General features: G+C 36.3%; 4 protein-coding genes across 4 annotated transcripts; 1 reads left to right on the forward strand and 3 right to left on the reverse strand.

The window, feature by feature from the left end:
- Positions 1–483: 483 nt before the first annotated feature.
- Positions 484–35,826, reverse strand: Tbcd (tubulin folding cofactor D). Its single transcript, XM_089237909.1, has 15 exons — positions 35,442–35,826; positions 29,561–29,739; positions 21,091–21,229; positions 19,998–20,208; positions 18,642–18,876; positions 17,732–17,880; positions 16,216–16,441; positions 14,673–14,816; positions 12,192–12,484; positions 10,561–10,722; positions 10,209–10,409; positions 8,296–8,594; positions 8,031–8,182; positions 2,891–3,086; positions 484–1,362 (listed from the first exon to the last, which is right to left on the reverse strand). The coding sequence occupies exons 1-15, from the start codon at positions 35,811–35,813 to the stop codon at positions 766–768; spliced, it is 3,555 nt and encodes a 1,184-aa protein (XP_089094035.1). The 5' UTR covers positions 35,814–35,826; the 3' UTR covers positions 484–765.
- Positions 35,827–36,080: 254 nt separating this feature from the next.
- On the forward strand, positions 36,081–43,820 carry LOC149081120 (huntingtin-interacting protein K). The gene is made up of 3 exons (XM_089237910.1): positions 36,081–36,351; positions 39,774–39,881; positions 43,706–43,820. The coding sequence occupies exons 1-3, from the start codon at positions 36,202–36,204 to the stop codon at positions 43,799–43,801; spliced, it is 354 nt and encodes a 117-aa protein (XP_089094036.1). The 5' UTR covers positions 36,081–36,201; the 3' UTR covers positions 43,802–43,820.
- Positions 43,821–45,865: 2,045 nt separating this feature from the next.
- LOC149081121 (dnaJ homolog subfamily C member 12-like) lies at positions 45,866–59,118 on the reverse strand. Its single transcript, XM_089237911.1, has 5 exons — positions 58,870–59,118; positions 52,591–52,669; positions 52,234–52,373; positions 50,903–50,984; positions 45,866–47,928 (listed from the first exon to the last, which is right to left on the reverse strand). Exons 1-5 carry the CDS (start codon positions 58,948–58,950, stop codon positions 47,834–47,836), a joined length of 477 nt encoding a protein of 158 aa, XP_089094037.1. The 5' UTR covers positions 58,951–59,118; the 3' UTR covers positions 45,866–47,833.
- A 5,457-nt stretch (positions 59,119–64,575) lies between these two features.
- On the reverse strand, positions 64,576–73,405 carry LOC149081122 (uncharacterized). The gene is made up of 2 exons (XM_089237912.1): positions 73,291–73,405; positions 64,576–70,704 (listed from the first exon to the last, which is right to left on the reverse strand). Exon 2 carries the CDS (start codon positions 70,690–70,692, stop codon positions 70,237–70,239), a length of 456 nt encoding a protein of 151 aa, XP_089094038.1. The 5' UTR covers positions 70,693–70,704; positions 73,291–73,405; the 3' UTR covers positions 64,576–70,236.
- Between the last annotated feature and the right edge of the window lie 33,084 nt (positions 73,406–106,489).

Genomic DNA, 106,489 nt, shown 5'->3' on the forward strand with positions numbered 1-106,489 from the left:
GATAAGTCTTTTCCTGCCAAATCTAAGGGGACCATGATAGATGGCACCTTCATTTCCAACTCAACTCGCTTGATAGTAAATTGCTGCATGGCGACATGGCACACCAGAGTTGGTGTGCGATACAATATTTATATTAAACCTAAAATTATTTATGTAGAGAAAGATGTCCTCTACACTTGTTAACACAAGATATACAGAAAACTGGCTATATGTAGATATGCTGATTTTTTTGGGAATAAAAATTCATCTTTGCCTTCCCTCTGTCTATTGTATGCCAGACAGAATGGAGACTGGGATTCGAGTCCCCATGGAGGCAGAGATGAATTTCTCTTTCAAAAAATCAGCATCTCTACATATAGCAAGTATTCTGTACATCTTGTACTAAAAATATTTATCAGCTTTATAAATTGGGAGAAATATACCAGCGGGTGAAGAACACTGATCTAAACTACACAAGGGGATTAATTGCAAAGATTTAGTAGGTACAAGAAAAAAATTACTTTATTCATGATAAAATTAAGGTCAAACACCATACTTTTTGAAAAATTTCTATGGTGCAAAATCAGCATATCCATTGCATATGAGTAAAGTGAAAAAATACAGCTGATGGTTTCTGTGAACTAACAACATGAAACATTATTAGCAAAAATATTAGAAGCAGTGTTTTATATGAAAACATATGTGCAGAATATACAGCTCGAAATCATTCAGTTAACCAAGAAAAGCTCATAAATTGAAAGAATTTCCTATTTCGGACATCAAAAATCACTTGCTGTTGTCCTGAGCTAGCTTTTGTTTAAGTGTCGGAACAGGAACATTCAGTTTCTGGCAAAATGAATTTCTGATTGGACGTAGAACATCGACGGCTTGATTCCAATCCGTTTCACTGAGCAGAGACAGAATTTCATCCATATTATCGTCAACGAAAATATCTCCCTCGCAAGAAATGAATGTCTCATATATTTTGCTTGCAGTCACGACACGTACTCTGGGAAACCGGTGACACAAAAATATAGAGAGTTTGGAAATTATTTGCTTATAATTTGATTCATCTAATTGAAGGAGGCTGCACAGTACATTTATGGCAGCAAAGAGCTTTTGAGGATCTCCCGATTTAGACGACGACTGCCACACCAAGTCTATCATTTGCTTGTGAAAGGATTCACCTTCGCAGTCTACACAGAAAGTCACGCCAGAAGTGAAAAGATAGTCGATTGTTTTGAAAAAAGAGATCAAAATTCTGTCGTTTTTCAAGTTATTTTTCAAAATATTAAGCAGGCTGGACGCAATGTGAACTTGTAATGGATCGTCTTCAGCAAGAGAGGTAAGATACATGATCAAAGCTGAGCGGGAATATTTCACCTGCAAATCGAGAGAACAGTTATCAGAATAACATATGTAAATATTGATATGTTTTAACATTACATTTTAATCATTTTAAGATATTTAAAAAAATTAACATGAAGGTAATTGAAATTTTACGAATATAGCTGGCATAAACCAGTATTTTATATGAAATGAGAGATCTTTCCAGGCTGTTAGGGGTCATTCGAGTATTACATCCGGGGAGGGGTTTCTGATTTGCTGAGGGGGGTTTAGATGATTACGTCATCAACCACCCTTTATAAAAAATAAATTCTTAATGGCATCTTACTTGGTGCGCCAAAAATTAGAAAACCTTTAGCTGGGAGCACCTGAACCAACATTCTTCCAATTGTAAAATCCCCTACAGAGAGCCACTTTAGCAGTCTAAATGTTTCTCGGATCCAAGTGATCTGGAAATGTGTCCGAGCTGCTTAAGTGCTCTGGAATTGTGCCGCGCGACACTCAAGCGATCCGTAATTATGCCGCAGATCACTCAAGTAATCTGGGAATGTGCCGCAGGTAACTTGAGTGATGTAGAGCCACACTGGGGGTTGCTTAAGTTCTTTAAAACTGTGCCACATGTCACTCAAGGGATCTCCAAATGTGCCATGGATCGTTTAAGTGTTCTGGAACTGTGTCGCGGGTCACCTGAGCGATCTGTAAATCGTAGCTCAAGTAATCTTAGTTTATCACTTAGTTCATTTTTACAAAATTAGGTTTGAGGTAACGTGCCACATTTGGTCTGTGGGCCAAAGATGTATTAGAGTGTGGGTCACAATGAATTTCTTAGAAATTTTGAGTTCTTAGTCTTCAAATAGCATTGAAATTGACAGAAATCGATTATGTTAACATGTAAAGGTATTTTCTTTTGAAATTTTTTTTTTTCAAAAATAATTTAGCAGTAGAAAAATAAATTTTTGATTGTCTGGCTTGGGTGGGGCACACGTCCCCCTATGCCCTCCTCCCGTGTACATCTCTATCCCACCAATGTGTGTTAGGAGGTGAAGAGATGACAAGGGGGCAGAGGTAAAAAATGGCTGAAAATTTGCTGATGTAATATTTGAATGGCCCCCTTATACTTTGGTGTAGTTGAACCATGAATCAGTCATTACCTGTTGTCTGAGAAGATCACATCCAAGGGGAGCTAAGGATGTTTTTTTTATAGAAAGTAAAACAATCTTGTCAAATTTATAGGTTCATTAATTTATATTATGTGAAGGACCTGTGAAAGTCCTGTTTTCTGGATCTGAACCTGAAATTTTGTGAAAGGTCTATTTTCTGAACAGTCCATTGTATAGACCTGAAATTCTATGAAGGGGTCTGTCTTACAGATCCTGAATTCTGTGATATCTATGGAAAACTGACCGAAATTTGGGATTGTCTGGATTGCGAACAGGTAGTGTTAGATTCTTTAAAGTTTGCCTCCCATTATATCCAGAAAGCCTCTTTCCTTGAAAATTATAACTGTTAAAAGAATCAAACATTTTTCTTTAATTATTTAAGTATACAAAATTAAAGCACTTACCAAAGATTCACTCAAACCTCCAATGCTAACAATTAAACCCATCAAGAGGCTGTAAGTATATTCCTTGAGTGACAATAACTTCACGAACAGATGGAATGTATCAGAAGGCGCCGCCCAATTTAATTCCTCACATAAACTTGTAGGGAATACTTGCTGAATTGAGTCCACTGAAGCAATGAATACTTTCACAGCTTCACTGTTAAAAAACAATATATATATAAAAATGTACATTATGTGAAAATTAAATTTTTTGTCGAAACACTCACCAATATCAGCACCATAGGCAGCTGATATTGGTGAGTATATACTGTGTAATGAAAAAGTTTTATATTTTTTTTAACTCTATAATGCCCAGATCGCCCGAAGTCGGCCGAGTAGGTTAATGCCCATAACCGCCTCAAGTCGGCCCAGCTAGGGGGTATGGTTATGTTTTGGTGGGCTTTTGTCACCAACGGGGAAGAAGATGAAAACTCTTGTCTGGTCGACGTCTAACATTTCCTGTTTCTTGGAATCGATTCTACAGCCTTGCAACAACACTTCTGGCGACTCCAACAGCGTCCGCGACACTACGTTGTGTTTGCCCGGATTCCAGTCTGCCTATAACACGCCATGCCATGGATTCCGGTAAATCACGTTGTTGAGACATCCTGAAGTCACCTTGTCTCAAAAAAAATACTGTGCAATCGAATTTCACAGTTACGGCAGTAAAACAGACGTTTCTGCAACATCCCGATTTCTGCCCTTATCTCCTTTTTCTGGTTTTTGACGTCATGAACTTTGATTTGCATATGAAGTTTTCTTCTTCCGTTTCCTGCTAGGCTTTAAATTATGGATGATTCATTTTATGTTACTTATCGGTATACATCTTTGCGTAATTTTGTTAAAATCATGTGCTCCCCTAATTGTTTTGAGCAGTGTAGTTAATCTGGAGGCAGAAGATCATAACCCATTCTTAAAAAAATTTATATGTGAGCTAAAGACATTATTTGGCAACCTTTTCTTGCTGTGCTGGATAGAAATTAAAAAAAAAAAAATCTCCATAGAACGGTGACCCACCCTACTCTACAAGGCTTTTCATCATCATCAACAATTTTCAATCCACTGCTCAATGAATTTCTCCTCTAATTTTTTCCATTTTGCTCTACCTGATGCTTTAGCCATTCAGTTGACTTTTCAGCCACTTTACTGATCTCGTTGATCCATCTCAAGTGGGGATGTCTTCTCAGACATTGGACATCATGGGGTACCAATCTTGAATACTTGTGGTCCATCTGTTGTCCTGTCTTCTTGCAATATGTCCAGCCCATTTCCATTTTAGACATTTAATCTTTCCATGATATCATATACCTTTGATACCTTATACCAGTGATGTGATGCCTAACATACATCTTTCCATGTTCCTTTGCGTTGTCTGTAGCCTTTGTATCGTCTTGCTTGTGAGTGTATATGTGTCAGCTCTATAAGTCAGTGTTGGTAGCACACACTTGTTAAACACTTTTCTTTTCAGGCATAATGGCATGTGACTCTCACAATTACACAGTTTTTGCCAAAAGTGCTCCACCAATCCTGATCCTTCTGTTTATTTCATTAATGATTCCATTGTCCATGGTAATTTCTTGTCCCAGATATACATAGCTTTCTACTACTTCTATCTCTGTGTTGTTGAGCAAGATTGTCCTCTTCAACTAAAAGGGGTTGAACATAACTTTAGTCTTTTGCAGATTAATTTTCAAGCCCACTTGAATACTTGCCTTCGCCAGTTCTTGTATCATTTCTTCTAGTCCGTCTGGATTACTGCTGATAACAACAATGTCGTCGGCAAAACGCAAATGTTGAGAAATTCTCCATTTATTTTAATTCCTTTTTTATTCTAATCCAGTTTTCCAAATACTTATAAAACAGCGGTAAAGAGTTTTGGTGAGATAGTATCACCCTGTCTGACTCCTTTTCCAAGTTTAATCTTTGCTTTTCCTTTATCCAAACAAATCGTTGCAGTTGCTTTGTCATATATTTTCTTGATGATATTGATGTCTCTTCTCTACCCCAATTACATCTAGAGCTCTAACAACAGCAGATGTGAAGACAGAGTCAAACGCTTTCTCAAAACCAATGAAGGCCATACACAATGGTAATTCGTGTTCCTTGTGTGTGTGTATGAGTTTCCCGATTCTTTGGATGTGATCCATTGTACTAAATACACTTCAAAAGTCTGCTTGTTCTTTTGGTTGGGCTTCGTCCACTATGGGTTCAAGCTTATATGTCAGCACTTTGGTGAAGATTTTATAAATTACTGATAAGAGACTGATTGGTCAATAATTCTTGATATCCTCTTTTTCACCCTTTTTGTAAAAGGGTGAAAAAAAGGGTTTTGTAAAAGAACCACCATCATTGCATTATTCCAATCTTCAGGCACATTCAAATTTGTGAACAAAGCGGCTAGCATACCGGAAAATTCTTCTCCTGCGTCTTTAATGATTTCTATTGAAATCCCATTTTCAACCCTGGGCATTTCCCTTTTTTCATACATCTTATAAGCTTGTAGACTTCTGTGCTGAAGGAAGTTTACAAGGCTATAAGATATATGAAAAAAGGGAAATGTCCAGGTGAAGATGGGATTTCAATAGATATTATTAAAGAAGCAGGAGAAGAATTTTGCAAAGGGAAGTGACTTCACGACAAGTTTGTGACTTTGTCCACAAACTTGAAAGCCTCGTTCTGGTAGTTATTTTATAGCTGCAGACAACAACCAAAAAATGCAAATATGTTCTGGGGAAGAAGAAGAACCCTTATCCAAGTTTTCGTAACCCTGAATGCAATACTGAAAAGTATGTGACATACCTCATCTGTCGAAGAGAGTTTGCCAATCCCTCCTCCATCACCACTGTGATGTGCATTTAGGTTGGTGGTTGCTCTGTTGAGACATTCTTATAATTATTGTTTATTAAATGTCATTTTGTAACTTCTCAGTCTTTCTTGTGTCTCACCTGATTGATTTCACCATTAAAAGTGTGCTATAGCGCATTTATGTTTCATTTCTGATTCTGAACTATGACAATGTTTGGTTTGGTGCCTACTATGTAAAGTCTTGACCATCTTTTCTGAATCACCCTGTAAACAGTTGCAAAACCAGTATTTATATAATTTTACAGGTGTCTCACCTACTTGATTGGAAGCTGTTTTATTATTTCTTAACAAGTAATAAATTAATTTTATTGGCTATTCTTTGCAAAAAGCCATTTTTTATACAGAGATGATGAATATAGTTAGAGTAAAATATTATGACCAAAGCATAAAGTCTAAGCACTTCATAAATTAGCTAGATGTCTAATTTATGTAGCAAGTACATTGAGAACTTTCTATGTGATACCTATTCAATGCATACAGTTAAAAAATATATATACATGACACCGTCAAACTTTGTGAAAACTGCATAGGTGTTTAAGTAAATCAAGTTTTGTTTCATCAAGACTTTTTTTAACAGGTTAAAACACGTTTAACCTTTAGTGTTCCAAATAGAACCTTTAGGCCAATAAAGATGAAGTTAACAGACCCCCTGTGCGAGTAAAATGAAGCCAGAGACTCCTCAACAAAATAATATTCTGAACTCTTGGAAACCATCAACTCATCGTTTTTACAACGATTGCTCACTCAAGCTCATATTCTGCTGAAATCTCTCTAAGGGGTTTGTAGAGCCCCTGCTTTAAAATAAAAAACTATTGAATAAAAAAATTTGGTGTGCACTAGGGTTACCAGATTCGAAAGCTGAGAAAAGAGGACACCTGCATGCCCACCCTCAATAACATCATTTTTTGCAATTTCCATAACAGATCGACCCATTATACTGTTTAAAAAAACACTATCACAATATTTTTCCTCAACTAAAAAAGAACTGTTAAAAAGAACAACAATTCATCCCCCCCCCTTCACTTATAATGTATTGTTTCCAGCATATGGTCAGCTTCATTGCTGTACTCTCAGAAGGGATTTTTTTACTCTTTTGGGAGTTGCGTTTTTTCCAGAGGCGATTTGTAAATTAGCATCCAGCGTTTTTTTGCATCCTATTCTATTTATTTCTGAATGGGAGAAGTAATACCCCCCCCTTTCCGGGGCAGACCTTTTCTTTTGGGCCCCTCAAAAGAGAAAACCTTATGCAAAATAAATTTAAATTATTCGTAAGCCCCCCCCCCCCCAATTGGGTTGCCCAAACCTAATTACAGTCCAGCTTTTAATCACTTTAGCATATGGCATTGGCTGTTGGTGAGCAATGGTATTCTCAAAATGCATGTTGCAGACGTGCCAACTTTTGAAATCCAGAGATTCTCCCGAGGGGGGCAACCCCCCCCCCCCCGACACTCATAGACTCGATCAAAAAAAAAAAGTTCATGAAAAAATTTAAAAGACTTTTTAACTGCTCGATGGAAATGACTACGACTGTCCTCTATGGGTGTTTTCCCTAACGACGATGGTAATTATTGATGCCACGACAATGTGAAAGCTCGCGTAAAATCTAATTTTCTGCCAAAATCCGGAGAAATTTTAACAAATCCGAAGAGCGGGAGGAAGGATGAAAAATCCGGAGTCTCCCGTCTAAATCGGGAGAGTTGGCAGGTTTGATGTTGTGATTTTCTTTCAAACCTGTTTTGCAAACTGTCTTTTTCATGTTTATCCTGGAACAAGCTGAACTAATATACCGCCTAGATCTAACAGAGATATTGCCTGGACCATGGTTACAATAGCATCTGCCCCGCTTGGGGGAAACTTTTCTTGTTCAGTTCTTGTATTCTGGGAATGTAGGCAGTGATTGATCAAAGCATGTAAAGTTGTAGGGAGAAAACACACAAACACTCATGCCAAAGAAGAGATTTCAGAGTGAAAATAAAAATAATTTTGGAAACCTGCAAAGGAGGCCATGTCCTTCATAAGGAAGACATCTGGTAACTCTAGTTAGAGCAAAATAATTTCTTTCGTTTTGTGTTAATGAGATTCGACTGTTACAGGAATTTTTTTCTATGATGAAAAAAATTCTTTTGTTTTTCACAGATAAAGATAAGGTCAAATGATCTTCAGGCTCTGAAATATATGTTATGTTCAAAGAATGAAATATTCTAATATGTTTCTTAAATATCAAACCATTTCTTACTTATTGATTAAAGCAGCAAAAGTAGAACCTGCCACAGAACGTGTCCTGTCAATTTTTTCAACACACTGCTGCAGAATGCATGGAATAATCTGGGAAAAAAGTTCTTTCGGAAGCATATCAGGATTTTGACAACAAATTTTGAGTGTAACATCCTGAAATACACATAAGATTATTCCTTCACATTGATCAATTCCATTTAACAAAATATGCTGAAACTGAATGAAACACATTTAAATATCAGCTATGGTAAATAAAAAAAACATACTTGTATAGCCTGCATGGCAGATTCCCGAACGATTGCTCCAATCTCTCCCCGACTATCAACAGTGTAGTCATCCATCGCAATCAAAAAAGAGCTGTAGATTGATGCCATATCAAAAGTATCAAATAAATTATCTTCATTCATACATGATAATACAGTAGTGGTAACTTGAGAAATCGCTTTGATCGAATCTCGTCTAGCTTCTGCCCAACTTGCATGCTTTTTGTCAAGTGCTGCACACTCTGCTAAGGCACTTAAAATATTGCATAGATTATGTCTCAACATATAATATGGCAAAGACCCTGAAAAAAGAAAAAAAAAGATCTTTAGTTTTTTTCATCATTCTTTTTCTCTCTGCAGCATCATGCATCTTAGATTTAAAAGCCAAAAAAAAATATAAAAATTAACAAGTTGAAAGAAAAAGAAAATTTGAAAAAGAAATCAATAAAAAAAAAAATTTTAATGATTTCAAGTGTAGTTAATCTTATAATGACATTGACGATTTCATGAAATTTTGTCATTCAAGGTGTTACAACAGAAGTTGGCATTTTTCACACAATGAAATGGTAGATGAATTTGCCTAACAATACTCAAAAAATCATCAACGAATAAGGCAAATACCAGGAAATACTAAAAATTCCTAATGCATTTCGACATGCTATGGGTGTCGTCTTTAGAGGATAAGAGTATCATGCTGACACAGTTTCCCTCTAGGATTGAGTACCAAATCTTCAATCTTGGTTGGTCAGTGGAATGAAAAAACAATACGTCTGTTCAAGTCAAATGTTTGCTTGAGAATGCAACAAGCACTAACTTCAATGATCTATATCACAACTAATGAGACAAGCAGAAATCTTCTATACCCTAAGTTCTGTGATATACAACTGTGAAATTTATTCCTTCTTTCTACATCCCCTATATTAGTGGTTTTTAAAAGATTTCCTGTGCAAGATATAAGCAGCTGTGGCATAGAATCTGGGTTTTTGGTTCATTTTGTGCTTGACCAAGGGGATACTTGGATAAATGCTAGATAGAAAACACACTGCTCTAAATTCATTGCACTCCTATGTTATCATTCATGTTGTTGGGTTTCATTAAGAAATGTGTTTTATTATAAATTTGTTTACGAGCAACCTGTTTGGCAGAAGTGGTTTTTATTGATATCTATTTCCACCCCTTCTGTCTAATTGTGAAGAAAACAGCTGATTCCAGAAGTTAAAAAAAACTAGTTTTGAATGTTTCACTTTTGTAAAAGTAAGATTCTCCAAACTCGTTCAAAATTTTTTCAATTTTCGCCACTGGCAAAAATATGGCAAAAACTATTTTTGATGAGGTGGTTCTTTCCCCTATGGCAAAAACTTGCCAACCCTGGGTATCAATAGAATATCAGCTAAACATTGCTAATAATGCTAAGAGCTCCAATTTTAGGAATTTATTGAGAAAACACTATAAAAACTACAGCAAAAGTGTTGTTATATCCTCTTACGTTTTTGGGTTTTCATCATAACATAAGCAAGGTTCATTAACATTATTCTCTATGAGAATCAGCTGGGGCTGTCAATTATTGATGTTATAGAAGAGTTGTTGTTATAACAGAATTTGACTGTATTCAATCTCAATGGAAAACATTCCATATTAAATTGAATCAATATAATCAAAAAAGCAATATATTCAATTTATAACATAGTAACTAACACTACTACATTGTAAAAACTTCAAATTGTGTATCACATATAGACCTGATGGAAGGATTGCAAAATCCTTACAAGTCATAAAGTGTATCCTTGTTTTTTGTTCTCTTTATTATTTTTTGTCGGTATTGTATTGCTTTGTATTTTGACGTTACTGTGTTTTTTGTACTTTTATCTGATTGTGTTTGTGTGTGTATTTGAAACAAAAAATATATATATCCCGACCTAAGGCTAAGGCGTATCCACATCTTATCTCAACTCTATCAGCTTTCAGTTGTGAGCAATAATCGTTGACCAGCTTCTGAATATCTGGTGATCCTTCTTTTATGAAACAAGAACAGTAATGGGGAATGGCTTCAGTGGCAGAAGTTCGTACAGATTCTTCAGTATGTTTCAGTGAGATATCCAATACTTCTTGCCAACCAGCTATGGAGACAGAATAAAATTGATGAATGATTAATGAATCACAGGTAAAACATATCATAGCCACATTTCGGCAGAATAATGTAGCTCAGTTGATGTTTCAATGGAATCAAGACAGTGAATCTGCATTGTAGTTTGAAACAAATATTCTTACCAATCAATTCTTGATCATCGTGAAAAAGGACTAAGGTGAGAGATATCTTTTTGATGAGCATGTTCAGTGCACATAGAATGAGAATTCCACCAAGACCCCCAAAATATCTCTTTGACTTCATAAAGAAAACAATATTTCTCACTCGTGTCACAACTGAGTCACCTGTAATATTACATCAAGTAAAAAAAAGCAATGCAAAAGAGCAGTGAACAATTTTTTTTGCAAAAAAGGCTGTATTTTTCATTTGTATCATGAAAATAAATTTTTTAGAACTTGAAACTAAAGGCAATTTGCTATGAAATAATGAAATTTAATTAGTAAGCTCCTTTTCAGGATTAATTAAAGGCATGTCATAGTTAAAATGACAGAATTTTTTGGATTTGAGAATGGAGATGACACAAATGTGAATGAAATGCTCAATATGAACTTGCTAGAGCACTTTACTGCTGAATATCTTTCTGTAACATGCTAACAATATCATCAAAATTTCAATCAAAGAAAATAACCTTAATGAGAGCAGAATTATCATATTTGTCGGGATATAATAAAAATTCTCTGGCTTTGATATCAAAGTATTTTATAAAGAGACAACAAATGCTGCTCACCAGCTGCATCTCAACTGTTTCATTAAAAAAAAATTATCCTACCATATCAGGATCATCAGTCCATGCTCATCAGAATCAGTCATTTAATTGTTGGAGCAAAAAGGTAATCGATTTAATTCCTTATATAAGGACATACACAGGGTGATTCAAAACTCAATGTACAAACTTTTAGAAGAGGTAGAGAAAACAAAAACAAAACAGAATCACATAGAAATGTATGATTGGAAACCCCATCCTCATTAGTTGGAGGATAAACGAAAATGCAGAAATGACAAGCTAATAATGGGTGGAAAAACTCTTTATTTAGTGATATTTTACACGAGGACAGTATGTGTACACATCAAGTTTCACAACAAGTGCTCAAAGCTCTTATCATCCACATAACAAGAATCTCAGTCACAGCTGCAAACGTTCACGAAATGCTGGGTATTTTAGAAAGGGTTCGACAATCAATGTGTCGCCATTGTGAAGTGTGCATCACTGTGGATGGTAAGAACTTTGAGCACTTGTGAAATTTAATGTGTACACGTACTGTCCTTGTGTAAAGTATCACTAAATAGAGTTTTTCCACCCATTATTGGATTGTTATTTCTGCATCTTTGTTTATCCTCCAGCTGATCAGGTTGGGGTTTCCGGTCATACATTCCTATATGATTGTGTTTTTGTGTTTTCGACCTCCCCTAAAAGTTTGTACATTGAGTTTTGCATATATTCAGGACAACACTCACTAGATTTATTTATAAGTTTGAATAATTAATACATTCCCAAAATTCCGTTTGTTGTAAAGAGATAAGCAAATTTATTTTTTAATCTTCTGAAGGAACTCCCCTTATTCCTATCAAATTCAACTCACTCTACTGGATTTCATATTATGCAAGATTATTTTTCAGAACAAATTAATCGTGTAGAGCAAGGGACACCTCTTTATATATATTTTTTTAAGTTTGACTCATCAGGCAGAAAGAATAATGAAGGATTTTGAGCTAATATAGTTTGCTTCAACACAATAATAATAGAAGCACTCACCTAAAACATCTAAGAGATTTTTCTTTTCTTTCTCAGCATTTAAAGAAAGTGCATGAATAATTTCTGCAAGAGCTAAAATAGCTCCGTGACGAGCATTCAAATCTAATCCAACACTCCACTCTAACAACTTCGGGAGAACATCAGACAATATGTACAAATGATTGGTGAAGGTTAAATTATGCAATGCTTTGGCTGATAATTCACGAATTGGAGGATCCCAATGTCCCACTTTATGCTCCAATAAATGGTCAATAAGTGCTTTAGAGTACTCTGGAAACTGTCCAATATGAGCACTGAAATATAAAAGAAAAACTGTCAAGTTTATGCCTGATAGTTTTGACAATTCAATGTATGGTCAATGCTCATTTTAAAAACCTATACTGACTTAGTTTTTTTTTGTACGGATAATTAGTTCATAAATGGGGAAGACGAAAAAAATATGGGAAATTAAAAAATAAGTTGGTCCACTTTTATTGATGATTTTTATAAAAAATCACTTATTTTTGTTTGCTTCATTGCAACATTTTGGCAAATAGAAGATTCCATAGAATTGATATAGGGGTCATTCAAGTATTACGTCAGCATCGGGGGGGGGGGGTTTGGATTTGCTGACGTTTGATGACAAGGGCATAGCTGCCAAGTCTCCCGAATTTTAGCTTCATCCCTCGACCTCCCAAAAAGTTCTTAAATCTCCCTAATTGTCTCTAAAAATTCCCTACTTCATTAAAAAAATCCCCACTTATGAAAACAATCCCCAAGGAATTTCTTGTGGGGCATGAAGCCTCTTTTTTTTCCCTTTCGAAATGACGTCACACTTCGTAAATGGGAAAATTCCCTTTTTAAGGAAGTTTTACAAACCCTCTGATGGTAACAAGAAAGTTGTTTGTCTTATCGTGCAGGGAAATAGCTTAGCAGTCAATAATCCTGGATAATAATTGAAGATTATAGTGACGCGAGCATGTGGTTAAAACTTCCTCTTTTGTTGAAGTTACGTACGTGGGATAACAAAACATGAATACTGATATGCAAAAACATATTTAATCAATTTTAAAGATACTTATTCCGATGAATTTCCTTTCATCAAACGTTCCAGAAGAGGGCCGACTTTTCCTTTTTGTGCAATTTGTGTTACTGACATAAACATCGGTCATGATCACTCGTGAAATGAAAAAAAAAAACATCAAGCAAGTGTCACAAAAAGCCAGTGTTCTTCAAAAATTGACGCTTTTTTCCCCTTCATCTTCCGATGATTTTGGGGTCATTCGCGCAGAATGTTTGTTCACATCGTTTCTGATTGAACACAATATTTATTTTTACATCATTGAAGTTTTGACCTCCAATTTCACTTCTTTTTCCCAAGAGTTTAACTTCCATGTGTGTAAAATCCTTATTTTAATTTGACTTCAGTTTTTTGAGTAGGGATTTTATTCCCTACACTTTAACTTTTATGTTTGGAAAATCCCTATTTATTTGGAAAAGTCCCTATTGTATTTATTAGGGAGTAGTTTTAGCATAAAATACGGGTTTGTGCGAAAATCTCCCAAATTTTCATTTTCAAAAGTTGGCAGCTATGCAAGGGGGAGGGGGGTCAGTGTTTTGCTGACTTTTGCTGACAAGGGGGGGGTGTCAAAAATGGCTAAAAATCTGCTTACGTAATACTTGAATGGCCTCATAGGATAACATTTCATGCAAATCTCTCTTCTCTGGAATATTTTCAGGATGGTGAAAAAAGTGGAACCACTTGTCATAGAAACTACTTTTTCCTGATTTTTGATTAGAGGACTCAATTTGATTTTTGAATCCCTTCCTTTTTGTAAATTTCTGTCTTTGTATGAGTTTGCACATTAACTTCTTTTAAATTTTTTTTTTTCATCCACTATCAAATATAATCCTTTTTTTTTTGCTGACTTTGTGAAGAAAGTAGACAAACAGCAGTTGGCTGAAATATATTAACTCTTGACTTAAAAATGGCCTATCAATAACCCCTAATGTATCATACCATTTATAAAAACATTAGTTTATCCAATCAATGAACAAAGAGTGAATTACATTGTCAATGCATTTTTATAATTCATGTTCACTCCCGCCAACAATTGAACCCTCCTCCTCAACACATGTTCACAAAACACCTATATCTTAGTGATGACAAATTGGTGCTTCCTTTCTTCCTCTTTCTCTGTTTTATTTAGACACATAAAATGTCTGGATTGATGTTTACTTGTGATTAAAACGAACTCAGAGGCAGCTGGAAGAATAAAATAACCAAAAATAATTAAAAATAGCCGAAGAAAAATGAAGTTTGTAAATATAGAGTTGATAGAAATGAAAGTTCATAAAATAGAGTGGATTTTAACATTATCTCTCTACTGCATGCTGTTCGGGACAGAGGACCAGTTTGTAAAAAAAAAGAATGTTCATAAAATAGAGTAGGCCTATTGACTGTAACAAGTTATTTTTCTTCTTAACAAATAGATTATTTACCTGATTTGAAGGAATGCATTATTCCTTGAACCAACACTGTAATAATCAGCGATAGTTAATATTTCAATACCATGTGGAAGAGTTCCCTGACGTCCCACATTTTCTTGAAATGCAGCTGATGCAGCTCTGCGACAGTTTATTTCCCTGAAATAATAACATTTTTATACACCAAGATTAAAAACTAAGGTGATTAAATTTACCATATTAGCTTGCACGATAAGAAATATTCAGGAACACTAGTATACTGGAAAATTCAAGTCACAGATTGAAGATAATTCTTAAATATTTGCACTCTAAGAATCAACTTTAACCCTAAAATACGTAGCTTTGCATATGTGCAAAGGGTCCTTTAAACGTTCATTACTGCAGCAGTTTCCAGACAAAATTCAGAAACCCTTTTGCACGTAAGCTGGGATAATTTTTCTTTCAATTTAACCCTTTATTTGTTGCAGAGCATGTGTAGCTGTAATTTTGCTAATTTGTTAAAATAGTTTTTTTTTTACCTTGAAGTTTGCTACCTGAACTTTTTCTTACTATAGTTTGAATCACAAAGAAGGTAGTTACACAGTCAAACCTCGTTAGTGCGTCACCCAGTTAACACATCACTCCGCTTACCGAGTCACTTTTTGGAAGTCCCAATTGTCCTCAGGCAGGAATTGACACAGCTATGGCTTACTCCGTTTAACGAGTCACTCTGCTTACTCTGTCATATTTTTGCTCTCAAAAGAGTAACTCATTAACGAGGTTTGACTGTATATGTTTGGATGGTAACATTACTTCAATACATGTATTTTATAAGTGATCTTACATCTTTTGCTGTGATAAATTGTGGTTTATTGAAAAGGTTGGGTAATAAGCATATTTATTTGTATAGATCAGACAAATTAAATGGAAACAAATGTGTGTAAGCTGTAAAGTGTTTTTGTAATCCTTGATCATGTGAGTATAAAATTGTAATAGGCAGAGTGAAAAATCAAAGAATTGCACAGCTGAACATGATGTTCTTATACAAAAGCAACAGCATATTTCTTCAATCTCTAAATGTGCAGAATATGGTATCTGCATTTTGTATTGGGTTGACCATAATTAACTTAGAGTAATAAGTAAAAGCTCAATTTTTTATTGCCATTATCAAATTCATAGACAAAATACATTTGCTACAGTGAAAAACTGCTATTTTATTCTAATTCGCTTATTTATTCAATATTTAATATAAATTGATACATCTTTTGAATAATCACATCTGCAGATAAATTTTGATTTTTTTCCCCCTTTAAAGATGTATACAGATGCTGTCATTAAACTACAAAAAGCATCATTATGAACATCATCACTATTAAAACAGATAAAGTAATTAGCGATTTCAAATAAATGATTGGATTAATGATTGAATTATCTGAATCTTCAAGCATGTATATTAGTACTTAAGTTTAAATTTCTTTTTAGCACTATAATTCACAGAATTAAATGCTTCTGTAGTTGGCACATTAAATTGTAACATAAATTCAGATCAAATAAATAAATAAAACAAATTATTCCTCACCTATCAAACAATGTATTGACGAGAAGAGCACTTGCTATGCAATTGATGTATGGCTTCAATACTTGAGGGTCATATGCCCTGGCAAAAGACCAACAAACATAACATGCAGCATCTCTGATGTGCGCTCCAACAGAAAAATTTCCACGCAGTTCGTCATAGACCAATGCTTTGCAAACAACACCAATAACCTTTGACAAATGCTGGGGAAGAACCAGCCCTCTTCTACCTGCAACGATAAATAAACAGAAGCACAATTTGTGTGAATGAGAATATTTCCAGATAAAAAAAAAAGGCAGGCTTTTGATACAAAAAAAATTAATTGCTATAAAACCAACTGAAAGCATGCTATCACTGTATTTTTCACATGAATGGGCATGCCTTGTTCAAACATTTGATGTTTAGATAGATAGATGGCTTTTTCTCAGCCCAAGATATCAAGGAAACATTTTATTTTCTGGATATTATGCTGAGGTGAACTCGGAAAGAAAGAAGGCCTGGGTTTGTGTCCCGGCGGAGACAAGATGACTTTTCTTTCCGAGTTCACCTCAGCATATCCAGAAAATAAAATATTTCCTTGATTTGATGTTTAGTTGAAAACTACTTTCTACTATCCCATAGATGCTAATTCCCAGACTTCAGAAATCAATAGTTTGTCACACTGCGAAATATTTTGCTGCCGAAGAAAACATATGCAGATAAAAGGGAAAAATGGTTGTTTTTTTTTGAGAGGGGATTGCATAGGATGACTATATGACTTTTTTTTATAAAGATGACCCATTTTTCCCATATTTTAAATGACGCCTACTCAAGTTTTTACTCTTAGTTGAAATCAAGGATCGAAATGATTTTGCCAACTTGACAATTATAACCATGAATATATTCTAATACATAACATATTCTCATACATTTGCATAAGCAGATACAGACTCTTGATTTGGGGTAGGAATCACTAAGAGAGGTGTGTTTTGTGAGGGAGGGGCAAATGTCTACCTACGTCCTCCCACCCATGCTAATGCAACTTTTTAACTCTGAATGAAGATGGAAGTAATCACCCTCTTCACTCCCTCTCCTCTGTGTCTGTCTATGCATATTTGTCATGTTAATTTTTTTTCCATAGCATTTACTCAAATCCATTTTGATTTGCAGAGTGCTTAATTTCCCGCCATTAACAATTTTAGAAATAATTGGCAACTTTTTTTAATACTTGGCATCACGTTTAGTGGCAATCTACGATTTCTCGTATTTGGAATCCTGATTTCTCGTATTTTTGTTGAGAAAACATGACCAGCTTTGGATTGTTAGGACTAAGCAATTTTTCACTTTCACGAAGCACAATTCAAGGATTTATTTTTTATTTTTCTATAGAAATACAAAAAGTCTGGTTTCCAACCAGATTTCATTACGCCTAAGAAACTGGAAGGCTTCTGAGTAAATAGGAAACGTTGCCACTCATGCTATAGACACAATCAATCTTAGCAAGTTGAACTTATATGAAAAACAGAATGTTAACTATAACCTAGTTCTGCCAGAGCTAGACATCCTCCATGCCAAGCACTATCACTTTCTCTGGGTGTGAAAAGATCCATCACAGAGGCCACTACATCATCTGCAAGTTCTTTTGGCAATCGATCAGTGATTCTTCCAATGCCCTTTGCAGCAGACCACCTACGTATACATTAAAATGCAAAAGTAACTTTTTCTTATCTAAAAGAATAGAATTGGTAATTCTATTGGCTTTTAGAATGGAAAAAGAAAGAATATGGATAAATATAGCTTAAAATGGATAAAGAAGAAATTAAGTAACAATCAATCTACAATTACTAAAATGTATCTTGCAAACACATTTGATGGGGGAATTTCTAACAGATTTGTTGTATTTAGATCCAAAAAACATTAGCTTATCTTACGCAGTCTAACAAATACAAAGGTCACAACAGAAAAATGCCCAATCGGGTGGCTGAGAAAAGAAGCCCATAAAAAATATGGATGTAGAATACATATCTAAACTATATCAAAAAGTACAGAAACCTAATAAGAGCAATAAAAAGCAAATAATTCAGATAAAATATAAATATACTACCCATAAAAAATTATGGTAGTCTTATGTAAGTTTAGTTGATCTATGAAATGATTTCGTTTATATATTTACACTTTATTTACAATGGATAATATTTGCATAACACAAACGGGAATGCTGGTAGAGAAAAATGTGGCCCGTGCAAGGCAAGACACAGACACGCGTGGCGTCCGTGAGTAGGACAACATCAACCATCAACAACCAGAGCCAGACGCCTTTGACTCTCGATTTCTGTTGTAATGCCACCAGCAGAAAATAGAATAATAATTACACAAGCTGGGAAGATACGCCAGCACCATCATGCGGGCAGCACTACATAAATATGGAAGCTCTTAAAACAGTAAGTTACCTTAAAACAGTATCCTTGTCTCGTAAACCTACTAGCAGTTGTTCAATAACATCTTCGATTTCATCTGGAATGTCATAATTCTGCTCAGACTCATCATCTTTATCACAACCTATGTCTGATTTATTGAAAAACGACTGAACTTGGCCTCTGTCTCCACTTCCCAAGTTATCAAGAAGGCAACGAGTTCCTCTGTTATAACGCCAATTTGCCACTTTCATTTTTAAAAAACTTAGTCCTGAAAAAACAAAAGTAAAAAAAAAGTAATAAAGAATCGTAAATAATCATTAAAACAAAATCTTTTATTCAAATTAATCATAATTTCAGCAACATAACCAGACATCTATGTTTATATTGCTTTTTAAAACCTGAAAAAAGCAACAAGATTAGATTAGATTTTTAGCATATTGACGCAAGGACCAATTTGGTCAAACTACACCAAAACAATGACAATATAAAAAAAGGAAAATTGTCCTTGTCATGTCAAGAAAGTAGGTCTACGTAAAACAATGACGTGGATTGTAAACTATATGTAATTGTAAAAACCAATGGCTTTGATGAATTTAAAAATGTGAGATGCATCGCAATGGTCATTTAAAATGTCATGAAGTGAAAGATGACTATGACCAAAAGCGGTCATAAAATAATGACGATGATGTGAACAAGTAAAAGCATGAGCAATGGTCAATGGACTTTGACAATGAGGGCATTCTGGTTGACTCTCTTATAATAATAGATATGATTGTGTAAGGTGACTGTGTGTCCTATGCGTAACCGGGCAAGCAGAACTTCCTCCTTTCAGTTAGTCCTGCAGCTCGAACGCCAATAGCCAAGTGTGGGCTTGATGACATGTAATTTATTATTTACTTGATTATTCCAATGATCCTGCTAGCGCGATGCATCACTTCTTGGAGGATTGGGAAGTGGTCACTGGCAGGGACCAAAAGATTACTGTCAATGTTAGTTGTTGTTCGAGCTGTTGTGTCTGCTTTCTCGTTGCCCGGTATTCCAACATGACCTGGTATCCAGTAAAATTTTACTGTGGTACCATGATGACTGAGGTAATGTAGTTGATGAAAAATGGTATGAATGAATGGTGAGTGTGGAAAGTGAAGGAACACAGTGCTTTCAATGCGCTGAGAGAGTCACTATAAACTATGCATCGTCTGTGGCGTTTGCATCGTTGCAGAATAAATAGAGAAGGTGTCAGGTAGTTTGAAAGATGTCTCCTCACAGCAGATGTAGGCACAACTGACATGCCCAGGGCTCTTGGAGCCATCTATATATATGGGGAAGTACCAGTTGTATCTACTCCTGTGCCTAAAGAAAAAAGCAACAAAATGAATAATGAAAACTAACCGATTCTTTGGGCTAATTTAAGGAACATCTTTCTGACAATTGTGCTACTACTCTCACTGAATCCTTGACTGATAACATTTTGCAGCACGAGTAATCCAAAGTGCTTCATGTCTTCTCTTTTGCCTTGTTTGAATATTAAAGCCAAACTTGAAAGTATTCCTGCTTGCAAACTCAATCCAGACATTGTTTGGCTGTCTGTATTCTTCAGAACCTATGGAAATCGAAAAAGAAAAGTTTGAATGATCAAGTAAAAGTTTTGTAGTTTTTAACTGCTTCGACTCAATAACCTTCTTGTATGATTTTTTCATAAAAGTTTATGATCACAAATTAAGCTCCACAATTGCTGAAAATTTTCTTAGTTCTTTTTTAAAACAAGTCCAGTAGATATTCTGCATCCACCATATAAAAGAACCACTTCAGAGCACTGAGAACCAGAACACATCAATATTACCATCATGCTGTGACAATGCCACTGACAAAGGTTGGTGATGCATACTTTGAGAATCACCTAGTTTTGAATGCATACAGAGGAAATCTTAAGCTGTCATGGTTCTTTATATGCTGCTTCTTTGATGCTCTGCTACCCATCTTGGAACTGCCATGGACAATCATGATTATAGGTTTGCAGGGAACAAGTAACTACCATTGTTGTCTGTTGTTTTTCTTGATAGTGTTGTGGGGGGGGGTCCAATTACCTTGTGGTATTGTGCTGATAGGAAATTACTGATGTACGAGGTGTATGGAGTCAAGTGATTAAGTTTATTTACCATACTATCAGTGTGTCAGAAATACCAGCTTCGGCCATAATTCAAAAAAAAAAATTCCTGGTTATAGCTTTAGTTTACCATATGGCTTGAAATCATCTTTTCATAATTTCTATTTAACAAAAATGACACCAAAATTCAATACTACTGAAATTGAGGAAAGTTTCAAAAAATCTTCCAATACTTTTGAATAAGGAATTCTTTTGTTAGCACAGATGGTGCTGACAAAAAAAATTCAATACTTTGTAAACATTTATAATAGTTTTTTAATAACTAATTTTCATAACATTTCTAAATAAATGCTATATCTTATAAAGAATATATTGTACCTGCATGCACCACTCCAAGTATTCTTTCATATACAAAGGCATAACATCAGGTCGGATAATAAAATGAGATGATAGGAAAGCAGCAGCATCTCTGGCCTTATCACAGACACTAAGATATGACTTCACCACATCCAATATTCTTTACAGGAAGAAAAAGAAATCACATCATTATTTGTGTTGTTTTATGCAGACACATGCAAGGAAAAAACATACATGGAAATAAGTTTAACTGGCCAATTCTGATAATTTGCTAATTGGCAAAACGATTGCTTCAGATCATTGAAATTTATTTGATTAAAATTATTCATTGCCATTCCTCAAAAGTTTAATTTTTTTGAAAATTACACCCACTATATGTCCAAATATTTTAGGCGAAGAACCCACCAAATTTTTTTGTCACTGGTCGAACTACCACGTGATAAGAAATCTTGTCAAGTGACATCTCTGGGTTGGCTGAATTATATTGCGCCAAACTGAAGCTGTGTATGGTTTGAGAGTAATTTTCGCAAATTTCGTGTATTAGATAATACAAAAATTTTCAAGTCATAAAATCATTTCAATTTTTTGTTACATTATTTCCCATTTGAAATTTTATTATTTAGCTCCAAAATTATATAATTCACTACCACTAGAAATACAAAATATACCCACGCAGGCAGCATTTAAAAAGTTATTATTTAAATTATTAATTTCAATAGACAATGTAGACCCTTATTTTGACCTTTAGGAGCAATAAAATTTATTCAATTTACCTTTGCTACTTTAATTATGCATATTTTTTCAATTGAAAAAAAATTGTTCTTGTTTGTGTTTGTCTATATGTATGTGCGAGTTTCATTTTTTTTCATATATGTTTTATCTAATGTTTTGTTTTATTTTACATTTCTTGCCAAGCATTAAGAACTTTGTCTTTTTTGTGTTGTGTATGTTTTTTCATTCTTGATTTTTGATCTTTACGTATTTTTTTATTTGACAGTGATAATTTTGTCTCTTTTATATGTGTCTATGTGTCTTTTTTTTATGTTTCTGTTCATGTCGTATGCTTTATATATTTTATTCATTATCATGTAAATTTTCAATCACAGCCTCTGGATGATAAATATGTTTTTTTTTAAACTAATCTAAATCTATGTATGTTGGAAATGAATAAATTTGATTTGAAAAAAATTAGTTCAGAATTAAGGAAATACATCATAATTAAAAATGAATTCCAATGGAAAGCACTATGCACTCCAAATGAGAAAAGCAATAAATGCCACCAGTGCTAGCTTAACGCATGGATGCATAAATTGCAATATAGCGATATGGCCAGAGTTGGTGTTGGGTGAAGTAGCTTAACGCATGTGGCCCACCTGGGCATGGGAAGGGCCTCAGAAAAATGAGAAACAGTTGAATTTTTCAAGAATTTTCCAGATAAGGCTTCAGGAAAATCCCTTGGCCCGGGGGGTATGATGCTCTTAAGATGGCGCTGCATGCCACTAGAAAAAATTAATTTTTTATAGGTATTTTTTAATAATTATTTTTTAATTACAAGGCCTTCTTATAGAATGGATTTGTTCTTGTAGCATACACACGTGAGCAAATTCCCTTCTTTCAGTAGTTAAGTTCCAGGTCACTATTTTCAAAGTGCAGATGCAAACTGTGAGCCATTTCCCCCCATAAATTGGCCTTTTGATAAAAATGAATTGTGAGTCGCAAGGCATATTTTCTTGTGATTTTTCAATTGTCTCGAAAGTCTGCATCAAAACCAGTAACTGGTTTTTATGAAGAAAGAATACATGATTCAGACCAATAAATTCTCAAAGGCAATGATGAAATAAGTGATTAAGTATTTCAGCAACCAAGATACTGGCCTGAAGTTACAAAGTGACAGAGCCAATGAAGAGAATGATGAAAGCTCTTAATGAAAAAATAATTAACAAGTTGAACAGGTGCTTTTGTACAGGAAAAAGTTTCTATTCATTAAAATATCACTAAATCAACATACTTGGGGTCTTATACACCCTGCATGCATATTTGTTTTTTATTGGACTGAACACAACACATAAAACATACAATCGAAACAACTGAGAAACACAAAAAAATACATTACAATGACGCAGACACTCTGTGACCCCAAGGGACTACAAGTCCTTCCAGTGGGTCAATATAAATTAGATTCAAGAGTTAATTGGATATTGAAACAGCCTTGTTAATGTACTAATTGGTTAAATATTTTATAAAGTCGTATTTATATTTTTAGTTTTTTCCCCTTTTCTTTTAGCTGAAATAAAGAAAACATACATATATATATATATATATACGTATAAATATAAACAAAAAAAAATTCTTCAGTTGGCATACACCGAATTCACTTTACGTATGGTCATATAATCACATGTATTTTTCAGTTGATAGCAGGAATAGTTATATTTTTGAATTTTTTCCCCTTTTTTTTATAAATGATTTATTTTGTGTTATTTTATGACCTATTATTGTTGTAGTATGGATTCAAGACAAGTGTTTATCTATATATATAAAATTGATTTTCTGTCTGTGTGTGTGTGTGTGTGTGTTCTCTATACAAATCTACAATTTTAGATCGATCGTCGCCAAATTTTGCATATATACCAAATGGGACCCGACTTGAACGATAGGCTACTTTAAAATTTCGTCAGACCAGGGCAAATGCCCCAAATGGGCAAAAAACTGTCGGGCAACAATGGTTTTTGGGCCTCAACAATCACTTTCCGAACATTTACTTTGGTTACTGTGGTTCCCTAGCAATGCGTTTCAGACATGTATATGCCTTTACAACGGTTTGTCACTTCTTTAATCCTGTTAGTATATGTATGATAGTTTATACCTTTATAATGGTTTGCCACATTTTCAATATACTCTCAGTAATGAGGCTTTTTGAATAGACGTCATAATAATCATCAGCATCACTCTGAGAGTCAGGAAAAGGGTGATCCTCATAGAAATCAGTGCTAAAATTGTCGATTTTACTGTAGAAATGCGGAAATTAGTGGGATTTTCCGCCCCATCAATAATTTTAAAAATTGTATTGAATTCTCGATTTTTGAAATATTCAGTTCGCTTAGAGATATACGAAGCCCAGGAGATTAAATATGAAGTAATTAGCCAAACCTATACTTTTATAGGGGGGGGGGGGATCAAAATACCTAGCGCCCCTTAAAAAAAGAAAAATATACATTCATTTCTGTGTAAATCTAGATTTGTTTATTTCATGAATCGCGCAGGTCGCCATATTGGTTAACTTGGACACAGTTTGTATGTCCCTCAAGAAAAAGAGAGGGAGATATCACGTGATCCAAAAAAGCCTCATTGAAGAAAACCCGGGCAGCGCCGGGTATTATAGCTAGTTGAGAATATAAATATATTGTGATTGGATCTAGTGTTATTATTTGTATGATTGATTGCATGGTATAGCTCATTATTTTTTGTGCTGTATATCTATAACTCTTGGAATACATTTTATTTGTTTTCGGCATTTGATATATGTAATTCAATCTAGATGTTCTACTTTGTTTTGTTTCTAGCCTTGTTTGACAATGAAAATTTTATTAGTCTATAAATATAGTTCTGTCTTATAGTTAGTTTGTGACATTCTGTTGCATAATTGTTTGCTGTGTTGTTTGTTATTCGGGACCTTATTTTATTATATATATTATCAAGCTTTTGTATATTTGTTTGATAAGCACCTCCCAGAGCAGTGATTGCATATGTTACTATTGAGTATATCCAAGTATAAAATAAATCTTTTAGAAAATTACTGTTGATTGTGTTTTTTAATCTATATAAAATGGAGAGCATACATTCTTAATTTTTTAATTATTTTTTTACATTGTGAGTTTCATTTTAGGTCATCTTGTATTATGATTCCTAGGTAGTTGTATTCCTGAACTCTTTCAATTTCATGGCACTTGGATTGTGGAATATATTGGCATGGACAGTGATCGTGGATTTATATTTTTGTTAAATTATTTATATTTCTTGTTTTCAAGCATATGTATTTTGTATATTTAGTTTATTTTTCTTAAGCCAATTGTTGATTTTGAATAGGTCCTCTTCAACTTTATTATTAAATTTGTAATTTTGGTATCTTCAACGTACAGTATTATGTAGTCAGTGAGAAATCGCCTTTCCATTTATATTCAGTTTGAATATGTCATTTATACAAACAAGAAACAAAATCGGCTCGAGAACCTATCCCTGGGGGTGCTCCTTTTTTTACTTCTAGAAATTTACTGATTTCTTCACCTATTTTAACTGCTTGTTTTCTATTAGAGAATATGTTTTAAATCAGTTTAATGTATTACCTCGTATACAACCTCTGACAATAAAGTTCGGTGAATAGTCCTGTAACATTAACGTAGATGAAATGTTAACAAAGGTTACCTTACTGTCCTTCAAAATAGTCACCTCCCATTACTATGCACCGCTGAGATCTCCTATACATGTCCTGGAAACTTTACAAGAAGTCTTCTTTTGGGATGGAGTTCAAAAGCCTCCTCACATTTCATTGGATGTCAGGAATATAGTCAAATCTCTTTCCTTTCAAAGCGAGTTTGAGTCGTGGGAATAGGAAGAAGTCTGGAGGATTGAGATCTGGCAAGTATGGTGGATGTTGAATTTGCACCAACCCCTTTTTTGCCAGGAACTGTTTGATGATATTGGCTGTGTGAGGGCCAGCATTGTCGTGAACAAGAAACCATGAACCTTGTTGTGCGTACTGAGGTCGTACCCTGCGTAGACGTTTCATGAAACGGGCCAAAATTTCAATGTACCTTGCAGCATTCATCGTCGTTTCCTCAGATAGAAATTCCTTGTTGATTTTCCTGTTCTCAGTTAAGAACCAACGCACTAAACAAGCACTTTGTAAAACAAGTCTTTCACGGAACACAAACAACACTCAATTGAACAACGGTGGCGGCAGATGTCAACACCTGCCACTATGCATGTGCAGTGTTTTGCTTCGCCAGTGTTGCCAGATCGGCCGTTCCGACTTCATTCACCGAACTTTATTGTCAGAGGTTGTATATACCAGCTAATGACAATTTCTTTGTAAGTATCACTAGATCCACAGTCAAAAGCTCTTTTTAAATCCAGAAAAACCATTATTGAATATTTATTATAGTTAAACCTGGTGTTCAAATAATTACTTAGTTCTAAAATGGCCATTTCTGTATTTTTACCTTCTTGAAACCCATATTGGTTAGGTGCTAGATAGTTCTGATAATTTAAGAAACTTATGAGCTGTTTTTTCATACACTTTTCTATTACTTTTGAAAAAATCTGAAGAATTGATATAGGTCTGTAGTTCAATAAGTTATATGTCTCTCCTGTTTTATAAATGGGATGTACAATGGCATATTTTAACTCCCTATAAAAGAATCCATTTAGTATAGATGAGTTAATTAGGGCTTTTATTATGTCTATGTGATAATGGGTGATTATTTTAAATATCTTAGGGGTTATTTGATCGTATCCACTTGCTTTGTTAATCTTTAATTTTGTTATAATCTCCTTGATCTCATTATCATTAATTTTGAAAAAAATACATCAAGTTGTTATAGTTATTGTTTGCTTCTCCTCACAATTATAATCTGTACCTGATTCCATTTCTTCTGTGTTTCTTGTTATAAAGTTCTCATTGAATTTTTTTGCTAGATGTTTATTGCTGTCAGAAATTGGAAGTGTATTGTGTGTTACAATTTTATTTAGAATATTGTGATTTATACATTTCCATTGCTGTTTTTTGTTATTTCCACATAGCCTAAATGTATCTCTAATATGCTCCTGTTTTATTTTTTTAATATACATTTTCAGATCTTTATTATATTTCTTGTATTCTAATTCGTATGAAACAATATTTGGGTGTTTTTTATATTTTTTTGTACAACCTTTCTTTGTAATTTATTCTGTTTACTATTTTGTTATTGATACAATTGTTTTTGCTTTTTTAGGGTTTCTTTTTAACTTTCTTTGTCCAGAGATTAGAATTTAATGTTATAATATCCAAGAATCGTTTGCATTTATTTTCTAGACATCTTTCCTCTAGGACACCAACAAAATTTATATTTGCAAAAAAACTTTGAATTTATTATAATTTATTACATTTAAATGTTTGTCTTGATCATTTTTTTTCTCCTGGTTTCTTTTGTAAAAAAATTAATAAATCCTATTACTGGATAATAGTCTGTTATTTGAGTTTTGTATACCAGAAATTTTTGTGTTTTGTTTATTTGTGTTCTGTAAGAACATAATCTAAACATGTTTTAGATTCATTAATTTCTCTTGTATACTATTATGAAGGGGTACAAATCCGTTTATTGCAATTATATCAAGGTATTTTGAAGTTTCATTATCTAGGAGGCTATGTAAGTTTATATTAATATCTCAATTATTAATGTATTGTTTTTTAATTTATGTTTGCTTCTAGTTCTTTATTAAAAAATTATATATTATAAGAATGTGAGAGGTATAATAATAATATATCAATATCATATAATCTGGGAGTCCAATACATAATTCTTCAGCTGAGACAAATTTTAAATGGTTTTTCTTTACAGATTTGATTTTGTTATTGATATGCATAATTACACCCGCCCCCTACCTGATCTACAGATAAGTTTTACAGTTTACATAACAATGGTAGTCATTTGTATTTTTAAAGCCTGTGATATAGTAGTTGAATATTTCACCATCTTCAATTCATATTTCGCTTAAACATATAATATCTATTGGTTCGCTTAATGTTCTTAAAAAATATTAATATGTTGTCGAAATTTGCCCTTTCTTGTATTGAATATGCAAAGCTTTTGAATATTCAATAGAAGAAATGTTAATGATTTATCTGTTTTTCTATACTGATTGATGAATTTGTTGACTTTGCTGATTTCCTCCAGCGATTGTTTATCTTGATTCTCAAAGAAGTTCTCAGGAATTATTGACATTTGCCTCTAACTTATTTAATTGTTCTTCATTTAGTAGGCTACTCTAATTACTTTTGTACTATCGTCTCTCCAGAGAAAAATGTTTCTTTCCTTCACTCAGGCAAATTGTATTTGATTCTTGTTTTATATGGTTAAGCATTTATTTACATAAATTCTGGTGTCTCGAAAAACCTCATTTATCTTTTCTGCAGTAAGATTGACTCTTGGCTTTTTGTAATCAAATTTTTTTTGAGTTTTTGCTGTTAAATATGATGATGATTGATTTTGGTAAATTTTCATTATGTGTGGGAACTCTGCGTGCATTTTCAATTTCTGTTATTTCATGGATACCCAACGGTGTCTTTACCGCTTGTATTAATTCATTAATTAAATAAAGAATTCAATGTGAGCCGATCATACTGTCATACAGTAATAATTACTGTATGGCAGTAATAAATAGTTATAAATTATTTATAACACAGTCAGGTTAAACTACTTTTATCTTGAATTTATGAGATTAGTAACAGCTGAAGATTGATAATTTAAAATACAGGAAAAACAATTCTCTTGTACATATGGAAAGGTATAGGTATATATTTCCATATATCCTATAGGTATCTATCTGAGACTATTTGCACAGTTCATGGGCAAAACTTAGAATAGGCAAAGCCCAGGAAAACTTGCAGGAAGAAAAGTGTGATGAGAGGACATTACTTACACCTATCAAGTTAACCCCTCATTATACAATGCCTTGTTATAACATGCATTTAGGTATTTCACTTTTTATTAGAACTACAGTTAAAAATTTAACTCACATTACAACCTAGATGAAGTCGTCAGCTACATCAGGGCCTGACAAATTGGATACAAAATTAAGTGCCAGCTGAATTTCTTGGGAGCCAAGCACATTTCTTTTCGAGAAAAACAGTTTAAATTAATCAAATCAAGAAATTTTCTAGCTATTATGACAAGGTCAGCTTGGGAAGAAAAATTAGTTGTTTCTGCCGGGAATCAAACCCTGGACCTCTTGCAACTTGGGCAAGCACACTCTCCATTATACCAAAAGCACTCACCATTGTATAATAGTGAGTGGGCTTTCCAGATTGCAAGTGATCTAGGGTTTGATGCTCGGCTGAGACAACCAACTTTTCTTTTCCAAGTTCTCCTTAGCATGATAGCCAGAAAACCTCTTGATTTAATATGTCGTGGGCAAAGAAAACCATAAATCTCTACAGTTCAAAACAATGTTTTTTTAGGACTTAATAAATTTCTTTCCATGTTGGTTAATATGCTTACAAAAATTTTGTGCTGTCCTCTGACTTGAATTTATCAAAAACATCTGGAAAATTTTAGGTGCAAGATTTTTGGCCATGCAGACCTGTCACCTGGGATTTTTCAAGTCCAGGGTTATATCATACTGCTACTTTGTTTCTCAAAATGTGTGATAAAACAAGCATTTTTACTTTGTATACAATATCTATAGATATAAAATCACAAATATAAAACAGAGCTAATGAAAAAATTCTTTTTACCTTTTCATGACAGATTTCCCTTCGATAGGATCACTAGTGTTGTCAAGGCGGCTCATGTGGAATGGAATCATAACTACTATGGATAGCCATAACAACAGCACGTAACGTGTTTCCCATGTATTACAATCGGCAGGATCTTGTTCTTCAAGAAAACTCAGTGCCTCCTCTAAATCACTGACCTGAAATGTATTAAATCCTTCTGTAAATTAATTGTTAATCCAAAAAAATGTGCTCTCATCTATAAGTTATTATACACATTTTTAATGGTAGACTTAGCAATTTGTCACCTGATACATAATTTGTCACCTGATACATACAAAATTTTGCATCTCTCTGTAATATATGTACGTATGTTTATTCATTATGCATGTATTGGTAGTGCTTGACAAATCAAAAACATTCAGAAGCCAGCCGAATTTTTTAGGAGATAAACCTGGTTATTTTTTCACTCAAGAAAAATTGTCCTTAATAGCAGTTTCAGATTTCTCAGGTATTTAATGGCCCCCACACCCTTCTCTGTATGAAGACAAACTGCCATGAAACTAGAAAATCTTGTACCGTCAAATTTTACAATCCCAATATTTGATAATAATAGCACATCTATAAATTATTAAAATTAAAGTTAAAGCTTCATTAAGAAATCAAGGCCAGGATGAAACATATAGCCAACTGGATTTCAATCCATTCATTTCATGGGCCCATAATATTTTGCCATGATCAACAGCATGCATCGCACCTTAATAATACTGACTCTGAATAAACTCTTCATGAATCAACCTAAAAAAAGGGCAACTGGTTGGAGGAACATCTCTTCCATCATCAACTGGATAGAGATGCCAGTTCATTACAGTAGAGCAGTGATTCCCAACATGGGTGTTAACACCCTCTGGGGGGGGGGGGCGATGGAATGTTCCGGGGGGGGGGAAGGTAGAAGCTACAGGTATAACATGGGATCCGATGGGTTCGATTGCATTGGGGGGGGGGATGGGACAAAAAAGATTGAGAAACTATGCAGTAGAGCCTCAATAATCTGAGGTAGATGGGACAGAGGCCAACTCGAATTATCGAAAAAGTTTAATTATTCAAAAAACAAATTTAAAAATGCTTTAAACATTAGTTTTACTTAAAAAAGACAAGCAATAACGGTACTAACATACTCACTGCATTTTTACACTTTAATAAGATATAGATGTCATACACATACAATGTGTTTCCAAAAATGAAGAATATGAAAAATGATAGAGAAGAGTTGGGGATGAGATCGATGGTGAATGATGCTGAGACTTTTAGGAATATTCAATATTTGTTATAACCAGTAGCATAGCATAGCTGGGGGGGGGGGGGGGGGAGAACAGAAGGAGCAATTGCTCCCCTAATCAAAGTTTTAACTACATTGGCACCCATTCCCCTAAATGACATTTGATCCCCACATAAAAAAAATAAAAAAGTTAAATTACTTTTTCTTCTGCCTCTATTTTATGAAAGGATAAATACCTAAGTGAGAGAGAGAAAAAAAAACAATTTTTACATGCTTCCCCTTGCAGTTTTACTATGACTGGGTTTGCACTATTCATTTGAGAGAAGACAGACAAAAGTTTAAGGATTTCCTTACTACCATTTTTTAAAATTGCTATTAAGCTCCTCATCTGAAAGCATGCATGGTCAGGGCAGCCTGCTCCCTTTCAAAAGACAATACTTTGTCTATATCTTCGTGAAGCTTTTTTTGTCCGCTATTCATCATTCAGGGTAGAGCTCCTAGAAACACCTTTCTTTTGCACTTTAGTTATGACGACCAAACACTCATTCTATTGTGAGGTAGTTTTGTAGAACTTTGTTTAAGGTGCCTACTGAAAAAATTATATACGATATGGAATCCTATTGAGAAAAAACCCAGAGCTTAGAAAGTAATGGCTACATTTTGAGCTCCTAAAAATACCAACTTATCTATAGGCACCTCGGCTAAAATTACTAGCTTGCATTAGGTCAGTGTCTAAGAAAAAAGATGAAAAGCAACTCTGAGATTCTGAGCCCTAAAATAACCAAACACAATTGAGTTATAGAATCTGGGCGAGTTGTTTCTTGAAGATGAGTAAAATGGAAAAAAAAGTGTGAGCTATAATGGGGCCAATAGCTCTTTAGATGCTGAGAATGGGGACAGGAAATAAGAGCAACCTATATTGTGTGATAATTATAACAGTCTATTGATAGATATATTTAATGTTTTTAAAAAAGTGACTCTCAATTGTATTTTTTGCATGCTGTGTTTCATCTCAATCAACAGTAGAGCAGTGAGTCAGAGAAATCATCCCTGAATAAGTCATGAACGATGCCTTTTCATCTTGTGACAGCTACATCGCTCTTCCCATTAATTAATTGGAAATTTTCAAAATAAAATAATATAAATGCACTACTCATTGCTTTCCTGAAGCAGACTCTCTATTCAAAATAAACACCATGCAAAGTTCTGCTGTTTCATGCCAAATGTGAAGACTCCATACAATGGCAACCCCCACATCCTGGAGCAGGCCCCCTAGAAATATTTTGTCCAACAGGAATTTGTACTAAATATTTCTAAGAAACATGAAATTTGATCAAACAAGCTTTGTCTTCATTAGCTCATTGATTCATATCGCTTGCTAAATAGTTCCATTATTTTCTGATTTTTTCTGTAATCACTAAAATAACCAATGGGCAACGCAAATAAAAAGGAAAAAAAAACCCCATGAAATTTCTAATGCGTTTCAACATCCAATGAGTGCAATCTTTAGAGGAACTACTATCATGTTGACTGGTGATCCCATTTGATTGGTTTCAAAATCTCAATTCCTGGTTGCTCAGCAGGAAAAAATACGTCTGTGCGAGTGAATCATCAGGATCAGAATTTCTGACTCGAACAGACATATTTTTTCAGCTGAGCAACAGAAAATTACAGTTCAGTAACCAACCCAAATGGTATCCCCTGTTAGCGTGATTTATACTCTGAAGACAGCAACCATTTTGTATCAAAACACGTTAGGAATTTCATGGTTTTTTCAAGTTAAAGGATTATTAATTCTTTCGTGTTCTGAAATACACCCTGCGCAGGGGCAGCTCTGTAGGGCTGTGCGAGCCATGTGGCGGCAAAAGGCACCCCAATAGGAGGAATGCCAAATCCGAGGTAATGGAAAGAAATAATTGAAGAAAAAAAATGTTTTGTGCTTAAATTCAAATTACAATGGGCAGCAAATTTGCATTAGATAGAATGATTCGTACAGAAAACTAATTTTTTTGCTGTATTCCATCCTGCTGGGAACACATCAGCAAGTTTTCATGGTTGTTTTACTGGTGTGATTTATACACCAGTGGGGTGCTACAAAAGGGGCCTTCAACAGATGAAAATTCTGTCTCAAGCTGCCACTGGTACTGTGGATTTATTTAATTAAAAACATACCACTACTAAACCACATATGCACCTCGTCCATATATCTTTTAAATATACTGCATAGCGCCTTCTCAGGTTTTCCAACTTCGAGCACCCCTTTCCTTGAGAGTCTTTCCACAGAAAGCAGATAGATCCGAAGAGCAATAAAATTATTTCACTCAATATTCAATCAATTCATACATCTGTCCCTTTCACTTCTGATTTGGAAGATGAATAGTTGCACTTCAAACACTTTACACACCTCTGATACTCTAAAATAAATTGAGCATGCACACATTATCCAGCACACATAAATTCATTTGAAATTTCTGAATGGAAGTTCTTTTTCGGTAAATGTGAGCGTCTGCAATCTAGTGGTATGTGATCTGCTTAAGATAACAGTGTAACATGATGAAAGCTATTGGATGGAATTTAGAAGAACCCACAGGCCACTATGTCATATTTAGGACTAGTTTATTATTTTTTAATATTTGACATTTTATCAGTCACTTTGGTGGGCAATTTACCTGTTGTGGCCCTAGAGTTTGTATTTTATAAGCATGCAGTACATTCTAAAACACTTTCAAAATTTTTAAAATTGATTTAAAAAAAATAAAAACAAATTCAATTAATCAAAAGTAATAAATTTAATGTGAAAAACAAATAGGTGGAAAATAGAAAATAAATTTAATTTGATTTTTTTATTGAAATTTAAATTACTTTCAACAAACACGACACAGAATTTCTTAACCTGTGGTCGGTGAAGATGGGACAGGTCGTCTGGAGACAGATTTGGAAATTTAATTCAAAAAATGAAAATTATTCAAGTATGTCATATGAGCATATTCATATAGGTTTGAATACTATTTCAGACCCATAATCAGAGATGCCAATGATTCACGGGTCCTCTGGGATGCATTTTTTTTTCCTAGTTCCAAGAAAAAAAAAGAAGAGAAACACCTTTTTTTCCCCTTTCTTTTTTCTTCTTCTTTTCGCAATTTTGAAAAAGTGGTTTTATACTGTATTGTATTTTTATATACATGGGTTGTTGAAGAATAAGATGATGGATATTTAGTTGCCTCTCTGAATGAGGGGCTGTGCACAAAATTTTCAAATTTCAGAGTTTTTATTCCTCCTGCGGATTTTTCTCCCCTCTGGTTACATACCGAAAATTGTGGTACTGCTGGCATTCAAAGACAGCGTCTATATGGCGCAGATTTGCCTTGTTCTTACAAGATTACAAATGTGAATTTTTTTGAAAAATCTTAAAGGATTTTGAATATCTATTCAAATTGTGAAGCATTTTCCGAGATCGTTCAGAAAAAAAAATTGAATGTAAAAACTCTACCTTGAATATTCAGTTTTGTCATGTAGCTGCCATGTGGTAGCACCGTTAAAAATCGCTGGTGTGTACGTCGAATCGGCTTTTGGAGGGGCACAAAGACCTAATTCTTCACCGAAAGTTTAGGTCACTAACACTCAGAAAGAATTTTAAATTAACATATAGTATAAGAATGTATTTTTTTCCCAATATATTAATTTCCTACAAAAGCATTTTTAATTTTTGATGGGTTTTTTTGGGGGCCTCCATATCCCCTCCCCCCCCCCCCAGATTTTGCCTTTGGTGGAAATCTGGGTTTGGAACTCGCGATTGCGGAGTGGTAATCAGCTATAAATACGATTTTCTAAGGTTTTTTTTACAATTTTTAGTTGGCTATTCCTTTTTTAAAAAAGCTCTAGTGCACTAACAGCACTAAAGCATTAAAAAAATAGCATGGAACAAGCAAAACAAAATGGCAACAGTAAGCTGGAAAAGAAAATTGGGTGATGTGGCACCATCTATGTATTAGGACTGGGAAGAATTATGTTGGCGACATACCGCTTTTTTGGCGCACGTGAAAATTTGACGACAAAACGGTATACTGTATATTGGGAATTGGCCCCAAGTAAATTAGAGTACAGAGTGGCATCTCTGCATAATACTACTACTTCTAAACCACATAGGAACCTTGTCCATATGCCTCTGCAGAACCTCTAACAAATGGTACATGTTGGAATGTATGTGTTGTAGACCTAACATGAAGTTTGATTTTGTGTAATGCTTGTTATAGAGCTGCCATCTATTTTTAAAACTGTCATTTTAGTATCGTTTATTGCGCCTCTATCTTTCTCAATGCAGCCACATCTCTGTTTGAGAAATGCTCTAAAGGACCGACACCTCTATTTTCACTTTATTGGTCATCAAAATTCCTTACATTGAAATCAGGGAGGGGTGTTTTCTGTATGCAACATTTTCTCTTACAGTCAGGTGAATATAGAATATGGTCGTTTCAAATTAAAATCACTGATTAATTAGGATTATTAGATTATTAATGGTGTAATTGCTACTACGCCATCACAAGTAAAACATTTCACTAACAGCAAAAGTGAAAATACGTTAAAATCGATCGCTTCGGCAAGACTACATCAAAAGTGAATTACCTGATGAGGCAGGTGTCTGACAACAATTTTGAAACCTCTGACTTTGGTGATGATGTAGAGGAACTTGAAAGCCAAATGCCTAAGCCTGGCGTCGTTGTTCGGATTTCTGGCGATCGTCAACAGCTCGAATAAGAAATCGTCCAGGTATTTGTCCAGCAAATGCGGCTGCTCTTGATACTGGTTCAACACAGTTATGAAGCGTTGACAAGAGCTCTCGGATTGGGCCTCCTCCTCGTACACGGTGTCGAGACCTTTGATCAGCTTCTTAACATCTTCGTATTCTTGGAAAGCTTCGAGAGCACAACTCAAACCAATTTTATCAGTTTCGTCAGTGCCCGAATCTAGACGTAGGAAGATTGTTGTTTCGCCCATGACTGGTTTCTGCACTTCTAGACGTTCCTGACCTGGATCTATTTTCTTCTGTTTCTGATTTCATTTTCATGAAAACTTTTGTTGAGAATTTACGTTTCTTAAAAATAGGAATCGGTAAAAATTGATTGTTGTTTGAGAAAAATGCTTTCGTATCTTGAATATTTTACATTTCGTAACGTTTCATCATTTTCAGTTTCATAATTTCAATGTTTATCGTTCAAAGCGGAATCCATAAAGAATTTTTGAATCCATAAAGCCTTAATGCACCTTTGGTCACAGCCGTCTCGTTTACGAATTCATCTCGCCTGCACGTCGTCTCTCGTTGCAGCCTGAAAAGGACGTACAACGCAAGTCTCTCTTCACAACTGAATTAGTAAACAGCAGTGAAATGTCAGACGATCTCGAAGAAACTCCCGTCACTGCAGAAGAGCAGAAGCCACAGAAGAAGGTCGCGAAACATGACAGCGGTGCTGCAGATCTGGAAAAAGTTACCGACTATGCGGAAGAGAAAGAAATCAGCTCTCAGGATATTATAGGTGTAAGTTAAAAATGCATACACATATGCAGCTTGATATTTGTAGCCCTACCCCCCCCCCAGCCTGACTTCCCTCAATCTCCTTCCATCACCCCTTTAGGCTTTACTATCCAAATTTCGCCACCTCAAATTCCTTTGTAGCAGAAAAATTCCTCCAAAATCGGTACTATTAATACAAGAAGCATTATCAGTAAAATTCATTCTTTTGAATCCATATTGGTAGCTCATAATCCCAATTTTCTTGCTGTCACTGAAACCTGGTTATATAGAAATATCAACAATTCAGAGTTCTTACAGCCTAACTACCTCATTTCGTAAAGATATAGAGATTCCTGTAAAGGAGGCGTTGCCCTCGTCTTTAACAGCTCCATTCCTTTTTTTGAAATTTCTTTTGACACCAATCTTTAAATTGTTGGTGCTGAGTGGCATTTGCCCAAACTGTATCAAATTGGAATCAATTTTAGATTTTTTAATTCACACCTCCTAATCATAGCTACTACTTCACCAACTCTGGCCGTATCGCTATATTGCAATTTACTGCCATTAATGAGATGGGTTGGAAGTGAAGGTGCTGTCTATTGGTGGTCGCCTCAAGTTCATTAGGGAAAATAACTTATCCATATCCTTCCTCGGGTTAAAACCTGGGACCATGACAGCAACCTTCACAGTGGTAGACGAGCATCTTACCACCATGTCACTCGGGCGCCCTAATCATAGCTGGTGTTTGGAACCTACCCAAAGTTGACTGGCACAAATTGGAGTCCGTCTCGGGTTACCATTTTATTAATAATAGAGTTTTTCCTTTTCCTTAAGTTTAATCTCGTTCATACTATTCTAGAACCGACAAGAATCTTGAACCACTAAAGCTGTCATTAGACCTAATTGCTGTTTCAAACAAAATCCCAGTTTTTGATTTCTCAGTTTTTGATGGTATTTCCGACCACAAAATTCCTTTTGCAAAATTTTCCCTCCATCACACTCTACCTTCCTTTAAGCACACTGCAAAACTCTTTAACAAGGCCAATTTTCCCCTTTTGTAAAATTTTCCCTCCATCACACTCTACCTTCCTTTAAGCACACTGCAAAACTCTTTAACAAGGCCAATTTTCCCCTTTTGTAAAATATTCTTCACACCCTGATTTCATTTTATCTTCCTCAAATTATGTTCATATTCTTTGGAGTAAATTCAAAGCTGTTATCAAAAAATGCAAAGTCTCCCATCAAACATACCTCTTCAAAATGTATCTTTAACCCTGATCAATTGTGATATTATCCATTTAAAAAGGAAAATTCGCCAACTGTCTCTAAACTTAAATTCAATAACTCTTTCTCTCAGAAATAGGATCTCAACCTCTACACATGATCTCAAAGATCTCATCCTTCGCTAAAAAAAAACAAAAAAATCAAATTAACTAACTCCCTTGTCTCAATACCTTAAAACTAAACCCTCAAAATTTTGGAATTTTCTTCGTCTTAAATCAGCTGGCCCGTCTTCCCTTAAAATTGATAACATCGACCTTACTTCTCACCAGATATCACCACAGAATTTAATCTGGCTTTTTCCTCTGACCCCACTCCTTCTCACTACTCCTTTTCTGAATCATTATTCAACACTAGTCCTTGTCTTAAGTGTTCAATACCCTCTTTTGTCCTTACCGGTGCCTTTTCTGACACAAAGTACAATAGCAAAAACAGCACCACGATGATCAAACGGGACATTGCTATTGAAGAAAGTCTGCACACCAAACGTTTGGCATATGAACCTCTTGGTAAAAAACAGAGAAACATAAGGAAGCCATTCGGAATCAACTATAAACTGTATAAGTAGTGGTCTAAGGGACCGTTCAAGTATGACGTAAGCAAATGTTTAGCCATTTCTGACCCCCCCCCCCTGACTGCAAAATTTTGTCACCAGCTCTGCCCCTCTGAATCCTAATGCATATTAGTGGGATCAGAGATGTACACAGGGGGGGCTTTCGTGCCCAATTCCCACAATCAAAAAAATTTTTTTTTATGTAAAAATATATATTTTTTTGCAAATTTGAAATTTTGAAAGACAATACCTTTATGTGTTATAATCAATTTCTGTTATTTTCAATGCTATTTGAAGGCTATGAACTTGAAATTTACCTTTAATAAATTCATTGCAACCTATCCCTCTAAGCCATATAATGATAAATCGCATAAAAGCCCTTGGCCCTGGGGGTTGTCTGATGCGGCCTGCCCTCCTCAAACCTAATTTTGTAAAGATGAACTAAGTGTCACATTTACAGATCACTTAAGTGTCCCGTGGTATAATTCCAGAACATTTAAGTGACCCATGGCACATTTTCATATCACTTAAATGACCCGGGACACAGTTCCAGAATACTTAAGCGATACGTGACACATTTAGAGATCCCTTGAGTGACGTGATGTAGTTTTAGAGCACTCAAGTGGCCCCCAGTGCGGTTCTACATCACTCAAGTTACCCGTGAAACATTCTCAGATTATTTAAGTGATCTGCAGCATATAATTACGGATCACTTGAGTGATGCGTGGCACAGTTCCAGAGCACTAAAGCAGCGGGTACACATTTCCAGAGCACTTGGATCCGCGAAACATTTAGGGATCACTAAAGTGGCTCTATAGGGCACTTATGAATAGGGGGGAATGTTACTTCAAGTGCCCACAAACTATCGAAAGGTTTTCTCATTTTTGGCGCACCAAGTAAGGTGCCACTAAAAATACTTCATAAACAGGGTGGTTGATGACATAAGCATCTTCTAAACCCCCCTCCCCCTTGTCATAAAAAGTAAGCAAATCGGGAACCCCCCCCCCCCCATCAATGATGATGTAATACTTGAATAGCCCTAATTAGTTGTGCGGAAAATGAAGGTGTTGGAGAAAAAATAATTAAATAAGCATGTTTTATGTTATCTGGAAGCTATGCGTGTATAACTAGGATGACCAAATGAAAAAAACAAAAAAACAGACATTCTCATTGATGCATAGCTAATGTTAAAATAACAAATTCACAATTTAAGAATTTCAAATTGAGTTTTTTTTAGCAAGTTTGACGAAATCAACATTTTTATTAAAATGAGGAAACAGCCAAATATTATGAAAAAATAATTGTTCTGTAAAAGTGAGTCATATGGTCACACTGTGTGTAACTCACAAATGTATTTTTTTGCACTTTTATCTACAAGTGAGTATTATTGTTCCTCATAGCAAATGCAGACTTTTGGGACACCCTTGTATAATGATGAAATTTTCAAAATTTGTTAAGTGTTCCGCGTGACCTTTCACATTGGAAACCCCCCTGATCTAATATACAGTATGTGTGTATTGATACCATCGTTCCCTCCCAAACCTTGAAGTCAGTCTCCGCCTGTGTGTTTAAATGCATTCCTTAAATAATTTCTTTTTCTTCTAATTCTCAGGCAATGTCGCTAATTGGGGATAAGCACTCAAAAGAAACCGCTGAAAAAGCTGCAAGGCAAAAAGAACTTGCCAAAGTACTGATCAAAAAGGATGATGTTGAGTTGATAGTGAGCAATTTTTTTTAATCAAATATTTCATTCAATTTAAAAACTTAAATACCAAATTTCCACTCAAAAGACTGGATTTCTAAATGAACTGATAAGGAAACATCATGAGGATATTGTTAATGCAACTTTTCAATATAGTCGTCTCTCCGTATTTGCAGAGGTGACTGCAGATATGGAAAATCCACAGATAAAAACCATAAACTTTTGTTTTTTTTTTGGCATATTGCTATCTTATATCTGCTTTGAGTATCAGAAGTAGAAGAGTACATCCAGCGATTCTCTGTGATATTTTCTAATAATGTAAGCTGTTTCTTCTTTTTTCTGCTAATTTGTTAGAGTATGGTAACAAGGCTTCATCTACCAATTTTTCTACACATGAAAAACATACTAAAATGGATCTATGTCATGGAGAAAAGCCAATGCCGATTTAAACGTATGAAGCCCTTGCTCTATGTTGTTCATAACAAACTTGACTTCCACTTAATCTTGATCATCTTCATATTAAGCATAACTTCGGTTTCAGGAGCAGTCAGCTCGATATAATTACTCTTATATCAGTTTCTGAATTGCTGTTGATTCTGTTTCTACTATGTTCACATCTTTGACACCTCCATCTTACTGCTTTGCTAACAGTGGCAATATCTTTCATAACCTTTTTGGCCGACTCCGTTGAAATGGATGTGTCCTCGGGCACATATTGTGGCCAAAAGTTCTTCCAACACAATGTAACTGTTTCTATCTTTACATCTTCCACAGCTCTAGCAATAGCACTGATGGCATCAGTGAAATTCATCCATGACTTTAAGACGTTTCCTGCATTTGCATCTTCTTTGATTGTCTTCACAATTATCATTGAATAATTTTTATAGCAGGGTTGGTAAAAAAAAATGTTTTAAAAAAAAAAAAAAACCGGGTTTAAGCCAGTTTTTTTGGTTTTAATAGTATTTATATTAAAAACAATAAAATATCTGGAAAATTCAAAACTTTTAATAATTAATTAAATTAAAATATTTACTAATGTAATTAACACAATTCCCATATTAATTAATCTATAAATATTTCCTACATTTTAATAACCAGCTTTTGTAATTTAGTTATTTTATAGCTTAACTCAAGGAAATATTTTGTTTGAGAATTCTTAATGTTATTATTAACTATATAATAAATATGTTTTCCCTAGTTACTTTCAATATGCTTAATTAGGATGTAAATTTTGCAGAAACTATGATAAAAACTAGGCAAATACAATGTTTTTAATGAAGCATTAATTAATGCAGATTAATTAACAATGATGTACAATATACAGGGTGATTATAAGTAAAGTTCTGATTTCAAAACACTGTAAAATAAAACCACTGGTCAGAATGACTTGAAAATTTGCATGAATGTTCCTGAGGCAATAGAATTTTGTATGGCGAAGGGGGAAAATATTTAAAAATGTAAAATAGACTACGGGCTGTACTCATTCAGCACATGAGAAATTTGCTGGCAGATGGATATGATAGCCAGTCAAAGCAAAATTATAATGCAATTAGCGTGGCATGATTTCATAATTCATGGAAACATCACAAAAATGAAGTCATTTAAACAACTACAACTTACCCAAGAAATGTTAAATATGTTATCCACTGTAATCTGGCTGCTAGGTGGAAGCACAAAAATGCTTGTTTAACTACGAATCAGAGTATGTTATGGTAATGATGTGTGGATGTGCTTTCAATTCACCAATGTTTACAATCTGACCACTGCACATGACATTTTGGGGTATCCCCAAAGCCAAAAGTTGCAAGGGTTATAGTAATGTATTCACATTGTATTCAAGTGAACATGGTGGCCAGGTATTGTATCATGTTATTGTCAAAATGGTTCTTCAGTAGCTGCTTCACTGGTGTTGCAATGTGCATCTTGATAAAAGTTATGCTATCCACCACAAATTGAAAAAAAATTTAGGTGCCAGCCAAATTTGTTAAGAGCGAAGCATGTTTTTTCCGAAGAAAAACAATCTTGAGTAATATTGTATTTTTTCCCTGGGACTTTATGACCAATTCCCATGTTGGAAGAGACATTATTACGAAAACAAAAAAAATTGTCTCACACTTCATTTTAACAATGATGCATATAAAATTTTAGGTGCCAAAAACAATTTTCTAGTCACCTGGGGTTTGTCCAGACCTGCTATTCACACACTGATGCTGTTGAAGTGCCAAAATGATATGTATTATACCGCTGGCCAAGTACAGCATCAACTACTTGTATATTTTAAAGTACTTTTTTTCTTTCACCAAAGAAAATTCCATTGCTTCATGCAATGGACCCATGTAAATTTTCAAGCCATTCTTACCAGCAGTTATTCTTGTTTCGGAATCAGAACTTTAATTATAATCACCCTGTATATATACAGGGTGATTATGATTAAAGTTCTGATATAGCTGAAATAGCAGATTATTTCTCATAAATCACTTACTACTGTGCATCCTAACCAAACGGTGACCCAGTCCATATTCCAAGGAATTTCTAACTGAAAATTATTCGGACAGGGATCACCGGCCGCTTCACGAACTGGCCAATTTTGTGCTTTTACTAGTGTACAGTAGAACCTTGATTAACTGGGGGTAATGTAGAAAATATGAAAAAAAATTCAATATCAAGCCTGTTGGCGATATACAGTATGAGATATGCTGTTTCCTATGGAAAGAAAATGCAAATGTCTGAGGTAAATGTAACCACTGGTCCTTGTCCTTTAGGAGCAGCTGGCATCTTTTTGGATTATAAGACCACCTGCCCTTAGCATGACTGAAGCCACTACTGTTGCTGCTTCTTTGTGAAGGAAAAAAAACCTTAAGATAATAACACCACCATCACGTGTAATGAAATTCTAATTCATGAATTTGCTCAAGATAGAACATCAGAATGTAGTGCAAAGTTAGAAAACACAGTAAGAATAAGAAATTTTGATACTGTATATACTAATTTTCAGCAACTAAGATACTTAATATGAAAGAGAATTTATATTCATGTCACTTTCATGACATTTTTTTAAAAACCACATATACCATCAAAATGTACTCCAAAAATAGAAAATGTGGTAAGAATTAAGCATTTTGGCTAGTAATGAAGCAATATCATATTTTTCAGGGGGGACAATTATGCTTAGCCCACTTTTATGTGATTTTTTGGAAAAAACCACTTGGTTAAAACCAAACAACCCTGGTTTATAGTGAGCCATAAATGCTCGCGTAAAATCAGATCACGCAGCTGAATGCTAGATGTTGAGTTGGAAGACATATAGAGGACTTAAACGCCATGGTGTTCTGGGGCATAACCCAGTATTCAAAGTACTTTGAATAACATATCTTTACTGTCAAGGCACCTTCTTACTTCCAGAATTAAACAGTGTTTGAACCAATCCAGGAAAATGGTTTTCAGTCTTTTCTATTGTTCATGATTAGTATTTTGTTCTAATATGATAATTATTACTGTGACAGTGTTTTCCAGAAAATTAAGAGACCATGAATATGAAATCCGCGAGTACCGAGGGCAGCCATTAATAAAATCATATGTTTAGGCTATATTAATTCGGCTTATATCGGGTGTGTGTATATATATATAAGTACTTATCTAATTTTTGACTTTTTCAAAAACCTGAGATTGCAATTGTTTGTTTATAAAATCATAAATGAAGGAACATGCGTGCACCCTGTAATAAACATTTCTATTGTAGATTGCAAATCGTTGTGCAAAATTTATGACAAAATGTTCCAGGTAGGCCTATTCATGTTGAATGATTTTAATTTTCACAGAAACAATACTTTTCATTTGTACAGGTGAAAGAAATGGAAATCCCCAGGAATGTAGCTGAACTAAAACTAAGGGAACATCATGGCGATATTGTTAATGCATTAATTGAATTGACAAATTAAATATATTTTCATTTCTCCAGACCTATGCATATCATTTTTTAAAGTTCCCCATACTTTTTTTTAATATAGTGCTCACCACATCAAGACTCTGGGTAATTGATAACTATACAGTGGAATTTTGGTTAACGAGCAATTTGCATAACGAGCAAATATTTTGAAAAAATTTTGCACTTTGTTTATTTATTGTCACGTTTTCACAACTGGGCTGGTTGTTTTTCGCTTTCGTCCACACACGTACTGTGGAATTGTGGGTGATATTCTCCCCTACAGTCTCCAGTCAGCACGCCTTACTCGAAAAATAAACACTCGTGTCTGGACTTGACTGCTTACGATACCAAACTAGATATCGCGTTGTAACCACGCGCATAGTTTTTTTTTTATAAATTATGCTTAGATAGAAGGGGACTAGACAAACTGATGGACCTTCATTGCCTTCAACAGCCAGCAAGATCTTATGGAGGGTATCTTTTCTGAGGAAGAGAGAAGTGCCTCACTTTAAATAAGGTTAGAGATGTGTAAAGGTGGGAATCTGCAAAATTCTGTAGAAAAGAACCAACCAAAGTCGGACAAAAAGAATAAGTTTACATTTGTGTTGTATTATTGAATGAAGTCTTTTTTATTAGTCACTTTTATGTGAATGAATAATTGTGAAACAAATTATGAATATTTCCTATGGGGAAGTTTGATTTGAATAATGAGCTCTTCGTGTAATGAACACGTTGGCGGAGCGAATTAAGCTTGTTAACTTAAATTCCACTGTATCTGAAAAAAATATTCCTTTTGTAAGTATTATATATATGTGTGTGATCATACATTCTATTTGGTTAACTGGACATATGGAAATGGGACAACTGTTTTAGGTTTTACATAACAGGTTTAAAAATGTTAAATCCTATATTTTTTTACTGCTCTAAAACAAGGTTTTTTAAAATCTTGGATAAATTTTAAAAAAAAGGTGGGGCAGAGCTTATTTCCATTTTTTTTCTAAAACTGAAAGCTTGTAGCTAAAGGCTTGTTAAAAAGTTTCTACAGGAAAAGTTACTATGTGTGTGTGAAACAAAATCATGCAAATAAAAAAAAATGTAAAGCCGCATTTGATTACAAGAACTGTTCAAACATATGATTTTCAACAATGTTTTCTTAATTTATTTAGTATTTGGAGGAATTTAAACTTTGCTTGAAGGAAATTCTTAAGCTAAGTTTACAGATTGTTTGAGAAATATGATTCAATGTGTGCTGGTATGGTGCAATCTTTTTTTTTAAATTGTTTGCAATGTGAACACTATTATTTTTCCTTCCCCCCCCCCCTTCAACAGCCGCAACTGAGTTTTACTGACAATATTTAACTTCTTACATTAGAGCAGTAAAATACAGTGAAACCTTGGTATAACAATACTCTGCAGACCAAGAAAAAACATTGTTGTAGAGGGATTATCATTAGAGTTCAGACGTTTCTAAACAAGACTTTAAAAAAATATTGTAGAGGAATTTATCATTAAATCAGTATTTCTCAAAGTGTGTGTTACCGCTCCTAAGTGGCATCATGGTGTGCATGAGATATTTATGCCTTTTATGCTTTTAAGTGGTTGATAAGTGAAAATATCTATACCAAACTATTCTGGGGAGCTGTTTTTATTGGACAAGAGAGCTGCGGACAACAAAAGTTTAAGAACCACTGCTATAAATGAATACAGTAGGGACTCGTTAGTCCAGCCTGTCCAGTAATCAGTCATTTCTAGGCAGGTTTTCTTCGAGCCCATAAAAGAGGAAAACATATCACTGCATGCCTGTACAGAAGTTCGTTATTTAAATAAGGGTTTTCCACACAATTCTTCCAATAATCCAGCAATTTTAGTAATCTGGCATACCCTGGTCTGATATCTGCCGGATTAGGAAATCTTACTTTATATAAAACAATATTTTTGTGATAGCCAGATTGAAAAGTCTACATAATTTTGGCACTTTAGGTGAAAATTCCATTTACATAATAGGGATTAAAATCAGAATTGAGAAAAGAATGCTACGTGTCTTTTAAAGTACAATGATCTCAAATAGGTTTTTTTTAATTTCCGTTTATTTGAATTCTAAAACTCCAGTTAAGTTCTCATATATAACAAAGTTGTTTCAATAATTATCTTTTATTTGGCACATGTATACATATATCTTTTATATTCTAAATAAATTTTGCAAAACTTTGAATTTAGAGAGACTAGAAAAATGTACATATCTTCAGCCAAAAAATAAAAAATAAATATTCAAAAATTATGAATGAAATCAATCACAATAAGCTCTTAATTTTGAGCACCAGACTCTTATATCACCAGCACAAAATATTGAAATTTCTTTCCATATTTATGCACTAGTTAATATATATAAATGCTCTTAATATACATAAATATGCATATAAAATAAGACAGGCTGGCTGACAATAATAGCATGCATGCCTCATGTCTAAAGCCTAGGTATTTTGGCCAGAATTGATACATTAATCTTAACATGTATTTAACAAGCTTACATGACAAAAACTGTAAAAGAAGTAGGCCCACTACCTTTCTAGATTGACAAACTAAATGCAATAATGAAGGTTAAAAAAAGGTTCCCAAACAGAAAAAGAAACTTAACAAGATCAACAAATAAAAAAAATAAAATATCATTTTAACATATATATAAAAAAAGGGAGGAGTAATATATAATAGCCATTAGCAGCACCAATAATTGGTACTGCTCATACACGGGTTTTTTCAAGAAGCTAAATTAAGAAATTGTATTGTCATTCCTTGTATGATAACATGTTCATGTCATAGAATTTTTACAGCAACTCACCTATCATTTTTGTGTGTGTAAGTTTTAGCTTATACCAGATTTACATTAGTTAATCTATGTATTTATATGTTGTATAATAGTGTAAATATTTGCACAGTATAAATCAATTTTTTTTACTTTCTCTCCAGAAACTGAGGAAAAAAAAAATTGTAAACAACAGTGAAATTAGCTTAAATTACTAAAATATAAAACAATAACTCAGACAAATGTAAATTACAAGAATATGAAATCATTGCTGTATATACAGTGCATCCCGCTTAGTTATTTTTATGGTTCCAACACTTACTAGTATTCATCCAGATTTCCTGTTTAAATCATTTTCACAAGCTTTTCGATAAACATAAGAGAGATTCACTGCAATTGTTTTTTTGCTGCCTGCTATGTCTGTATCTTAACAAATAGGCAATCCTTGCCCACCTCGAAGAAAAAAAAATTACATTTACCGAATTGTAAAAATGGTATCAGATCTGAATGCCAGGTTATTGATAGAAAAATAGTATTTGCCTTTTGCTGTCTTTCAATTTTTTCTCTGCTATTAACGAAGGAACTTTATATAGTTCCAAAACGTGCGTCTAGCTGTACTTCTATTATTTTGAGTCTACCAAAGTTTGTTTCCCTAGTTTATTAGGCTATTTTTTTAAGAAAAAGGTCTCATCACACCGGCTAAGTATGAAAACTCGTGAACAATGTGTTAAAAAAATTTAAAAACAGATTTCTTGAATTTTACAATTTGAGATTTGATTATCTTTGTTTTGTCTACCTCTATTCTTTAATAGCACATTTTTCATGAATTTAAAATGAGAGAGAGAAAAAGTCAGCATGCACAATGTGCTAAATACATAAAATGTTTCATTTCAATAAATAAATATTACATAAAATTAAAAACATTTGAATACGTTTAAAATACAGGACAATAAATAAATGGGGGATTCTTACCATTACGTAAATGTTTGTTATTGAAAACTAATAAGCAGGAATACTGATGACTCCCTAAACGTTTGTATTATGGGTATGTTAAAACCTTTCATGCATATTCCACTAGAAATTCTTTAACTGTTAAAAAAATAAAAATATAACTTGCAGTTAAAAAAAAAATTCATACAATTTGATTTAATGTCTAATTTAAATTATGAAACAACTTATATTTCACAAAAAGTGCATGCAATAATACTTCAGAATGTAGATAAATTGCTGCAAAAAACCTTTCTTTTACAGTTGATAGTTTCGAAACTTCTGCAACAATACGTTTCCTTTCTCTTTCTCCCAGCATGTAGTCTTTTTTACTGTCAGAACATCAGATGTATCTGTGGATAAGAAATTTGTGTGAGGCAGTAAAAATTTATGAATAGAAAGATGGGTCTATATTATGTTTGTGCTGGCTTATACAGTAGAACTTGGTTAATTCAAACTTTTATGAACTCCCCTTCAGTTTAATGTTAAAATTTATTGTTTAATTTCAAAATTTTTAAATTTTTTGGATAACTCAAAGTTGGAGGGGGAAAAAATCATGATTTTTGCATGAGCATATTTAGTTTGGTAAAATTCTACAAGAAGTCACAGATTTTGCTTTTCTCGACCAAGTTGTTAAAAATAAATCTTTAAAGGCAAAAGTTCAGTTGGATTGCATCCGGAATGTGTACCACATAATACCTATTATGTTGTTCAACCTAAGTGTACCATTCGAAATCTTAATATTTTATCATCATTAAGAGTATGGAAAGTATCTGTAAGTAAAAATTATATATATATAATTTGTGTTAATGAAAGTATATTTCCTTGATAGCATTAGAATGATAAGCAAAACTTGGAGAACAGTTTTATGACAGATCATTCGTGAACCATTTCCATAAATCAGGCTTTGAGCATGGTCAAGATATTCTGAGTGATGCTGATTTCCTAACAGTGGAATGATGTGGCAACTAAGATTGATTAATTATAAATTATTAATTTGGAAAATAGTTTCATAAGATGATAAAATTGTAATAATTGATGAATATTATCCCATGTGAATGTTGATGATTAAGTTGCAATTTATAGTCATTTTACAGATCCAGGATTGATTAATTTGATAGTTTGAATTTTTTCCAGTGACTTTGGATTTCGAATCAACCATGTTCGACTGTACTCAAGTTATTCTAATGCATAATGTGAACAGGATCACATGGAGCAAGTTAAAGGCTCAATAGGATTCCCCCTTTTATTTGATACATCAAAGAGATTTGCTTCACTCATCCTATCATACACTTCAACCCTGATACGGAAACTCATCACCTGAAATTTTCAGGAAACATCTTCCATATGTAGATGAAAAAAATGGGGCTCAACCATGATTTGATTTCCTATTTATTCCTCCAGTAGTCAAGGGCATTCACAGGATCAACCTTGCGGGAGGCACAAGGAATCTCTTCCAAAGAAATTTTGAGCTACCTTCAGAAAGCATTTGAATTTACAGATATTTTTTTTATTATTAAAATGCAGGGGTGGGAACTCTGCGCCAATTGCGCCGCACTGCGCCAAAACTAATATCTTGCGCCATCCTGCTCCAATAGCGTATTTTCGCATTTTTCTGCGCCAAATAGCGAATTTCGCTTCAGTATGCCCGGATTTTCGGAAAGGACGCCAAAAGTTTTTTGTTCCTGCTAGCCACGAAACATTTCTTTACGAAAAGAGCGTGTTTTATTCCGCTATACTTAAACTATCGGCCCCTGATCGGGCTTTCCATTGCGAAATCCCGATATTGTCCGTGATCGTGGAACTGAAGATGGTTTGCAGTGCCTTTCAGCTTTAAAGTGCAAATTCGAGTGTTTCCGTTTAAAAAAAAAAGTCGTCACTGGAAGCAGCAGAAATTACTGTAGTCGATTGTCATTGTGTTAAATCCCGATGTTTCGTGAAAAAAATTGTCATTCCGGGAGTAAAAAGCGCATGTCCGCCGAATTACGAATGTTAGTTTAGAAACTTTGCCGAATAACGAGTGTTAAATCGCCAATGTTGCCGAATAACGAGCGCTAAATCGACAATGTTGCCAAATAACGAGGGTTAAATCGCCAATGGTGCCGAATAACGAGCGTTAAATCGCTAATCTCGCCAAATAACGAGTGTCAGATCGCCAATCTCGCCAGATAATGAGTGCTGAATCGCCAAACATCGAGTTGATACTTCCGAAATTTTCTCCCATTTTGCAACAATTTCTTTCCAAGTATAAAAAAATTAAAAACTTACAAAAAATTTTTTAGCTCATTTGAAGTGCTGCTGTTCAAGGCAGCAAATAGTGCCCTCAGTAAGCAAAAATCATCCTAAATAGACGGGTGCAAAAAATTTTATGACAGCCGCTCTTTCAAACAAGGTGTCAAAAGCCTAAAACACCAAAAACAAGCCGATGAAGAGATGTTTCATAGCAAAAGACAGTGCAGTTTTATTTTGAAAAGGGTTGAGGGTTAACAAAAATATTCTTGTTAATTTCACTGCTCCAATTTATAAATATCTGCTCCGAATCCCATATTTTGCTGCTCCAAATCCCGAATTTGCTGCTCCAAATCCTGAATTTGCTGCTCCAAAACTGCTCCAAATCCTGAATTTTGCTGCTCCAAAGCTGCTCCGAAATGGACTTGGTCACTTCCCACCCCTGTATAAGGGTAACTTCCAAAGAATGTGATCATATTGAGGCCCCTAAGGTTTTATGTGAATCTGCTCAAACTTGATCAGATGCAGTGATGGTACTCTCATCAATAATTTCCCTCAAAAAAGTATCCCCCTTTTCGAGTTTCTCCCCCTACAAATTCAAAATTATTGTGCTGCCATCTACAGGTGAAAATATCTAGTCAAGTATTTAGCTTTAGAAAAGCATTGCACAATTTAAAAACCAAAAAAAAACCTCTTTATTTGATAAAACAAAATGTTTTGCAAATGCTAAAAAATTGCACTCTAAGCATTCACAGAGCTTGTGCATGGCTTTCAAAAAAGATTGCTAAAATTATCTGTTGCCACCCATATGTTTGGTGGGAGTTTGACCATTTAATAAATGGTCGTATATGGCCCAAGTTGGTGGGGGAATACATTTTCGAGGCTTTTGTGAATGACGGGAAGAAGGAAAAGCTCTTGTCAGAGGCAGTAACTGAAAAAACCAGTCTGAAGCAGAATTGAAATAGTGGGGGGAAAATTTTACTTTTAATCAAAAATTATGAAATAAGCAAAATATGCCTTAAAATTTTAAAAATATGCACTATCACGTAAAAATAGTGAAATATGCAAAGACATAGAAATCTGAGCCCCAATAATTACCTTCTTGATAGCATGCACCTTGACTGGAACAATTCCCTTCAATCATCAATTCTTTATTCTTTTTCCCACCCCAGTGAATTGACTGAAGAAAAATAAATGAAATAAGTGCACTGAATTTAAGTGTAATTTCACTGCAAGATAATACAAACAACTTTTTGATTGATCTAATACAGTCGAACCCTGATTTAATGAATCAGAAAAAACAATTTTTTCCGTTAAACCAAGGAAATTGTTAAATCAGAGTCAAATTTATTAAGAGCATAAACACATTCGAAACGTCAAATTTCAAAAGTTACTTGCTTTGGGGCTGCTGTTGCAACAGCCCAATGTTTTATGGTATTGGTGTATACCATCGCCTCCTTCTTCAGAAATTTTTTCTCCCAGGGCCCCCAATGCAATCTAACCCATAGAATCCTATGCTATACCTGTAGCTTCTACCACCCCCCTGGAACATTCCATCGCCCACTGGGAATCACTGGTGTATACCAATTTCACACTCTGAATGGCCTTTACTTAAAAAGGAACAGATTTTTACTTTGCCTTTTGTTTTTGTCTGTGATGGATAGCTGAGAGAGTCAGTACAATCTTCAGATTGTGGTTTTGCATGACGAGAAATAGAAAAAAAAAAACAATAAGGATATATAGTTTGAAAAAAAAAAAAAAAGTTATATATCAGGGGTTTTTATTCGTTAAATACAGGTTTGACCTTTATTTTTGTGAGAATGTTTTGGAAAAAATTTGTTAAATCAAGGAATTTTGGTTGAATCAGAGTTCATTCTATCAGGGTAATTTTTACCTGATTTATCTGAAAACATAAAATTGATTTTCTGTATGTCTGGGTGTCAGGGTTATAGTCGGTGATGAAAATAGACTTATACATGTTATTCCATGTACATCAGCCATTTTCTGATATTTTGGATTTCTCACTATGGCCTTGGTATGTTCTGTATACAAATCTTTACTTTTGGGCTGATCTTTGCCAAATTCAGTGTATATATACTGAACAGGGCACGGCTAGAATGATAGGCTATTTTAAAAATTAGAGCTGGGCAAATAGCCATCAAAATGGCAAAAAAATCAACTATGGTTTGTCCACCTCCACAATGACTTTTGGTATGTTTACTTTGGTTATGTGATTCCCAATTAATGTTTCTGTGGTGTTTATCCCTTCTTTAATGCTCCCAGTATATAGAGAAAATCCTGGCAGCGCCATTATCATAGCTAGTCATATTATGAATTGCTGACATAGTTTTATTTTTTTTTTTTTGTGATCAGACAGCTTTGAGGAATATTGAGCAAAGGCAAAAAAAAAGGATTTTTGCATATTTTACCGTGTGTGCAGCTTTCCTCAAGTTTTGAAACTGGGAGAAAGGCATGCATATTCCACTCTTTCGCCACTTATCATACATACATCTCAATTCCTTGTTGGTGAGAACCTCTTTGGCTTCTAGCAGCTTTTGAAATCTGCACACTAATGATGGATATGATGACAATATTACAAAACACTCAGAGCAATGAAAAAAAAAGATGTGCCTTTCAGATCTTGTACCTTAAACAGTTCACATGATGAACCAGTTAATGAATTTAAAAGTACAAGCATTGGAAAGTAAATAATCATTTTAAAATTACAGCATATCACAGATTAGATTGGTGTGACTGTTTTTATATTCTCTTGTGTGGTCACTCACCAGCCGAAGGGTCTCCAATATTTTTGTCTGGGTGACAATCACGCGAACGAGCTTTGAATTCGCATAATATCTGCTCTGTCTGAAAATTATAGGAAATAATTAAGTTATTATAATATAATAATATTATAATAATATTAAGTCATTTCATGCACAATATTGAACTAAATAAAAACAAAACATTTTATTCACACTTTCATCATTTGAACTCTGTTAATATAAATACCTTACTTGAAGATGCACAGAAAGTGAAATAAGCTTATTATTGCACACTAAAATGATAGCATTTTGGAGGTGAAGAGGGGTTTAAGGTGTATTCCATTTGATGTGTTGAAACTTATGCAGGGTGGTCCAGAAGCTCTGATCCGTTTTGGAAAAATATTAAACATCTATTAAAGATAAGAGACAAATAGCTTGAAACTTGGAAAAAGAGGTGTTTCAAAGGTTTTTTTTTCACTTACTACAAAATTTCTTATCCACACCTTCAGTGATGCAGAGGATAAAGCCTACATTACATTTCTTGCTGTGTTATTTGTAGCATGGGTGTTGCAAAGAATGGAAGTAAAAAATTGGTGTAAGATGTGTCATAGACACGGATGTAAGTTTTGACATAAATATGTTTTTTGTGCCTTTAATCATGTGGTAGGTACTGAAATAATGAAATTGTCATTATCTCTCATCGGCTTTTGTCCTTGAAATAACTACTATATTCACCAACCACTCATGAACCTTGTCCTGATGATATTGCTTTTGGCTTGTGTTACATACTTATGAGATTTAGCAGAAAACAATTTGTTACAAATTAGCAGCAAGCCTGGTGCCCAGATGGGAAGAGGTATTGAAACCGGCATTGTCCTGGTGCCCAGAATGTGCGTCTGACGATACCATTGTTTTTTACGTGCATTGGGTATTTCCTAAGATATAGCATAAAACAATTTGTTACAAATCATGACAGCGGGCCTTCTGCCCAGGGAAGAAGAGATATTGAAACCAAAGTGATATCATTCAATGTACCTTTTGCAATGTGCATCTAAAGATACCATTTTTTTTACTTGCATTAGGTTACCTGAGATATGAGCATTTAAAGAATTTTGTCATGCAACTTTTTACGAATGCTCCCAGTATCATCAGATGATTTAAAAGACGTAGTCATATCTAAAAACTAAACCTCTTTCAAATTCTTTAAGCTGTTTGTCTTCATCTTTAATAGCTTTTCTTTAAATATTTTTAAAACTGGTCAAGATTTTTGGACCACATAGAATTTAATGCAAATATAGATATGGGGGAAAAAATCCACAAATGCAATTAAAAAGTTTAGTGGCAACAGCCCAACACAATAATCAATAAATTACACTTTCAAAAAAAACGAAGCGCCCCTAAGAAATAATCCAATCTTTGAAAATTTAGAAAGTTTTTCATAATTGTATCTTATAATTGCTTTCATCATGTTACACTGTTATCGTAGGCAGATATCGCATACTACTAGATTGTGATTTGATTGATCATTTACTCCAGTAAAAGATGCTGATTACAGAAAAAGTTTTGGAACTACAGTTCAGGAATTTCAAACCAATTTGTTTGTGACAGGCAATGTTGTGTGTTGTGTGTGCTCAATGTATTTTGGAGTGTCGGAGGTGTGTAAAGTGTTTGAGAAAAAAGCGCAACTATCCATCTTCCAAACCAGAAGTGAAAATGGTGGGTGTATGAATCGACTGAATAGCTAGCGAAATAGTTTTAGTGCTTATCGGATCTACCTGCTTTCTTTGGAGAGACTCTTTCAAGGAAAGGCCTGTTCGAAGGTGCTGTGCATGTGTGATTTAGTAGTGGTATGTTTGTTTTTAATTAAATAAATCCATAGGATCAGTGAACACCTCAAGACCAAATTTTCACCTGCTCGAGGCCTTGTTATAGCACCCCATGGGTGTTAAAACCGGCAAAACAACCATGAAAACTTGCTGATGTGTTCCCAGCTAGATGGAATATAGCAAAAAAAAAAAATAGTTTTCTCTACGAATCATTCCATCTAATGCAAATTTGCTGCACATAGTAATTTGAATTTTACACAAGAGACATTTGTTTCCCAATTTTTTTCCCCCTTTGCCTCTGATTTGGCATTCCTCCTATCGTGCTGCCTTTTGCAGCCGCATGGGTCACACAGCCTTATAGAGCTGCACCTGTGCTCTGGGTGTATTTCAGAACATGAAAGAATTAATAATCCTTTGCCCCTGATATTGGCCTCATTCGTTGGTTCTATTTATGAACCAATAAATGAGACCAACAAAAGGGAAAAAACCATGAAATTCCTTACACGTTTTGATACACACTGGAGCCTTCTTTAGAGGAAAAACTACACTATATATATAACTGGATATCCTACTTGGGTTGGTTACCAAATCAGGCTGCAAAAGGCACCACAGAAAGAGGAATGCCAAATCAGAGGTAAAAGGGAAAAAAATTAGAAAGCATATGTTTTTTGTGTGCAAAATTCAAATTATGATGTGCAGCAAATTTGCATTAGATGGACTGATTCGTAGAGAAAACTAATGTGTTTGTGTTTGATGCATTCCATCTAGCTAGGAACACAGCTGCAAGTTTTTGTGGTTGCTCAGCAGAAAAAATACATCTGTTTGAGTCAGAAATTTTGACCCCGATGATTCACTCGCACAGACATATTTTTTCTGCTGAGCAACCAGGAGTTAATGTTTGCAAACCAACAAAGTGGGATTGCAGTCAGCATAATAGTGGTCCACTCTAAGATGACACTCATTGGGCATGAAAACGTTAGAAATTTCGTGGGATTTTTTCCGTCATTGGTTATTTTAGTGATTCCAGAAAAAATCAGAAAATAATGAAACTATATAGCGAGCGATGAATAAGCACGACTTCTACGTTTCCAAGAAATATTTTGTTCAAATTCCTGCTGGGCAAAATATTTCTAGAGGGTCCTGCTCCAGGATATGGGGACCATTGTATGGGATCTTCACATTTGGCGTGAAACAGCAGAATTTTGGTAGACAGTACACTATGGCGTTTATTCTGAACTGAGTGTCTGCTTCAGGAAAGCAATGAGTAGTGCATTTATATTATTTTATTTTGAAAATTTCCAATTAATTAGTGGGAAGAGCGATGTAGCTGTCACAAGATAAAAAAGGCATCATTCATGACTTATTTGGGGATGATTTCTCCGACTTACTGCTCTACAGAGATGAGACACAACATACAAAACAGAATGTGATTCTGAGAGTCACTTTTTTAGAAACATTAAATATATCTATCAATATATATAGACTGTTATAATTATCACAATATATGTTGCTCTCATTTCCTCTCCCCATCTAAGGGGCTATTGGACCTATTATATAGCTTAGCTTTTTTTTTTTCATTTTACTCATCTTCAAGAAACAACTCTGCCGGATTCTATAACTGCATTGTGTTTGGTTATTTTAGGGCTCAGAATCTCAGAGTTGCTTTTCATCTTTTTTTCTTGACACTGACCTAATGCAAGCTAGTAATTCTAGCCGAGGTGCCTATAGATAAGTTGGTATTTTTAGGAGCTCAAAATCTAGCCATTACTTTCTATGCTCTGGGTTTTTTCCTCAATAGGATTCTATATCGTATCTAATTTTTTCAGTAGGCACCTTAAACAAAGTTCTACAAAACTACCTCACAACAGAATGAGTGTTTGGTCGTCATAACTAAAGTGCAAAAGAAAGGTGTTTCTAAGAGCTCTACCCTGAATGATGAATAGCGGACAAAAAAAAGCTTCACAAAGATATAGACAAAGTATTGTCCTTTGAAAGGGAGCGAGCTGCCCTGACCATGCATGCTTTCAGATGAAGAGCTTAATAGTAATTTTGAAAAATGATAGTAAGGAAATCCCCACACGTTTCTCTGCCTTCTCTCAAATGAATAGTGCAAACCCAGTCATAGTAAAACTGCAAGAGGAAGCATGTAAAAACTATTTTGTTTTTTCTCTCTCTCTCACTTAGGTATTTATCCTTTCATTCAATTTTCATTTTTTTTATGTGGGATCAAATGTCATTTAGGAGAATGGGTACCAATGAGGTAAAACTTTGATTGTGGGGAGCAATCGTCCCCCCCCCCCCCGGCTACGCCACTGCCTTTTGTTCTTCAGACCTGTTTACATGAATTAAGTGATTAAGTAATTTACTAAATTTTAAGTCAAGTGCGTGAGAATGTTACAGCCTACTTACATGGGTTAGTTGGTAAATGATTAAGTGGTAATAAGTGGATAAGTATAGTGAAGCCTATATGAAATGGAACATCAATAGACTGAAATAATATTGTTGTAGACAGATTTCCATTTCATAAAGGTGCAAATAAGAGCACTAATCATTGAACAGACTATAGTTTGATTTTGTTGAAGACTGGTTTCTGTCTCATACAGTGAAGGTTTCACCAAGGCCTTAGCGGGAGGGGGAGAAACTTGGGAGTCTGTTCTTCCCCAAAACAAGTGAGAAAATGGCCAAATATATTCTATCACTTTGGTTCCACTATATATAGAAAGGAAGTTGAAAGCTATCAGTGTCGTTCATCAATCCCATCCCCAATTCTTCTCAATCACTCTCATCTTTGTACCCTTTTCACGTTCTTTTTTAACATTCTATGGCATCTATATCTTATTTAAGAATTAAAAATACAGTAAATATGCTAATACTGCTTTTGCTTGTTTTTTTTTAAACAGAACCAACACCTAATGCATTCTTTATTAGTTTTCTTAGATAAATGAAATTTTTTGATAATCCGAGCTGGCCTCTGTCCCATCCACCTTGAATTATCGAGACTACTGAACATTTGTCAAAGATTGTGAGGCCACATGGAAATTCTACTTATTGAAAATTGAATGTGTGCCTACGTTAACTCAATAATGCTTAGGTTGAAAAACTAAAAGGTTAGTTTATAAGCGTATGTACAGTCTCCCACAATCGACTGAGTTTTCAAAATGAGATAGCAAGAAAATGGTGACAAATATTGAAGTCATTTGTGCAGAATATAAATGTGCGAAGTCAGGAATTTCATCATTCATGTTGCGAGGGGAATGTATAGTTATTAAAATAAAAACATTTTGCTTTTTATACAGACACCTCATGTACAAAAACTCAATCAGAAAGTTGTTGCCTTGCCTCTCCTGATGCCAACAAAAAATTTCACATTTCTAAGTGTAATATTTGATGAGATATTTGAATTTGAAAATCTGTGAAAAGTTATGAGTGAATTGTTAGTTTTTACTCTTTCCCAATTTTCCTCTACTTCTGAATTCAAATTTCAGCAAATATTGCACTTATAAATACATGTTTTTTTTTTTTGGTATCAGGGCAATAACTTTCTAATTTGGTTTTGGGCACAGGGTGCCCGTATAAAAAGTTAATTTTATTTTAAGGAATTTGCAAACCCCTTGCAACAAGTGACAAAATTCCTGACTTTGAGCATTTATATTATGCAAGAATGTCACCATTTTCTTGCTATCCCATTCTAAAAGTGTCAGTCAATTGTGAGACACTGTATAGAAAGAGTTAATGTAATTTGAATAAGGTAGATATGGTGGTCAGAGGCTGAAGGAAAAAAATGGCCAAAGCAGTTCCATTTAGGGTGCACAGCCATCGTTATGCAGTCAGTATGGTACAACCATCTGTTGTAGACACTGGAAAGTGATATTTCTAAAAGGGCTGAAGTGTGTGTGTACATCCCTATTTCAGTTTTGGAATGTGGTTCCCACTGTTATGCAAATTGACATTTGAAGGATCTTCATGTAGGTAGCTGTTTCCCTTGTTGCTGATAATTGAGTTGTTGGTGCGGCATACTTTTGTTTCAAGTTTTTCAATTATTTTCAGATGTGTCTATGATGCGCGATTCTTTGATAAGGCCTTCAACCGTCATATCCATAATATATTTTAGAAACCTTGGGTTTAGTCTTTCATAAACTGGTTGGTCCGTCAGTATTCTGTGTTGTCTTAGCGAGTGATACTTGCTATGTCACCATTCCGGCTGAGTCACTCTCGCCCGTAGTGCTTGTAGTGAGCATGCCTGTTAATTACGTTTAGCCTATATTAAAAAAATAGCCGATATAAAAAATGTGCGCATTAAAATGTGTTCTACACTTTTTACCTTCAAACCGTGAATAAATTAAGCTTGGAAGGAGTGAAAGCATATGAAAAATTCACCAAAATACTTTTAGGCATTTCATTTAATTAATAATTGGGGGAGGGGGGGATGACATTCGCTGATTTTTTTTCTCTTTAAATAAATCAGTAATGCAAGTACCGTGGATGACTCGTCGCATCCGAGTATTGCGTAATAGTCATCCTGGTGACAACCTTTAGAATATTTGAAAATATCTTCCATTTAAAATGACTTTTAACGTCGAATGACCGTCAATTTAGATACGGAATAAGCGTGGATTCTACCCGTGTATCAAAAATTTAACAACACAATCCCTCTAAAACAGCGTAGTAAATTAGCACAAACACGTAAACAAAACAATACGGTGCGGACTAAAGCGCTTTGGTGCGGACAGCATCGTTTGCCAGGTCTCTTCGTCTCTGGATAAAGAAAAAAAGACGTTTTTTTTCCAATTTTATCTGCAAGCCGGGTTTTCTTTGGTTTTCCTAGGAGTTAGCTTTTTGCGCCGCATGAACTGAACTGAATCATTTCGCGTCGGCAGAAACGCGTGATGTAATCACGCTACGCGTTTGCCTAGCGTGGCGCATCAGCTCAGGGTGGCCCTGGCATCAGCTACTCTGTCGTCTGCATGCTCAGGGCCGTCCACTGAGCTAGAAGTAAACTTTACTTATAGCTCAGTGGGGCCGTCTCTATTCTACGGTAGAATAGAGACAGCCTTGGCCTGGCATGCTCCGGTTTGAAGGGAAGCGAAAGAAAACGCCACAAAAACGAAAGGCAGATCGGTGAAACCATGGCTGTCTTAAGAGTATCATGGGCCAAGTCTTTTTTTGAGGCCCTAACCAACGCTTTGGCCCTAACTAGCAAATTTTCAAAAAATTCAACTACTTCTAATTTTTCTGAGACTCTCATTGTCTTGAGGTGGCAGGGCCGTCTTAACACATGGGCCCACCGGGGCACCTCACAAAATTGAGATTTAGTTGAAATTTTCGAGAATTTTCAGTTAAGGACCTCATAAAAATCTATTGGCCCGGGGGCCCATGACGCTCTTAAGACGGCCCTGCCGGGTGGACCCATGCGTTAAGACGGCACTGGGTGAAACGTGTGGCGCACGACGCATTTGACTCCTCCAGATGAGGTCAGCCAATCACGCCCAACGTAAAGCGCTGTTCTGAACCGTATTACGCTCTGTAGGAAAATAGTCGTACTCCTTTTCTTATTGGTAAGTGGACGGCGTGTCACGCTGGGTGATTCCCGTTGCGAGCGCCGCAACTGGGTTCTCCTAGGAGCAGGTTTCTACAGCGCATGTGCGGCGTGAAAACACTGATTGGTCAAAAACTTGAATTTTAGGTTTTTAACCAGTCAGCGTCAAAACGCTGCACGCGGCGCAGAAATTCTACTCCTAGGAAAACCCGGCTTTAGAATCACCCAAAGTGGCAAACTATTTTCCTACAGCACACAACACAGCAGCAGGGCCGTGTTATGATCATCAAGGGCCCAAATAATTTTTCCGAGGCCCTACCTGGTAAATTCTCGAAAAATTCAGCTACTTATTTTTCTGAGGCCCCTGGGACTATGCGTTAAGCTTGTCGCCTGACGTCAATAAAAACGTTTTTTGGAAGTCATAAAATGTCTCAAAACATGACATGATAATATTAAATTAAAATAACTGGTCATTATATGTCCATTTTGGAAACGTCAAAAAATGACCATTTGCAAATAGTTCGACTTTCAGACGACTCTATTCGAAGAGGCGGAAGGGGAAAAGTGTATAACCTGTACGTTGGAGTGCAGCTCGGATTCGAACCAAGACCGTTCGAGAATTGTCCCTAATATGTATCGCACGCCATGCCTCTATCGACCGCACTATCGTAGTAGTAGCCACCGGGTGTTATTTTACGAAGACTTCACAAGTATACAATTCCCATTAAGTAATTTCCTGCTGAGTTTAGCCGATGGCAGTTATTTTTTCGTTTTCTTTTATTTTTTTATCCTTGAAAAATATAATTATTTGCGTTATTTATAGATTTTAATAAATGAATTTTTTTAGTTCAATGTACTCGTAAAAGAATTCATTGCATCTTACGGCCGTATTCACCAACACAGTTTCAACTACGATCGCAGGTTAAACGATCAGCGATCGACACGGATTGGTTAAAATCCTTAATTTAACCAATCCGTTTCGATCTTCAATCCTTCCACCTGCGATTGCAGTTGAAACTGTGTTGGTGAATACGGCCGTAAAAGACTCATTAACAAACATTTTGGATAATTGTGGTATTTTCATCCGGGACAGAATTTTCAGTTCGAAAGCAATTCATGACTTTTATGACGCAAAATCATTTACGCTATTTAATATCAGGTCATTTCATTAAGGTCATCAAGTATCATATGGTCATTGAATGACTTTGAAATGACGTGATTTTTTTTGACTGACGTCATTCAGAGAAAATCAAATTTTCACGTCATATTTGACGTCAGGCGACTACTTGAGAGACGGCACTGCACGCCAGCGCTTTACGGCAGACGTGATTGGCCGATTGTGGAGGAAACAAATGCGTCGTCTTCGCCGATTCACTTGTTTTCTTTCCCCTACCTTTCAGTGCAGTGTCAAAAATACGAGCGCATGCAGACGACAGAACGACTACACATAACAAGCATTACACAAAAACAAACTTCACGTCAGGTTTCACTATACACACACGCACATTCCAACAAGTACCAATCCGTTAGAGCAGTGTTTCCCAAAGTGGGCAATATCGCACCCTGGTGGGCGATGGAATGGTCCAAGGGGGCGATAGAACCTACTGATTTAACATAGGATCCTATGGGTTTACTTGAGTTGGGGGGCGATGTGAGGAAAAAATTACTGATGAAGCGGGCGATGGAACAAAAAGTTTGGGAGACTATGCGTTAGAGGTTCCACAGAAGAATATGGACGAGGTAGGACCTACATATATGGTCTAGTAGTAGACGACAGAATGTCGTGATAATGCGCTACGTTAGGAAAACACAAAAATGCGTAGGGTGATAAAGTTACTCATCGTTTCTGCCGAAATGAAAAGGTCCTATTCGGTTCACGCTGAGCAAAAGAGCCTGCTCCTAGGAAAACCCGGCTTTACTGATCTTCCCGGGGATCTTATTGCTGCTTCACATCAACTTTTCTATGCTCCCTTTTGAATATTTCCTTCCTGGAGGACAAACATTCCTACACAATGGAGGAATCGGCCGTATAATCTATATTTTTTGAGCAGCATGTTTTTCTGCGTCGCGTGAACCGAATAGGATCATTTCGTTTCGGCAGAAACAATGAAACTATCACTCTACGCGTTTATGTTTTCCGCATCAGCTGTTCTGTCGTCTGCATATCCATGCACTTTTGTCATTGTACACAATTAAAAAGGGAGACGGAAAGGAAGGAAAAGAAAAAAGGAGCTCGGCAAAAATGCTCGCGCGGGGCACGACGTATTTGACTTCTCCAGAAGCCGTCCCCTGCCAATTACGCCCGACGGAAAGCGCTGGCGTGTTGCGGTCTGTAGGAAAATAGTTTTACCGCTTTTCCTATTGGTGAATGGACGGCCTGTCGCGATGGGCGATTATCACGTTGCACGAGGAGCAGAAAACCTGCTCCTAGAAAAACCTGGCTTTCGATCCATAGGTGGAGATCGACTCGAAAGGTCTGGGGGGGACACGATGATGTTAATTCATACATACACAAATACATTAGATCAGTCGGCTTTACCTTTGACGCTGGACCCCCCCTCCTATATCTCTCAAGAGACAGAGCCCGGGTCTTGTCTAGACTTCGGGGACCCCCCTCCCCCGTATCTCAGCCCATGTTTCGATTGCGACCAATCTGTCAACCCTTTGACCAATTAATAGACCATGGTCTTCATAAATGTAGTCAGCGACCCGAATGTTTTGTTTTTACAACGTAAACTCGTTTTTTAGTCAGTTGATACCTCTCTTAAACTGGCACAATCCCTGTCTATCGCCATTATGAGTTTGACTGCCATTTTTAAGTCATGCTAAAGCGATTAGTGTACCAAAAAAAATACTACTGTAATTCAACTTAGCCGGTTTCTTACTTTGTGTGCCCGCCTCCCACGATCAAAACTTCAAAAAAATACTTTTTTAATTGAAATTGCGGAATAAAATACCTTTATGTGTTGTTAATCAATTTCTGTTAATTTCAATGTTATTTGAAAGCTATGAACGCAAAATTTATCTTTAATAAATTCATTGCGATCTACCCTCTAATGATAAATCGCATAAAGGCCCTTGGACCAAATATGGTTCCTGGGAGTTCTCTGATGCGGCCTGCCCTCCTCAACCCTAATTTTGTAAAAATGACTTAAGCGGCACATTTACAGATCGCTTAAGTGCCCCGTGGTAGAATTCCAGAGCATTTAAGCGGCCCATGGCACATTTTCAGATTACTCCAAATGAACCGGGACACAGTTCCAGAACACAAGCGATCCGCGTCACATTTAGAGATCCCTAGAGTGACATGCGACGTAGTTAGAGCACTTAAGTGGCCCCAGTGCGGTTCTACATCAATTAAGTTACCCGCGGCACGTTTTCAGATTACTTAAGTGATCCGCGGCGTATAATTACGAATCACTTGAGTGATGCGTGGCACAGCCCCAGAGCACTTAAGCGGCCCGGACACATTTTCGGATCACTTGGATCCGCGAAAAATTTAGAGATCACCAAAGTGGCTCTGTGTGTAGGGCACTTATCAATAGGGGGATGTCACTTCAAGTGCCATCGAAAGGTTTTTCTCGTTTTTGGCGCACCGAGTAAGATGCTATTAAAAATATTTCATATTTTCATAAAGGGTGGTTGATGACGTACGTATTATTCAAACCCCCTCCCCCTTGTCATCAAAAGTGAGCAAATCGGAAACCCCCTCATCGATGATGACGAAATTTTTGAACTGCCCTTAAAGCTTCAGCCGGCGATTAGTGGCGGAGGTAACACAACTTCATCAATAGTTCTTAAGGCCATGTTTACATTCACATATATAAAGTCGCAGAACAAATCAATGTGTTCTGCGACAAATGTAAATCATCCCAATTTATTGCCAAAAGCCTGTATTTTTAGTGTAAACAGGTAACTGTCTTCTTTTTCTACCCGAGGACCAGAGAAATGTCTGAAACCATTCAACAAACTACTACTTCACAGTATATATTTGGGTCTAAGCTTTCATTTGAACATACATGAATAATTTCAATTGAATAAAATTTTCAAGTTTTCAAATGGCTGAAGGAGGATTTTCAGAAGGCAATGCTGAGCCTCTGCCTGAACTTCACGAACAATAGGTTGAGAAATGTTGATTTTCAAAAGAAATAAAAAAAAATTCCAAGAAAATGCTCTCAACAGCATTTGAGAGCCTATTTTTTTTGCGAATATGTTGTTCAACCCCGTAACAGCACTATACACCTAACACAGAGTCTATGCATTAACTGCCACAGACATATTTATACATCTTTACAGCACGTGAGCGGACGAAGCTGGGCTGGAAGAGATCTTGGCAACAGGAAAAGTCCATTGTCAAAGTTCTGGCGTTCATTCATTCAGCACGTGAGGGGGAAAGGGTGGCACTGGCGAGCGGATCATGTAAGATTTCTCGTCAGCAGTTAAAATATATTTCAATACCACATTGTTTCAAACTTTTCTTTCACCAAGATTATTACAGCAATATTATGATCAAAATTATGAAAGAAAGAACTGAGTCTCAGTTTAAATATGTACCAAAATCAATATTAAAGTTAATTATGCACTAAATTTATTATTAAATTAAAGCTAAATATGCACAAGAAAGAGAAACATGCAAACACAGAAAATTTTTGTTCAATGAATCACGCAGCTGAGGAAAAATTTATTACATTAATTTTTGCATGTCAGTTTATGACCATAGACATGATAGGACAATGGGAACAATTTTGTTCCATATAAATCAATCAATTAACGCAGAAAGCCATTTCAAACATGAAGTAGAATATCACAGGTTGCATTCCTCAAACTGCAGTGAATATTCCAATTATCGCTGATGTATATTTTTCATGTGTTGCCATAGCAACACAACTCATACCACAAAATAATGACAAAAACTATTTTGAGTTAGTAGTTCGTCTTACCAAAAAATTGCAATTTTTTGAAGTGATGTCACTTGTTAGCCCATGAACAATATACACAACCAGTATATTTTTTTTTGTAACAGAAATTTTATAAACGCAGAGGTAGATAATACTGGGACTTACAATTTTAAGTGAAATTTATAATGGTTGCTCAAACAGTCTAGCCTCAATATAAACCATGAGTACCAAACATACTATAAACATGTGAAAGAGAAGCACAAACAAGTACAGATAAATTATCACAATTCCAACTTATATGTGTCATTTGTTGCATTCATATCACATATTCAAAATTATAGCTTATTTTTAATAAAAGGCAAAGTTGGCACAGACATAAAATTCTAATCTGCATTAGGTGGGATCAATTGCGTGTAATCTAATATAAAAATGCTTGAAAACAACAAGATAAGTGCATTATGTTCAGCAAATGCATTGAGTTCAGCTCAAAACTGTAATCCAGCTGAAATGTTTTGATCGGTTTCTTTTATATATGACAAAGTTGCTAATGTGACCAGAAATTGTTATTCAAGAGTTGCCAGATCTAGCACATAAATTGTATTTAATGATTGGGATTCAAGGGGCGCGGTAGCCCAGGTCGATAAGATACTCGCCTAAAGTACCAAAGGATGTTTAGAGGTGTCGCGAGTTCGATACCCGGTTCGTCCTTGTCAGAAAACTTTCCTGACACAGGGGTACAACAAAAAAACGGCGACTTGACCGCAGCAAAAAATTGCTACCGCAGGGAGTCCCCCATCGAGGGGTTAGCGCACCAACCTCTCGACGAGTATAAAAAACAAGCCTGCCGTTCGGAATCGGCAATAAATTGTAGGTCCCGGTCTAATTAGCCCTCGTGTGCAGAAAATGACCGTGGTGCGACAAAAATGATCAAATGATCAAATGATTGGGATTCAACAATATTTGCAAAATTTTTTGTTTACAAATGGTATAAATTTAAAATACTGCTCAATGAATTCAATGGTACATTGACTTACTAGTACTGTATGCTGTTGTGTACTGTTGCTCGTAAAAAAATCAATTAGAATGGGATAATGCAGTGTTTTCATATGCGGTATAGTTTTTCTCTCAGGACAAAATGCTATATATGTTAACGTTAAATTAATAAACTTATTGCCATAAAAATTTGTGCACCAAGAAAAAGTTGTCAGAATGGAACAAAATTTCATATATGTGAGTACAACATTGATATAAAGTAAATGATTACATAATTAAAGGAAAAGAATCATTTGTTAAAGGAAAAACTACATTGAACATTGAAGGACCAGACACACCCCGCTTCCCATCTCAAGGAGATATCGAAGCGTTCCCGAAAGATGGGTGAATCCGGAATTTTATTAAATATGCATATATATCTATCTAAATTTGTATAACAGAATAACAAGTCCAATTACAGGAGTATAAATCAACGGAATAATTATGATAAATCAAAATCTAAATTGATATAGCATCCTTGGCAGGTCTGGACTTGATAATCGAAGTTCCATTGGTGGCAGTCCGTCTGCATTTGTTGGATGTCACAAGTTATAGTCGTGTAGGCTGTACAATGACTAAAAACTACAGGAAAAAACTACAAATTAATGGAGGTTTTAGTCATGGGCGGAGATATGGGGATGGGCAATGTTAAAGGTGGAGCCTACTGATCTAATGTATATGCGTATATATGAACCGACATCATCCTGCCCCCATCCCAGACTTTCAAGTTTATCTCCCCCTATGGTTCTAGTACCGTGCTGGCCCAATTCTAGCTTGAATACACGATACAATATGGGTGGGCATTGAGGCATACAGGTCCCGTATGGTGTTCTGTGTCATCTCATTCCACAGCTGCTGTAAGCACGCCTCTAGTTCAATCAATTTCCTAGACTGCCTAACTTGCCCTCCCAAATGATGAAAGATGTGCTCGATTGGTGACAAATCTGGGGATCGGGTAGGCCAAGGAAGGATGCTAATGTGGCGGAGGCATTCCTGTGACAGCCTTGCCTGTAGGTGGTCGAGCATTGTCCTGTTGAAAAATGCCTCCTCCAAGCCCTGCTATAAGTGGCAACACATGTGGCTGAAGGATGTCACGAATGTACAGCTGGGCTGTTATATGGTATCATGGATGAATATTAGAGGTGACCGGGTGTCATATGCGATGGCACCCCATACCATCACACCAGTTGTGCGAGTGGTGTGCTGCTCTATGGTGAAGGTAGGATTGAGGCATTCATACCAGGGGGCTTCCACACACATGTACCCCTTTGTCATCACTTCCCAAATTGAATCTTGATTCGTCACTGAAGATGACCTGGTTCCCATTCGATTGCGGTCCAATTCCGTCGACCTCAACACCACTCAAAACGGAGGCGACGGCGAGTGTCATTGGTAGCACATGTAATGGGCGCCGTGATACCGAATGTTCTTCAGAAAGGTGCCTCACAATGGTATGGACAGACACTAGTGTCGAATGATACAATGGTCTTTTCAGATATTGGTCTGCCAAGGCCATGCTGAGTCTGGCTGCAGTGCATGCAACCTCTCTATCATCCACTGGTCCCACCACCTCGTCACGGTAAAGTCAGATCAGGCTACTCGCAGCGCTGACCACCCGGCTTCCATCATCCCAATGATTTTTCCCCTCTTGAACTCTGACGTTGTCTTTGATGGTGGTGTAATGGCATTCCTAATGAAAAAGCATCCCTCTGCACCAAATTAAGTACAGGCAAAATTCCTCTGCATAAATTTTTTCTACGCCAAAGAGAATGAAATTCAATGACCTCTGGTTGCATTACATACTCCCAATCATGGTGTGCATCTAATCATTTGCATATCTGCCAGACATGTATCTTCATGCCAAGTTTCATTAGGATTTGACAATTACTTCTTGGTGCGCAAATTTTTTATGGCAATGAGTGTATTATTATGCTAGAAGAATTTGCATTCTGGACCACTATCATGATTTTTACACAGGTGATTTTTTGAAAATTTGATTTCTATCAAAGCTTACAATTTACCATGGATCGTTTACACAACTGAGCAGTTTATATAAGACAATGGTTCCCAACTTTTCTAGGCTCACAACAATCTTTGTGTGTCAGATGTTTTCCTCGTATAATCAAACTCAGAACACATAAGCCTATTTTATAGTTACAATGTGATTAGACTGGTTGAATAAAGACAATTATTCAAATTCACAGACGATGTAAATATATAATTTAGGAAATAAGTGAATTGTTTTTTAATTTTGTAAACATGGCACACAGTTTAGGAACTGCTTTAAGAGTTAAATAAAGAACAATAAAATTTGTGAAAATCGTTGTATATAAATTATTAACCTTTCCCTTGGTTGTATCTATAATTTATACGAGGGAAGTAGAGGGGGGGGGGGACATAATTTTGCTTCCTCCACTACTGTAAAATTGCTGCCCGGGGTGGTTTCCTCCTCCCCTAGTTCCAGCCCTGATTTTTCACACCTATAGGTTAAAATCTGTTTGAATTCAAAAATTTATGTGGCTAAATGTTACACATTAGGATCAAGGTCCTCGGGTATATCAAAAACAACAAAAAATCAGCTTCAACATGATGGTTCATGAAATTACAACTACTATGAGCAAAGCCCGAAAGATAATTGCTAGTTAAATTTAAGAACTTAAACAACAATATTCTGACAGAAAAAAAGTCTTTACAGCGAAACTGCTATTTAACCATACTTAAAAGACCAGAAAAAATATATTATGCAAGAGCTATCGGTATAGATGGAATATATTAAGCACCGTGAAAAGTGCATGCAGGACTAGAGAGCAATATTGTTAAGTAGTCGGATTGGTTTACAATAAACACAGATATTATAAATTTTCACATATCAATGGCGTAGTGTGAAAACTTCGTAAGTCAGTTTGCTTCAATTTTTTAGGAGAAGCAAGCCATGCACACTACTGCAACAGCTGGTACGAACTAAGAAATTTTCAATTTTTGCAAGATAATTTTGGCACATACAGAGCAATATGGCACTATGCTCATTAGTGATGATGTGCTTTATCATGTTGGTGGGATACAAGGTCCATTTTCCATTAGACACAAAACCCTTATTTTCAGAAAAAATTGATACACACGATTTTTGAGCTAGGCCATCGATATAAGAAAATTATTCCATTTCCCATGAATTTTGTATTGCGTATCTATGGTTATCAAGCCAATACAGACACAACAAAGTTTGCATAAAACAGAAATTCTCAGACTATGTTATGAACAGGTCCAAGTGTAGAGGCAATCATTGTTATATAGGATTTTTACCATATATAATTTATGATAAGAAGTCAAAGGTGAGAATTTGTGAGATAGAAAAAATGTGTTTGGGCTGTGTTGGAATCAGCAAAAGGTTTTTGGAAGCATAGATTATGGCCTTACATGCTGCGCGACGAGAGAATCTCTCATATCTCGAAACTGTGCTACCTATTCCCACTAATCATGTTATTACATATATTTATCTTATAACTATAGGTACAGAGTGGTGTAGAGGGGCAATTGTCCCCCCTTATTCAGTAAATATTGTATTATTGACACAGGCGGGAGAGCAGAGGTGGACACTCGTCATCCCCTCTTCGCTATTTGAGGCACCTGTATCCACTTATACATATAAAACTATATCATCCTTGCTCTCTTCGAATCAGTTATTACTTTCATGATACATTCAATGGCTTTAAAACTGTAGATGGGGTTTAATTCAATATTTATGATCACTCGGAATTTAACTTCAGGTGGTGGCAAGGAAAAAAAGTTTGTATGCAAATCAATTTACATTGGCATCACTCGAGTAAAAAAATCACAGAAACATTGAATTGTATCAAATGTAAGAACTAGGTTTACATGGGTTAAGTAATTTTGTAGTTAGCTGAATTTCAAGTCGACAAGTGCTTTAGAATGTGTGCCAACATCAAGGGCCATTTACAAGGGTTTAGTTGCCAAGCAGATAAGCAGAATAGACTCCTGTCTATTCTTTAGATTAAGTAGACATTATAAGCAAGCGTCAATGAGTGTGGCTTTGTATTATTCAATGAATATTCATACTTTATTACTTATGTTGGGACAGATTTTAGAGCACTCGACTTGAAATTTAATTAATTACTTGATCACTTAATTCGTGTAAACAAGCCTTTAGTAGGTTGTTCAGGTCTTCTTTTGTTTATTTTCAAAGTTTCGCACGAAACAGGCATCATGACTGCAATAGCCTGTAGTTTCTCTTCTTCAGATGCCTGCCACAGCAGTGGATAAAAGATTAGGATGAAGCAGAATGCCACAGCTAAACAGTGAGGTTAAGTTATTGCTTTTAATTAAATTCTAGACATGGACACCTATGGCAACAAATTAAGTCTCAATACTCGTACTCTTTTCGGCAATTTTCTACAGTTATTCTAATAATTTCTGAAACGAGAGATGACACGGGTCCAGAAACATTCTCATCATGAACCTTCAGATGATGACCAGAACGCAGACCAGTATCACCGGCCTCAGACATCAGCCTTTGTAACATAGAGTCTGCAACAATTTTTACACTTTTTAAGTTCTTGCGACATGTCGAACTGAAATGCTTCTTGATTTTCTTCTTTCTTTTTCGTAGCTTTTCCGCAGTAGGCCATTCATCGCAACGTAGTGTCCTTCTGAATTTCTTGGTGGACGTGAACTTCTCTATACCATCTCTCGTGACTCTTGGTTCTTCAAAAATTGTTTCTAAACTTTTTTCCACTGGTTTAACAAACACTTTATTTTGATAGTAATCTTCTAAACTCGGAGACTCTTTGGACTTGGATTTCCTTGCTTTTGATGACATTTTCAACTGAGTCTACAGAGGAAAAAAGTGACAAGTCCAGGATAATATACTTCAATAACTACATGGCAAAAGCAAATGCTTAGACATATGAAATATAGAAAAAGATTTTTAAACTAGTAGACTTTTGGCCAGGGGTGAACAACTTTTTCAGTCCTTGGGACAGATATGTGATATATCTGCCGTTAATGAGCCAGAAACTTGTGCATATATGGGGACCATATGACTTATATTTTATAAGACGACTCCATAATTTTACAGCTAATTTTGACCGGCCCAACTTTTAATAAAATATCCTGTGTCCCCCCCCCCCCCCAGTCTAAGGCCTGTTTACACAAGTCAAGTGATTTAGTGTTTAACTAAATTTTTAAATTTTAAGTTGTCAAGTAATTTAAAATGTATGAGAACGCTAAGGGCCGTTGACACATCATTTAGGTGGCAAGTAAATAAATCGGATTCTATTGTTTCAGTTAAGTAGGCCAATGCCCACACACCAGTGGACGTGGCCAGTCAATTGGAGGGGACATTTTGTTCCCTCAAATTTGAGAAGTAGTTTTTCAAAAAGATTGAGTTTATCATAAATGCAATCTTTACAGATGAGGTAAATATAATACCTTCAAAAGCAGCAGTCATAAAATAATTTAGCAGCGATTAAATGAAGCGACGAAACTTAAAAATCTGCCCAAGTAAAGCATGATATAGGTAACAAACATTAATGATTTGGGATCCATGTCGGTGGCTGGTGTCAAAAAATGAGTTTTCATTAGAGGTACGATGGATACCCGAAGATATTTCAAGTATAAGGCGATACATTAGAATTTGGAAACCGATGCATCTTTAAACAGGACAATGATCCAAAGCATACCGCAAGGATTGTAAAGGAATGGTTCTTGTTCAAGGCATCTAAAAAGGTTTTATTCATCTTCTCAGTATAATTAAATTATGTTATATAACATAAATTGTGCATTTATTACTTTTACTTTGGTGTATGTAGACTTTAGTGATGTACATATTTTGAATGAAAACAATTTCTATTTGTGTGTGAATTAAATATTTATTTTTTTATACCAAAATATTCTGTATGTGTTGAGTTTCCATTAAAATTTTTTAGACAAGTCCAAAGTCTTTTTTTTAATGTACTTCTGAAAGGTGTATGCAGTGGCACATTTAAAGGGGGCCCTTAGCGGACTATAGCACAGGGCGGCAAGTTCAGAAGGGAGACAAATTTATGGATGGAGTAGCCAAGAAAATTAACAGAATAAGAGAAAACAACAAAATTTATATAACCCTAGATAAATCCGCCTCTGCCTAGACAGCAAGGGATTAGGTCAGTGAGGGTCCTAGAGAGTTAGTAAATGAGTGCAATGAGTTTGCACGTGAGTGAGCAAAGTACTTAGAGGTGAATGGCCAAACAAGTGACCATAAAGCAGAACGTTTTACATTGTTCTGTAACAGACGCTCCGCTGACTAGAAATGTTCTGCAGTAAAAATTCCCACAATAGTGTTGTCTACATTTCTCTTAAAATTCTTCCAGATTGTTCTGCAACATATGTTACAGATTTCGGCACATTCTGCTTTGGGGCAAGTGACCTACACAGCAAGGGACCAAAACAGTGTAAAAGAATATGAATGACTAAAAGAGTGGCTTTTAAACAGCTGTACTTGTAGGAGGGTGGGGGGGGGGGACCAATCAGGTTATAGCATAGGTTGGCGAGAAATTAGTCAATAAAATTAAGACTAGAATGGCCCATGGGCAGCAAAACCACAAATGCATCTCTGGGTGTATGTACACTTTTGTATACAGGGACATACCCAACCCTGATTGCAGAGAGCTCAGGCAAGGCAAGCCTTAACCCTCAACTGGTGTGGTGGGGCCATTTTGACCCCACACATTACTCAACATGCCACTCCCTTGAGAAAGAAATGAATCCGGTACATCCTGTTATCAGTACATTTCAAGCAGGTTGTTTATATATTCTTGACAATTTTATGAGGTTCTTTTTCTTTCCATTACTTCATTCGTTGAAGTTTCTGTGGGGACCCCACCCCATTTGCACGAGACATTTTTTGTGTGGTCTCGGAAGAGCGCTAGTTTTTGGTTAGTCAGCGAATATATGTAGTTTAAATTATAGAGAAAATGTCTCACTTGTGAAGAAGGAATCAGTCCCAGAGTAAGAACAAGCATAGGCATCGGAAACTTGGGGCTGAGGCTCTCCTCTAATAACTTTCGTGGGGGGGAGGGGACTAATTCATGGATATGCAATGCAACGCACCATCCCGCCGTCTACGTTCCGGTTTGAGCCCCGTATATACGGGACGAATGATGTGATTTTCAGACCCCCCCCCCCCTTATTGTTTCTCTTTCATGTCGGCACCTCTGATGGTGTACACAAGGGAAGAAGCCTGCTGTGATCGGGTTGACATCTACTCCTTATTTAAAAGAGCTTAAACTTATGTACAAAATGGACAAATAATTTGAATTTCTATACCGACAGCTAATATACAATACAATCAACAAATTGCGTCATTGTCACACACAACAGTTGTTTGTATTCGTTATCTCACAACAGTGTTAGATAATATTTTTATAAAAATCATTACCAGCGAAGTTCTCGAGATTACTTTCCTCCTTGAAACTGAGAGAGAAAGAAATTTATTTGTTCTAACCGAGGTCTTTTCCTCATATATTCTAGGAACCTTGGTTGTTTTCCACTTTAAAGACAAGACTTGTTTCTTTTTTTTTTGACAGACGATTTCCTATGAATAAGGTGACCATACATCCCATATTTCCCGGGACTGTCCCGGTTTTTTCTTTTTCTGGCATCCCGGGTTTTTGGCTATAATGTGCCGGTTTTTCACACGTCGATTTTAGATTTTTATTCTTTATTGAAGGCAAAGATTGAAATTCTTTTTGAACTCATCAATTATATTATGATAATTACAACTATAAATGAGAATATTAATCTCCCACATTTCTCTTGGTAAACGTTTCATTTCGTGAAATTCATTTCAATCCGTTGCTTCATTTCCCACCATTGCGATTTTTCAGTAATTTCAGCAATATTTGGCAAGTTTATTCACTTTTAGTGCCATTCTTGGCAATAATTGGTGATCTCTCGTATTTGGAATTTCAATTTCTCGTATTTCTATCAAGAAAATATGGTCAGCTTACTTATAAAACATTAAAATGTGGGTGGGGAGGTAAGGTAGCTGACAGAAAGGTAAGGTGACCCATACATCCCGTATTTCCCGGGACAGTCCCGATTTTCTTTTCTTTTCTGGCCGTCCCGGTTTTTCCCCGTTTTTTACATGACGACTACTTGGATTTTTATTCTTCATCGAAGTCAGAGATTGAAATTATTTTTCAACTCATAAATTATATTATGATAATAACAACTATAATAAGAACATTAATCTCCCACATTTGTCTTCTTGAACGTTTTACTTCGTGGAATTCATTTTAATCCACTGCAATTTGCAGTAACGCTTCGTTTCCCGCCATTGCGATTTTTCCGTAAATTCAGCAATATTTAGCAACTTTGTGCATTTTTGGCGTTGTTCTTGGCGATAATTGGCGATGTCCCATATTTTCCCGTATTTGGAATCCCAATTTCCCGTATTTCTCTCGAGGAAATATGGTCAGCCTATGGTAAAGTTAGACAATGTCTAACTTTAAAAAGCTGATCATATTTCCTCGAGAAAAATACGGTTTATATTGGGAATTCAAACCACCAAAAACGACACCAAAAATTATTTCTTTCAGCGTCGTTTTTGGTGGTAATTGGCTAAACTGCCAACTATAAATAAATCTATAAGAATCAAATCTGCAAAACGAAAACCAAATACTGTTTCAACATATGAAAATCATCGGCTATAAAAATCAGATTTCCGTTTATAAGAATCAGTTTTGTTCTCAAAAATTGCCATCGTCCATTTCAATGGTGGGAACTTGTAGAAAATTTGTCATTCACAAGGTTATATTTGGGGGATTACTTATTGTCACTTTTATCTTCATAATAATCATTCCATATTGGCTGCTGCCTTATATCACCCCCCCCCGCCCCCCCCGACAGTGAGTATTACAGCTTTGTAGGAGATGAGCTTCAAAGAATGACATGTTATCGGCAAGTGGTTTACAGTAAAAAAGAATAAAAAGAACTGTTCAGACGCGTCTTTTTTTCAAGTTACTGATAAGCGAATCTATCTTGAATGCGCTCGAAAAATAGCGCATTTTATGTGGTGAAATTTTTTTTAGCCGGTCCACAGACATTTTGCAAACGATGTCTACGCGCAAAAATAATGATTTTGCACTTAAATAAACGATGCTTAATTTGAAAAGCAAAGTTTGCTTAAAGAATGTGATTCTCTTTCTTCGTGCAACCAGAGACATGCTGCCTCACCATTGGGAATCACGCAGCCTACTTTGTGTAAAATTCTGAAAGGTAGAACTGAAATTCAAGCTGCCGTGTCTTGCATCATGTGCTTGCCATCTTTCAAGACAACGCAAGAGAGGAGGAAAGGCAGCTAATGTTGAAGAATGTATCCTTCAATAGCTCTGTAATGCAAGAGGAAAGAATAGCCCTATTAATAGGGCCATTTTGCCAAAGAAAGCTTGGTGTTACTGATTTCAATGCCACTGAAGGATGGTTAAGTCGCTGGAAGGAAAGAAATAATATTGTGTATAAAAAATGAGGTTTCAGGGGCGATACAATGAATTGGAGAGAAAAAAGATGCGGACTCAGAATTCGCATCTTTGTGGATGAAAGAGATCCTTTCTCCATTATTGGAAAAATGCGCGCCCGACAAGGTTTTCCGGGCCAATTAATCATTAAGCAAATTAAGCACGTGCTTAGGGCATGAGAAAAAATTGGGGCACCAAAAAAAAATTATCAAATGTTTTTTCTTTTAAAAGAAAAAAAAAATTGATAATTTTTTTCCAGCATCAAGCATCCGGCAAAAAACTCCCAGAATTTTCGATTGATTGTATAATTGAAGACTTTTGATTAAAATAATGGCACACAAAAATGTAGAAAAACTAATGATATTGCAAAACTAGAGATCACGTTAATGCTGAGTTTTTGGAATGAGATTTCGTGCAATTTCCACAAGGTAAGCTTAAGGCTTTTTCCACACCAGCATAGGGCCCTTGGGTAAACAGATTTTTCTGAGGTTCCTCTGCCTAGCAACAGACCTACAACGGTTAAAATCATTAAAAACATTACACTTCACTCATAGTTCAGAAAATATGTGGTAGATGACAGCACTATAACAAGCATTACACAGAAACAAGCTTCACGTTAGGTTCACAACACGGACACGCACATTCCAACATGTACCAATTCGTTAGAAGTTCTGCAGGGGAATATGGATGAGGTACATGTGTGGTTTAGCAGTAGTAGTCCGGTAAGCTGATAGTTTGAAATTATGCGCAATTTTTGTTTTTTTTTGCAATTTCTGTAATTATTTTTCTTATTCAGCGCTCCGTGCGTCCGCATAGGTTACACAGCCTAGATCCACCGTTTTGTCGTTTGATCCAGAGCCCCTAGAATATGGATATAAAGATGCCTTTGGTCGATTTACTGTAAAAATAAAAGAAATGCTAACAGATGTGGATTACAACGCGAAAAATATCAGCAAGAAAAGGTACCCAATGACTGTGGTTCATCAAAAATAAGATTACTGTGATATCGTCCATGCTAAGATTCAGGGATTGCTTTTGAAGCCGGTTTATGAAATCCGGGAGAAAATATCTTAAAATGTTTTCAGCAGATATTGGGGGGAAAAACATCTAAAATCTGTGTCTTTTTGGAAAATATGAAAAATTCAAAAAACTTCCAAAGACGTTCCAAAAAAAAAGTCAAGAGATACAGTTTCTACGTTGCTTATTATAATCACGAATAATGTTTTCATTTGCGTAATGTTACCATTTTTGCAAAAAACGGGAACAAAGCAATATCATAAGATAGAAAAAATACTTGTTCAGTTCATTCTGAAGGTAAGGTTTAGCACGAAACTTATTTTTTCTGAGGAAGTTTTAAGTTATTCTCCCCCCTCCCCCCCGACACAAGCATTTCCGCACTTAATGTTGTAATCAGTTCGTAGTATTTACTTTGACCCATGTACGAGTGAAGTTGCTTTTGCAATGCTTTTTTTACATTTTGCCTTCCCACAATGAAGGCAATGAAGATGATTTTCCAACAGCGAAGCAATCGCGAGAGGCCCTGGACGTCATTAGGAATACTCTGGAGTATAGAGGTACAAATGAAAACATTTATGGAATATTCTAACTTGGAAAAACATGTGCACAAACTTTTGCGAAAGTCTTCCACGCAAGTGACTTTGGATAGATATTTCTCTTGTCGTGAATAACTTTTTATCCCCATCTTTAGTTTGAAATTTATGCATGAAAACTATTTTTTTGCAATTTTTGTAATTATTTTTCTCCTTCACCCCTGGTTCAGAGTGCTCATAGGCAGCCTAGAGCCATTCTTTGGTGGTTTAATCTAGAGCCCCTTAGAATATGGGTATAAAGATGCCTTCAGTTCGATCTTCACTAGTAGTCGATTTGAGAAAATATCTTAAAATATTTTCAAAAGATTTAAAAAAAAAAAATCTAAGATCTGTCTTTCTGGAGAATATGAAAGAAAAATTCCAAAAACATCCAATGATGTTCCAAAAAAAAAAAAATATATAAAAAAATTCAGGAGATATCAAAGACTTTGCAAGTAGAAAAAAGGGGGAAGGGGGGAAGAAATATTCACATCTCAATTCCGTTTTAAGCCCAGATTACACTATAAAAATTTTATAATGATTCTTTTACAAATGCAACCAATAAGCTGATCGGTTGCATTTGCACGAATGTAACCGATAAATTTATTTGTTGTTTTTCAAGTTTTATAAAATAACTTTCATAAAAACCCTTTAAAGTGAAATCCCATCCTTAGATTAGTTACTTCTGAAATATAAAATTTTTTTTTTTTTTTTTTGTCAAGTTTATAGACTCAATATCGTGTAAAATATATACGTAGGTGGTGGGGGCACCAAAACTATTCAAGTGCTTAGGGCCTTCAAACGTCTTAATCCGGTCCTCAGTGAACGCCGTACGTGGATAACGTTGTTTACTAAAAGTATTTAGTTTTAAAAGTTTAAAAAAATTAAAAAAATAAAATTTAAAATAAAAAAATAAAATTTAAAATAAAAAAATAAAATTTAAAATAAAAAATAAATATTTAAAACAATTTTAAATATTTATATTTTTTAAATTATTTTAAACAATTATATTTTTTAATAATTTTAAAAATTTAAAAAGAAAAAAAATTAAAAATTTCAAATTAAAATTAAGTTATTAAAGTATTTAGTATGAAATTATATTCGTAATGAATTACAGAACGGCTTATAATTTTGGTCCCGTCAGTGGCCGTTGTTGACAGGTTTTATTGTAAAAATTGTAAAGTATGGACAAAAGGCAGTTGAAGTTGCTATATCTTCTTTATCTCGGAGGGATGGACGTATGTGGGTACATTCTATTGATGAACAGGGACCTTCATATGGTGTTTTAAAGTGTATTTATGGCAAATAATTAAAAACATTCCATGCAAAATCATCTTAAAAAAGTGGCTAAAGATGCGGACGAATTCCACCCGGGCACGCGTCGTGTGAATAGCTCCGAATAACACAATGTACAAAACCTGTATGTGCGGATGCGGAGCCCGCGCTTAGGTTTCGACACATGCGATTGGTATCCGGACCCGCATGAACACTTTGAAGGTGCGGGCACATTCCGCATCGACTGAAAGGCTCCGTATATACCAATTGTTAAAACTTCTTCCGGATCCGCATCCGCTCCGTGTGAAAGGGCCCTAAGGCCCCTTTCACACGGAGCGGATGCGGACGCGGGTCCGCATACCCTTTCAAACGTGCACTGAAGATGCGGGCGATTCGTCCGCATCTTTAGTTCGAAATTCGTGCATAAAAACTGTTTTTTCGCAATTTTTGTAATTATGTTTCTCCTTCACCCCTGATTCAGTGCCCATAGGCAGCCTAGAGGCATTCTTTGGTGGTTTAATCTAGAGCCACATAGAATATGGGAATAAAGATGTCTTCATTCCGATCCTCACAAGTAGTCGATGGGAGAAAATGTCTTCAAATATTTTCAAAATATTTTAAAAAAAAAATCCGTCTTTTCGGAAAAATATGGAAAATTTTTTTTCCAAAAACATCCAATGTTCGAAAAATCAAATCCAAAAACATCCAAAACATTCGATGTTCCAAAAAAAAAGAAAAAAAAAATTCAGGAGATATCAAAGAATTTGCAAGTAGGAAAAACGGGAAGGGGTAGAGACTTTCAAAATGCCTGTGCTTAGAAATTCTGTCTTAGGCCGGGATTACACTATAAAAGTTCGTTTATAAAACTTGAAAAATGCAACCAATAGGCGGATCAGTTAAGTTCTCTCGAATGTAACAGATGTGTTTATTGGTTACATTTTTCAAGTTTTATAAAATAACTTTCATAAACCTTTTAGAGTGAAATCCCATCCTTAGATTAGTCTCACTTCTGAAATATAAAATTTAATTTTTTCAGTTTATAGACTGAATATCGAGTAAAATAAACTAGTAGGTATCGGGGGAACCACCAAAAATATTCAAGTGCTAGGGTCTTCAAACGACTTAATCCATCCCTGAGTGAGCACCGTACGTGGATAACGTTGTTTAATAAAAGTATTTTTTTTAAAGTTTAAAAAAATCAACAGATTAAAAATTTAAAAAAATAACAAATATTTAAAAATTTAAAAAAATAACAAATATTTAAAAATTTAAAAAGAAAAAATTAAAATTTTTAAATTAAATTTAAAAGTTATTAAAGTATGTGGTCAATTAAATATTCGTAATGAACAGAACGGCTTATAATTTTGGTCCCGTCAGTGGCCATTGTTGGCAGGTTTTATTGTATAAAATTGTGAAATATCGACAAAAGGCAGTTAAAGTTGCTATATCTCCATCTCAGAAGGAAACGGAGGGATGGACGTATGTAGGTACATTATATTAATGAGCAGGGACCATCATATGGTGTTTTCAAGGGTATTTATGGCAAATAATTAAAAAAATTCCGTGAAAAATCACCTTCAAAAAGTAGCCAAAGATGCGGACGAATTAGCTCCGCATCCGCATCGTCTGAACAGCTCCGAATAAACCTATTGTCAAAACTTCTATGTGCGGATGCGGAGCCCGCACTTGGTTTTGACACATGCGGACGACGTCCGGACCCTCATGAACATTTCCTAGGTGCGGAGATTTTTCGGCTCGTCTGAAAGGCGCAATATATTCCAATTGTTAAAACTTCTTCCGGACCGCGTCCGCATCTGCATCCGCTCCGTGTGAAAGGGGCCTAAGTTTCACCAGAAACGCGAATGTGTATTCCCCATTGAAACTTAGAACACATGTTACAAAAAACTTTAGGAAAATAACATTTACCATGTATAGACTAAACCTTCAAACGTCATTTCATAAGTTTTTGAAATTTTCACATTCATGTTTCTGGCATGGGGTGGTGAGGTGGTGAGATTCAAATATCTCGCACTAAATATAACACAATATTGCAATGCTTTGCAATTATTTGCTTAGCAACATGGATTTTTTTTTTTTAGGACTCAGAAGGGACGGGCTAATCATAATCCAGCTTTCTAATTCGAATTTAGAGGACGGGGTGAGGGAGACAGCTAAAAAATTGAATTTCATATCTCAGTGCATTTTGACGCTGCACACAGTCCACCATTTTACGAATCACTTTACCAAACCACTTTACGATCAATTCTAGATCATTGATCATTGATCATTTTTTTCGCACCACGGTCATTTTCTGCACACGAGGGCTAATTAGACCGGGACCTACAATTCATTGCCTATTCTGAACGGCAGGCTTGTTTTTTATATTCGTTTTTATACTGATGCTAGTGCACCAACTCCTCGATGGGGGACTCCTTGCGGTAGCAATTTTTTCCTGCGGTCTTGCCGTTTTTGTTGTACCCCTGCGTCAGGAAATGTTTCTGACAAGGACGAACCGGGTATCGAACTCGCAACACCTCTAAAAATTCTTTGGTACTTTAGGCGAGTATCTTATCGACCTGGGCTACCGCGCCCCAATTCTAGATCTCATCATCTAGAGCAGCGGTTCTCAACCAGTGCTCCGTGTGCACTTCCCAGGAAACTGCCGTGACTCCAGGAAAATAAAATAAATCAGTAAATTTGATACATAAATAAAAAAAAAGAGGCCTACAGGGTTCCGGAATTAATATCATATACAAAAAGGGCTCCGCCATAAAAATTATACACCGAAAAGGGCTCTGCGAGTCAAAAAAGGTTGAGAACCGCTGATCTAGAGGATTCTAGATCGCATTCTGACGAAGGATTTAATTTTGTTGACCGCCGATAATAAGACACCCACATATGTCCACACAGGGTGCTGTGGATGGCCGGACCTGACCCTAACTGTCTAGTATTGGCACAAAATATAGAGTGGTACGTAGGGGAGTAGATGACACAGAGTAGTCATTCTTATATCCATGTGTCTATAAAAACGACAACCATGACTATGACAAGAAGAAATTATCGCACCACCCAAAGAAGGCTTCAAAACTTCACAAGATATCTTAAAAATTGCATTCCAGCCTAAATAGCTAATATTAAGAGATGTTATACTTCACAAGACGCAGAGAAAGCGACGGAATGCTTGTTCAAAGTACTGACGATAGCGAGTGACCGGACACTCCTTGCGATCGAGTCCCATGACAGAGTCAATCGTAAAAAGGATCAGTCGAAGTGGTGGAAAAAAGAGTTAGAAATCGAAAGGAAACATTCAAGAGCCTCGAAGATGACAAAACCAGGTTGCGGGCGATGTTTTGTAAACACCGGACGATGTATGGTACGTAAAACTAAGATTGGGTCTTGGATAAAGTCATGTGAAGATGCATCGGGGGTTTACGGCACCAACTATCGACCAACAATGAAAAGTAAATCTTTTCCCCAAGTCATGATAGGGAAGACAGGTAACGAAACAATCCTAGAAGTGACCACCCAACAACTTCAAACAATATATCCAGATGTCCCAGTCTCTTTAACCCAATCCTGACACTCATGAGGTAGCAGCATATCCTGACTCTCCGATGTTGACTGGTGGCACATTCATCAGTATGGGTTCCGACAAGGCAAATCAGCTGAGATGGCTTTGGAAGATATGATGGTAGAAATTAAGTCTCAGCGAGACAAAGGTAACGATGTAGCCGTCATATCCCTTGACATTGAAAGTGCCTTTTGATAACATAAGGTACGAATCTATCCTACGCCGAATAGCGGAAATGCCTGTACACCCACAGCTCAAGACAATTTTGTGTGACATTCTGCGCGATCGACAAACATGATTGTGACTGACGCGGGATCGACTACTGAATATCTACAATAGGGAGCACCACAAGGGTCGTGCTTGGGTCCTCTTTTATGGAATCTAGTTCTCGATGAGCCGTTGAAAATGGAGTGGCCAGCCAACATCCGAGTCCAGGCCTTTGCCGATGATATCCTTGTTATTGCGTCTCACCCGACGATCAAAGGAACTGCAGAGCTAGCGGAAAAGGCACTCCAATTCATCACAAATTGGTTATCAATCCATCGCCTTTGCCTGTCATGGAGCAAAACGAGATTTCTCTGGATCTCAAAGAAACGTCCCCCATCGATTCGGATGATAGGAAAGACAATAAAATGACTACGGTATTGCAGTATCTAAGAGTTTCTATTAACCAAGACCTTAAATGGGAGTCCTATATCCAGAAAATGAAGGATAAAGTTGCTGCTACCTTGAAGAAGATGCGACTTATGGCCGGAGCAAAGTGGGGCATTAATCAAGAAATGTGCAGAATCTTCTATATGATGGCGGCAGAGCGAACTATGGCTTACGGAGCGTCAATTTGGTGTGCATCGCCTCTGATACAGCTTTCAAATAGACTGAACTCAATTCAGAGAGGATACCTGCTGTACACCTCGGGGCTTATAGTAAAACCCCGACAAATTCTCTCCAGACAATATTGGGCCTCCCCGCGTTGAGCCTGAAAATGGAGTTGCTAGCTAAGCCAACTCGTCTACTCCAGCTCCACAAGACAGTTTCAACGACGGAAACTACAATGGATCCTCATTCATATGAACGCAAAATAAAGGGTTGGTCATCCCACCCGTCAGTGGGACTGCGAAATAGCCAAATACGTTTTGGCGTACCAGGAAACGAAAGTGAGTTGCTTGAGTTATCCACGGATAGATTAACGTCGGAGAAAGGAACTTGAGCTGCATACGTTAAGACTAAAGGCAAACAAGTAATAGCCCGATGGTCTGTCAAGCTGAAGGATGATAACTCAGTGTTTCAGACTGAGCTTTTCGCCATCTACAACGCAGTCTTAGATGCTTCTCAAGAAGCTGCTCTAATTAGATCGGCAGTCGCTCCAGTGCATCACACGCAAAAGCAATGGCAGGATCTATTGAATAAATGGCAGCAGAGGTGGAATGACAACACAGAGCCCGGTCGATCAACCTACAGCATCGTGCGACATGTAATGCCTCGGAACCATAAATGGTCATGTGAAATGATAATGTTCGTAACGGGCCATGGTCCGTTTCCGGCTAACCTTCATAGGTTCAAATCAATCCCCAGTGATAAATGTGCATGTTCGACCGTAGGTACGCCTCTTCACTATGCAACTCTATGCCCCAAGACAACGGCCTTCCACTTCAGAGAGCCAGCTGAACATCTACGAATACCTTAGCTTGAGTGTATACTGAAGCGGGAAGATTCGAAAAGTAAAATAAATAGACTGGTCCGCTTTCTAGAGCAGCACCCTGAAGATATCAGAGCTACAGCTCTGGAACCAGAACTAGATAGAGAGTCACCTATGCCTGTTAGGAGATCTACTACCTGGGTGATCTCATGCATCTGTTTAGAGAAGAGGAAGAAGAATAGGAGCGAGAGTAGTCGAGAATGGTTTGATCCACACGGGCTCATCGAGAAGCTGAATACAGGCAGCAATTGCTGACGAATGTCTTTGGACAAAATCAAACCACACGGTGCAGCAATTAGATCAACCCAGCAGCAGATTGACAGTTTTCATTGATGTGACAGTAACAAATTCGATGAAAATCACTGGATAGAAGCAGATCGAATTTTATCAAGAACTATTCTCGATTAGGACGATTATTATGACGATTTATAACCTGTGATTTATAATTGTGATTTATTTACACGAATCACCATTTTTCGATCATAAATTTTATACTTGTTTACTGGTGATGTGCGTAATTGCACCTGCCCATGTATGTAATATATCTTTCTCAAGCTCAATAAAAGGTTAGGTTCTCCGAAGGCACCCGAGTCCTCAGGGAAATTGTGCTTATATCACCGAGTGTGACAGAGCCTGGGTGTCTCTCGGTTTATATCACTATCATTATAACTTTACAATAAAGGAAGTACTATTGCGTCCAAACGCTAGTGGGATAAATTCAAAAAAGTTCTCTCTGTTTCCTTTCATCTCTCCTCATCACCACGAAGCTTTGTTGCAACCCTATGAAAAAAAGTAGTTATTTTTATTCCCGTGATGTATCCTTCTACAATATACATCTAAGAGCAAAAGAGAAATCTACTTCGTACCTACTGTATTATCTGTAAGTATTACAGATAAGAGAGATAATGGTATTAGATAAGTATCACTCTCTCTCGCTTTTACTTATGTATTATACTGTTTTCCTTTCACATTTGTTTTTTTTCTTACTTTTCCAATTTTTCTTTTCTTCCTTTTCCTAACATGCGGTTAGGTTAGGACAAGGTTACCATATTTATCCCCGATTCGTCAAACAGAGATCATCCAAATTTCTCGTCAATCGCTTGTAAGCGAAGCGGTTAAATAAACAACTAATTTTTCTTTAAGAATTATACAAATACAAACACAAAATACAATAGTGTCTTTTTAGTGGTCGCAGGAGATCCAGTGCAAAAAATGTTAACTGGATCGGATCTCTTCATCAATAATACGTTTTACATGTTGTGCAATAATAGAGCATATTAATTTAACTAGTAATTAAGTAATAGTAGCTTTTCATCGGTGAGGAGGACGGCTGATCGGTGTGTCCCCCCCCCCAGTTTAATGAATCACTTATTTAAAAATAGGCACGTTATTTAAATACCTTTTCTCATTGAAAGTATTTTTTCTATAAACAACGTGTTATTTGAGCTGAAACGGACTCAAGTTTTCACCCTGAGTTTTCATCTCTCGACATGTCTTTTTAATTTCTGTTGACGTCAGTGCCACCATAAAATCCGGCAGCTAATCATAATCTTTACCGCCTTAATTGCCACTTTCAATGTAATTTCACTCCCTCAATATGGTCTCACGGCATTCCTAGTCAATCTCACGGTACCCAAAAGTTTAGTGGCACACCATCAGGGAATTATTACTGCCCAATTCTTATCCAACAATTGGGTATGTGCGGAACATTTTTATCTCACGAAAATCATTGAAGATCAGAGAACTTGTTGGTTCTTATTAAGTTGGTGGTACGATCAACTAGGAATATTCGTAAAGCAAACATATGAGCAAAGAACTAACTAATTAAAAAATGCTACATTCTCCGAAACAACGATAGCAATCATATGAATTTTTGTCAAAAGTTTCTCAAAACCTGATCCGAGTTGGAAGAAAAATTTCAAATTTTTCTAAACAATTTCTCGAATTTATTTTTCTCTTTTTCCCCCCATAAAAATTCCCAATAATTCGTTGAAAAAAAAGATCGCCTTCCCAAGTTTAATACGTCGGTAGAACCGAAACTAGAAGTTCGAGTTTCAATTATAGTCCGAGAGAAATTTATCACGATAAAAGAAAAAAAAGAAGAGATCGTTGCACACACAAAAGCTGTGAAATATTCAAGTGCAATTTCAGATTTAAGGATATGATGCACATCCTCGAGAAAAAAAAAAGTTATAAATATTTAGTCAGCATATAAATAGAAAAAGAAAAAATTAAAATCGAGAGAGTGGGCGGAACGAAACTTGTTTAGCGTTAGATGGGTAAATTAGTTTTCGTTATTCCGGTACAAGTTCTTTTTTAGTGATCACAAAATATAAGAATTAAAAAATGATGTAATTCTAGGTTGAGCCATTCGTATGTAATTTAAAAACGCGTTTGAAGAAAGAAATCGGCAAAGAAACGCTTATTTCTCGAAGTCAATTTTTGTTTTTCTCTGAAACTTCCGGTTTCTTTCTCCAGTAAAAATACGCATATGCGTATAGTTTTACGAAACCAATCATTAGACGTGTTGTGTTCCAGTGGGCGTGCCCCAAACCAAAATCATGCAAATATATATATGTGTATTTTTTTGCCCTCTCTAATCCTTGCGAGTCGAGACAGCATCTATCAATAACATAGCACATTACGCTTAAATACGCCGAGAAGTTTAAATACATAGCAACACGAAAAGACGCATAAAAACTTGGTTGTTCTTCTTGAACGGGGAGGTAAAAATTTTCCATCGCAAGTTTTTCATCGTAAAAGAGTTAAAAATTAAAGGAGGTATATAATAATAATGAGAGAGAAAACAGACTAATTCTAGGGTTAGCAAATGCGAGTTTTGGATGGCGTTGAAGCGTTTTTAAGATATTGGTAAGGTTTATACAAGTAAGATAGAATGAAAACCTTTCTTTAGTCGGGGGGAAACAACTTGAAGCGATTTGCTATAATTAATGATGGCATTCCGTGGCCGCCGAGAAGTGGCCGCTGCAACCTTCCGCACATCCTTCGAGAAAAACCGACATCTTTCCCGTAATTTCTTTCATCCGTTTTTAAGCGCATAATTTCATTCAAGGGAGGGAAAGCATGAGACAGATAGAAAGAGAGAGAGAGAGAGAGAAGAGAGAGAGAGAGTGTGTGTGTGGATTAACTTCGCGTTAAACGAGAGTGTCATCATTATATGTAAAATGGAGCACGAACGACTTGGCACTCGCCATCTAACGATAATTGGTCTAGAAATGGCCTCTCTTTTGCCTCTCCCCCCCTCCCCTTAAGCGTATAGAGGTTTTATTTTTTTTCTTTCTCATTCTTCTCCTTTTTAGTTGCTTGAAATGACAGGTTTCGCGTGATTCAGGTAACTAAATAGGCACTGAACTAAAGCACATCATTTGCGCCCATTAACAAGCAAAGAAGATATAAAAACCTGCCCGCAAGAAAAATTGTCGGTGACACAGCGTTTTCAAGGGGGCAAATTTTATAAGAGATTTATCTAAATTGTTTGAGTTTCGGGGCCCCCGCTAATGCTCGTTCACACTTAATATCTTTGCATCTTCCCTAAATATTCATTCTAAAGAGACAGAAAAAAGAAAACGTTATTTTCTAGCGAAATTTACGGCGTTTTTCTAAACACTCCACGCAATCATCTCATATATATTCATTTCTGACGCTCGTTATTTCTCAGGTGCGAAATTTCGCGTGATCAAATTTTAAGAAATTTCAAACTTTTCAATATTTCAACGCAGATTTTGGAAATTCTCAAACGTCTCGAACATTTGAGATCCATAATGGAAATGAAAAACAAATGATCATTATTATTTAAAAAGCTGTATTGGTGAGGAAAAGTGATTTCAGTGCACTTCCTTCAACGGCATGTGCATATTCTACAATATCGAATGCTGAGAGGTGCCTTAGTTTTTTAACGATATTAATCGGTACGCGCTTTTTTACCCACTAGTAAAAAAAGATCACTGGTGATCATCTCACCACTATTGGTGAATAATAGAGAGAGAGGTACGAGAATTTCGTAAATTAGAAACTCAAATTTCACAACAACAAAAAATTTTTCAAAATCGGGAATTTCGCATTTATGCGAAAAAATGAGGAGAAAAATTTCCGTTAAGAATTCTGCATTCAAAACAAAAATCACATTCATTCGCAAAAATGAACTAAACTAGCAACACAATTTATTTTTTATGTTTTTGATTACGAAGCCACGCATTAACGTACTGTACTTTAGTTGAAAGATCTAGATCTCAATTGCTCAGCAAAATTACTCTTTATTTTTGCTTCAAAAAGTGTAAATTATCAAGATGTCAAGGAAAAGTGGTAAAAATCAAATTTTCGCATTTATTATTCAAAAATGGCAAATTTCGCATTTATCACATCTATTTCGTAAATACGAAAATTACGTATCTCCTAATCATTGATAATTAGTTTCTTCACTTTTTATCGCTTTCGGATATTCCCGAAAAATCTCTAAAAAAGTAAGAAAACCTTTGAGAATGTGCGGATGAGAAAGTTTCGAGGTTCTTTTTTTTTGGGAAAGTTCGGATCTTTTTCTACGTGAAGTTAGCACATGCAAACGGATATAGAAAGTGAAGCAAACGAAGCGATATTCTAACCAGAACCGCCCTTAAATGTGTGTGACAGGTGCGGTCGCACCGGGTCCCACGTTTTGGTAGGCTCTGCACTTACAGTAACAATTTCTTTCATAAATTCTGCATTTTCATCTAGAAAGAAGTAATTCTGGAATTATTTGAAAATAGTCTGAATTTCCACCAATTGTGTTTTTTTAATAAATTCTGAATTTGCATCAATTCTGGAATTGTGAATTATTTGAATTATTCAAATTACTTCTTTGATATTTTCTAAATTTTCATCAATTTGGAAATTCTTTCATTCATATTGAAATTTTATGGATATTATTTTTTCGTGAATGCTGAAATTATTTCTTTTATGTAATTTGAATTTCTGATCCTTCTCTCCCACAGTATATGTAAAATCGGCGCTAAGGGGCAACGAGATTATGAAGTCACCTCTGCCCCCGATATTATTTTCTCACCGGGCCCCGCGTCTGTTAACGTCGGCCCTGGTTCTAACCGATTCGTCGTAATTACCCGGAAACCAATTTCACATACCTTATGGGAAAAGTCACGTTTCTGTGTTTTTTAATCTTCCGTATTCCAATGAATTTTCATGGATTCTCTAGTATCGCTCGCATTCGAAAAAACAGCCGAAATGGGTAAAATATAAATTAACGGCTCCATTTTTCCCCAACAGCCGATTTTTTAAATTAAGAAAAGAAAATATGTATAAAGATTAGGAAAGGAGTGATGTGGTCAGTTTTTGAGATTTTTCCCCAAATAGATGTCACCAAGAATACGACTGAAGAAAAATGTCGCCTGTGTTTGTGATCGTCGCCACCAGTTCTCCGAGCCAATTAGAGCATAAACACGCACTTCGCTGCATCGCATCGCATAAATTTTCTTATCACTCTAATAACGCAAGTATCAAAATTACAATAGAAGTAGAGTGTTAAGATTCTGATTTTTTTTAAAATCCGCTTTAGTGCGCAGAAGTCGCCTTCGAGAAATAAAACTCGACATTATTTTCCGATTCGTTGTATGCTACGGACGTTCTGTGCGGTGGTTGGTGACGGTGGACGCATCTTATTGCACAACGCCACTTTCTCTCATATTCTTCAGCCACGGCTTTTCGATATCTAAGCAGCAGCTAAAACCGGAAAAGAGCAATTTGCAAAGATAGCGAAAATTTCTTATTCGCCCTGGCGTCGGTGGTTCACCGGATCACGCAAGGGGGGAGGGGCTCGAAGCCTCTGCCTGCGAAAGTGCAGATGTTTTTTATTCTCTCTCTGGCGCATCCCCCACTGCACTACACAAGAATCCCCTTGATTAGCCTTTGAGGCCACACGCCAACCACATAACTGGGATGGTGCTGGGGAAAAGGAATACATACATGTATATTCCCCCAACACACACACACACACCATTAAAGCAGGGACAAGCATTGGAGATGGAGGAGGAGTGGGACTTACGTGCGATTGCATTCTCCTTATGATTATATACATATGTGATCTAGAATAGTGTTCGTTTTCGTGCGAGAAAGAAAATCTTTTGCATGTTTGACGAGACCCTGACGTTGCGGAGGAGAAGGACATGCCATACAAGAAGTATCCGTTTACCCGACCATTACATTGTTGGCGTTTCCGTGTCAAATTCTCGCCTTTATATAAGAGAGATCGTGTGAGGTTATACACATATATATAAATATATACAGTATAAAGCTCACAGGAGCAAATTCTCTTGCCACCATTTATTTTACCACCCCCATATTTATGTTTGTGAAAAAAAAACCCAAAAAAACTCTTGCAACGTTTTTTTTAAAAAAAACTTAGTCTTCGTTTTGCTCTTCTTCTTTGAGAATCAAAACACAATCTCGTCTTTTTTGATATTTCAAAAATAGGCGTGTAGACGAATTTATACGGCAAATATGTCGTGTATTTTGTGCTTGAGTTGATTAGCAAATGGTAACTTTTGTCGTCATCTTACACCAATGTATCTTCGTCTGCCAATAATATCAAAAAACAAATTTTGTACATTCAATATACTGCTACCACGTCCACATTCCTCTGCGGAATTTCTAATGAATTGGTACGTGTTCGAATGTGCGTGTATGTGCTATGAACCTAACGTGAAGTTCGTTTCTGTGTTATACTCGTTAAGTATCGTTTGCTGACATACTGAAAAACTGGCTATTTATGTAGAGGTACTGATTTCTGAAAATTTTTTATCTCTGCCGCGACTTGAACATGGGTCTCTCAAAGGCCGGTCGAGTGCTCTACCAACTAAGCAACAGTGACAGACAGAATATTTCTCCTTTGGAGCACATATACATACCGTGCGATGGACCGTGACAGCAATCAACTAACACAATGGTTTCTCAAAGTGGGCGTCGTGGCTCCCAGGGGCTTCGCCAACCTTCGTCAGAGGTGTCGTGGAATCGGGCAAGGGAGCCGTCGGTGATTAAAGTTTGAGAACCATTGAGCTCGTAAATGAAATCTGGCCACCAGATGGCTATTTCTGTCTATATAAGCCTCTAACGCATTTATATTGTCGGGGATGTGCTTGTGTGTGTTCTTACCGGTGCTGCCATCTGTCTTATATGTTTTGAAGTGAAGGTGGCAAATTCTTGAGTTTTCATGTTGTTTTAGTATCGCGTTGAAGGTCTGCCTAGTCTTTGTGGAGAGACATTTACACTCGATAAGGTGACTGGAAGCTTCACAAGCATGTACGGTGTTCTCTTACTTATACACCCTCTCACTTATAAGTTTCTCTCAGTTATAAGATGATTTTCGTCATTCCCGGTCAAAGATAGGATTATAGCATAACTAGCTGTTACCTGCGGCTTCGCTCGCGTGGATTTGGTAATCTGAAAATTACTCAGTGATGATTCCTCCTTACCACATTTGAAACTATCACGATGCCTTGGGGGTTGAATTTTCAGAAATCCTATTTTAGTAGGTGCCTACATTTTAAAATATAATACTAACCAAAGTTCATAATTTATGGCTTCAGCAGTTTCAGCAAGGTGCCATGATTGCTCCATATAACCTTTGAACTGCCTTATGACCTCCTTAGAGGTTGAAATTTGAAAAGTCCCTCCTTAGTAAGTCTTCACATCATAAAACTGACTAAATTTCATATTCATAGCTTCAGCGACGATTGCCCCATATAACCTTTGAACCCCCGCTCAGGGGTTAAGTTTTGAAAAATCCCTTTTTAGTGAGTCTCAATTACAAAATCAAAATGCTGACCAAATTTCATATTTTTCACTTCAGCGGTTTCTGCTCGGCGCGATTTCGCTATATAACCCTTGAACCTCCCTTATGCCCACTTAGGGGCCGAATTTTGAAAAGCCCTTTTTTTAGCTAGTCGTCATGAAATAAAACTACTGACTAAATTTCACGTTCATAATTTCAGCGGTTTCGGCTCGGCGGGGATGAATCAGTGAATTTGTCAGAACATGTCATTATATATACCGTGTTTCCCCGAAAATAAGACCAGGTCTTATATTAATTTTTTCTTCTGCATCCTGATAAATCGCGGAAAGGCTTATTTTGTGGTAGAATAACTCTATATTTTTGAAGCTTTTCTTTTTTGAATGATGGTTACGATAAAATCGACAAAAAATTGCGACTTCTCCTATAACATTTCTTTTGGGTGTCGTCGTTTGAAGTGAACAGGAGAAGTTCAGTTTGTACATTTTCAGGACCAAATGAGAGGATATGTCCATGCCCACCGGAAATACTTGTCGCTTCACTCGGCCCACCAACTTCACCAACTTTATGGAAGGTTTTCAGTATGAAGCTTCAGAATGTATGTGTGTGCATGCGTGCGAGCCCCGGTCTCCCCCCCCCCCCATTTCGGAAAAAGTATCTTCGTGCAGAGAGCAGGCAGTCCTTCAACATTCCTACAAAACATAAAAATGCTGACATTTTCCAGTTTCGCTTCAGAATATAGAAGCTGGTAGCTGCACCAGTATCACACGAAACAAGCACAGATCTGACTGGATAAATACGTTGAGGGCACACATAAACTCAGGATACACATTCCGGCATGTACCGATTCGTTAGAAATTCCGCAGAGGAACGAGATGCACGTGTAGTTAAGTAGTCGTAGTTTGAAGTTTCCGATAACATTCATGTTTGAAATTGATTCTTGTGTTTAAGAAGATGTAAAACATCTTTTTTAGAAGATTTAAAACTGACTATAAAAATATACAAATAGTTCCGTGATTTCACTGACAGTATTCCATTTTTTTGCCAAAATGAGAAGAAATCAAGATCTCGCAGTCACAATACAGAAAACAGTCGAACCTTTAAAGTTTTTGACGTAATATTACGTCGGAAGTTGTATGGGAGAAATGCGTACAAAACACCATTCCTTCAAGGCTATTGTTGTGCCGATTGTATGAGCCAATTTGAGAAAAAAAATAAATCCTACCAACCTCGAATGTGAGATGAACCAGAGTCTTTTCTTCTCTACTCTTGTTTGTCTGAGGGAATGTATTAGAATAATTTCCTAGAGGGGATATGAAACCAACTAGTGCGCGCGTTATCCAAATTAGAAATACTTGTACTTTAATATCAAGTACAATCTGCAAAGGGTGTAAAGTTATTGAAAATATTGGGAGAAGAGCTCAAACTCAATATTTCTATTATTACACTATTATCGAGATGGTGGGAAATATTGATTGGGCTCGAGCTCACGACAGGGTAAAAGTTTACGCCTACTGTCGATAATTCGGCAGCAGTTAATAATAATACAGTTCGCCAGCATTTTGCAGTTGACGCTCGTTATACCGACCCCATGTTATAGCGAAAATTCCATTGCATTGCAACGAAAGGTAGGACAAGTCCCTAATGTGTGTGTGTGTGTTTTCATAGAACGACTATCGTACATGTTTTACTTTCGATACAACGACCCTCCGAATGTAACGTCCGTTTTCGACGGGACAAAGGGGTCGTTATATCGAGCGTCGACTGTATTTGGTATAATGTAGTTATTTGTCCATTATACTGCACTCAATAGCTCTTATCCACTAGATATCACGCTAAAGCATTAATTCCTAATTTTGTATTTTTCATTTGATACATGTTTCATTGCGTGTCGTTGATTTATGCGTGATGTGCTAGTATCTAAAAGTTCATTTTAATTACAGGGAAATTGAATTCTTCGGTTTCGGAAGTCTTGTGGGCGCTGGTGCTCGACTTGATGTGAAAAATTCGGATTTTTTAAATCCTATATACAGTACTTGCAAGCATATAAAAAAATAATTAACTAAGAATAATCCCCCCGTTCCCGTGAAAACCATAGATTCCATAATTGGTGAACCTTTGCATCGGGAAGAAAGAGGGCATTTCATTGAAAGAAGGTTCGAGAAGAAAAAAACATTGGTGGTGGAGAGTTAGGGGAAATCGAAAATTCGCCATAGTATATATTACCTGCGAACACTGGTGGCTCGAGCTCACCTGCAGCCCGGGTGCAAAGCCTCATGTGCCGCCCCTAAAGACGACGCTGGTGGGAGGTTGATAGGGCTTTAGCCCAGGAGATTGTGGGATAAACCTAATTTTTTTCTCCGTCCAAAGCTGCAAACCACGGTTTACCCAACAAAATGCGTTAACCATAAGTTCCGCTTTTGAAGAAATTGTTCCCTTTTTTGGTCGGAAAAAACAATTATTTCACTGATTGTAATTATGTCAGATAACTTTTTCCAAATTACAGCTCTTAATAATGAGTCATTATATTTCCCTTCCTTTTGAGGTTGAATTTTTTAATTCATCTGATATCTTTAACATAGAATTGAAGTTGGTTAATGCCCCAAAATATCCACTCCAAGGTTCCCGAGCCAAAAACCATGGAACTAGGGAAAGTGAGAGTTCTGGCAGGGCCGTTCTGAGAATACCGTGGTCTCCTAGGTGAAGTGATTTTTCTGAGACTCTACCTGGCTAGAAATGCCTGCCTACCAATTTGCATGCTTACTCTCAAACATTTTAACTAGATCTCATTTTTATGAGGCCCACGGGCAGTGCCGGGTGTACCCATGCGTTAAGACGGCACTGGATTCTGGTGCTCCAGGCATTGGACAAGTGAGAAACCGAGTTCTTGCTTTTATTTGACCGTTTCTGAAAAAATTAAGGAGTTGGGGCACCAAAATGCACACTTGTCCCTTGTGATAGAGTTCATTCTTGTTTCCGTTGTTATGGCCCCCATGCGCTGTCTGTTCCCTCAAGTTTTTTCAACATAATGTTTGTCAGGATGTCTCAAAAGACTGACAGCACTGGTGTCTTGTGTGAATTTTTATTCTTCAAAATTTTAAAAATGTATGTATTTACACATAAGTCGAGGCTGCTGCCCGGATGCCCCGCACCTTTTTTCACCCTTGCTTGAGTCACTCCTGCCTGTGAAGTCCAAAGATCTGAACGAAAAATAACCCCCCTCCTCTTTACAAACCAATTTTTTGAGATTCAGATTCAATAAGCCATCGTTTACATATTTTTCGACTTAACCAGAACTTCGTCAAAGCTAATTGGAATTTTTTGTGTGTAACTACCTCATTAATTCCTATATCAGCGTTGATAATATACACGCTTTCGTAGAACTTCCAAAAGCCACAAGAAATGTCATCTTTCTAATATTTACGTCAGTAAACACAGATTAACTCTTTTCCCAAAAAGGAAAAAAAACCTTCAATATTTTGGGAAGATAGGATTTTGCGGTTTTTCTGGGAGAAAAAATAGGAAAGACAAGAATTATAGTGACGTTGAGGAGGGGATTAAGAGGAGGTTGGGAAGAGAATCTTCTCCCGATTCGGGAAAAAGGAGTCCATTAATAACACGAGAGAGATGTGTACGTACCTACTCGCACACACACACCATCTATACACACCCACATTCGCTCGGGTAAAGGAGACACGAGCACCTTCTCTCAGTGGATGAAGACGTTTAAGCACATGTTCGTTCGCCTTTTGAACGTCTCCTTCAAGAGGCGGAGCCAAAGTAAAAAAAGGAACGTGATTTACAATAGCATCGTCATTTCGAATGCAGATGAATATTTGAATCGTTCATAAATCGTTTTCATTTCTTCCCAATAAATGTATATGCATTTATATCTATCTATCTGTTTAGATTCGTCCGCCGCCGAGCATATTTTACTCGCAACCAAACCGAACAGCAATAAAGTAATATAATTCGGGACAGCTTTATATGTATTGTACGTGCGCGAATGCGTGTGCATCATCCAGGGATGTTTCTGAAACAAATGACTCTCTCGTAGTCTTCTCGTTCTATTTTTTAAAATCTTTTTCATGCGATTTCTAAACCTTATTTCTTATCTACGTTAAGGGGGAAAAATGAATAAAGATAGGAAAGTCACATCGCTCATAAAAAGATCCTTTGATACGAATATTTTTGAATGGTGGCAATGCTCCAGCAATTATAGCTAAACTCGGTTAGAACGGTCACGCTCATCACGGTACTTTCATAGATGCCAAAAATCTGACCCCTCCCCCCTTCAGTAAACTTTCGTCAGTTCTGTTCCCCCTCCTAACGCATATTGGGATCAGAAGCATACGCGAGGGGGTAGGGGACACGAGCCCCCGTATGCCCCCAGACGATCAAAAATTCATTTTTAATGCAAAGCAATATTTAAAAACAATTAAAATATCGAATGGAAATACCTTTTTTTTGTTATTATAATAAATTTCAATTAATTTCTATGCAATTTGAATGCTAAGAAATCAAAATTAATCACTAAGAAATTCATTGCGATCCACCCCGTAAGACTTTCGTGCCTCCTGCAAAAGCCGTTCCTGCGCACGCCTCTGATTGGATTGCCCTTCGAGAATATACACAGGGAATCTGACCACCACCGTCTGGCACTGCTGTAGTGAACTTTGCTTATGCACACGAAGATCACTTTTCACATGATTACAGACCGTGAACGCACTATATTTTTAGCTAGTGTTTCAAGTTTTGAGCATTAATTAATGGAGTGGTATAGATTGCCGTTGGCAGCTGGTGCATTGAGCTCTAGTATTCTTCATTATGTTTTCTCTAAATTCCAGGGATTTTGGATCAGTCAATGGCAAGATTAAAAACAATCATTTGAGTAGTAGCTTCTTTGCTCGTCCCGTAAATCATCGCAGCTTGTTTTCTCGTCCACATCATACAAGAGTATAGATAGTATGGGGGAGGGGGAAAGAGGGGGGTGATCCGCCATTCACGAAAAATTGTTCATTAACATAGGTGGCAGGACGGAAGTAGACAATTTCCCCAATCACAATCATCATGCACACCCTCGGTGAACCACACCCCCCCCCTTTCTAAGAGCAAGTAACGCGTGGGAACGGTCTGTAGAGGACTTGTCTTAAGGATTGTTAGTTCAGGTGCCTACAAACTAGGGAAAATTTTTCTCGTTTTTGACATTCCTAGCAAAGAATAAAAATAAAGAAGTCGTTAAGAATATTCCATATTTTTATGAAAGTTGGTTGATGACGTAAGCATCATTCAAAAACCTCTCCCCCCTCTTGTCATCAAAAGTCAGCAAGTCCCAACCCCCCCATTGATACTGACGTAATACTTGAATGACCCTTAAAAATTTAAAGGCTTGCAGCAAGAAGGGGTTAGCTCCATTTTTGTCACTTTTGGGAAATCTAAAAAAACTATGAAGAGCTAGCTACCTTTTCTTTCCCCTCAATGCTAGGATGGAGTGCTTCGGGATGGCTGTGGGGGACTTCAATGCATTTCTCGCGGGCCACATGTGGCCCTCGGAACTCTCTATCATGGACCGTGACCATTTTTAGGCAATGGCTAAAAACATAAGACAAAATTTGAAAAAAAAAATTATTCAGACCCACTGAGAGTTATACTGCGTCATTATTGAACGAAATAATTTCAAGATTTATTGAAGGAAATAATGCCAAGAGAGAAAGGAATACCTTGAGAAGAGGAAGTAATTTTTCAAAATATTGGAAGAAGCAATAATTTCAGAATTGCCGAAATAAATAATTGCAGAATCATTTAAAGTTATTTCTGATTAAAAGAAGTAATTAATCACATGCTTCTCTCTTTCTCTCCAGAACTGATGAAATGAAAAAATTCCTAAACCAATCGAAATTTATAATTATTAAAAGAACCCGGGGCCCCTCGTTGTCCATCTAAGATGTCGCTATGAAAAGCCTTTTAAATCTCTGAATTCTTCTTGAAATTATAAATATCTCAGTATGAATTGGCGACCCGTGGGCTTCAAGGGAAATTTCAGTTTGGCCCGCGATGTCTGAAACGTTGAAGACACCCTTCATCTATTGAGAAACACAGGAACTAACTGCTGGAGTGAACTTTGTCTCGTCTTGCACACGGTCGTTTTGAGAGCATCCTGGGCCCCGGATTAAATTAACGATTTCATTGTAGCATCTGATTAGAATCAGATGTTACCATGAAAAAATTATTTCAAATAAGTACTATCTCGGCATCAGTTTTTAGCGGCACCTCGGCATAAGCGACTCAATGTCGCTGTCCCTTGAATATCGTTAGAACCGCTTGACATTCCTCACTTGTTCTGCTGCAGTTGTTCTCTATTAAGGCGGGGGTGAATCTGGTCATGTCATGCCATACAAAGGTTTTTAACAGCTGGCTGATGAGAAGATATTTTGTTTGTAAGAAAATATCTTCGATTTGATATTTCTTTTATTTTCTTTAAAGAAAGAAACCTTCGTATGGATAGCGGAAAGTGATATCGGATAAGTCACCATCTGTGGCAGTGTCAACAATTGTTAGGTTTGCCTTTAATTAGGTCCTACCGTCCGTGTACGGTGCCGTTCAGTGTACACGAGCTCCAAGGAAAGATTGAGGTATTCGTTGCCTTTGTAGTCTAGTTGTCTAAGGAGCTCTCCCGGCAAGAGAGAGGACGTGGGTTCGATTTACTGCAAGAGCAGTTGACTTTTCTCCCTTTCCTAAATATATCTTCGCACAGCCAGCTGCTAAAAACCTTTGTATAGATAGCGGAGAGTGACGTCATCCTCGGACATGTCATGTCATGTAGTTATTCTCTCTGGTCTCTGGAACCGAAAAACCTTACCCAGATGGATTTTTTCAAGTTTTTGATTGCTTGGTTTCATGATTTTAGTTTCTCGTGATACATTTGTTATTTCTAATGAAGAGGAGGCCCCACTTACAACAGAGCCATGGTATCAGGCCTAATTCTTATAGAGTAACGAGATCTTCGTTTAATAGAGACGGCCATCGAAAATATAACAAACTAGCAATAATACACTTTCTTCCCGGGTTTTCTTGGTATAGGCTACTACAGTGGTTTTCAAGCTTTTGTCACTTGGAGCGCTACCCTGCCCTAGTCAACGTCTATCCGCGGCTCCCTGAGAATAGTCTAACAAAGACCACCTCATAGCACAAAACATGCATAGGTCAATATCATCAACTCGCCGCGAGAGACGCCTCTGACAAAGGTTAGTGAAGGCCGCGACACACATTTTGAGAACAACTGGTCCACTGGGAGTATTAAAGAAAGGATCATTATGGCTCAAAGATTCAAACTCAAGGCCCAAAACTTAAAAAATGTTACCGTACATGCTGAACAAGCATATAAAAAAATAAAAAATACCGTGAAACCTCGATATAACGATACTTTGCGAACAAAAAAAATCTCGTTGTAGAGAAGTAGTATATATAATAAGTCGCTACCAAATTTATACTGTTGTTGACATTTCTTCTGAATTGGCGTTGTTGGTACCACCATAAAATGCATTTATAGGCATTTATTCGGAACAAAACGTTATACATTGATTAATTGATAAATACAATTCAGTTAGCTACTACACACTGTAAAGTGGTTTACCGTACAGTACTCATGTGTACAGAGAGTAGCGCACTTCACAGCGACTTCATTTACAGTTTTGGACGTAGACAGTGCGAAATACCGATGTTATTAAACATCCTCGGAAGAACAAACACTTCGTGAGAAATAAAAATATATCGAAAGAAATTTTGAATGAAATACAATGTCGCTGTAGCGGTTTCAAAATATCGTTATAGATGGGTTTATCGAAGTAAAGTATATCGTTGTATCAAGAGGAGTTTAACGTTAGACTATATATGCAATTCCAACCAAGATTCGAAAGAATATCGTTATATCAAATTTCATTGTAGCGAGGTTTTACTGTATACATATATTTTATTAATGAAAACGTTTGCTGCACGGGGCAGTCGAGCAGTCTGTGCCAAAAGCTACGATAGGTCAGAGTTCAAATTCACAAAAGAGGTATAAAATCACATTCGGCTTCAATTAACCTTCGTGTGCGTGAAATAACAGTGACGTAATAAATCGATCAAACTAAAACGCACAGAATGCCGTAAATAAGAAGGTCGCGATTCCATTAGACTGATGTGTCCCTCGGCCGTTGAGATGGAACATAGTGACCTTTCCACGTGCTAAGGAAAGCGAATAATAAGGAAGAATTCTCTCTCCTCTTCTTCGCCAGACGGAAAAGTATCCTTCCGCCTTCCAGAGTTTTAACACGAAGAGTGACGTAGAAAATGGAGATCTTCATTAAATGAGGGGCGGTAAAGAAGAGAGAGAGAGAGAGAGAGAAATGGGAGGTTAAGGATTTTATGGCTAATTTCTAAGCGCCGCGTGGGAGCGGCCACCTTAAACGGCTTTTCGAGATTCTGATGATGAGCGCTAATTTCCCATCAAAACCGCCATCGCCCGGGCCAACTATACCGTCTCTCTCTCTTCGTCGTGGACACACACACACACACACACACACCTTTAGCTCTCTTGCTCGCTACTCCATCTTTTAGCGAAGGTACGGAATCCATTAGCCTTATTCCTTCTCCTGCTCTGGGGAAGGAGGGCCCCCACCGAGAAACGGGGCAGGTGGTTCCACAAGGAGTGGACGGACGACCGCCGCCGCAAATATTTGAAATAAACGATAAATTGTCCATGACATCATTCGGTAATTGCACGCGATTTTCCTTCAGCACAAGGAACGAGCGCTTTTGCTCTTCTCTCCTCTCCATGAGATGGATGACGGCCCTTTTCGCCGCTGCAAAAGAGCATCGCGTGTTCTCGAAGATCAAACCGGCAAAGAGAGCAGAATTGGTCAATAACGGGATAAGGAAAGGAGGATGGAGAGGACAACCCCCACCCCACCCCCTTCTACCCTACTTCACTTTCCTTCCAGTATGTGCATGTATGTACATATGTATAGAGGAAGGACAGGTGGGAAACGGTGTTGGCAAACGCGGTGGAGAAATATTTGTGCGTGGTGAACGCAATCTAAAAGCACTGCTACACATTCTCTCGTCATTTTCCCCGAAACCTCCTCTCATTTCCCCTAAACTGACTCTATACGACGTTCACAATTTTTTTAATGCATGCCGTAAGAAAAAGGGGGGGGGGAGAAGGAAATTTTATTTGTTTTTTTTACGAAATCTTCGTCTAATTTATACGAGTATTTTTAAGATTGAGGGAGAAGAATCGTCCTATTAATGCCTTACGAGCAGCGCTGCTGGAAAACGTGTTTCAATATCCGCGCTTTATCATATATAGCCTACCTTCTGCTTTCTTTTTTTATTTTGGCTTTTCTTACGGAGGAATTAACGAGCACGTCGTAGAAAAAAAATCGAAATCACTTCGAATATGCAATCAAAAACGTTCATAGAATCGACGTACTTCGAAACGGTGAAATTACTACGTCACTTCTCACGATTGTCCGCTGAACAGCGCTGGCCTAGTCGATATTCTAGACATACCAGGCGGATTACTTATCAGCGAAGTGCCATGACGTTGCATTCCCTAACAGACACAGCTTTTCCCCGCAATATGAGTCGATGAAAAAAAATCATTGGATGGACTTTTGGAGGTCACTTATGTCATTTTTTTGACGACAAAACCCTTAAATGCGTTCTAGATTTATATATAGTAAGCGCCACTTAATCGGATAACGGCTACCCCACAGATAGAATCTTCTGGTACCAAAATTTCTCCCATACAATATAGAAGTTCCCCGCTTGATACGATATAATTCCAACGACTTTTCCCCGCTTACTAGAATATTACGCTTCGCCCATTATTCACCGTACACATAATGTTTTTATTGAATGAAGCATTTGGAATATATGGAATGGAATATTTCGGATTTGGAATATTTTAAATAGTAAATATGTTGCCAAAGTTAAAATTAAAAAAAAACAAATTGAGAGTATGTACTGACCGCTAAGTATTCAAGCTGTATTCCATACGTACATTTAATTATTTTATTCACTGTTGTGCCAATGGAGGGCACTGACTTTTCTAATGAAAAGTAAAAAGTAAAAATCTTAGATATTGTGATCATTGTAGTTAAATATAACTTTCAATGCATTTTTTGATATCTGGATTTATTCGAGAAGATTTATTAATATTGATCCTTCATCAATTTTCAATACATATAATTGAATTCTTCCTCCGCATAATCAGGTATTGTGTACTGGAATCGTTGATATCCGATTAAGCGGGGCCGACTGTATGTGCAAAGGGTCCTTTGAACGTTCGTTACTGCAGCTTGTTGAAAATAAAAATGCAGAATCGCCTTTGTACATAAGGTGAGTTCATATTCTTTTCATTTTATATTTTGAATTTGCTGGTAGATTCCCAATTAACGACAGCTCTTCATTGTTTGTTGCAAAGCATGTGTGTGTGTGTGTGTGTGTGTGATTTCGCTAATTTGTTAAAAAATACTTGGTTCAAATTTACTTTTTCTTACCTCGCAGTTTGAAATAAGAATTTTTCCTTACTATAATTTGAATCAGAAAGAAGGTGATTATATATTAGGAAAGTACAAAATACATTTATTGCACGTGCGATTTTTGAAGGCCCTGCATAAGAAGTACAACTCGAAATAGATTTATTTAAATGCCTTTTGCGGCTTTCAATACGTGTCATTAATTATGAAAAAAAATTATCTGCTTTAAAAAAAATTGAGTATTAAAGTATTATTGTAACCTAGTAGATGGAGATATTGATGGGTGTGAGGTACTTTCTTAAGCCCATTACACACGTTCAGATTTGCCTGTGCGGGTACGTTCTATATCTACAGGCACGTTCAATAAAGGAACCAATCCAATCACTTCACCTTGTCCAAGGGGAAAAGATAACTGCGATTATTGGTGGCGTTTCCCAAGTTTTATAAAAGAGCTTTTATAAAAATTTTATAGTGCAATCCCGGCCTTACTAACGTTTAGGTGTAGAAAATTGAAGTCAGAGAAAAATGATGAACCGTGGTTTTTCTTTTAAAATCGTCAATGGATCGTTTAATACAAAAAAAGTAATTTTTTTCTTTTTTCTAAAATTAAAATCTAGAGTTTATTAATACTAAACTATAAACTCTATTGCAATGCTTTGATTTGCTAAATTTCAACCAATGACGGAGGAGAAAAAGGGCCTAGCCCGGCGCTCCAAGCAAAGGTCCACGGTAACGGTAACGGTAACAAAAAAAGAATAAGTCCAAAACTTTAAACGGTTTCATTTCATTTTTCGTGGATGGCGATCCCGTTACCATAAAACTTTCGAAAGCGGTGAGTCTTCTCGCTTTATATGGAAACATGCCAGTATTTTCCATTTCTGGGTAAACTTCGGCGTGGCTGTAATCAACTCTGTTGAAACTGTGTTAAAACTTAGGGTCTACGAATCTTCGAGATCTTAGAGAACGAAATAAATTTCAAATTTGTCAACAAAGTGAGAAAACGGCAGTAATTTTAACGAATGGACTATTTCTGACGCTGGATCTACATCCGCTGCGCTACTCAGCTTCAACCCGCGGAAAAGCAGTTTTGAGGTGTGGCTAGCGTAACACGGTCTATTTTAATGGTCGACTTTGCGCAGCCACTGCTCCAAAACTGTTTTTGATCAGCTCAGAATGACGTAGCGCGGTCGGTGTGGACCCGGTTTAAGACGAATTGAACGTATTAATTAAAATAAGAAATTTCGTATTATAGGTTCCTATTTTCATTTATTAAATTAAAAGTTTTCAGTCAAAAAACTAGTGCATATATTAGAGCGATTTTTTAAGGAAAAAAAAATAAAAAAATAAATGGCGACGTGATTCCAACTCGAAAGCAATTCAATTTGGCAAAACTGCAAAAAAAACCCTCTAATTTAATGAACTAATTTCATTAGTGTGGTGTTTGAGATTCTTGTTCTGTATCATAATGCTAGAACGGAGGGGAAAATGGAGATCTGTGTGTGTGGACGGTTGCCACCACCAACGGAACTATAGATTTCGATGGCTGTGGAAATATGAGGGGGAGGACATAAGAGAGAAGAAATTCTCCGAGAATTTGCAATTAAGGCTGCTTTTGCGTGATCATCACAATTATCGTGGTTTGAATTAATTACGTGCCGGTAATAGTTATTGGACTCGAATCGATCTCTCCAGAGTTGCAACTAACCAACCAAATGTTGAAGACACACACACACACTCACCTCCTCATAATTCCCTCTCTCTCTCACACACAGATCCCATCAATTTTCAACACTCTCTTCCCCTTCACCAACATTTCTCGCAGCACGCACATCATCAGCAATAGAAAATATCGAAAAGGATCAGACAAATGAAGTAGCGAATCCCCTTAGTACACACACAACACATCGGACATCACTTTCTCCCTTGCTACACACTTGTGTTGTTACCGTATATAACACACTATTCGCTCTCATCGCGGAAAGTTTGCTCGTGATTAATACATTACTATTGCTATCTGTTTCGAACTCTTCTCGTTCTCGTGTCGATACGTTGTTTATATTATTATGTTTTGCCGTTAAAAGGCGTAAGGAGAACAACCAATTGCTTTCCAGGAGAGACGGCCATCGAATTTTCCGAGTGATGTTGTCTGTCAACGGAACAATCCCCCCCCCCACACACACACAAACATTGCTTGGCTTTATTCATTATTTTATTTTTTTGTATTGACTGCATAGTTGCAACTTCGACGATCATTTCTCTTTTGAAAAAGATGATTAAGCCCCACTTCCAGTTTTTGTGCAGTTATTTTCCTTGTGATACAGCGAAACCCCTCTTTTGCGGACACCGAACGGTGATACACAAAAATTCGTCCCTAAAAGAGATGTGACTGTGAATGGGGGGAAGGGATTCCTTTTTTTGCGGTTTTCTGCAGAAAATGTACCCTTCGCTGAAATTCAAGCATAATCACGAGATATATGTACATATATTGCTGAGATAATATAAATTATTAAGTGATATAATCAAGTTAGGATTTTTTATTCTCTCAGAACACCATATTTAATGAAACTGCATTGACTTTTAAAAGGCTGCAGCAGTGGTTTTCACACTTTTGCCACCCGCGTCTCCCTTCCCATGACAACGTTTATCCGCGGCTGCCAGAATTAGGCGACTTTATACCCTAGCGGACAAAAATATGCATATCTTCTAACGCTACTCACCTTCATCTGTAAATATGGCAACCCCTTTGCATACAGGTTTTTTTATAACAAATTTGAATGAATATACAGTTGAGGTACCCACAATAAATCTCTGAAACCGGTATCTTCATCCAATTTAAGAAATCAAGGGGAAAAATGAGAAAAGCGCAGGTTTAGGTTTTCGATTCCCTTCCCAGCCACTCTTATCCTGTTAGTCTATACATATTACTATGTTGTTTTTTTTACTCGTCAAACCATAGTGAGGTAAAGAAAAAAAAATTCAATTCCCGTTTATAGGATTGCCAAAGAAGGATCTCGATAAGGGAAAGAACAGAAAAGGAGATCGAATTTATTTTTATCATCTACTCCAGGCTGAGATATCTCGCTCTTGTACGGGAAGAGGTTTATGAAGTGTCCAAAAAGAATAAAATTCTACAGAGCATTTCAGACTTGGAATCACACAGCTTTAATTAAGTTTTGATAGTCTTACCTCTTTAAAATTATAATTTGAAGAAACGGGGAAATCAATTATTTTACGCGATTTACAATAAAAAAAACGCATATTAGTAAAATTAGCTACTCTCAATTTAATGCCGAAAGAAATTCACCCCGTAACATTTGAAGAAAATTTCCCGAGACATCGATGGTTGAAAGTAGTAGCATTAAATGTACATAATTTTGACAATTAGTTGTTAGTACTTATAGACACATTCTGAGTAAGTTTAACGTATTATCAGCTCATTAAATAGAATTTCTCACACTTAAGCTGCAATTTTGTAAGACCGTGGATTTGCACGGTTGTTTTGCAAAGACCGTTGATTTGTAAAGGCAAGGTAAAAAAATTCAAAATTTTTCCACCAGGTTGTTATTATGGCGTAGCGCATTTAGTATATTCAGATATTTGTTCCATCGCTCTATCTGCATCCATTCAAAAGTTATGACCACTTGAAGATGTCGTATATAATGAGACATATGCGCGACGTCTTAGAATCATTTTCAACCTCTAAGAATCAATTTGTGATGCCCGGGAGCAAAAAAAAGGATAAATATTTGAGAGAAGTTAAGAACATTGGAAATCTTGAATAACTCTTGAAATATGGCTGATAAAATCATGAAAGTAGCGCAGTGGAATAGCAATAAGAGTACGCCCTAAATTGTAAGGTAGGTTAGAACGCCACCAGGTGGAAAATCTAAGAAATTTTTGTGTTATCTTGAATTCTAAGCAAGATAGACAAAAAAATTTCAACAACTTCCCCGATCGTAGAAAGGCATTTAGTTAACGGAAAACATACTTGGTTATGAATAATGAATATGAAGGCATTGAAAAAATTCAAGTTTGTTGTAAGTGCAGTACTATTTTGTAGGTCTGCCTCACTCTGCGGAACAATCTCCTACTAAAAAAATCTTAAAAAGCTGCAAAGCAAATGGTTACAATCTATGTACAGTGATTCCGTGATTCCACATCAGTGAAACTTACGAGGTCTGTTTTTTTTTTTTTTTTGCATTGTGACAAAAGCAGTCCCCGCCATTTTCGAAAATCGTTTCACTTTTTTTTTGTATAATCAAGAGGGACCTTCATGGCAAGAGATTTGGAGACGCTTGAAACAACGGCTCATTTTCTAAATGATATTTTAAAAAGTATATCAGTTGAAGAGCTCCAGCAGCTTGCAAAAAATTGTTGGGGGAAAAATGAAAAAAGTGCATTGAGAGATGCTGGTAGGGTGAAATGCTTTTAAAAAAAAGGGAAATTTCTCTGAATACATTTACAAAAATTACGAGATATGAAATTAAAGATAGTCTGTGTTCGGAGCACCACCAAAAAATGTTTTAAGTGAACAAGTGTACTTCGCATTTTGCCCTGTGGTTCATTCGAACAGAGTGAGCTTCCAAATAAAGAATTCAACCATTCAACCACCAATATCATCAAGGAGCAGTAGGAAATATTTGGTGGAGCAGTGCAGTTAGTGCTCCGTG

This window comes from Pholcus phalangioides, unplaced genomic scaffold (assembly GCF_987345545.1).
Source record: "Pholcus phalangioides strain wild (caught in Gottingen) unplaced genomic scaffold, Ppha-v1.0 ptg000010l_1, whole genome shotgun sequence".
Taxonomy (NCBI): Eukaryota; Metazoa; Arthropoda; class Arachnida; order Araneae; family Pholcidae; genus Pholcus; species Pholcus phalangioides.

Excerpts from the sequence above, each read along its gene's own strand:
- Tbcd (XM_089237909.1), bottom strand. The coding sequence starts at position 35,813 with ATGGGCGAAACAACAATCTTCCTACGTCTAGATTCGGGCACTGACGAA. Across the intron at positions 17,881-18,641 it reads GACAAGGATACTGTTTTAAG|GTGGTCTGCTGCAAAGGGCA; the intron begins GTAACTTACTGT and ends ATGTATACGTAG. Across the intron at positions 3,087-8,030 it reads TTTGCTGCTTTAATCAATAA|TGAAGCTGTGAAAGTATTCA; the intron begins GTAAGAAATGGT and ends GTTTTTTAACAG.
- LOC149081120 (XM_089237910.1), top strand. The coding sequence starts at position 36,202 with ATGTCAGACGATCTCGAAGAAACTCCCGTCACTGCAGAAGAGCAGAAG. Across the intron at positions 36,352-39,773 it reads GCTCTCAGGATATTATAGGT|GCAATGTCGCTAATTGGGGA; the intron begins GTAAGTTAAAAA and ends TCTAATTCTCAG. Across the intron at positions 39,882-43,705 it reads AGGATGATGTTGAGTTGATA|GTGAAAGAAATGGAAATCCC; the intron begins GTGAGCAATTTT and ends TCATTTGTACAG.
- LOC149081121 (XM_089237911.1), bottom strand. The coding sequence starts at position 58,950 with ATGGAAGATATTTTCAAATATTCTAAAGGTTGTCACCAGGATGACTAT. Across the intron at positions 52,670-58,869 it reads GATGCGACGAGTCATCCACG|ACAGAGCAGATATTATGCGA; the intron begins GTACTTGCATTA and ends TATAATTTTCAG. Across the intron at positions 52,374-52,590 it reads TATTGGAGACCCTTCGGCTG|TGTGCAGATTTCAAAAGCTG; the intron begins GTGAGTGACCAC and ends ATCCATCATTAG.
- LOC149081122 (XM_089237912.1), bottom strand. The coding sequence starts at position 70,692 with ATGTCATCAAAAGCAAGGAAATCCAAGTCCAAAGAGTCTCCGAGTTTA.